We start from the raw sequence: 144,179 nt of genomic DNA on the forward strand, positions 1-144,179 counted from the left end.
CTGTAACTTATATAATATTGTAGATAAACTATAACTCAATAAAAAATTTAAAAATTGATTGATATTTCAATGGGAGTGTGGCTTTAGTGGGTTTTCAGGAGAGAATGAATTAGATACATAGGTTCAATCCACCATCTTTACTGAAACACCCTCATTCATTTTTTAAACTTTGTAATCTGGTTACCGGCTCTCAACTCTACAATTGCTCTTTCCTTGTGAATAACTTAGATGTCAAATCAAAAGTCCTCTTTTCCAGTCCTTGTTGCCCTTATTTTTGCAACAGTATTTGACACCACAGCCAATTAAACCTTTGAATGAATATGAAACATATGCAGTAGGATACATGAATATGGAACTCATGGGAGAGTTTGGGTTGAAAATATAAATTTTGGAGTTGTCAGAATATTAGGTTGAACCATATTAATTGTCAGTCAAAATGGTTCCATATTGGCAATTTCATTTACCCAAAAGTTAATAATTAAAGCAAAGAGACTGAATGAATTACCCAAAGTAGTAAGACTAGTTTGCAAACTGAAGTGCTGTCTGAAACACTCCAGCATTTAAAGGTCTAGGAAGGGACTTCCCTGACGGTCCAGTGGTTAGGACACTGTGCTTCCACTGCAGGGAGCTCGGGTTCGATCCCTGGTCCAGGAACTAAGATCCTGCATGCCTTATGGTGTGGCCACCAAAAAAATAAATAAATAAAGGTCTAGGAAATTGGGAGGAACCCCCAAAGAATGTGATATAGGAGTGTGTGTGTGTGTGTGTGTGTGTGTGTGTGCGTGTTTAGTTTTGGTGTACATTCTAGGAGTGGTCAGTTGCCTAACTAGGAATACAAACTGCAGGTGTTGTAACCTAGGATTTTACCAGAAGGCTACACTCTAAAGAAAATTATGAGAACTTAAGCTATTTTTTAAAATCTTAGATTAATAACAGAACTTTTATAGCATAATTTAATGAATATTAGAAATGCATTTAAAATTGGGGGCACTTGAAATATGTAGATATGTGGATTGACTGAAATATTTTAAAGAAATTCCCCACTCTTGTTTGAAGAGTGTATAAGAACCAAGAGAGCCTTTCAGCCTTTAATCTGTGCAACGATACCCAACGCATGATTCCAAAATTATGGCTGTGTTTGCACAAATCTTTTATGGACTATGTAGTTAGAGCCTATAAAAGGATAAAGAATTGGGACTGTATTAAGTTTGCAGAGCAGGTTTTATGACTTTGTACCTATGTGCTAATAAATGTGTATTATATGAATTTGGACATTTTTTGTAACCTAGTAGAAACAATTTGGGTGGAGCTGCTAGCCTATAACTATCTCCAATAACTGGCAGATACCACTATCCAGAAGAACCCTCAAAATGAGCTTTCATTGGTTTGGATAATTTTTGAACAAAGTGGCTAGTGGTGTAGAACTGTCTTGGGAGCTAAATGAGATAAGCAAAAATACAAAAACCAAAACAAAAAATGTTTCAAGAAGATGAATAGAATCATATCTATTACATGGTAATAGCCAATAGGAGGAGGGCTGAGAATTGACCACTGGATTTGGCAATATGGAGGTCATCGTTAATTCTAATAAAAACAGCTGTTTTTGGAGCGGTGAGGCTAAAAAGTATGATTGGAATAAGTTCAAGAAAGAATGAGAGAATAGGAAGTGGAGATCATATGAATAGATCAATATGGCTTATGATCTTATGAAGATCATAAGAAATGTAGACATTTTTAAGGAAAACAAAGCAATGACCCTTTGGCATATCTTAACCATATTAGTCAGAGCCTAGGCAAGAAACAGAAGCCACACTCAAAACGGTTTAACTGGAAAGAATAAAATGCAGGGACTACTTACCAAGGCGTGGGTATGGTTAAGGGAACAGCAGTGAAGCCATTACTATCCTAGGCCTGAAGGGGCACTGGAAAGAAATGGTATTATTAGAGACCCATGAGAGCTGGAACAATGGGAAGGAGGGCTCTAGACAGGCATTGTAGTCAGAGGGACACAGTATGACCAAAATTTTGGACTAGCATAAAGGAAAGGAGTGTAATACACACCTGATATTTCTCTCCTCCCTTTTTTGATCTTCTGCCAGTGCTGTGTGTTCGTCTAACTCAAAAGGAAGAAGCCACAGGGCAAGGAGGCCCTGGTGATATATTCATAAATGTCAGCCTCTGAGGGCAGAGCATGACAGAGCAGTGAAGACAATGGGTTTTGGGGAGGGAAACAGACAATACTGCTATTATAAATATTCTCTATGACCACAGGAAGTTTAAAAAAAAGTCACAGGAGGCAGGCAAGTTAAAAATCCTCACAAAACTACATTTCTAATAGTACTTCCTTTCTATTTACACATTTAATTTACTGGGTGTTCTTTCTGCCTAGTAATAGGGTTGTCTAACCTTTTCTGAAAATGGTCCAAGAGTAAATATTTTATAATTTGAGTCCTAAGAGGCAAAATTGAAAATATTATGTTATTTCTATAACCACTTAAATGTAATCATTTAAACACATAAAAAGCAGTCATTCAGATCCAGCGGGCTGGATTTGGCCTATGGGCCACGGTTTGCCACCCTCTGGCCTAGAAAATCTTTCTTAATTTTTCTCTGGCCTTAGTCAATGTCAAGTCCAAATAAAACCTCCTACATATGGCCTCTCATACTGTGACTCTGAGCTGTGAGTGACAGAAAATCAACTTTTACTAGTTTAAGGTAGTAAAATTACTAGCCTAAATTGAGAGGATGCTGGGGGTAAATCCCAGAATGCAGAGCAGCCGGAATCCCAGCTGCTCCAGGGACCAGCTGGTTTGCTATTGTGGTTTGTGTCTTCAGTTTGGCTTCATTGTCTACTAGGAAGAGAAACCCTCCCCACAAGAAATAGAATGCTTATCTGTCCTTCTTTATATAATAACCCCAGAGAAGTATTCTGCTTGACCTGTCTCGGTCACACACCCATCCTTAGATGAATGTATGTGGATGAGGGAGGAAGCTAGCTGATGGTGGAGAGGTTCTTCGGTTGTACCAGCTTGTGAGAGGAGGCCCTCCTGAGGAGGGCTTCCCACAGGGAGGGAGAATTCTGTTGCCAGGAGATGCAGACAGGAGATGCTGTCTATTTCGAGGAGATAAAAATGTCACAATTATAGACCAATGTGTGACATGCCAGAAGAGAGAGATGTCTGACACACGTTGTTATCACCCTCAGAACCTAAAAATCACACTTGGTAGACATTCATACATTTCTGATGAATGAATGACTCAGTTCCCCCGGCTGACTGTGAACACTCTCTTCTCCTAACTGGTCCAGATTTTGATCAGCTGCTCTTTAGTTCTGTAAGTTGTAGCAGAGGTTTTTAACGCCCATGTATTACCTTTCCTCTAATCCCAGGAGGCAAAGAGTGCCCGAGAGCGCCAGTCTCAAAGCAAAGCATCCTGTGGAAACAGCTCACAGAATGGGGACTACACCGGAGACAGTAACGACTGTGTTCTGGGGGGCCCGTGCGGCCTTTTTGAGGAAGCCTTCAGGACACAAAGCCCCACACCGACAGACGCGACCCTTCGTCGGGAGGGAGGCAGGGCGCGGGGGCGGGGGCACCGCCGGGCCCCAGCCTCGGGCGCGCGTCACTCGGCACAAAGGAGACAGCAGGGAGGCGGCCGCGGGAGCCGATCTGCACTCGCCAGCCACTCGCGATTGCGGTTACAGACCTGCAGTTCCCCTCCCCCTCCCCACCCAGGCCCGCCTGCCCGCCCGCCGGCCTTTCTGTCTCCTCTCTCCCTCCGTACTGGCCGGCCCGGGTCCATTTCCGGGCTCGGGGTATTTGGTATCGATCTGGGCCGGGGGCGCGGGAGCAGGTGGCTGCGGCGGGGCAGCTGGGCCGCCAGCCTGCTGCGCCGGGGCCCGTCTCCCGCCGCCTTTGTCGCCAGTCCTTGCCCGGCGGCCCGCTCTGTCCTCCGGGCCCGCGCGCGCTGCCGGCCTGACTTTGCGCCGGGTCGGGCGCTGCTGCTGCTCCTGCTGCGCTCCGGGCCGCGCTCGGTGCCGACGGCCGCCGGGAAGCGGGAGGCGAAGGGCAGCCCGGAGCCCGGGCCAACATGGCTGAAGTCACCATCGACCAATCCAAGCTGCCGGGAGTCAAGGAAGGTAGGGGCCGGGCCGTGGAGCGCGCGCCGGGGCCCCTCCGGCTCCCAGCCCGGCGTCCCTCCCGGCGGGGGCGTCGTCTCGGCGTCCCCAGCGGCGCTCGCTCGGCGCCCACCTGGTGCCGGCCCGCCCTGGCCGGGAGGGAATTGAATTCAGGCTCTGCTGTGGGACCTTGGGCAAGTCACTTTCGTTCTGAGCCTCAGTTTTCTCCTACATGAGGAGATTGTGGGAGAGAGGTCAGCACCACCCTCATCAAGTGGTTGTGCAAAGGTTCTCGGGAAGAGAAATGCCGTTAGTGAATGCTCCAGAGCAGGGAGATGTGTCCTAAAAATTCAGGCCCAGTCTAGCTAACTTGAAGGCTAGGAAGTGGGGAAGGGTTGACGTTCAGTTCCTTGTGGAGCCTTTGTTTTGAAACTTGACTCTTTCCCTCCTTCTGTCTACTTTTCCTAGCCCTGCGTCTGGCTGGCTGACTTTCCCACCTTCCTCCAGGTTTAAAAGTTTAGTCTGGGCACTGCCCAGCGCAAGCAGCGGATGGGAAGCTGCTATAAATGAGCATTTTCTCACAAAAAGCACTAAGCAAGGGGGAGCAGGGGACTCACTGTGACCTTGATTTTTACTGGCTCCGTATACTGAGGTCCAGAAAAATCAAGATTGATTAGTATTGGTCTGGCTTGGCTTCTAGCAAGTAGCCCACTGACTTCTTGTTCCTCGTCTTCAGCCAGACCTAGTATTTTTTTTTTTTTTTTCAACTGAGATCTTGGGTGCTGGATCGCCTTAATCTTTAGTGATCTTTGGCTGTTATTTTGACCTTGGGAAGCATGGAAGTCCCAGAGTGCTATCCGGGCTTGCAGAGGTTGTCTTTGTAGTGGATGTTATTTGTTTCAGCTGACTCTTGTGGTCTTCGTTGTCTTGGGAATATGGAATTGAAAATAAGAATCTTTGCTTTCTTGGAACTGCGTGTTTCATTGCCAACCTGATTTGATTCAAAGGGGCTTGTGGGTGCTCAGGCTGACCCCAGAATCCGAAGAAAGCTTGCCTGCTTGATGTCCCAGAGTTCCAAACACTAGGCGATTTTATGTAGAATTTTTAATTGGGCTGGGCCTGTCCTGTTGTTCCTGAAGGATGTTAAGAGTTTAGGCCTGAGATTTTTATCAAATAGTGTTTTTCAACCTTTCAGTTCCTAACCTGGCTTTGGTGAAGATTCTGGCATTCATATGTAAATGAACTTTTCTAAACACTGTCAAGTCTGGAGCCTGAGAGATAGGAAAGGCAAATTTACACTTTGGAAGTCCAGGTTTTTGAGATTGTCATTAACCTTTCTGGCATGAGAGAGAGAGAGAGAGAGAGAGAACAACCTTAATATGTAAAGTATTAGTCAGGTAGTGCTAAGATTTTACCCAGCTCCCTGTATGTCAGTGACCTGAAACAAACTTGAAACTCACTTTCTGTGTATGCATTTATATTACTCTTAGGTCTTCTGGTTTCTAACCAAGACATGAATGGTTTATTCTAGTATATTCTTTCTTAAGGGTTTCAACAAACACTTTCCATCTGTAAATGCAAAATTTTTCCATTGCTAAACTCCGGAGTTTAACACATTTGGATTGCTTTTATTTTGCACAACATGGTGTTTGGCAGTCGCGTTTACATGATATGGTAAAGTGGTAAGGACATTTCTGTGGCTGTTTCATTAAGTTAGAATTAAGTATCGATTTACTTTGAAGGTGGTCCGAAATTGTTGAGAAGATTATTGTCTATGTAAGCAACTGATTTTTCTAGTTCAAAGATCATCAAAGGAAGTGATACACTATACTAGGAATGTGCTAATGGTGGTGTGGTTTTTGATCTGGGAAGTATTCACATCGAATAAAGTGTATCTGTCCCTAATATAACTCTTAATTATGGCCAGTTGCTCCCTAACGATGTTTCTGGACCCTAATTAAAGAAAATAAAGTTGGTGTCCATGATTGGATAAAACAAACACAAACATTGAGACTTCTTAATACTGAAACTCCAACTCAGTTTGAAAAGGAAGTTTAGTAATAATTTGCTTAATATTCTGGCACAGATTTTTAAACTCCAGTTTTAAAAATCTGTCTCCTCTACTTCTCCTATCAATCTAAACCTTTATATACAATTACAATTTGGGATCATGGGGTAGATTCCAATAGAGCTTGAGAAGAATAATGCAGTGGATGCCTGTCCCTTCCCACTGCCCTTTTCTTTAGGAGAGGATGGGGAGCCCTGGGACTTTTGTTGTGAACTTCTCAACAGAGGTCATGGGTAGCAGCTGACATCAGGGAAAGAGACTATTTGAAAACTTTTTTTTTCTAGGTTAAAGTCGAATGCTTGCTTATTTAGTTTTAAGATGGCCAAAGATATTCAACATTTGGACAGGCCTTTGAAAAAAATAACTACAGCAGTATTTTTACTTTGGGAAATCTCTTAAAATAGGAGACAAAGGGACATGTGCGAGTTCTTATGCAGTGAAAAGAATTAAGTCTAACTAAATGTCAACACACATCATTATTTCTGGTTTAAAACCATATTTGGAGCATCTAAATACTTTTTGTAACGGAAATACTGTTGCCATTGTTTGGTAGTAGTGCTTTATTTCTTCTGAAACGTTTGAGGTTCTTTGCCACAAGATTGAAAATAATTCTCAGCCACTTTTTATCAGTAGATGTGTAACTCAAATGCACCATGCAGTTTGTGAGTGCTAGACAAAGGTATTCTCAAATAGACAAAGGTTCCAACAATATTCCGAAAGTCTTTTAGTTTAGATCAGAGCTCCGTCCCCCCCCCCAAAAAAAAGAGCACTTTTCATTAGTTAACAAGCTTAGAGTTTTGGTAAATTTTAGCTTCTTCGCTGAATCTTCTTTCTGAAACCGCAATCCACACTCCCCACTTTTTTTTCCTCTCTCCAGTCTGATTCCCATCTCTCTACTTAGTTTTAATTGCTCACCAATCACTAATCTTGCCCTTTCCACCATCTAACAGAGGTTTCACATTATCTTCAAGTTTTGGTCTGAGTGCTGTAGCCTGTCCATCACAGCCATTTCTAGACCCTTTAAAGTTTATTAACTCCTTTGCAGTTTTTTAGTCGTTAGCGTTTTCCCACTTTTAGCCATTGAGCACTTATGTATGAACCCTCCCATCTTCTACCAGGGCTAACCTTCTTTTTTCTTTCCTTTCAGCAGTAAGAAATTTTATTATGTGTTATATATCCTTACTGTCCTTCAACTGGAAGTTTCCACCGTCTCCAAAGTTAGTTAACTCTGTGTGTGTGCAGGCACGTGTGCACCTGAGTGCAGTCACGATTAGCATCTGAAATTGGTGCACTTGGTAGAGACATTTCTTGAAATAAAGGTAGCTAGCTATTCTGAGAGCAAATCCTTTTTCTTTCGTGAAAGACAAAAGTTAATACATTTTCAGAAGTATGCCTAGAAAGCACTGATTCATTTTAGGTCCAGGACACCCCAGTGGCATAATGGGGTAAATTAAGTTAATGGCATAAATCCAGAACTTTAAGGGGAAGAATACAAAATTATGTCTGGTGCAGTGAATAAACCAAGTAGTCCCAGAGATCTAAAGCATATCACACGCACACGGGTACCTAATGCGATGGTGGTCTCTGAGAGGTGCATTATCTGGCTCCAGGGCAAACTCACTTTCTGTTTTCTGCAAAATTCCACAGCAGTTTTTTTTGTTGTTGTTGTTATTGTCTTTTAATGAGACCAGGGCTAGATCTTGAGTTAGGAGGTTTGTGTCTTGCTTTTCCTTACCCTCATCTGGCTTCAGGTCTTTCACATAGCCAGCAAAGATTCAGCAAATATTTGAATGTGTGAATGAATGAATGAGTAAATCATGAATACTAGATGCTCCCTTTTAGTTTAGGAATCCTATCTCTGGCATAATTTCATGTTCCTTCTCAGAGCATAAGCTCTTTTTTTTTGTATTTTATTTTATAAATTTATTTTTATGTATTTTTGGCTGTGTTGGGTCTTTGTTGCTGCGTGCAGGCTCTCTGTGGTTGCAGCGAGCGGGGGCTACTCTTTGTTGCTGTGCACGGGCTTCTCATTGCAGCGGCTTCTCTTGTTGTGGAGCGCGGGCTCTAGGCGCACGGGCTTCAGTAGTTGTGGCAGGCGGGCTCAGTAGTTGTGGCAGGCGGGCTTAGTTGCTCTGCGGCATGTGGGATCTTCCCGGACCAGGAAGGTCCCTGGGAGGTCCAGGGAAGGTCCAGGGACCAGGAAGGTCCCTGGAAGGTCCCTGCTAATGTCCCCTGCATTAGCAGGCAGATTCTTAACCACTGTGCCACCAGGAAAGTTCTCAGAGCATAAGCTCTTAAAGGGCAGAGATAATGCCTTTTAACCATGGGCATCATGTATCTTAGTGCCGCTATTAACTTCATAAAAACTTTTAATCTATTTTTCTAATGTTTTTTCTTCTCTGATCTTCGCTGTGGTGGAGAGGCAGTCCTGTAGAATTCAAGGAGTTGTTGTAAAGAACCCTTGAAATTCCGTACGTGCATCCAGAATGCCTCTCACATAAGGGAAAAAAACATCTTTCAGTTTATTGCTATATGCAGGTATGCAGTACCTTCTTAAATGAATCAGTGATTTTTAAAAAATGAAATAGCTGTTAATTGTAAAATAAAGGTTATCTTAATGATTTGAGAAATGCTTTTTTTTTTTTAAAACTAACAAGTACATAAAGGACAACTTCTCCCTTGTGGGAAACTGTAAAGTTAATTGCTATTTTAAAAAAAGGATCTCAGAGTAGAAAGCATTAAAAACCACTGATCTAGGCCAGCCAGATTTTCCAGATGAAAATCTGAGAGCCAGGATGGGAAAGTGAGTTGTATCAAACTGCTGAGGCTAAGTATCTAAAAAGTGTCACATGGGGCCTAGCCTTAGAAAAGTTCAAAACTGAGTATTCACACAGCTCAGTCTTCCCTGCTCTCTCCTTTCCCACCTTCCCCTTCCTTTCCTGTCTCCTCCCTTCCTCTCTCTTCCTTTGTTCCTCTCACTCTTCTTCTCTTTCTTTTAAATTATTCTGTAGATGCGTAAGAATCATTCCTCATGTATTCCGTTAATACTGTCATTTAAAACAGTGGAATAAAAATAATGAATGACAAAACAATTCCAGAGATTTTTCTCAACTTATTTTAGGGATAATGTTTGATATGAATGTTAATGAGTTAACATAGGTTTCATTTTATTTTTTAATTAAAAGCTTTTTTTTTTGGGTTTTCATTTCGATTCAGCAAATGAATTACTGGGTGAACTACAGGTGGTCATACTCCTGCCTCAGTGTTCTTTTCTACCTAGAAAATGCATTTCTTCTCTGGTATACTCAGCTGAAGGGGCTAATGTTTAGAGGCTTGGACATTTTAAGAAGTTTAAACATATTAGGGAAATAAAGAAAGCCATAGGCTATGTTTTTTTCTCTAGTTCTTTTCAAGAACATAGAAGTTTTGATTGAGATAAATGAATTTTTGCCTCAGTAACAAAAAGCAGTGTGATACCACAAAACTTAAGTAAACTCTGCTTGAAATCCCAGTTCTCTAAGTACAGGAGTGTATTTTAAAATTAACTACCCTGACCTATAAGGGGAAAAAAATAAACCTTATCACAGCTACATTTGCAGTTTCAGACGTAGCCACTGGAAGGGCTGTTGGATTAATATTTTTAACTGATGACCTATTTAAAAGTGTCCTGTGCTTCAAACCTGTAAAATTAGGATACCCTAGATCCTAAATAAGACCTACAAAGGATCATTGGTCTTATATACCTTGGGGATTATTTAGACTATTTATTCCCAGATGTTTGAATTTAGAAAGTACAAAAGAGTTCCTAGATACTACTTTTAAAAGGACACGACAAACATGCATACTCAAAACAACTGTCTTTTTTGGTCATTATTATCATTAAAACACATAAACACACACACATTAAGATATGTAGGTCTTCATATAATAGTTGGTAACCATACACTGACATAAAAACATTGAAAGCTTTCTGATAAACCAGAACCAATGTAAAACCAGTCTTGCTTGTTGTATATCAGGGTTTTTTTTTTCTTTTTAGTCAAATTCATTGATGTATAATTCACGTACAGTAAAAACGCATCCTTCTTAGTATGCAGTTCTGAGTTTGGACAAATGTATAGTCTTGTACCCACCACAGCAATCAAGATACAGAACAGTTACATAACCCCCAGACTGCTCCACCCTTTTCCCCACCTCCACCAACCGCTAATGTGTTTGCTGTCCCTATAGTTTTGCCTTTACAAAAATGTCATATACATGGGATCATCCAATAAGTTGCTTTTTGAGTTTGGCTTCTTTCGCTTACCATAATACATCTGATATCATGTGTGCATCAGTAATTTTGTTCTTTTTTATTGCTGAGTTCCAGTGTATGGCTGTACCACCATTTGCTTATCCATTCACTGGTTGATGAACACTGGGGTGTTTTCACTTTTGGTGGTTATAAATAGTCTCTGTAAACATTTGTATACAGGGTTTTTTTGGGGGGTGAACATGTTTTCATTTCTCTTGGGTAAGCACCTAGGGTAGGATTACTGGGTCATATGGTGAACGTATGTTTAGCTTTATAAGAAACTGCCAAACTCTTTCAAAGTGGCCTGTACCGTTTTGCATTCCCACAAGCAATGTGTGTGAGCTCCAATTGCTCTGCATCCTTGTCTGCACTTTACAGTGTCAAGATATATTTTTTAAAATTTTTAACTAGTTTTTTAAGGGTTTAAATTCTGGTTTTGTTGTTTCGTAGCTGTGTGATCTAAATTTTAACAGTGTAATATTATCTTATGTGGCTTTAATTTGCATTTCTCTAATGACTGATGATTGGAGCCTCTTTTCTTGTGCTTATTTCCCATTCTCATATCGTTTATCGAAGGAGTGTGTGTTCTAAGCTTTGCCTTTAAAACAAAAATCAGACTGTTTTCTTTTTATTGAGTTTTGAGGGTTCTTTACATATTCTGAATTCAAGTCTTCTATCAGATAAATATTTTGAAAATGTCGGTGGTCTTTAAACCTTGGTGTAACATTAGGATGATGTGGGGAGCTTTGCTATAAACATATTCCTGCCCTACTTGGTATCAGCTGAATCTCTTGGAGATGGTCCCGGGAATCTATAATTTTTTATATCTAGATTATACTCCTGGACTTACAATAGACATTTGGAACATATGACTAAGAATACTGTGGCCACCCTAATGCAGGGATTGCTGTGGCCACCCTAATGCAGGGATTGATCCTACCCTACTCTGATTTTTTTAAGCTTTTGCATTGGCAACTCATTTCTTTATCAGGGTTAAAGAATGGGCAGCATTTTTTTTTTTTTTTCCTTTTAGTAATTGAAATTAGTTCCTCTAAGATAGGGGTTTGCAAACTATGGCCTATGGGCCACCGCTTGTTTTTATACAAGTGAGCTGAAGATAGTCTTTACATTTTTTAATGATTAAAAAAAAGAGGAAGAAGAATGTTTTGTGACAGGTAAAAATTATATGGAATTCAAATTTCAATGCCTAAAGTTTTATTGGACCATAACTTTGCTCATTTGTTTACATATTGTCTGTGGCTGCCTTCATGCTGCGAATGCTGAGATGAGTGTCATTATAACAGAGACTATGATCAGCAAAGCTTAAATTCTTTACTCTCTGGTACTTTGTAGAAAAACAATAATTTCTTTGGGACCATTTCAGTGAAACCGTTTAAAAAACTTCCCTATTTAATCTTTTTTGATATTTCAGTTATCACTATTAACATTTATCAAAACTTTTCTTAATTATAGTGGTGCCCTGTTGGGGACTATTATTGGCTGAACTCGTGTAGCATGTTTTATTTTTGTAGTGACTTCTAAAAATACAGGCTTACATCCTGATTTTTATTTTACTTTTTTTTAAGAAGAAAATGTGCTCTCCATATAAATTTCTAGGGACTTCACAATTGATTATCAAGGTAGAAATCTTATGTAAAGTGAGAATAATCCATATGCCAACTCTGAGTAAGGATCTGTGGGGCTTTCGTGAGTGAAGTGCATGAGTAAACAAGTTCAACTTCTCAAAAGTTTGCTTATGATTCTTAGCTTGTTACTTGTTACTGGCTCTCCTCAAAACATGTTACGAACATTTGCATGAATGAAGTGCCACTTTGTCTCCTTGGAAACTTGTATCAGAAGTACCTCGGTTGTTTTACCACTAAACTTTGAAGGCCTAGTGTGTGATGGGCATTTCTAGTCCTGATACAGCTTCTCAATGACCAAACACCAGGGGAGTCCCCACTGGACTTTTTTGGCTTTTATTTTTCTAATGAGTCATAAAGACTGAGTCACTTTCCATTAGCATTACTCCAGGACTTTTAACTGCATATAGTAAAAGCACAAATGACTTACAAGGATATCTTTCCCTCTTCATTGGCTCCCCATCAACAAACTTTTTTGCCTATTGACTATATAGAGGAGTCCATGATTCACTTTAGGTATTAAATTCACTAATTTTTGAGTAGCACTTCCCACCAAATACTTTAAAATATTAGCTTTGTCTTTCATATTATGAAATTCAGCAAAATACAGAATGTTAGGGTTGGCAAATACTTTCGAAACGTTTTTATTGTCTAGATGGGAAACCAGAAGTAGAGGAAGAGAAACAAGGGACTTGATTAAGATTCATATCCTCTCATCTGCACGTTGAGATTGGCCTGACATCTGCCAGCAGCTATTTTGGAAAGGACTATGCACTCTCAGTGTCTGCATTTACAGATCACTTTCTGGCTTTGCTTACAAATGGTTCCTTATCCTGTCAGTGATTGCTGGACTCTAACGTGCCATGTCTGCTTCTGTTGTTTTCCCAGTTTTCCATGGTCAGACCTCATTATTTTAAATTGGGCTTTAGTGTACCCATGAAACATTTCTTCTTTTCTTTTCCCCTTGTAAGTTACCCCATTAAAACTCCACAGAGCTAATGTTTGAAAGATCATTTTGGCCATGTGTGTATATTGGAAGGGACAAGCTGAAGGTTTAGAAAATGGCTGGGGAGCTATTATTGATAGACTCCAGTTTACTGTGCTTTTAACATCCCTGAATTCCAGGAACTTGGTTGCAGTGGCACTCAGGCTCCCCCAAAATAGGATAATTACTGAGGCTTAAAGGCAGCGCTGCCAAATAATTTATAGGCCAAACCCAGACACTTTGTGAGTAAAAAGGGTGATTCTAATAATTTTACCAGAATAGGTGTATGCTGGTGACCACACAACTGCAAGACACATTGCTGAAATACCACAGGCAGCTGGATGTGGTGAGTAAGCAAGGTCCTTGTTAAAAAACCCTTTCTAGATATAAAATGTAAAGTTTTTGTTGACACTTAAAACCTGAAGGGTACCTGTTTCCCATATACTGTCTTGAGGTTCTTAATGTGTTTTCTATTTCATAATTGATTACTAAGTGAAATCTGCTCAATTGGAGATAGTAGGAATAATTAAGTTTTCATTTAGCTCTTCATATGTGGGTTTCCAAAATTTCTACTTTTTTTTTACGTGGGCCTCTCACTGTTGTGGCCTCTCCCGTTGTGGAGCACAGGCTCCGGACGCGCAGGCTCAGCGACCATGGCTCACAGGCCCAGCCGCTCCGCGGCATGTGGGATCGTCCCGGACCAGGGCACGAACCTGCGTCCCCTGCATCGGCAGGCAGACTCTGAACCACTGCGCCACCAGGGAAGCCCCTAAAATTCTACTGTTAATTAGTTAGTTTTCTTTTTGTTTCCTGTTTATTGGTTCTCCCCATTTATTCCCCCTGAATGTGGAGAATGGGTATTGAAAAGATTTGTGTAATTGAAGGGAGGTAAGAAATGTACACATTTCTGATTCCTACTTACTTGGCAGTATGTAATATAAGTATCATTTTCTTCATCTTAAATAGAGTAGGAGGCTACCATTTTACTCTGTGCATTTCTGCTGTGTATCTTTTAAGTAATTGATCTCCTCCTAGAATTATTTTGCAGTATTTGCTCTTGTTTACTGATACATTAAATAATTTGTCCAGATTGAAAGGAAGCTTGTATAAAATTTAACTTAAGCAGACTGACTTCTTTGGAAAGGGGAAGTACTTTGAACCTAGACTTGTTAAGCCTTGGTTTCACATCTCAACTTTCCTACTCATTTGATGTAAGGACTCAGAGAAAACACTCAGTATCTCTAAGCTTCACTTTCCTTATCTGTTTATTGGAGATAATATTTACTGTGTCTAATATATGGACTTTCCATGAGAGTTAATTGAAGAAATGGATATGAAAGTATTTTGCAAAATGCAGTGTTATACATTCAGTCTCAGTGATATTACTGTTCAAGTTACCCTAAAATACTCCAACTTTTCCTTTTTCCAGACCATTGTTATTTGAGCCCTAATCCTCTGCATGGTATTTCCTTCTATACTATCTAAATATAGCATATTTCTATCCTCTCATCCTCTCACTACCTCCCCAGGCCCAGCTCAAATGCTGATTCTCAGTTAAGTCTACCCTGTTTCTTTCCTGTGTATCTTTTTAACTTACTTCCTTAAGCAACATGTCTCATCCTCTGTATTGGTCTGAAAGCTCTCCATCAAGACAAGACTGGTAGCTGACTGATCTCAGTACTACTTGGGGATCCTTACCCATAGGAGATACTCCAGAAAACGTGTCAGAGTATCTGACAGCTTATGTTCAGTGGGCAGACTGACCTGAGCTCACTGAACTAATGACACTAGAATAAGGGCTATGATCATTTGCATGAATTCACGGGGATAGGAATAGAGGATTAGAAGCAATCACTTTTACTTTTTGTTTCATGAAATTTCCCCGTCTCTCACATGTCTGTAGGGGACTGATTGGTGTTAAGGTTAACTCAAGGCCAAAACACATAGTAGGCTCCTTTGGAAGCAATGATCTTACCTGTTTACGGATTGATTTTAGTTAAGTAAGACCCTGTTCAAGTGTGTACATTTTCCAGGATTGTGATCTGGTATCATTTTGTTGCTGTTACTAAAGGATCCAGTTAGTTTCTTAGATGGTATTGGATTCTATTCAGACTTTTTATGTTTACTATTTTCTCCTTTAGATTTATTTTTAGGTAAAGGGGTCAAAGTTCTTATAAAGTTTTAACTAAACAGGTCACATGTAACATGTATTTTTTAAGTTCTTGGTTATAGAGTTCCTGATTGTGAAGAATCTGAATATTTTGAGTTGGAAACTAAAAAGATGAATGTACAGATTATAAACCTGGTGTGGTCTATGATCAAGAGAGGGTGGGAAAGCGTGAGCAAAAGAGCTCAAGAATTTTTGCTTTGGGGGTGGATACGTTTAATTCATACTTATTTTAGGATGGTTTTCTAAATTAGGGCATACTGCGTAGTCTCTTTCAGCTTCATGTGGTGTATTAGAAGTTAACACTGTTTTAAAAACATGCAGTGCTACAAAAACCAATTTATACTTCTAAGTAGATATTATAGCAGTTTTTAAAAATCATCAAAATGACTTTGAATTCTTAAAAAACAAGTGAGACAAGTGAATCAATCCTTTAGAGCAGAAAGGTGTTTGGACAGCTTGTCTTCCTGTTCACAGATGCAGGCTGCCCCTGATTTTCTTTCACTTCCTCTTCAGGGGAATTACATGACAGCCAAATATACTATAGGATAACCAAATATACCATACTGAAACCAGTTTCAGTAGCAGTACATAGAGAAATCCAAGGCATTTAGAACACATTCTAGTTAAACTTAAATTTGGTGATCTTCAAGAAGACTTCTGAATATTGAGGGTGTTTGCTTTCCCAGGCTGTACTCTGTTCATTGGGCCCCAGGTTAACCTTTTAGTAAATAGTACTGTCCATAATTGCGTTCATTGGACAGTGAATGAATGATAACATGGTCTCATTTTACCATGATACTGAAGGCTCTGTGAGAACTGCTAGTTGAGACAGGATAAGTCTACCTTTTTATAAGTCACTAGATTGAACAAAAGGTTATTTTAAGATTTATTGGTGGTTAAGGCTACTATACATAAAATAAGGTGGATAAAAGCGGATGTTTGCCATTTTGTATGGTAGAAATGGTAAAACCAACAACAGCAATGAAGAAAGCAATATTTGGTACAGGAGAAAGTTAGCATAACAGTCATCCTGTATGGGTAGTCTTTTATGTAGGCTGTGGTTATGACATTTTAGATGACGTGCTTGTATCCAAGAGACAAATATATATTACTTATACTGAATCAACTAAATTTCATACTACCCTATATCTAAGTGGGAGGAGTTCTTAAAAATAATTTGGACTGTTTCCTTATAGGTCAGGACACTGAAGTTCTGATTTGGAAAGTGACTTGTCAAAGGTCCCTTGGTGAGCTGCTGACAGAGGCAGAACTAAAATTCTGACCGGTATCTGGAATGAAGAACTGGGCTGTTTTTACTCAACCTGTTTGTTCCTTATATGCTACAATAAGGCCATTATATTTCTATAAATTGGGAAAGAGATATCTATATTTCTTATAGTAAGATACCAAAATGCCATGTGGATTTGGCAGAAAGCTTTTACTAGCGTATTCAAGGAACAGAAATTAGGAAAATTCATCTGGTTTTAGGCATGCTGTATTTTAAATTTACATGTTAATATTTTGTTTAGATTTTGATGGCTGCACTTCTTCTCAACAGTCTACTCTCCGACCATTCTTAATGGTGATACTTTGATGATTCTTCTATTTTAGTAAACTATAATTACATGACTTTCACCTGGAATTCTACTTTGCTTTCTAATCCTGGACATTCAACTGAAAAAAGTTTGGAGTGGTGGAGCTTATTAAACATTCTAGACGCATTGATTTCCTTTTAACTCAGGCCCACAATGCATACATATAGGAAACATGTTCTCCCTCATGGGAAAACATATGAAGTTAGAAAGAGCTATTGAAATGTAGTCAACTGTTGATTATATTGTAATTCCTTGCCAGGAAACATTTCCATACATTCATAAGAGGAAGTAGTGATTGCTTATTCCATTATAGATTCTATACTACAGAAGTGATATATCTGTGTTAATCAGGGACTTAGTGGGACCTGACTAAAAGAAGTACTTAATAGAAAATAACTAATTATAAGAATTCATTAACTCTGATGATGCCAGTAATAATTGGAAGTTCCGTTTATTGAACTTCCTTTTACTGAGTGACAGATGTTTTCTTTGGCCCTTCACTTACCTAATGTAGTCCTCACAACATTTATCCTCATTTTGCAGATGAGGAACCTGAAGCTCAACGAGGTCAAATAACTTGCCTAAGATCTTTTAGCCAATAAGAAAGCAGTATTTGAATCCTGATCTGTATAGCTCCAAAGTTGTTTTTTCTTCTCTGAAATACTCTTTAAACATTAGGCAAAATCCAAATCAGAACCATCATGCCATTTTATGTACTCTGTTCCCTTTTGTATTGTTGAAGAAATCTCAGCTTCTTTCTTATTGGAGTTTATTACTAAACTTCAGTTTTTGCTTCTCTCTTCCCATAGCACTGAGTGTCCAACCTTCTTTGGTAATAGAGAACCATCAAAAGTTCACATCTAACTTAAATACCACTAAGGTGAATACAGGTTTCCTTCTCAAAAAGAAAAGAAATAAAGTAAAATATCCCCTCTGATGAACTACATGGAGAACCAAAGTGGTTGACAGAATCCCTTCTTAAAATCTATGCACAACTCCCTGTTACCTGCTTAGGAAGTTTCTGGGTGTACTTTGGAACACAGGCTTGTTTTTTCCAGTTGGCTGTTGGGTCATTACCTTCTTCTGTATAGAGTATTTCTAGGAGACAAAATCTGCTTTTAATGTAAGCCTGCTTGTAAGAGAAATCTCCTGGTCTTCTGGGGAGGCATTCCCCTAGTAAGTGTAAAAACTGAGTTGATCTTAGGAATGTACCCATGATCTCAAGATACCTTTTAGAAAAACACAATCTAGTCAGTAAACATGACCAATTATTGAGCATACGGCAGCATATCAGAGTAGAATTCCAGAAATCTCAAGACTTGCCCATTTATTTTATGTGCCTACTTTCAGATTTACATTATCCAAGATTACTGGAAACGAGTGTAGAGTTCTGACAAATGGTTACCACAGTGGAACTGTGAGTGTTGCCATTTGCTTTATGGGAACAAGATCGTAAGAGAATATTTTTCCCATACCTGCTTATCCCATGAGCAATTTTTTAAGTTTGTTTTTTTTTAAATTTTGAGTATTACTGTACTCTCAATCTTTTGCAATTGAAATGAGTTTACTAATCCTAATAAGAAAGAAAGTGCTAGCTAAAGTATCTACTTGCAGAAGAGAAGTTGAAAGTTCAAAGATAAATAGAACTTGCAGTAGCTAGTACTTAAGGAAACTTGTCATATGAAGCCAATAAACCAAAATGGTTTTTCTTCCCTTGGTGTAAACTTGTACTTAAGTTGGCTTGATGTGATCTTTTGGGTTTTAATGGGCATGACTGGGTTTATCCTACCGAGGTTTAAGGAGATGGGTGGCTTTTCTTTCTAGGCTAAGGCAAACAGAGAAACCAAACCATTTGAGGGCTGCCAAACCATTTGTGGGCTTAAGTGCCAGGAAAAGTGCCAGTCAAATAGAGGGACAGAAGGTCGGAGTTTCTCTAGGGATACACGGGGTGAAAATAAAAGAAAGCAATTTTTACTACCAGGATATTCATAGTGGAAAATTGCTTTGAAAAAAATTGTCTGCTACTTGCTTGTCTAAGGGTTTTTACCCTTTTGAGGACCCCTGTGGTTATCAGTGGTCTGTTGTTTTCTACTTAGAAGGTTTATCTCCATCAGAATAATTTGTGAGTACTTTTTTTAAAAAAGAAAATTTCCTGCAGTGCTTAAGTACTTACAGTTGTTATTATTACTCTCATATTACAGGGGAGCAAATGTAAGTGATATTAATCTGTTCAAGATTATTCATCTAGTGAGTGTTAGAGCCAGGATTAGAATCTAGGTAAGCGTACTACTCTTGGTTATACCGTAGTACCTCTGTATGCAGTAAGTATTCACTGAGTATCTCATTACCAATGCTCTGTGCAGTGTACTACAGAATTCTAACACTGTTTAAGAGTTTCATTTTTCCCTAAGTGTAATTTTGATAGTCATCTTTCTATGTTTAATTATGAAATTTTATAAATCTATTTAGAAATCAACTGAATCATTTTAAAGCAGGAGTGCTTCCTTTTTAATCATTTTTATGATAGTAAGAGTAATTACGTGTTTAGCTGCTGTGTAAATTCATATATTCCTGAATTGTTCTGAAGTGGAACACCCATGTAAAATGTAATTGTTCTTTAAGGAAGGCACCAAAGAAAGTACTTTTAGGAGAAGGCTCCTCTGATTATGATCAGTTTAATTTTACATGCCAATTGAAATTCACAAATGCATAATTTGCTGATGAGAATCCACAGTTCTTTGGTAAATGATCTGTAAGGTATTAGAGATCTGCTAGGTTATTCAGTAGTAGTTGTACTTCACAGAATCGAATTCCCTTAACTATATTGAATTAACAGCTCACTTTCCTTTCCAAGAGGACGTTTGTTCACTTTGTTTCTGTGACTGTATCTGCACAGTGGTTACTTGATAGATGTACAACTCTTATTCTTTTCAACCGGCTGAGGTTAGCAAAACTACCACCACCTTAAGGCTGAGAAAAAAGAAGCATAGGAGAAATAATGCACTCTGAAGTTAAATCAGTAGCTACTACAAGGCTAAAAATATATTCAGGACCCTTGGTTGTCCATACTGGCAAAGCGAGTTATATCTGTTGGTTAAAATATAAATATGCATTCTCTCTCTCTCTCACACACACACACGATTAAAATGGTTTTAAATGCTGCTGAGTGGTCCGGTTGTCTAAATTGACACTGTCCTTTCTGTCATACTATGATTATTGTTTAGGGCAGTGTTGTCCAACAGAACTTTTGTGAAGGTGGAAATACTCTGTATCCCTCACTGTCCATAATGGTAAGTACCAGCCCCATAAGGCTATTTAACACTGAAAATGTTTTTAGTGAGACTGAATTTTTATAATTTAATTTTGGTTAATTTAAAGAAATAGCTATGTGTGACTAGTGGCTACCATATATAGTGTGAAAAAAAATTTTGTGACCCTAGTGGATAGAATAATGATGGATGGATAGAACATACAGATTTGGTTCAGTTTAGGGCAGTCTTTTCTAATATGTGTTCCATCCAACATTGGACCATGTGAATGCACCTCACTTGAGGTTTTGGAGAGTTGTAATTTTCCTTGGGTAACTTTTTTCTTCTGTTACTGCCAACACAAAAAGGTTTGGCTTCAAAGCACCAGTCCATAAGTTTATGCCTGTAGCCCAGGAAGCTTGTGAGGTTGTTTGTGTTTGTGGGTATTTTTAATCATTTATGAAAACTTGAGTCAGATATTTCCTAATGGAAAGACTTATCTCTATCCAGCAGTTCTACCAGGATGAGTAAAAACTGCTGTTTCCACCCTGCTACCTTCCTTCCCTTTTTCAGTATTCTTCTCACCCTCAGTCTTTTACCCTGTCCGATGGAAATTTCTAACTCAGCCATTTTCACTTTTCCAATAAGTTACCCAGTTACTCTGTGGTCTCTGATAATGATGCAGATGGTCTGTGATATTAAAGTAGTACTTCTGATTTGAGGACTTATATTATCTCAGCATTTTCAAAACCCACTTGCCTGCAATCTAGTGTGTCTGTGGTTAGCTATAATATATCTCCTTGCCAAACAAGTGGTTTGGGTTACTGGGGCTTTCATTTAACTTTGAATTGGGGGGATTAGGGGAAAACAAAAGCTCAGGAACCTATTTTGATAAATTGCATCAGAGTTAAATGTTGGGATTAAATCAGTTGTTTTGCTTTTTAAAATGTCTCCTTACTGAGCTCAGTCTTGTTCTTTTGTTGAAGGTGTGTGCATATGTTTGTGTGTATGTAGACACGTGTTTAAAACTCATGCTTGAACTATTGAGTAGTATATTATATAACTCAGTGTTTTCTACTTAAGTTCCAACATGGTGGCTGAACTTGCTTTCGTGTTTGGTACTAGTAAAACATTTCTCTCCAGTCAGGAACTGGTGTTATTTCTCCTTTACAATAATGAGAACTGAACAACTTTTCATATTTCCCTGATTGCTTTGGTTCTCAGGAAGATCAGATGCAAATTTGGGGTCTTACGTAGACTTTGTTTTTGTTAGCATACATTTTTCCTTAAAAAAAAAAAGAACTTATTCTCTAACCTTAAGGAAACAGTATAATTAAATTGAATCCATAACATTGCTACTGCAACTTATTTTTTCCTGTAGTAAATATTTGCTGCTTCACTGTTTAGATGCTTAAATTAGATTAAAAACATTCATTTTTTTATTATAAAATGTTATGCAAGGGATTATGAATAATAAGATTCCATTTCATGGTAGATAAATTGGAAAATATAGAAATGTTTGAGAAGGAAAATAAGCTACATTATAGTCCCACAGTACCTGATCAATGTTAAGATTTTGATGTTTATCTTTTCTAGTATTTTCTAAATAAAATTTAACTTGAAGAATCAAATATTTCAGCTGTAGTCAGTGTACACTATAGAAAGGCTCAGAAATCAGCCCTGGGCTCTGCCCATATCATGGCGAGTACCTTCAGGACTTAACCTGTGCATATAGCCCATATAATATGCCATGTGGATGGTCATCTATCGTGTGTATAAAACAACAGACTGAAGAGTGTCAGTGGTTTGTACAAAACACCCACATACACTGTAGGGAATGTGAGTGCACTCTGAGGCTGGAACTAGGACCAGGGATGATACCTCTAGATTGGCAGGTTTTGTCCTTCCACAGACCATTTTACAGTTACCCGAAAGGGAACTGTGTTGAAAGGAAGTGGGCTTCCTGTGGTTAAATATTTATGAGGAGTCCAGATGATTATTTGGACAGGATAAAGCTGGACTTAACAACTACTCAGACCCTTTCTGATAGTCAATTTCTATAATTTTAAGAAAGTGATGAATCAGCACCTTTTTATGAACAGTGACTGAAATTTAGAAATATTTGAGGAAACTTGGGAACCCAACCTGTCATCCAGGGCCTTTATTATTTTCAGAGGTATTTTGGATTAAAGCCTCTTGATGCTCAAAGACATTTTAGACTTCTAACCAAGGTGGTGACTTTAGCAGATCAGATATTTGGTAGAACTTTGCAGAAAATCCTGGGTTATACTGTTCTGGTCTTTGTGGAGCTTTTTATGAAAAGGCGAGCTTTCTATCATTTCGTAATGTTGATGGAAGGATAATTAACCCTGAAAATGTCTTTCTGTTACTAGATTTCTCAGGACTTTTCTCTCCTCCTACTTTTTTTTTTTGGTTCTGTCATCCTTGACGTTTTTCATTCACCTTATAATTAATTTATTAACATTTTCTAATTTTCGGGACTATTTGGCAGCCTGCAACTATAGAGGACTTCTGAGGACTTGAGACAGTTTTATCAAACAAATAGCTCAGGGGACTAGCTCCAGATTCTGAAAATTCATGCCAGCACCTTAGCATACAGTGCATTCTGCTTTAAAATGCCACATACATCCTATGTACCCTTTCAGGCTGTTTAGCTTAATAAACATGTCCTCATGTATACAGACATTTTTCATAGCCCTGGGGTCTAATCTTGGAAATGCCACATATTTAACTATGTGATCCTTGGCATGTTATTCTAACTTTCAGAGCCATTTTGAGTGATGTACTTAATTGTCATCTAAAGGAACCAAGAATTGACCACCTGCCTGAGTGTACAACTTTTCTAGGTGTTCTAGGAGTCTATCAGGTAATTATCCTTTCCATTATAATACATCTGAAATTTGGGGTGTTGGGAACAGAAACCCTTTGCTGTCATTTAAGGCATTGTGGGTAGATGTGCAGCTTCTTAGCTTTGTTTAGGTAAGCTGGAGAATGTGGACATGCAAGATTTCATGGTGCATCATTTATACGAGTCATCATTTTTATCAGGAGCCCTCCTTTCCACAAGGATTTATTTGAAAATCATCATCCCAGGCATTGAGATAAATATTGGAGAGAAAATGATCCATAAGATTTTTCCTACCTTTCAGGATCTTGAATGTATAATGGGGAAACAAATGAGTACATGTATTTGTATGATTAGTTCTCCAGTGTTATATTTACTACATATTATGAAATCACTGGGGGGGAAAAAAGCATAAGTAAATCTGCTGGGTGTGTGAGAGTATCAGTTGTGATGGTTTTGGTTCTGTGTCCTATAGGATTGGATTAATAGAGAAGTAACATTTGAATGAGGTTTCTGAAGGTTGATTATGAAGTTTTTGAGAGTAGAGAGGAACCACTGGCAGATAGAAAAGGGTTCTTAAGCCCATCATCTGTGTAATGGTGACTAAACTTCCCTCAGACTTGCAAGACTCCCCCATTCTCTGTTTCACACCCACACCAACCACCCAAGAAAAACATAAACCAAAACCAATAACCATAAAAATTCCCAAACAATTGAAACAGTGGTTAATGATACTCGATGCCCCAATCATTTGTACAATATGTGGAATGAAAGTCTTTGTCTTTCATAAAGGAATTGCAGAAATCTGTGTGTACTTTGTGGGTAGTTTAGTAAGGGGGGATAATTATACTAAGGACAATAAGTACAGGAAGGTGGATCTGACTTAATTATTTTATAGATCTCTACTCAGAAGGCTCTTCTATCTCCGAGACGGATGGAGTAACCATAGTATGTATATTGGAAAGAACAGGGCATTTGGAGACTTGATCAGAAAATTAGCCCACCCATTGGCTACTTTAACTAGGAACAAAGTAAATGAGTATGGAACACCTGTGTTGTTTACCTCTTTAGCATCAGCCAAAATTAGGTGCCACTCTATTTCCTCTGTCATACTGTACTTCAGTTTTGTTCATTTCGACAAGATGGAAATTATAGACACTAAAAGTCAGAGAAGGATCAAAGGTTACCTTTCAGTTACCCTTTATCCCTAATAAATTAATTGCTCAAACATTACTTGGGTATTATTCTAATTGTTTTCAGCTTTCTGCCTGAAAGTGGGAAATTTCAGTTGTCAGAGTGACCAGGGGCTCAAAGCTGTGTTTGTTGTTTTGGGGGCTCATAATTGGGGCAGGTGGTTAGGAGAGTGTCTCCATTCCATAGCTGAGCATCTCTAAGAAGCTCCCACTGATGGTGGTGGTGATGGGGTTGGAGACTGGTTTTGGTGTTGGTGTTAGTGGTGGTGATGTTGATGTTATCTTAGTCCCTATATATAAACTTTGCTGGGGCTGAGGAGGTGGAAGATTTGGCATTAGGATGAGGTCTATTCACAGTTTACCTGCATCCCATTTCTCTTCTACTGAGGCAGTTTTATTAAAGCTTTTAATAAAGGGAAGAGACTTCTTTAATAGGTTAGTGAGACATTTCTCTTGTAGGGCAGCAGACAAAGGCTTAGGGGTTTTACCTATGTTATCATTTCTTAGTTAAAATTGTCTTTAACAACTCTGAGACACATTAGTCAGAATTCATTAATGCTCTCTTACCAAAGGGAAGAAAAGCCATTGATTTTGGATGGAGATGGGGGAAAGTGGTTAGATCCCAAAGGGAGATTTTCCTTGGAATTTCCCACTGCAGTTACTACCTAGGGTTTTTGTTACAGGTCATCTATGAAATACTGTGCAAAATTTTTTTGTCCTTGCTTTTCAGAAGTGAACACAGGCCAACCGTGATAGCTAGAGACTTCTTCTTGGGAGATAGTGAGAGAAAGTAAACTATGTCCATTGTTATTGCTCTGTTTTAGGACCTGGAACCCACCTTCTGAACACATGTACCACCCTTACCTAAATTTTATTTCATCCTCAATTTCAAAGAAACTACTGCATATTTGTCTTATTTTAATTAGTATTTAATAATATCACTCTTTTCTGACATACTTAAACATAGGCCCATTTCTTCTAGGAGTTCTTTGAGCAGAAATATTGGAGGCCAGAAGAGCTCAGGTTGGTTTGCAGTTCATTTGCTCATTTGTTGGGTTATCTTGGTCAAGCCAGTTTATTTCTCTGAGCCTAGTTTCCTCATAAATAAAATGAGGATATTGATAAAAACCTTCAGACCCTCCGACAGTTAGGAGGAATAAGTGTGAAAGTGCATTGTAACCTACAAAGTGTTATATCAATGTCAGTTGCAGTTGCCTGTCATTACCAAACTTTTCAAGACAAAATCTGTGTCTGGAACATCTTCCTCATTCATAGAGGGTGTTCCCATGTGAACAGAACAAAGAAAAGTAAGCATAAACCCAGCTCTCAAAGCAGTGAGTATGTATTCCATCTGCTACTAATAGCATTTACACTAAAACAGAATAATTCATAAAATTATACCAGAACATAAAAGGCAATACAGACACAGTTGAAAGAAATAGTTTCTAGTGAATGTATTAGTAATCCAGGCATTTTTTTTTTTTTTTTTTTTTTTTTTTTTTGCGGTACGCGGTCCTCTCGCTTCTGTGGCCTCTCCCGTTGCGAAGCACAGGCTCACCGACGCGCAGGCTCAGCGGCCATGGCTCAAGGGCCCAGCCGCTCCGCGGCATGTGGGATCTTCCTGGACCGGGGCACGCACCCGTGTCCCCTGCATCAGCAGGCGGACTCTCAACCACTGTGCCACCAGGGAAGCCCAACCCAGGCATTTTTATGTGGGAGGAAGCTTGCTCAGTTTTCATAGCCATTTATTTTCAGAAAGTTTGGGGATGTGGGTAAAAAAATGACAAAACAGGAATGACTTCTTCACTCATCTTCTAGTTTGTATAGAGTTAGTTCGTCCCTCTGCTAAGAACGCTTACCACTTCTGCCCTAGGAGTTTTAACCTTCCTTGGAGGTTGGTTTTGTATGGTAACTACTTTAAGGTTTCCTGGTACAACTCTGCCAAGTCACCCCCACTCCTTACACCTACCCCCAGTTCATAACAAGCACAACTGCTCCACTTTCATGCCTTCAAGGAATTTTCTATAGGTCTTTATAAACTTTATTACATTTTATATTATGCTTATTTACCTTTCTGTCAACTCCACCTTCTGGATGGCTTGTAAATGACTTATTCCTCCTAATAATAGAATTCAGCAAATGTTTGTTGAATAACTGTGTTTACTAGGTGCGTACTATGCTATTTGTTTATTTAGAGGAATCCACAGATGAATGAGAATCATCTTTCTCTTCAAGGAAAATAGGTGGGAGATATATAAATCCTACTTCCCATTCCTGAGACTTGCTTGCCTTAATATAAACGAATCCACTGTATATATGTACATATCTGGATTTTAAAAATCACTAAAGCTCTGTTCTTTTCATGGGAAAGGGAGAGGTTGCTAGTTTTTACTTGAATGTCTGAAAAATTTTACAAGTCTGTGATGCTGTCAGTAACGACAGAGCTTAATTCTATTCATAACATTGTTTTCCTCCTGTCTATGGAACTCTGTTCTTTGACTTTATTGACCAGTATTTCTTCATTTTTTCTATTAATGAGCATCTCCTGAAGTGCTACTAAATTTATGCTACATCTAGCACTAACTGTGTGGAAGGTGTAGAGATTGCAGGGCTGGATGGGAATGGAGAATGATGGGGTTAGCTTAATGGCAAGAAGATAACCTGAGATTAGGGTGAATGAAAGTGAACACAGGAAGGAAAAAGTTTGAGAAGTGGCAGGATAAAAGCTCAGGGTCCAGTAGTTCGTCTTAAATGTGCCTGCCTGGAAACGTAGTGAGATGAGTTTATGCTGTTTATTCTCAGTACTGTTTATAGCCCTTTGCTTCAAAGTAGAGTGGATTAGAGGAGGAGCAAAGCTCCTGGCTTTGAACTTGTCCTGGCTGAGAATTGTTTTCTGTAATTCCCAAACTGGTTACTGATCTGCAAGGTGGCTGGGTGTGTGGCTTTCCCAGCTTGCATTAGATTAGCATTGCAAAGAATACAGGGGCTGACTTTGAAAGCAACTAGAGTGGATGCATAGGAAATTATGGATTAAGTAAGTAATATTTCCGCATAAATGAGATGATATATTTGGAAGTTTTTAGTAAACTTTGAAGGGCTAAATCTGTGTATGGACAATACAACCCTGTGCGTGTATGAGTGTGTGTACATCTTTGTAGTCATGGAAGATCTTCTAGGTTCTTTTCTAGTGCAGGCCTGACCCATATTTTGTGGGTACCAATTCAGCCTCTACCGTAATAAGATTCAGGGTCAAATCACAATAATTAAATATACTTCAGCCTTGCTTTTTACATATTAAGAAATAATTAAGAGTCATTATTAAGGCAATCATAAATTCATAAACTCCTTGGTGTATTATGATATGTCAAATGCGTCATCATGTTTATGGTTTGTGTGTGCTGCTGATGAAATAAAGATGTGAATTTTAAAAGTTTTTATATTTAGCTGTAGAATTTAAGTGCAGTATATGTAAAACATTACAAAAAGCACAGAAAATATAGAAACCCAGGAACCTATCACCTAAATTTAATAGATGTTAATATTTTGCCTCACTTCCTTCAGTCTTCTCTAGTTTGTTTGTAAAGCAGTGGAACAGCATATATATAGTCAAGGCACACCTGCCCCTTTGCTTGTGTCTCTAGGGGTCACTGTGTCAGTGCCAGATAATAAGACCATATATTTTTACTACAGGTATATGTATCCATAAACATTATATTTTTAATGTCATGCTGACTGAAATAAAAAACGTGAAAATATTGCAGTTATTCACATGGAAAACTGTAGTAATTTTATAATTTTTATTTTATTCAGCATAATATTAAAAGCATATAAAATATATCGTTTTGGCTTACCTTTCTGCTCTAATAACATAAATTGAAGTGGCTTTTAAACTTTTTAGAATATTCATTCTGAATATTTGTTCTCTGTGAACTAAATCCATACGTGTCTTAGACATTTAATTAATTAATGTTAATCAGCTAAGTGTTTTAGAGAATGCATGTCGGTCAGTATAGAATATATTCTTTCAGTCTGTTCCGACTGTGGTTTACCAGAGTCCAGGAGGGCTGGTTGTCATGAGCAGGAAGAGCTCTTGCTTGCTGAGAAACTGACTCCCAGCCCTGCCACCGGCAAACTATGTCTACAGCCTTCATAAGCCCTTTCTTTCTTCTGGCCCTTATTTTCCTCACCTGTTAAATAAGAGGTTTAACTAGCTCTTCTTGAAAGCACTTTCATTCTGTGAAATATTGGGGAACTTTGACCTGGGCCTCAAGTTGTTAGAATTTGCTGAGAATATATTGGATGTAAAAGAACAGGACTTTCTATTGAAATTGCCGGTTTTGTAGTTGCATTTGAGCCAGGGCTAGGTAGGTCATATTCGGTTTCATATGATTTTGGGGGCAGAAATGATTTTTCCATCATAAAACCTTTTCAGAATAATCTTGACGTCTCCAAGCTCTGCCTGCTTTTTTGTTGCATTATCTCTCAGCGAGGGACAGGGCTGTGTGAATGTGTATGTGAACATACATAAGTGCTAAGAATGGCAAAGGAATGTTTTTTTCATTCTGTTTTAATTAAATGTCTTCACAGACAAAGTCAGAGCTGCAGAAAGAAATCTGTAAACTCTGGTAAGCCCTAGAGGACAGTTTCATGAGTCCTACACATTGCAATAGTCTGAGGCTTTGGGAACTTTCCTCTTTAATGTGACGTACGTGTTTGGAATAGAGTAAGGATATATCACCTAAACTACACGTCCTTAAAACAAACAAAACAGCATTTTTCATGATAAGAGTCCTTCATATGTATGTTTGTTTTAAGAAGCAGAAGTTTAAATTACAGTTTGGGGTGGAATGGACCTTTAAGACCATCTCTTCCTATTCGTGTCTAAGAAAGTAGTTCAGGAAACGCTCTTGCCTGGCTCTCCAGATGGAGGCAAAGTTAGGGGCAGATGCCTGGTACCCTCCAAGGTTCCCACTGTCTTTTGGTTTGCAGGCTCTCTTTAGGCAGCTCTGTATTTAGAGAGACCTAGAGAACCAGTTCTAACTCGTGTCTGAGGGTGTGGACCCATTGAAGAACGTGACTACACTTAAAGTAGAGATCCGCTCCTGCCTAAGGGACTAATAAAGGTGTGTTTTTCCTTAAGAGCACCAGGATACACATAAGTCTCTGGGAAAGGATCCTCTGAATCCCAGATGGCTTAACTCCTCTGACCATGCAAAAACTCAGATTTTTCTCAGCTGCAATATGTGAAACATTCTTGTCTCTTATTATTACAGCAGTCCTTTATAGAAGTGGGTTAGAATTTCTGGGCCTCTGCGTTCTGATTCTGTGATTAATTTCCATAGGCCAGGGACCTAACCATTATTTTGTGACACCTTGTTCTTGGCCCTGAGCAGGTACTATGTGGATTTTTGTGAATGAAGACTTTATACTAACTAGTCACTGTTTTGTGCATTGCGAGTTATAAAGTTGATCATCCTAAAATATTAGGTTGGAGTCTTTGAAGTCCTGAACAAGATCTTTTTCTTTTTATGTTAAAGTACTACTAATGAGCTTTCCTGTCTGCCCTTCTCCCTCATCCTCTGCAGTGTGCCGAGATTTTGCTGTCCTGGAGGACCACACCCTGGCCCACAGCCTGCAGGAACAAGAGAGTGAGTAATAGCCCTCTGCGTGCTCCTTCAGTTTTCTTTTTTAGTGGTAGCTTGAGGCAGATTTCTCAGAGTGAGGCAGGGAGAAAACAGAGTCATCGAGTTATATCACCCATCCATCCTGACGGATCTGTCTAGGCAAATGACACCTCCGTGAAGAATGAAGTTCTGGGTGTTTTGAAGTCAGATAGCTGCTAGGGATGAGAAGACTGTTGGATGTATCAGAGGAAAAGAGGGACTTGAACCATTTCCTTTGCCTTAGTGCTATAGGAGGGAGATAGTGGTTATACATGCATCGAGGGTGTGTAGAAGGCTGGCAGAGGGATGGGTTCCTTCCCCTAGAATAGGAGGCCTGAACATCTTTTCCCAGGCGAGGGCGGTGTCTAGATTGTAGATTTTTCTGAATTTTTTATGTATGTACTCATGAATAGTAAATCTAAGTTATATGTGTTATACAGAAGTACGTAAGTATGAATTTGTAATTTGTGAATCATTAATTCGTGTGTCAGTATAAAAATTCGGTATTGAAATAGTATTTTATAAATAAGGTGGCAACTTGTAGAGCAGAAAGAGCACTGGCCCTGGTTTTAGATTATTTGAGTAGAAGTCCTGGCACTGCCACTGTTTTATCTTGTGCCCAATACAAATTACTTTAACCTTTCTGATTCTCTTTTTCTGCAATGCAAAGATGAAAATAATAACTCCTGTGCTGCGTATTATATAGCGTTATTTAGAGCATAAGATGAAATGATGGATGTGAAGCCCTTTTCAATGGAAAGGCTCTTAAGTTTATTCTCAGGTTTATCATTAATAAGCCAAAGCATTATAATTCCTCTCTCCAATTTTACTATCCAGTTGAGCATCATTTGGCATCGAATGTTCAGCGGAACCGTTTGGTCCAGCATGATCTCCAGGTGGCTAAGCAGCTTCAAGAGGAAGATCTGAAAGCTCAGGCTCAGCTGCAGAAGCGCTACAAAGCCCTGTGAGGACTTGGGGACTGGGAGGGCATCATGCCCGGACTGGTTTTCTCTGTGGGGTCAGCAACCAGGGCAGGGAAGAGGACTCTCCATCTGTTCCTCTGATTCCTTTCACTATTAGATTACAAATCCTACAGTGACTATCCCATAGTTTCCTTTGAATTAAAAAAATTGTCTTTGTTGTTGGAATACTTTACTAGGTTTTGGGACATGTGGTTTCTGGTGTGGACTCAACACTCTTCGCTGATGACTTTGAGTCGTTTGGTCCACCTCTCTGACTCAGTTTTCCTTACCTGTACAGGGGGCAAATGATCTCTGTCCCCTCTGCCTCCTGGGCTTTTGGGGGGAATCCAGCGAAATACTGGATGTCAAAGAACTTTATGAGGTCTGTTGGGTTCCTTTATTGTTTCCTAGCAGTGTTTGCTACTCCTATTTTCCTCGAACCCGTGGCTTTTCTTTTTGTGTGGCTGTGCCGCACAGCTTTCAGGGTCTTAGTTCCCTGACCAGGGATCAAACCTGTGCCCCAGCAGTAAAAGCACCATGTCCTAACCACTGGACCGCAGGGAAGTCCCAAACCCCTTGCTTTTTAAGTAGAGGCAGAATCTTTTGGAAAGCTCTGAATCGTACCCTTAGTCCTCTTCATAACTTCAGTGTCTGACCAAAGTTATTTCTCTGTCTCCTCCTAAATGGAGAGATCACGTCTAAGGTCTCTTCTAGCACAATGACTTTTTATTCTTTTTAATGTTTTAAAGGCTCACAGAGTACATTTCTTCTTTGAGAGAGGCTCCTATACCTAAATCTCTAATGGTGGATTTAACCACAAAATTGTTTTGAGGAGGAAGGGGTAAAGGAGGAAGTGAAGGGACCCTTCTATTTACTTTAGTTGTCATGTTTAAATAAACAGGATAGCCTATTATTTTTGCTGCCTTTGAGGAAGGCAGTGATTTTATTCAGCTTCCTTATTTTGTACATAAACATTCTTACTGACTCTTGCTAATAACTGTGCCACCGTGAAAGGCACCAGAGAGCACAGATATGAATAAAACATAGCCACTGCCTTTAAGGGACTCAGGGGAAATAAACTCTGAGCGTTTGCCAAAGCAACACTCAAATTTGTGAAACATTCCATATTCTTAAAACTAGATTAATAAACACTTTTTGGTAAGTTAAAAAAAAAAGTAAGTGAAAAGAGGGTATGGAAATAAAAAATGAGTATATTTTTATTTTCAATTCTGTGGTTTGAATGGTTCAGAATCCTTGAATGTTAGACCTGTAATATGAAGTCATTAAGTCCAAAAACTTTTATAGCTGATAAGACGACATAAGAGTGCATGATTCACTGGTTAACAGTGGCAGGACTGGAAATCAGGTCTCCAGGCATCTTGTCCAGTGATTTTTCTACTGATTCTAAAAAAGCTTGCCATTTCTGCTTCTGGCCTGTGTTCTCTGTCTTGTAGTCCCTTCCTCCCTTTCTGTGCTGTATGTGCGTTATACACATACATACATACCCCCACGTGTGCACACATCTACTTTCACCTACATCTATTTCCCAACATGTTGAAAGTGACCAGTTCTTTATACAAATGAGAATAGTCTTCATCCCCTCAGTTTTGTTAGAATAGAATGTATGGATTTCGATTCCTCCAGAGAAGTTAGGATATTGCCCCCAACACCCAACACTTTTCAGTTATAAAAGACTGCCATTAAACGTGGAATATACAACCAAGACTAGATTAACTGAGTACTTTAAGTTCAACTGGCAGGGGGAGAATAAGAGGAAATATTTGTGTAGCAAACGAACTGCATATATAAGCCACAATTGTAATTTTGTTCCAACATCTTTTTAGATAGTGAACTCTAAACGTGCTATCTCTCTCCTAGTTAGCAGTTAAAGGTTGTAAAGGCTGTGTAAAGGTTGGCTCCCCAGCACTATCACACTCTAGAGTTATAAGCTTCCCAGTGACTTTTCTTGAAATCTGCAACCAGAAGACTGGTGTACCTGTAGCCATCTCTGAGAGATCCAAACCCCGTTTTCTGTTGGAACCACTGTTTCCTAGGTGCTGTTTTAAAGGATCTATTTCTCCCACCAAAATGATTTGTCTTGTTTCTCCCACCAAAATGTACTGTGGGCTTCTGAGTGCAGGATGGAGATATATTTATTTTCGTATCCTCAGTGTTGAGCATGGTTCCTGGATGATAGCAGGTGTTGTTTGAATCTTTTTGAATGCACAAACGCCAAAACAAAACAAAACTGCGGTAGCAGCCGTATTACAACATTTGGGCTTTTTAGTGGCCAGAGTATTAAGAAAACTGGCATCAGCCACAGAGGTTTCTCCTGGGACCTAAAGCTAGGGAATATACATTGGGGTTTTTCCCCACTTTTTAAAAGTTTTATTGAAACTGAAAAAAAATGCCTCTAATTAAAAAATTTATAAAAATCATTTTAAAGTCATACCACCACCTCTAGGTGGCCACAGTATTATTGACATTTTAGTGAACTCACTCCCAATTTTTTCCTGCATACTCTGTACGTATTTGGTTATTTGTGCACCTTATTCTCATAGTATACATCTCCTTTGAGGGAACATGCCTGTCTCTGTAAAGCGACCCCAGTAGGGTGAGGTGATATGGTAGTATAGAAAAAGCCTGGAGCTTTCCGTTGTAGTGTCTGGGTATTACATTCTGATTCTACCACTTATTTTCTCTGCAATCTTAGGGAAATGATTCCACTACTCTGGGCCTCAAGTCTTTTCATCTGTAGGATATGACAATATCAACCTCTTTGCATCATTATTGTGAAGATTAAGTGAGATAAAAATATGCACTGGCTCATAGTGAGTATTCAGGAAATTGTGTTTAGGAAAAATCATTCCTTACGTTCTTTATTCATGTTGTTTTCACCTTTGTGTTTTAGTGAACAACAAGACTGTGAAATTGCTCAGGAGATTCAGGAGAAGCTGGCTATTGAGGCCGAGAGACGACGCATTCAGGAGAAGAAGGATGAGGTACAACTTAGTTAATGCCCCTCCACCCCACAGAGGAGGGCTGCTCAGCTCCAGAGCTGTGACTTTCTGTATTCACAGGCTCAGTGTAGGGTTGCTGGATGGGCAGAAGAACTCTCCCCTTTTGCGGTGCATAGTGCAAGTGTCGCCCTCCATGAACCACTGTTTATTGCCCTTTGACCAGTTGTTTAAGTGGCGAAATCTTAAAAGATGATAATGGATAATTTGACATAAATTGTGAATTCGTTTCCGTAGGGCTACTGTAACAAATTACCACAAACGTGGCTTAAAACAATAGAACTTGGGCTTCCCTGGTGGCCCAGTGGTTGAGAGTCCGCCTGCCGATGCAGGGGACACGGGTTCGTGCCCCGGTCCGGGAAGATCCCACATGCCGTGGAGCGGCTGGGCCTGTGAGCCATGGCCGCTGAGCCTGCGCGTCCGGAGCCTGTGCTCCGCAACGGGAGAGGCCACAACAGTGAGAGGCCCGCGTACCGCAAAAAACAAAACAAAACAAAACAAAAAAAACAATAGAACTTTACTGTCTCACAGTTCTGAAGGCTGCAAATCGAAATTCAGATGTTCGCAGGGCCATGCTACCTATTAGGAAAGAGCCTTCTTTGCCTCCTCCTAGCTTCTGGTGGCTCTTGGCTGTCTGGCATTCCTTGGCTTGTAGTTGCATCATGTCAGTCTCTGCCTTTATTGTCACATGGCCTTCTTCCCTGTATCTTTTTGTCCTTTTGTTTTCTTATAAGGACACCAGTCATTGGATTGAGGACCCACCCTAATCCAGTATGATCTCCTCTTAATTATATCTGCAAAGATCCTATTTCCGAATAAGATCATGCTCTGAAGTTCTTGGTATAAATGAATTTTTAAGGGACGCTTCAGCTCAAGACTGGGTGTCTGTCTGTCTGCGGGTTATTCCCACAACTTTAGGGAGAGCAGACCTTGAGTGTAGCCTGAACAGGAGTCAGGGACTGTTCATTGCTCTCATTCTTTTTTGTTAATGGTTTCACTCTCCTGTGATATGCTGCCTCAAAACAATGGTCTGTTTGATTCTGTATATATTTTTAAACTGTGTTGTTTTTAAAGCTGAAAATGGTTAAAATTAGCAGTAGTATATGGTTTGTGAGAAGACCTGAATTTGCGCTTAATGATCACTTGCTTTTGTGTTATGTTTTCAGCATTTCAAATGGTTCCTTTTCAATTTGCATTGATTGTCTGTCTGCTTTTTTTACACGTATTGTGCTGTTCTTGGCCATTGTCTTGATTAATAATAAGGAAAAAATGATTTATTATTTTTAATAGTAGAACGACCATATGGTATTTTGCATACTCAGAAATGCTTTCCAGGGTTAAAGTGGGTGCTATCAATAAGTACATAAACTGGGACTCTCCTGGGCAAACTGACACATACGATCACCCTATTAAATAGATATAATCAGGGTTATCAGTGAACCAGCCTGCATCTTCTGTTCCTCCACTGAGCCATCCTTGTTCCTCTGGAACTCCTTGTTCAATGCCAGGTGAGTGTGAGACGCCTGGTGTGAGTGTATTTAGCTATTTCTTTAAGAAACAAACCATGATTATGTGATGATCAGAGTTGTAAGTAGGAATTAAGGATTCCTTTTCATCCTTCCTGTTAGCAACACAGGAGCTCTTTCTTACTACAGGATGTGTTGCATCTCTATAGTCAAGACTGCCTTGGAGATGAAACTGGCAACTGAAAGAAGTGATTATGTTTTGTAGACAGAAAAGCTTCTATTTTAAATATCACAGAGTAATGAAGTTGGCTTCTTATAAATGCTACTGGTGTCCTGTAATTCCCCCCCTCCCCCCACCCCATTCGGGGAAAAACAGTATTCGGGAAACCAAAATACTTTATTTTACGCGTGTGGAATCTAAATAGCAGTCACAATAATCTCATTGTTACACTATATAAAGTGTGTAGTGTAGTGAATAACTGCATTTTTCAGATGAAGAAGTTGAGTCTTGAAGAAGTAAATGACTGGTCCCAAGCTACAATAAGATGCCAGAGAAATGTCTGTACAGTTCAGTCTCCTGACTGACTGCCTCTGACCTGGATGTACTGTGACACAACATAGAACGCAGAGACTTTGGAGTTAGACTATCCTGGGTTTGAATCTTATCCATTTAACTTTTAGCTGAGACTTTCAGCATCTCACTTAACCATGTAGAGCCTCAGGTTCCAAATTGAAGAAGTCCATGGTAACGCCACAGTTACCCCAAAGGGCTGTTGTGAAGTTTAAATAAAATTAAGTATATAAAGTCTCTGCCACATATTAAATTAATAGTTGCTCTTTCCTTTTTGCTTTCTTGCCAGGTGTTTTCCCCACCATTCTGCCCCTTACAACAACTCTGATTTCTCTTATAGGGAGATAAGCGTGAAATTAGAAAGGGGAAACAATACACAGGCTTAGGTGTGTTCTAGTGTGGTCTGATCTGAGGGATCTTCAGGAGTTTATGCTTTGCTGCCCTCCTACTACACTGCCTTCCACTATTGTTTGACCTACTGAAATGTTCCCCCCTCCCCAGTGCAGTGCAGTGAGAGATGAGAAATCCAGTTGTGGACGTTTAGTGAGACTAGCCTTTAAAAAACTGCTTTCAGACTTTTTTGACTTTTCACTGATGCCTTAGATTAGATGGCTGTCCCGCCAAGATGTTCTTCTGTTGTAGAAAAATGTGACTTCCAGCTGACTAGTATGTTGTAATATTAAATAAACAAAATCTGCCTTAGTAAAGTTTGATGTTGAAGGATGTATGATAATCCTTATTTATTTTAGTCCAGGGTGCCTAATAGGGGAGACTAAGACAATTGTGCTGATTTTTCTGTCCAACTTTGCATTGCCTGTTACTCATCAACTGTCCGAATTCTCCCCCCTCCTCACCGCCCCCATGCTCTTCTGCTTCCTTGTAGAGTCTGCCTAGCTAATGAGTTCTTACTGAATGGCAGGGCTGTGGAAAATTCCTCTCTGGATTTTCACCCAAATCTCTTTTAGAGATTTTTGGGGTCAACTCTCTTGGGTAGTTCCTAGTCCCCCAAAACAGATGTAGAATCCAAGGCCCCTTTCCTCTTGGGACAGATTTTTTTCTGAACAACATTGTTCCTGAGTAGTGTTATACGACTTCGTGTGGGTGAATTAGCATGTCTAGCTTTGTTATGGTATAATTTTATTGTGTTTTTTAACAAGAGCACAGATGTAAGGAAGGTAGCATTTCCATTGGGGAGACAGATGTAGAAAAGTTTAAAAAAGATCCTTTGTATTCTTACCAACATTGTGGCCTCTCCCTCCTTCCTTTCCCTCCCTCTTTTCTCTCTTTCCCTCTTCCTTCCTTCCTTCCTCTCAGTGCCCTGTTGAAGGGGCTTGTAGCCTTTGGTAATACTGGACTGTATGAGTTTGTGATTAATATGGGGGGATTAATTTTATTGGGATCTTTCTCTTTGGTCACAGCTTTAGCATTTGTCAGTGTTGTTTAATGAAGCCAAGAAATGTGTGTTTAGTTGATTTAACTCAGTTATTCTTAAATAAAACTCTTAACTAATTGTGTGTGAATGTATACATATGTGTGTCTTTGAACCTAGGTCCAAATATATGTGAATGTGAAACTATTTTAGCGAAAAACTTTTTTTTTTTTTTTGCGTAAATAAACAGTAGCATGGCCAACCATGTTATGAAAAGTCTGTGGCACTAGTCCAACAATTTGGAGCCGTTTATAATGTGAACTGTTCAGGGATAAACTTAGTAACCAATTTACATTAAAAATTAATCTAGTGTGAGCCATGGTACCTTTTCATAGCATTCTTAAGGTCATTAGTAATTTGTGTTCTAAAAAAATATTTATATAAGTTGGTAATATCTAGAGAATAGCTCAGATAATAATAATTTTAGCAACTGAAATTTTTTCCTATGTTTTGGCACTTTAGAAATAGGTTTATACATATATAGCCAGACGGGGAGTGAGTGGGTTTCTTCTGGTTGAGAAAATTCTTCTCTCTTTTTATCCTAGTTATACTGATGTTTTTATAGCAACGGAATTGGTGTTACCCTCTTTTTCTGGTCTTATAGAGTAACCCTTTTGGGATTATTCCTGCTTGAGTTCCCTACTGAGTTAGATGTTAGTATATTAATTGCTAGTTAATAAAAGAAATTTAGCAATCTAATGGAATGGCTTCCTTTTTTTTGTTCTTCTGACAGTCATTTGACAATCACATTTTCAGATCTCCTTTAGTTTGTCTTTATACCCAAGATTTTCTCATTTTGAATCCCAGTACTATTGTATGATAGAGGTGAAAACTTTAAGGGGGAAGTAACCCTGATATAAAATCATATAAACCATAAAAATACCCTAAGGGATCCAGCACCACAGTTAATTTGTCTTCTACTTGAGAAAGATGCATGGGGTTCCTCTGGGTTCCATTGCACCTTGATTGTATGAATGCTTCTCTTAGAGCGCTCATCTTTGCGTGTCTTACATTAGGTTAATCACTTTTCTTCTAGCACTTAATAGATAAGAACATTAACGATATTGACCACATATCTTGTTTCCCTATAGGAGGTCTCTAGCAGAATGTTTGACCCATTGAAGGGAATCAGTAAATCTATGTTTTTCTTAAAATAACTTTCCTCTAGCGTTCCAGGGATCCTTACCTGTGCCCTTACTTATGCTCACAGCTTCCAGTTTTCCAGAGTTGAGTGTTGTTTCAATAAATGTATTTACTAGAAAGTCTTGTATGCAACAGAGTTGTTTCTACATATTAACCCAAAGTAAGTCTACCTGATTAATTAAAAAATAATTGAATGTGACTTCAAAAGGGCTTATGAGTTCTTTTAGATTTTTTTCCCCAAGTTATGTTTTATTGAACACTAGTTTCATAAGGTTTATATTTTTTTATGTAACAAAAAGGCATCTGTCACAAAATAAATTTGGAAATTCCTGGGTTACAGGAAGATAACAGGTTACTTTTCTTTTATCAAAGAAATGAGCTAATGTGTTTAAAGAGTTAGATATAATACATGTTTTCTATTGAATGCTTTCTGGTTTATTTGGAGAAACTTTTGATACCAGTGTTCTCAGAAACAGAGCTTGAGAAATGCTGTTCTAGACCAACCTTTAACAGGAAGGAAGCTGAAGACTAAGGAGGTTGTTTATGTCAAGGGTGACTACACTGCATCCAAGCATTGTGACTAATAATTGCCATCTTTAGCTTGTTTCAGGGGAAATTTTTTATATTGAAATCGCCTCACTAAACCCATTGTGCAGTAATGTTGGAGAGCAGGGAAGAAAACTGACTTGGGCTATACCACGGTTTATAACATAGCAGCAATTTTCCTTTCACTCCTCAAGTCTAGCCAACTGTTCTTCTCAGACAGAAGAAGCTTACTCAGAAAAGAGCTGAGAGGTTAAAAGAGCAAAGGGTTTGGGTGCTAAGGTGCATGACACATTATGATTATTATTATTCTACTCGGTTAAAAGCCCTCCTTTTGACTAGCTAATGCATTGTACAAAAGAGGCATCACCTTTGTTTCTCTTTGGTTCAACTTTGGCTCTTCACATTGAGAAGGCTTATTACTATGTATTAATTAGGACCAAATTCAATAGCAGCAAAGCAATTATAAAGTCCCTGGAGTAGAGTTTAATAATTTCTACTGGCAGTTGGACCTGGTAATTTTCCTCTATATTGTTATTCAGTTATATCAAGGGAAACTTTTTGTTTTCAGTAAAACAAACCACTTAGGAAAATGAGTGTTGGGTGCTTAGTAAACGTGACAACTCAGGGAAGTGTTTACGTTTTCTTCCCACTTGTGCAGTAAAATAAATAGGGATTTGGGAAATTCTGTAACAGGTATTACTTTGGGGAGAATAAATTATCTTGTCACACCTCTCTCTTCTCCTAACTGACTGGTATATTGCTTTGCAAGACATCAAACAGAATGAACCTGGCACAGGGGATGGTACCTGGTAACACTCTCAGATTTATTACAATGGTGCATTAGGGTGTCAAGACATTTGACTTTAAGGTTGAGTAGTTCAGACTCTATTTTACAGATAAAGAATTCAGGCCCAAAGAAATCCATTTTAGTAGTTAATGTTTCTGTCCCCGTGTCTCTAAAGCATCTCTGACTTGAACTGGAAGAGAAAAAGAAAATCATCATATTCTTTAGGTTTAGGGGATTTTTTTCCATCAGAGTATTAGAAATTCAGATCTCTTTGCATGAAAATTATACTTGTGTTTTAAGTGGGACTGTGTTCTTTACCTTTCATTCTGAGCTGCAGTATTTTGTGAGTGCTTTTGCATGGATTACTTATCAAATATATATGTATATATTTTACAGACTTATGAGAAGTTTCCAGCATAGAAATCAGTTAAAGGATATATGTTAATAGTATATTTATAAGTTTGAATTTAGGCATGTACTTAACATAAAGTCAGGTTTGTAAGGCTATTTTGTGAGCATTAAAAGTCAAGTATATGGATAACGTTTGCTAATTTACCTAGCCTCAGGATCCAACTTACTGCTACAGTGATATAAGAGAAATTGAGTCATTCAGATGAATTTTATTTGCCTTGCAGTCTTAGTATATTCTTCACATTGACTTATTCAGAAAATTGCAAAAAGAAGAATAGTGATTAATTCTTGCCTCAAAATTTGCACCATTTACATCTGAGCACATCTTATATTCCTCATTGTAAATATAAAGAAGTTAGCCCCTCAAACTACCTATGGCTATTATTACCATTTGCATCGGTGAGTATTGTTGCCATATTTGTAAGATCTTTAAGAATCTGATAATGACTAGGGATCTTTTTTCCAAAAAAGTGTACATGAATAAAGTTTATGTGCTATTTTATTGGGCCTTTCATAAAAATAATCTTCAAATTCAGAACACTGTCACTTTCTAGCTCAAAACCTTTAGGAACCCCTCATCCCTTACATTACAGACACCAGACTTCTTAAGATTGTCTGTAAGGGGCGCCTGTGATCCAGCTTCTGCCTGGTTTTTTAGCCTCACCTTTCTCTGTAACACCCCACATCCAGTGTTCTAATTGGACTATTGGTTGTTCCCTAGATTGATGTCCATTAAAATATTTATAACTTTGCTGATGCTGTTCTCTGTTCTTCCCTTACCCTTTGGAATCCAGTTCTTTGTTCAAAACCTAACATTAATGCAAAGCCTTGAACTAATCCGTTTGAGTAGAAATAATATTCCCTCTTTTGTGCTCCCATAGACATTTTACCCTCTTTTTTGAGGCATTTATAATTCAGTTGTATTGCAGCTATTTGTATATACCTTTGTTTTCATGGGGGACGGTAATCATTTAGGGGACGCAGTCAGAATGTTATTACTCATCAGTCAGTAACTGCTAAAAACTTGCCTGGAGATAGAGCAGAGGGGAGACAGGAGGAAGACTGTTTTCTCTTTTTTATTAGTTAAGACGGTGGTCCTCTAATGCAAAGCTAAATGAGAACCAACTGAAAAATTCTTTTTAAAAAGTTTTCAAATTACATTGTAAATACAGTTTATAAAAGTTTATAGATTATGGTACTCTTCCTCATTCAGACTTAGTGAATCATCATCTTGGAAAAAGGGCCCATAAATATGTATTTAAAAAATTCTGTTCTATAACCACCTTTAGGAACATTACATTTGAATGTCTTCAAGTTAAGTAAGATTTAAATTCAATTAAAAAAAACCTTTCCCTCTCATCTGGATCTTGTGCCCTTCCTATTGAGCAGTCATCTGTGGCATTTGGACAGAAGGAGCTTAATATCAGGAAGTCTAGAGAGCCTAGCTGGAGGCAGAGCCACAAAAGCCTGGCAGTGGAATGTCAAACCATTGACCTGTAGGGTCACTGTATGGAGTTTGTTCATTCTCTGGTAATGTTTATTTCCCTTCTCTTTGTATTTGCAGGACATAGCTCGACTCTTGCAAGAAAAAGAGTTACAGGAAGAGAAAAAGCGAAAAAAACACTTTCCAGAGTCCCCTGGAGCCAATGCTTATGGTGGTAGTTACTCTTATGAAGATGGAGGTAAGTTTTTGCATCATGACCTACTCTATCCTTAGACTCAGTTGCAAGACACCCATTTAAATTTGTCTGTAAAGTGACCCTAGGGCCCCTTTAGATTTGTGGTGGAATTTTATCTTATCTAATAAATTCATCTGTTCTTTAGTTGGATGACCAGAGCCATTTTTATGGCTGTTAAAACTTGAATATAGTTTAGCAAAATTTGGCGTGCATTGGAATGTTGTATTACATTCTAAGCACATAAACTGGGGTGTGGAAAAGTGGCATACGAGTCTCTGGGCTTGATCTTTCTCAAGGAAATCTGGACAGTACTGTTTGAAGCAGCAAAGTGGCACAAATAATAAAGGAGGTACAGCATTTATCAGTTACTGGATACCAAAGCTTTTTTTCCATGCTTCGTATCTTTTAAACCTAGGCCAATGGGTTAACCTGCTGATGACAAAATTGAATTTTAAGATTCTCTGTTCCTTTTTTGCTCTTGATGCTTTCTTTGCTATTTGATTACCATATAGAAAAATTTCTGAGATAGAGAGATCCCTTCTCTAGTGCTTGCTTTTGCAGTGGTGGTGGTGGTGATGGTGTGGTGGTGGCACTTGTGGTGGTGGTGAATCTTTATCTTAAAAGTGTGTTGGGAAACGAATATTGACAAATATTGTTCAGTCCTTTTTAAAGATCTGTCAAAGGAAAGACATTTCCTATGGTTTTTAGTGTCTGTATTTATTGTAGTTCAGCTTGGAGACTATACTTAGGATACCAGCTAAATAAAATCTAAAAGCAGCTTCTAGAGAGTAAAGATTTTAAGGTCAGTAATCCCCAAGTCCCTTGAAAATTAATTGTCAATTGCTTTTCTATAATTTCATTGTAAAAGGTAAGCAGGTATTTGTCTTTGATGAGTAGAATGAAAGATACATATATGTAGGTGATAGGATTATTATAGTTTGAGTCTTGCAGTCACAGTGTTCTAAATCTATCCTAATCAGTAGAGCTCAGCTCTATAACACAATCAGTAAGCAGGTTGATTCTCTACTTATTGCTTGGCATGTTGTTCTTCCATATGTAAAATGCTCAGCTCTTTGTTGATAGCCATTTTCCTTATGCTGGTCTTTCTAATCAAATGTGGTACATCATTTAAAAAGAAAAATTATTGCCGTATTTTTCTGTACTAGAGGTCAGAAGGTAAAGAGTTACTCGTCAGCTTTAATTAAAATCTTAGAATTGTGGTCTGGCGTAAAACATTAGGGTGGTAAGTAAATTAAGTACACTAAAGTACTAATTTTAGCATTCCTCTATTAAAACCTTATACTAACTTGAATTGGGACTCAAGCCTGGTGGTTTTGACCAGACTGCTGACATACTGTTTCATCTCTCTAGACTATGTTAAGAATTCCGTGGACTTTCAGGGACACCTAAAATTTTTACAAATCTCTATTTAACTGCTTTTGTAAAGTTATGGAGAATGGCATATATGCTACTTTTTTGGAGTTGAGGGGGATTGGTAAGGGAAAACAATGACCTTCTGAGCATGTGCCTGTAAAGTACTGTTGGAATTTCTCTTCAGTTGTGTTGTTGTTGGGAGACGATATATCGCTGAGCACGTGATCTTCATTTATATGCCTTTGAGTTAGACTAAGTTGAGTTCCACAGAAACCATAATGCAGTCCAGCTCATATTTACAAAGCAGCCTTACGTTCTTTGCAGTGGTCCTTTCCCAACACATAAGGGATATTCTTTAATTGTACTTCTTTGCGCGCAATATGATTTTTGTCTGTCTTATGACAATCACAGCAAATCATTACAGAAGTGGTTGTTTTAGCTTTCATTTTACTTAAACTTTAATAAATTAATCTTTTAAGAATAATCATTTATAGATTTTCTACAAATCTGAAATTATCCAAAACATCTGTCAGATTTATATCGATTGAAATGGTATATCTTATTCATTTATGAATCCATGTTTTTTTTTCAAAGCCACTTACCTGTATTGCAAGCACATTAGAGACTTTAAGTCATGGTCTTTGGAGTCATTAGACCTTGATTCACGTTTCATCCATTCCTTAGAAAAATTGTAATGTTAAGGAAGTTATCTACTGGAATCACTCTAAGCCTTTTTCTCACCTCTAAAATGGAGATTCTAAAAATAAATCCTTCGCATGGATGTTGAGAAGATTAAACAACATAATTTTTCTGAAGACTTACGAACTCTAAAGTACTATTATTTATACATATATTAATGTAATGTGTGTACTACATAGTATTTTGTCTATTTAAACAAAAATCATTTTATTTTGAAAGACAAACATGGAAGCACACAAATCAAATGTATGCATATATATATATATGCAAACATATGTGTGGGTGTAGATATATGTATACGTATATACATGTATATGTATGTATGTATGTATTGGCTATAAGGAAGTTAATTATATTTGCCAAATAACTTGGTCTCAAGAAACATAAAAGTCTCAGTCCTTAACTGAACTGGGTTTTAAAGGATTCAAACAGATTCCTCCACCCCCTCTCTTTTTTTTTTTTTCTTTCCCAGGTTTAAAGATATCACAAGTGATCACAATAAATATTTTTTCCTGTCAACTCTGTGAAAACATAGTGACAGCTCTGTTCTAATTCTTGCAACACACTTCCCTAAAGTAAAACTACTAATATTTGTTAACTTTTTAGAAAGAAGTAAAAATAAAAAACAAAACAGTCATAACTTGACAAATCCATGTTGAAAACAAAACCTTTCTTGTCTCTTTTTGGGCTTAAAGGCAGGCTTCACTTCTGCAGTTTTCTGTGGGAACATAGGTATTAACACTAAACCATTGTCTCCTAGTTGGGGTCATCATTTATGTAGCTGGTCAGTATTATGTTAATTCACAGCAGTAGTGAAGTGATTCTTTCTCAGCTGTCAAGATACTCCTAAAATAACAGTTTGGCTAAAAGAGTAGATACTTTATTTTATTACAGAGAGTAATTGTTCTGTTTCACTTCTGCTTATGTAAAAAATAAGTTTTCCATAAATTATGAAGATAAATACCTCTACAGACTTTTTAGAAGACAGATTTTAATTTAGATGTAATCTCTGAGGCAAATGTTCTTTTCTTCTGGAAAGCTCAAGAGGAAACAATTTGGAGTTTTTAGTGGAAGCTTATGGCATAAGAGATACATATAACACACCTCCCCACCTCTGTTCCTTCATTAGATAACAATAACACACTTTAACAAAAGCAAAAAACCCAAAACAAGCAAACAAAACCCGTAATAACTAAGGAAGTTTATGGTCGTTTATTTTTTCTACATCCCACCCAATTACGGTAGCTGTTTCAAAAGCAGTTCAGCGAGTTACTAATTCCAATAGGGAATCTTGGCTATCTTAGCAATTTTCCACAGAATTAGGATTTCTTTTTGTTACTTCCCAGTTAAAGTAAAAGTCTTAGAAAATGTTAAATACGCTCTTGCAATGTGCATTGTTAATTTACTTCCTTTGTTTTCACAGTTTGCTTGTTCTTAAATGAGACCTGACAAAAAAGCACCCATCTGTGGGCTGTTTCTGCAGTTTGTGTTAAACTTAGGGACTTGTATATTTAGCACATATTGTATTTTTATACCCAGAAAACAATATCATAAAGTTTTTTGAAATGTATTTAGGAAGTGACTTCTTTTTTATGTATTCTGTTATGGCATCTCTTTTTAATTTTTTTCCTCTGAAAAATTTCAAGTAAGATTAGGAACAGAGTTATCCAAAGATAATACGGTCATTTACTCACTTAAAATTCTCCTTTACTCCCTCTTCTTCCACACTGAACCGTAACATGGCTGGGATTGTTGGCTTTGGCCACCTATGCGGAAAGGACAGAGGAATACAAAAATCTGTGGCTCATCACTCTAGTGGACTGAGTAGAAATTAGCAATATTCTGACCTAGATTTATTGTTATTTCCAATAAGAATATTTGAAAGTCTCTGACTGGAATCACAAAGCTTAATTCTTTTTCTGTTTTATAAGACTCCTTCAGCTCTCACTTTTCCCCCATATACTAGTTCCAAATTGGTTTTATAAATAGAATTAAACATTTAATGACTAGAATTTGTGTTATTGGCAAATATTAAAGTATGTGTTAACTCTTCGCTAATCATGATCAAGCTCTTCTTTCAGATTTACTTTTTTTCACTTACTTTCATTTTAGTTTTCTACCTTTCTGGCTATGTACCCAGAATCCTTCATGTACGCATGGACCATTCCAGCAAATGCTCATCCCTTCGTTTCAGTTTGTTAAATTGAAAACGTAATCCTCTTCATTTTAAAATATGTTAAACTTGGGCCCTGTCTCTGTCCTGTAGTGAGTTCACACTCATGAAGTTAACTTGCATTTCTATTTTTCACATTCCTCCACCTCCGCTCAGACCAGCCACGTTCAAGGAGGGCAAGGGAGTTGGGTTCTGGCTTCTCAAAGTCTTATAGACTCCAAAGTGAGGAAAAGACTGTGAAGCAGAGAAAGGAGAAATCGAAACCTCCACAGGAGAACTTGGAAGAACTGGAGGAGCATCGTTCATCAGAGAAACCTCTTTCGTCCTCTAGCTTGGGTAAAACGAGGGACGATCCCCGAATTAACACTGAGCAGCCTGAAAGGAAACGATCTGGTCATGAGAGGCTCCGAAGACCTCCTCTCCCCAAGATCAGTGGTGAGGTGTTTCTGAGCACTGAATCGGACGACTGGGAGGCTAACCATAGACATCGAACTCAGAATTGGGAAAAACAGTCCAGGCACCAAGACCAGCTTTCTCCCAAGGCCTCACAGAAAGCGGGGCTTCACTGCAAGGAAGCTGTATATAGAAGCAACCATGGGCAAGGTGAGCACAGAGAGAGGAAGCACAGGCCCAGGGCTCCTCCCATCTCAGAGAGTGAGGCGCAGCACCAACTCCATGATGCAGGTAATAAAGGGCAGCCTCGTTGGAAGTTCTGGTATCATGTATATACATACAAACAACTGTATTTAATAAGCATCGTAAACAACCTGTCCTTTCTCTCTGGCTTGTGCTCCTGGCTTGGAAATAAATCCTGGAGCCAAATATTACAAAAAGGTATTCACTTAATCTCAAATCTCTGCCTTCTAAGAGAATACACTCATTCCTTACAACATTCTTCCAGCTCCAGGTTGCAGTGGAGGTACCCATCCCAGATACAATTTTTAATTTGCCAAGACCATATATCAGAGATTCTGATACCAAAGCAATGCTCTTGAGTTTCTGGTTTTGATTCAGTGAACCCAGAAGGTTTAGGAACACCACCTTCATAGTATTTGCCTAACTAGAAGACCTGCGGGGCTGGAAGTACTGGATTTTCTTGACCTCCTCTTTCCCGGCTCTAAAGTGAGAGATGGGAGAGGCAATCTCTTAAGATAGCGTTTTTCAAATAGTGAGCTTCAAGTTTGTTTTCATCAGAATCAGCTGGGCTATTTCCTAAAAATTCAGATGTCTGGGTCTTACATATGTTATCATCTCTGGAGTGCAACATGGCAATTCGGGTTTGTTTTAGACCAGGAGGTGATTCTCACGTACTTAAAGTTTGAAAACAATCGCCTTGAGTTCCTTCCTGTGCTTTAACCATCTTCAACTCTAACTCTACAGTTGGTGTTCTGAAGTGCCAATATGAGGTGAGTTCTTGGTACTTATATAAGAACGAGGTGAACATTAGTGTTAAACCTCAAATTTCTGGCATCCATGAGGCCTAACTCTGAAGTCTGTCACTGACATAGTAATGGTTCTCTCTCTTCTTGTCTGGAAACTGCCACTGTGATGTTTTCCGTGTGGCTGTACCACTGCAAGTCATAGTACTGCACTGTCTGGTGTTTTAATTAGACCATACTCATCTCCCTAGTTCTGTTTTGCTCTCATGGAAGTTTTCCAGAGATACGAGGATTATTGGGGAAAAAAGTACCAAGGAGATGACTGTTCTTACTTCCATTACTGTTGCCCAGCCAACCTCTACTTCTGGTCTGGAAAGTAGTTTCTAGATTGCAGGTTCAGGTTGATCCTTTTGGTTCCTCCTTTCATGTTATCTCTTCCTATCATGTTAGTCCTTAAGTTTTTAAAGGACTTGGTGATAAAGAAAATGAAAATTCAGTTCAGCAAGCCAAATGAGTGTCTGCCACAAATATTCTTGCCTCAGGCTTTATGTTTGGGGATGGATGCTTGGATCTGAGCCTCAGAAGTTTCATGAGTCAAGCCAAAAAGATGGATATGTAGACAAACAATTGCAAATTTGATATACTTTTAACAAAAAGCTGTGGGGCAGTAGAGGAGGAAGTGATAAAATCTACGTGGAGTAGGCTTTATGAGTAAGTTACACTGGATCCAGATTTAGAAAGACATGTTGGAGTCCAAAAGATACCGGGGAGGAATGGTGATTACATCGACCTCTACATTTCTGATTCTGTGACTCCAACCTCCTAAGTGTGCTCTGAGGGCTGGCTAAATCTTTATGGCTTTCAGTACACTTGAGGGTATCTTAAACAGGCTTAGAAAGGGTGGAACTAATATGAAACAAACACTGACTCACAGGCCCTAGTACTGGAGTTATAGGCAAATGTTTTGTCTGTTTTATTTTAATAGCATAAGGGTTTAAAAACAGTGTGACTAGGCAGCTACTAAAATGGCTACAACATAGCTGCTAGCGTCTGTCATTTTATATTCAACTTACTTTGCAAACTTTACCGACGTGGACCCTGTAGGCGTCTGAATTTGCGATGCTCTTCCCCCCCACCTACCCAGAATAGGTCAGAAGATACATTAAAATATAATTATTAGATACTGGTGTCTATTACTGGTGGCTGTTGTGAAAGCACAGTTCTTAAAGTTGTTAGCATAAGCCAAAGTTTTATTTAACTTAATAATGAAGAAACTAGCAGGACAGCAAAGAGCTAGTTCTAAGAGCATTGATCTGCAGGACGTGGTTTTTTGTTTTGTTTTTTGTTTTGTTTTGGGTTTTTTTGCGATACGCGGGCCTCTCACTGTTGTGGCCTCTCCTGTTTCAGAGCACAGGCTCCGGACACCCAGGCTCAGCGGCCATGGCTCACGGGCCCAGCCGCTCCGCGGCACGTGGGATCTTCCCGGATCGGGGCACGAACCCGCGTCCCCTGCATTGGCAGGCAGACTCTCAACCACCGTGCCACCAGGGAAGCCCAGGACATGGTTTTATAATTGGTTGAAAATGGAACACAGAATAAAATTGCTAACTTAAATATAAGATTGGTTAACTTTCTAAAGGGCAGTAAATCTATACCATCTTTGAGGGTAAACACCTCTATTGAGCTATTAAATTACAACAGCTTATTAATTTTCTGCCGGTCAACTTCCAGCCTCTCAGAGCCATTAAACACCATGCTGCTATGATATTCCCCAAGTGTCAGAATGGCTTATTACAAAATACTCTTGAATGGTATCAGGATCCACGTGTCATCAGATTACCTTATTCCATAGTTTGGGATAAGTTTATCTTGAGTACCAGTATTTTTAACAGTTTTATTTTATCAGAATTTCTTGAAAGGTAAGCTTTGTTTGTGTTTATTGAGGGAGATTCTTGTGTCCTCAGACTGGAGAATGATGAACGGAAAAAGATAAGCAAGAATTTGATTAAGAAATGAACGTGGAACTCTTGAAAGTATGGTCCACCTGGTTTTTTGAAAGCTAGTTTTCAAATTATGTTTGGGTTTCCAAAAAGAGGGCAGCCATCTTGGTAATTTCTTTGAATTAACTATGTTTAATAACATTTTAGAGCATCTCTGTTTTCTGTAATGACAGCCTTACACGGTACTATCTGAAGTTCCTCATTACATACTTAAAAAAGCTCTTTTCACCTTTGGTACGGAGTATGCTGCATTTAATGGGCAGTCCTGTCGGTCCAGAAATCTAGTATTCCAGGCTGTAGAAATTTTCTACTTATGAGACGTGCAAGTTCCAAAGATATATCAAGAGTTCAATTAAACTCTTCTTTTTCCCTCTAAATATTTGACCTAGAGAGATATTACCTCAAAATATAACTGTTTGTTTTTATTGGGGTATAGTTGACATATAACATTATATTACTTTCAAGTGTATATTTGTATGTATTGCAAAATGATCACAATAAGTCTAGTTAACATCTGTCACCATACATAATTACAAATTTTTTTCCTGTGATGAGAACTTTTAGGATCTGTTCTCTTAGCAACTTTCAGATATGCAATGCAGTACTTACGGTCTCCATGCTGTACATTGATTGCATCCCCATGACATTTATTTTATAACTGGAAGTTTGTATCTTATGACTCTCATCACCCATTTTGCCCACCCCACCAACCCCCACTCTGGCAACCACAAATCTATTCTTTGTATCTCTGAGCTCAGGACTTTTTGTTTTGTTTTAGATTCCACATATAAGTGAAATCGTACAGTATTTGCCTTTCTCTTTCTGACTTATTTCACCTACCATGATGCCCTCAGGGTCCATCCCTGTTGTCATAAATGGCAAGATTTAATTCTTTTTTATGGCTGAATAATATTCCTCTGTGTGTGTGTGTGTGTGTGTGTGTGTGTGTGTGTGTGTGTGTGTGTGTGTATATGTATCTAACATTTTCTTTATCCATTCATCCATCAATGGACACTTAGGTTGTTTCCGTGTCTTGGCTATTGTAAATAATAATAATGCAGTAAGCACAGGGTGCATATATCTTTTTGAGTTTGTGTTTTCATTTCCTTCAGATAAATTCCCAGAAGTGAAATTACTGGATTGTATGATAGTTCTAACTTTTTTAAAATTTTTGAGGGACTTTTGTACTGTTTTTCATAGTGGCTGTACCAATATACATTCCCACCAACAGTGCACAGGGGTTTCCTTTTCTTCACATCCTTGCCAACACTTGTTATTTCTTGTCTTTTTGATAATAGTTATTCTAACCGGTGTGAGGTGTGATACCTCACTGTGGTTTTGATTTGCATTTCCCTGATGATTAGTGATGTTCAGCACCTTTTCGTATGTGTTGGCCATCTGTATGTCTTCTTTGGAAAAATGTCTATTCAGATCCTCTGCCCATTTTTTTAATCAGATTGTGTTTTTGCTGTTGAGTTGTATGAGTCCTTTATATATTTTGGATGTTAGCTCCTTATCAGGTATGTGACTAGTGAATATTTTCTCCCATTCTGTAGGTTGCCTTTTTATTTTGTTGATGGTTTCCTTTGCTGTGAAGAAGTTTTTTAGTTTGTTGTAGTCCCACTTGCTTATTTTTGTTTTTGTTGAGTTTTCTTTTGGTGTCAAATCCAAAAAGTCATCTCCAAAACCAGTGTCAAGAAGCTTACTGCCTATGTTTTCTTCTAGGAGTTTTGTTGTTTGGGGTCTTATATTCAAGTCTTCAAACCATTTTGAATTAATTTTTGTGTATGGTATAGGTTGGTGGTCAAATTTCACTCTTTTGCATGTGGCTGTCCAGTTTTCCCAGCACTATTTACTGAAGAGACTGTCCTTTCTCCGTTGTGTATTCTTGTCTTCTTTGCCATAAATTAATTGAACATATATGCATGGGCTTATTTCTGGGCTCTCTGTTTTGTTCCACTGATCTATATGTCATTCTCTCTCTCTCTCTCTCTCTTTTTTTTTTTTTCTTGGCCATGCCGCATGGCTTGCGGGATCTTAGTTCCCTGACCAGGGATTGAACCCGAGCCCTTGGCAGTGTAAGTGCGGAGTCCTAACCAGTGGACCGCCAGGAAATTCCCATGTGTAATTCTCTTTTTAACTGCCAAGAGGTCACAGTCTTAACACCTTTCAAACCAAATAAGACTCTTTGTTTGACTGTTTCATTTGAATGCCTTCCAAGCATCTTTGATTGATATTAAAACAAAATATTTTCTCAGTTAATCTTGTGGTGTAGAGTAGGAGGCATAGTAGTGGAGAAAGTTTAGTTCTTGAAATCTGAGCACATTTCCATTGTACTTCTTTCCCCAGATGGCAAAATTGAAAGAGCAGGGCATAAGTGTGATCTCCCCTGTCGTCCTCAGCTAGGCTTTGGGTTGCTCGTGGAAGGGCCATTTCTGTAGGAGGGCATATGGTATAGCAACCTATCTTGTCCACTGACTTTTCCCAATGCCAACTTCCCTATCTAATTTTACTTATTTTTCCCTGAAATCTTCCCTTCTAGTTATGACTAAGCTAAACATAACTCAAGGAGTTTTATCTACTCTTGGGAGTGAGTATACCACTGTTTCCTGACTGTCCCAGACCACTCAGAAATCTGCGTTAAAACCAGCCCAGCTTAGCATAAGATTCAGTAGCTCTAGAGATAATGTGAAGTTGAAGTAGATTCTGTAATTCTGGGTAATCAGGTGCTAATAGACCTGAAGGTAAGAAAGCCGGGTTTAATAGTCTTTATTTGGGGAAAGGCAGATGAGTCTGTGGCTTTTGGATTTACCACAAAGCTAGGTTTAAAGTTCAAAAAGAGGCTTCATCAGATAATTTAAACTCTTCATTTGCCCAGAATTTAGTTGTATCATTTTCTTTCCTTTTTCCTCTTTTGTTTAAAGCAAGTGAATCATGTGCTGAGGCATTTTGATAAAAGTTATATTCGTGTACAGTTAATTTGATGGACATAATACACCAAACTAGTAGTTCTAATGGTAATTGCAATTAAGAATCAACTGGTAAGATTTAAAATAAACTAACAAAGGCCAGATCTCACCCAGGCTACTTATATTAGAATCTCAGGGGTTTGGATCAAAAATTTTCATGTGTATGTAAAGTACTCCAAGTGATTCTAATATATAGACATGATTGAGAACCTCTAATGTAAAGAAATAGGCAACTAGGAGTAAATTTTCTTTCTCCCTTTAGTAATCCATTTACTGAAAGTCGCTATTCCAGATGGTTAATCTTATTCACTGCATTAAAATTTTTTATTATTTTTGAATGTAATACAGTCACATTTTTGAATAATTGTAATTTATAAAGGATACAAAGAAGGAAATACCCACAATTTTAGAATAACCACTAGCATTTACCACTTAATTGAAAGTTATAAAAGGAATATATGCTGCTTATAAAATTTCAAAGTAAAAAGCCAAAATTCCATACCAGTCCCCATGTTCCTTTCTCCTCAGAACAATAGAACTCTAAGGTCATTGTGCTCTCTGACATTTCACTTATGTTACATCTTCCCTAAAATTTAGCAACGTTAAGCTGATCAGAGCTATAGGAAAGCTCTAAAGCAAGTGGGTTTGGAGGCCATAAGAGCAGAAGCCACTTGGCAGGACCACTGACTGGTTAATAGGGACTGTCACATAACTCACAGGTGATGCTGTTTCTGTTCCCTCGGAAGTAAGGTGTGCAGGGCCGAGGTAAAAAGATGGAAAGCCTCTCATCTCCTCCAGCCTTGACAGTTTAGTCTCTTTAAAACTCCAAATAACTTGCTTTTCTCTAAATTCTTTTTATTTCAGGGACTTAATCTTTTTTCACTTCCTGTTTTGCAAAAGCTTCACTTACAGTTCCTTGTATGATTTTCTACTGCTGGAGAAACTATGTGAGAGGGCAGTTTTTACCCAGCAGGTTTGGGTGGGTAACTTTGTTTTAAATGTGTGGATTACCTGTATCACGTCTTGCATGCCTAGGGGAAACAATGATTTCCAGCACACCCTACGTTGAATTTTAGAGTGGAGGCAGTATTGTCACTGTTAGATACTGAAGAAAAATTTCTTTATCATAAATTTTGCCACTTTTCAGAAAACACACTCAGTAGCCTTACTGCACTGAGCTTTTTCTAGGAATGAAGCCCAGAGGGATGAAGGAAGTGGTCTCTACTCCATCACGAGTGACCAACAGGGATCAGGAATGGAATGATGCTGAAATTGCCAGAAAACTGCAAGAAGAAGAAATTTTGGTGAGCAACCTTTAATATAGAATTTTAGGTGAATTAGTGGGTTTTTTGTGAATTGAATCAATCTTGACATTATATAATAGGCATTATAGTCCTCTCTGTGTCAAGAAACTGATACCTTTTTTATGGGTGGAAATATCAAGACAATAGGAATAACGTGTCCAGTTGTACTCACCGAGTAAGCATTAGCAACAGAATTCCATATCCCTGTCTCTCCTTTATTGAGTTCTGATAATTCTCTAAGAATCCACTGTAGAATTTGATAAAAATAGACCCTGCTCTGGCTAACAAAAGTATACCAACTGATTATCATCTTCAGGCGTGTTAATCACCACTAGTTTCAAATACCAATTTATTTTTATGAAGATTTTTTTTTTAAATGGACAACACAGATTCCAATTAAATTATACTTTTTTGTATTTTCTATACCGTAGGCTACCCAGGTGGACATGAGAGCAGCTCAGGTAGCTCAGGATGAGGTGAGTTCGTGTTAGTTAATTTGTTTAGCTGATATTCTTTGGAAATATCCCAGTTTTTATCCCAATTTATCCCAATTTTCTACCTGCAACTTTGCAATCAATGATATTGACTGGACTTTGTTTAGGAAATCGCTAGACTTCTAATGGCTGAAGAAAAGAAAGCTTACAAGAAAGCCAGGGAACGGGAGAAATCATCTTTGGACAAAAGAAAGCATGACCCCGAGTGGAAGGTAGGGTCTGTCTGTTTGTTTTTAATTAGAAATACAATTAGAACTGAAATGGGGAGACGTTGTTTTAGGGTAAGCTCACAAATATATTTAGGGTATACAAATTATCTGTATTGCATATGTGAATCTGACTTGTAAAAGTCAGATTCACCATGAAAAATCATATTGAATTCTTCAAAGTAACTATGTAAAAAGTTACTGCTAAGGTCGGAAAACTCATGTCCTTCATTTTAAGACCAGCTGAGATGCAGGTAGGTGCCTCTGGCCATGAGCAATCTTAGGTTTACTATGCTTGCCTTACAGGAGAATGTAGTGTTTTCACTTGCTCTTAAATTTCCACAGTGCCCTTCTCTTCTTCTCTCAACTTTCCCTGTTTGCGTATACTGCCTTTCCTCCTTGATCATGTGCAGGTGTCTCTGTTTCCTCTGACATCACTTGACCCATGGCAGACTGACGGCCATTCTTATCACCAGCAATCATTGCATATGAAACCCTCTAGCATGAGCTTGAACTGTAAGCATCCCCTCGTTAATCAGAAATAGTAGACAGAATAGTCAGCGACTGCTGTTCATTCTCCTGTAATCTAATTGTTGTATATGGTGATTGCAAGTTTAGTTGAACAGATCTTACTCATTAGCTACTGTGTGCAAAGGACCACTCCGGACTTACAGGGAAAGACAAAGATAGATTTTCCCCAGAATAATGTGTAATGTAGAGAGGAAGATAAACTATAGACAGCTAACAGATACAAGGTCAAGCTGGCTGAAAAATGCAAAATGGAAAAGCAACAAAGGAGCGGGGGTGAGAATTCATATAGTAAAGGCTTTTAGGGAGGGAGTTTGTACTATGCTGGAAGGATGGAGCCAGGATGTGTGTCCATGATATGGTTGATGTTTAGCACTGTTCTTCCCCTCCCCCCTTCCCTCCCTCTCTCAAACAAAATCCTCCCTTGGGTCTCTGATCCTGTCACAGTCTCAGCATGTTTTGAGGAAAACAAAGACAGAGAAAGCATGATAACAGTACCTCTCTACTATTGCCTGTTGCTCAGTTACCTAGTTGTGAGTCTGAAAGCGGATGAAAATATTATTTGCATGTTAATTATTTAATTTATCTCCCTCCTGTACTCTCTTAGTAATGCATGATTTTTCCTAACAGACATATTTCATTTTGGTAGAAGGGTTCCCAAATGCTTCTGTTACGTAAATTAAACCATAAGTAGTTGACCAGGAGTTACTCAGGTTCTTTGTTAACTGTGAGGGAGTAGGTATTTTTAAAGATTGCAAATCAGGAAAGGAAGAGGGGGTAGACCACATTTCTAGCAGTATCAGGACTTCTGTCATCTCTAGATTCTGTAACTGGTGCTGGAATTGTTTCTCTCCTGGAAAAGTTGGCATGAATATGCCTTAGTTTCTGAGCTTGAAAATTACCATCCCTAAGTCAGGTGTTCAGAAATAAGCTTAAGAGCATGAAGCTAGATTCCACAGACTCTGGGAGTCCCGCCAGTTCTGTTATTGAACCAAACTTGGGTCCGCTCACCCATGTGCAGTAAAGCCACTCTACTGACATCGGGTTGTGGGGAAGGAAAGCGCAGCGTTTACTGTAAGGCCCCATACCAGTAGTCTGGGACTGCTAGTACTCAAGAAGCCCGAACTCCCCGGTGGGTTTCAGGAGAGCATTTTTAGAAGGCCTGGGGGCTGTGTGCTCATGGTCATCAAGTAGTTAACATCTTCCATTTGGTGGGGGTTTTCACACCTGTAAAACCACTCAGGAAATGTGCACCAGATACTATTACCTAGGTACTTCAGGGAGGAGCTAAGGCAGAGAATATGGGGGAGCGGGGTCTGTCCCTGGAAGGCGTGATAGGGTCCTGATCAGTTGTAGCTCTCCTCAGCTGCTGTGCAGCTGTTTTGTTAATAATGGGTGGCCAAGCGCATCTCTATGGGGGATCGTGTTTGTGTGTGTTTAGCCCACTCATCTGGCTGTACTGAAAACCTGCAACACACTTTCATGATTATATATTTTTTTGTCTCTGAGTGGCTGTATTTAAAAATATTTTAAGTTGCTCAACTGGATGTAAGTAACCTGAAATTACTAAAGGAGAGTTTCATATCATTTAGATAATTAATAAATCTAATCTTTCTCTGTTTGTTTGCTGTTTTCTGTATGTGTGTGTGTTTTTCTTTTCTTTTTTTTCCCCATAGCCCAAGACAGCTAAATCAGCACACTCAAAGTCAAGAGAGAGTGATGAACATCACCATTCTAAGAATGACAGGCCAGCACGGTAAGATGACACCTGAAAAAGGGAGTGAGGAACTTGATCTTGGGGTGAGTAAGGAGATGTTGGCTGCCTGAAAAGAGTGTTTGTTCCTTGGAAAGGAGATCCAGAAATCTGCAGTTGTAAGGTGGTATCAAGTCTTGCAGGGTTATTTTCAAGCTTTGTTTTCAGTTTTAAATTGGGTTGAACGAGGCAAATCAGGAAGACGGAGAATTTTACAGAAGCTGGGGTATAGACGGAAAGATGTACTTTTGGTTAGGACCAAGTTCTTGTCTCTGGAGTCACTGAATTGACTGCCCTCAGCTAGGAAGGGATGAGATTAACCATTTTCCTAAGTAAAATCTCAGGTTTTAAATTTTTTCTGAGTTTCATGGTCACATTAGTGTGTGCATGACATTTACATACACCTAAATTCATTTCTCTGTGAGTCTCAACGTCCTAGGCAAATACTCATTTGAGTCATTGCAGATTGTTCTAAATCCCACTAGATCAAATAGCTGTGGCTATGCTATGTATACTTTCTGACTTCTCTCAAGCAGTCTTGGGTCATGGTTATGGAGCGTCTGCTGTTTTTCCACTGCAGGTTCTCAACATTTAAGTCTCTGGGGAAGCAACCTTTATTTTTTCTTTATTTCTTTCTGTTGCTTTTCAAAGGGAAATTGATTGGAAGAGGAAGAGAGAGCATTAAATAGAAAAAGACAAAAGTAACACTAAATCTAATATTTTGAAAACTCTAAATTATTGAATCTTTGTATTTTGGTCCTGATTATTAATAATATATTCATTAATTTTATTTATTTATTTATTTTTTTGCGGTACGCGGGCCTCTCACTGTTGTGGCCTCTCCCGCTGCGGAGCACAGGCTCCAGACGCACAGGCCCAGCGGCCATGGCTCACGGGCCCAGCCGCTCTGCGGCATGTGGGATCCTCCCGGACCGGGGCACGAACCCGTGTCCCCTGCATCGGCAGGCGGACTCTCAACCACTGCGCCACCAGGGAAGCCCTTCATTAATTATTAAAACAAAAATTTTATCACACTGAAAAGTATACACTGTTGTTGCCACTCATTGCTCACACTTAAACTACGAGACTTGTTTCCTTGAAGAGAATATAGTGTCCTTAAAATGCCATACTCTACTTTTAAATCCATGGGCTTTCAGAAGATAAATACGTTTCAGAAAATTATATCAGGTTGTAAAGCTTTTAGGGCAACAGTAGTGTAGTTTGTCTAATTGTATAAAATTGGTTCCTCTTCCAGCTTTTAGTTATGCACATGCCAAATGCCTTTTAAAGCAAATTTTAGAACTACATACTTCAGCTTTATTTACATCCCTGCAACAGCCAAGGAAAATAAGAAGTAACTAAACTGTTCTCAGTAGGTAAATAGGTGTGGCATATTATGCTTTTTTTAATGAAGGGAATTAAAATCATCTTTAGAGTTAGTAATTTTGCAGTCTTCGAAGTCCTTGGGCCTTTTAGAACACCTTGGCACCTTGGGCTTTTTTAGAATAACTTTGACAGCCTATGATAGAACAGTCTGGAATGTCTGTTTAAAGGATTTATTAAAGTTGAAAACAAGTTTCTGGAATGTAATAGGTACTCTTTAAAATATTTGATGTATTTGATTATGAATAATCAAATTATCCTGTGTTAAAAATGGCTATTGTAAATGAGTGAGAAGTGGCCTATGACTAATAGAACTGAATTGAATTAAGAGGAATGTTTGTCTTTAAATAGCTTTTGCAGAAAGACTATATATGGCAAAACAAAAATGAATAAGAATTTTATGAAACCTATATTTTCATAGTTAAAACTTAAAGCCTATTATCTTATTATAGGTATCTTATACAACTAATATCAGAAGGTATGCTTTCTGGTTAGAGTCTGCGGTTTCCTCTTTCATATTTAATCATGGTGGAAGTTGAGTTATCCATCTGTACAGAAAGAGATGGTTTCAAGGGTTTAGAAACATGGAGCTTGCTAGTTCAAGACGTTTACTTAAGTGTAACAGTCATGGTTAAAAGTCATTTTCATTGTCTATTATAAGATTTCTAGTCTAAAAAAATAGAGAACCAGTAGGCAATCTGAGTTAATTCCAATTCTTTGTAATTGGAAAAAGTTTCAACCCAAGTTCCCAATTGTTTTAACTCTAGGATTGTATATTAATAATACTACTTGGTATTTTAGTTTTGCATTTTTCCCTTAGAAAAACTTAAGGATTTTATAAATCTCATTTAGTTCCTACAGTATTCTTATGAATATGAAATATATTTGTCTCCCTTTCCTCATTTATCAAGTATTTATTGAGCACCCTAATAAATTGTCCAGAGCTAAAGTAAGCAGCAGTCAAAAAAAGTTGTTTCCTGCTCTTATGAAATTTATAACCTAAACAGATAATTATACAAATAACTATTATGATTGTGTTAAATGCTAAGGATGAAAAATACAGGTTATTAGCAGAGCATAAGGAGACACTTAAACTAGTCTAGGTGTCTAGGCGGGCTTCTTGAAGAAATGAATTTTGAGTGAATTCTGAAGCATATTTGGCTTTATCACTATTAGCTTAAAGATACAAATCATTTCATACGAGCAGTTAGAAACAAGTAATCCTAATACATCAAAAACTGTAGAACAAACTATTAGTTAACAGGATTTTTCCAACTTTGGATATGAATACCCTTAACTGAAGTAACTGTCTCCAGTGCAACAAATAATTTGGTAGGACCCCTGGAAGCAGTAAGCCAAGATTTGTTCTCCGTGTAATCAAATATTGAACAAAACAGCACACCAAGAGAACTGAGGGCATTCTAGATTCATTTGTTTATCCTTATAGGGGGGATCCTAGAGAATTCGTTGGTGTCCTATACTTTGTTTCACTCTTTAGCATCCCTTTCCTTGATGATGAGTTGATGGTGAGGCAATAAACATAGAGTTTATTGTTTTTGTTTTTTGCGGTACGCGGGCCTCTCACCGTTGTGGCCTCTCCCGTTGCGGAGCACAGGCTCTGGACACGCAGGCTCAGCAGCCATGGCTCACGGGCCCGGCCGCTCCGCGGCATGTAGGATCCTCCCGGACCAGGGCACGAACCCGTGTCCCCTTCATCGGCAGGCGGACTCTCAACCACTGCGCCACCAGGGAAGCCCAACATAGAGTTTTTTTTGACAGTACCAGTTGGCTTGTGTTTCTCCAGTTTCCAGTCACCTAATGAGGGTATTAAAAAGAGTACAAAATAGAGCCTGCCACCCTGATTACCAATCCTGTTTTCTTGAGCCTAAGTTACTTCTTTAATTAACTTTCTTAATTCTGGAGTCAGATTGCTTTGTCTCAGCTGTCCCTGCCAAGTGTTATGTTACTTTTTAAAGGCGAATGTTATAAATATCCATGAATAATGAAAGGAAAACACTGATTTGATTTCTAATATTTGTAAACAAATGGTTCAAAAAGAAAAACAAGAAAAATGCCACGTTATTTGTTACACTCATATTTATCATATGTGTATAAAAATGTAAGAAAGTATAAAAACATATGCCACGTACCATTTGAAAGTATAAGGAGTATATGTGCTTGTGTGTATGTGTGTGTGTGTTTGTATAATCTTGAACGCAGATAATGCTAATGATAAAAATACACACCTGTGTAGCAGAGCATAGTATAGTAGTTAAGAGCACTGGTTTTGAAGTCCAGTTGAGTTTGAGCCCTGGCTCTACCACTAACCAACTGTGTGAACTTAGATCGCTTACCTGATCTAACCTAATCTAATTCTGAAATATGTGGATGATAGCTACCCTGCAAACTCATTCTGAAAGTTGAGATTGTCTCTGTAGAGCCCATAGCATAGCCCTCAATATATATACACATTTACATCTGATGCTGATCTCTTCCAGACACTGACTACCCAGGGAGATACCTACTGCTTGGGTCAGGGTGAGAAATTTGAACACTTGTCCTCATTCTTATATGACAGAACCCATTATACCCAAACCGACCATAACTTTCCAAACTTCAAAATATTTATGCTTTCCATATTGCATATATAATTACACGACGCATCCTACAACGTGGCTGTATATTTGGCAGGTCTTAACCTCATCTGGTTCCATGCTTTAACACAAATGTTGAGCACACCTTTAGGAAACAACAACCAAAAAAAGGGAGAGATTTCGTTCTATCTTTATCAGTGCCAAATGTCTGTAAAAATTTATGTTATATAAGTAAAATAATACAAAGTTTGGAGTATTAAAAGTTTCCCAATTTATTTTTACAGTTTGTCTTGTTTTGACATGAAAAGTTGCACATGTAATTGGTATTACTGCCCTTTCCTTCTCTAAGTTCTACTCTGCCACCTAGTGGTGTAAGGAACTTTGCTCTAAATTTTCTGTGTTGGCCAGCGTCCCCTCTCTGTCCTCCCTTCTTACCTGCCTCCCTCTCTCCCTTAATTACTTTCTCCCCTTCTATCCTTTCCTTTCTTTCTCTTTTTCTTCATAATACCTACCAAAACAAAGTATACTTCTCATTAGTGGCAGTGATAACATTAATCTTTGTTTCTCTAGCCCTTAGCACAATGCCTCACACATATTAGGTGTTCAGAAAATATTTGTTTTCATTGAATTATGTGCATCGGAACAAAGGAACAGTAAGATTAAATAATTTATCCAAGGTCATGTAACTGGCCAGGAACTAACATGAGGATTCTAAAATATCCTGGCTTTGTATTTCTACTGAAAATGTCTTTGCCAAGAGATCCAGTGAGAGGTGGAATCGTTGTCATTACTCCTTAGAGTATCTCTTTAAATTCTAACTTTTTTTCAGGCCACTACCACCTACCATGACAGAGGCTGAGGATTTGGATTACACTCATTTTACAAACCAGCATAATTCCACACGTCATTTCTCAAAGTCAGAGTCTTCTCATAAAGGTAATAAAAATATATATGGTCAGGTTTCAGATCCGTTTTAATAATCCTCATGCTGTGGTGGAAAAGCCAGATGCTGTCTTATAGATCACTACAGTGGAAAAATAAGTTATTCTTCCTCTTGGAAGATCATTGTAATAGTCTTCATTTTTTGGAAAACAAACAAAAATGATTAAAAAACAGAAAGCAAACACCTTAAGCTGAATACAGGACTTTTCTATGTACAGTTAGTCGACGCTTGAACAACACAGGTTTGAACTGCACAGGGGTTCATTTATACATGGATTTTTTTCAGTAATAAATATTACAGTACTACACCATCCATACTGGCTGAGTCTGCAGATGTGTATACAGAGGGCCAACTATAAATTATACATGGATTTTCAACTGTGCAGAGAATCAGCACCCCTAAACCCCACATTGTTCAAGGGTCCGGAGAGAGTTCGTTCATAGCTTTTATCAGATTCTTAAAGGGAGACTGTCCCGCATTTAGATCTACTGGGCTTTTCCTGTCTTGGCTCTTGTTTCTCATCTGCCCATGGTTCTCTTAATTAGATTAAAATACGCACATACATACACACATCACACAAAACACATCACATGGAAGAAAAATGGGACAAAGAACATGAGAAAAAAATACGAGATCTAAGTTGGACCAGATCTTTAAAATGAAAGGAATAATCGGGTCTAGTTCCTCTACTAACCATATGCGTTCCCTTAGATGTATTTTTATGACAGTCATAAAATGAGTGAGGAAAATGTAGTTTCTCATATTAATTTGCTCATCGAAAAATGGAGGTGATTTTAATGGTCTCAGCATGGTCAGGATTATATGAGTAAAATATATGAAAGCAGATTGCAACAGACTTTACAAAGATTAGGTCTTATCAATTGATGTTTGGTTTTTTTTACGGTTTTTGAAGATTTATTAGGTGATGTTTTCATTATCCTTTCCCAAATCTAATGATTGCCTTCCCGAACTTACTTAAATTTTCTTTTCTGAGGTGATTACAAGATACCATTGCACAGGTGCAACTCTAGACTAATTAAATTAGAATTTCCGGGGGCAGGTTTTGCCAGACATTTGTATTTTTTTAAAAGCTCTCCTTCTCCTGCTTCCCTATCATTCTGTCATTCATCCAATGTTGACATTAAGACAAAAAACATTACTTAAAAGATGAGATTAGTTGAATATTATCAAAACAACCCATACACTACAATTTCCATTGGTTGGTGGCCTTTTTACCATCCCTTGTTTAACTGGAGGAAGTTCATGAGGTTCTTTCTCAAATTATATACATGCATCACTTTTAGGAGGTGCCTTCCTGTCCTTGACATACATTTGATACATAGTATTAAAATAACACATTGATTCTGAATGTAAATTCAACCTGGTTATCTGCAGGAGATTGGCTCCAGGACCCCCAAGGATCTCAGAATCCTCAGATACTCAAGACCCTTGTATAAAATGGCATAGCATTTGCCACGCGTCCTCCCCTAAACTGTAAATCATCTCTAGATTACTTCCAATACGTAATACAGTGCGAATGCTCTGTAAATACTTGCAAACGTATGGCAAATTCAAGTTTTGCTTTTTGGAACTTTCTGGAAATTTTTTTTCTGACTATTTTCAGTCCATGGTGGATGGGGAACCTGCAGATATGGAGAGCCAGTTGTATTCTTACAACCAAAAACAAACAAAATATGAACCACTTGAAATGCATATAAATATAGGTAAATTATTTTACCTGAGCAGGGAGAAAAAGTGTCTCAGAGATTTTTCCTTCATCGTTTTTCTTCTTTTTTCCTTCTCTCTCCAGGTTTCCATTATAAGCCGTAAAAACCTAGGAACCTGCCTTGAAAACGGACTCACTGTAGCAAAATTACTGGATGATACAGAATGCATTCCATGCTTATTTTTTTCTCCTATATTTTGTATTCCTCAGATTTATCCTCAAGTGTTTTTTAGACCATAAATAATTTTCATTCATTTAAAATGTTTTGGTTATTCCTGATCACGTGGGCAGTACAAGAAAATCTAGCTTCTGAATATTGGCCACCTTTATGCTGCATATGCTTCCTGGGATATAGTATCTAAGAGCTCTATAAAATGCCATTTTCGTTAGGTATGGAGTATTGATATCTAGGGAATAGGCTTTATTTAGCAATTAGAATTTTGTGGAGATAATGATCAAAGTAACACAATGTTTGGATGCAATGCAGAATAAAAGAATATAAGAAATAGCTTTTTTTTTGGTTCATTAGTGTATGATATATTAAAAGACAGAGACATTTGCTTTTTACTATTCAAGGAAAGAAAAAAAATCACAACCATAAAATATTTAAAAAAAAAAACAAAAACCTGGAACAGTTGAAATATGTAACAGACTACCAGGACTGTAGAGGTTTTACGTATCCTTACATGCCCTCCTGGGAAGATTGGCCTAGATGTCGTTCACTAACACCGTCGCTGCCATTGCCTCCTCAATAGCAAGGCTTTCTGAAGCCTCTGGGCATTGGACCATTTATTAGTATTTACTAGCAAAAATTTAATTCTGTGAAGTTTTAACTAACGTCTGTGCAAAATCAACTGAAAATCGAAAAACTGAAAATGAAAAATTTTGTATCCCTTCTCTTACTTTACATTTACTTATAAAGCCGAAGGGAATGGAATTGGAAAGATGTTTATATACATGGTGCTGCCATCATTTTCTGTAGCTGTAAGATTGATCATAGCAGCATATGTTGGCAACCTCTCAAAAATATTTTGTGTATCTGTCAATAAGTAGATTAATTGGGCATGAAGTTGATAAAGGGGTTCTTCATCCAACTATTTGGTTCTACGCATTTGTTAATGACACAGGGGCATTGGATTCCTTTTTTGCCAGACCTTTAAACCCCTCTTCAAGAAATATGGAATTTTTTTCCATCTTCTAACCTCATGGAAATGCCTCTTTTCCCATACTAGTTAGTTAACATAAGTATCAGTCATGCTATATATATAAATAATATCCTTTCAGCCTGACTTCCTGTTATTTTTCATTGTATGAATCTGACGTTTTTGGCATTTTAGTGTGATGTTTGTTTAGGAAAGAAATCTGTGGGTGACTTGAGAAAAACGGTTAATCCATTCTTTTCTGGCTTCTGTTTGCCTTATCTTTTGAGATAGTCTTTAAAGTTGGGCAATATTCAGGAAGCTTTTTAGACTAGTTTCTCAGAGCAGATTTGGGTTTTTCATTTTGAGAAAGATCTTTAGTTTCATAAAGCTTTTGGACTGTGTGAACTTAAGTAAAAGATATCTAAGAATTAAGTTTTGGGAAAATGATAATCTAGAAAGAAACAAAACCCTTAAGGATGTAGTCATTTCAGAAAATTGGGGAAAGGAAGAATAACAGGACTTTGAATGTCCAGGATGAAATGAACGAGAAAAAGTCTTTATTTAAATAGGCAAGGGCAGACCAAACGGAGACCCTAGCCTTAAGTCAAATTCCAGAGGGTGGTTTCAATATCCAAAGTTTAGGTACTGTTGATTTACAGTAATGCTATATTTTTCTCTGTCTGCCCTGTGATTTTGCTTCATGTTTTAAAAAGTTTTTTATGGTAGCTTTAAAGAAAAAAAAACAGTATATTTTTACTTGAAAATCAGGCAAATGGGCAACATTTGCCATATTTTTATTTTATAAATGTTTATTTTTCTATCTCATACAATGATCAGTTCTTCTTTTCAAATTCTACGTTTCTCTTGCCTCTCATGTATTACTTCATCCAGTCATGTTTATTATTGTAAAATGCTAACTGGATACATTTTACTCAAAACAAATGTCAGGTGAGTTAACACGTGACCAGGATGTTAGTGTTTCAGCTGTCTTAGTGAGTGACCAAAGGTGGTATTTCCCTCGTGACACACAAATTCAGCATCTGTATTGAAAATTTGTTTTTTTTTTTAAGGTTTTTAAAAGATTAGAATTTTTAAATATTTTAATTTAATTTAATTTTTTTTGTAAAGCAAACACTTTAAGGAGTATCAGAATAATCCTTTCCCTGTGAGTAAGGAGACAGATCAAATTCAACCAGTCGAATTCCTCTTACTCTCATTCAAATAGTGTAATTGTTATCTTTGAGACTATAGAAGCAACTAACAATTGTATTTTAAGAAACTGCCAGACATTCTTCACTGTGTTCTCTGCTTTTCACTTTGTCATTTTTATATAAATATGGAAGCATTTATTTTGTTTCTGTTCCTACTGCTGGAACACATGCAATTTAATTTTTAAGCCCACAATGTATTATGCTTTAATGTTGTGATGTAAACTAATACTTCTGGCCTTTAGAAAATCTCTCTGTTTCCATACCTGTGTTCTGTGGAGACCAGGTCTCATTAACATCAGTATCACTGAATGAGCACAGTGCGTTGTGGAGCCTTATCATAAGGCTACTGGACATGCACACCCCATTGCCACAACCTAACTTTTTGTAAGTCATCGCCTGGAAGCAAGGTTAGATAAGGGTAAGATTAAATGTTCTGAGTTGAAAATAATGTGACTCTACTGTCTAACCATTGTTAGACATAATTTTATTGGGAGACTGGACGGTTGCTGCACATGCTTTAAAATAACACTGCAATTTTTAGAAGGTGACTTTGCATACAAAGTCTTGGACTTACTATTTCCCAAGTGACTTTACAACAACCAGCAACAGACTAATGAACTGCAGAAAAGACTATATGGTTTTTGATCATAGAGAAACGTCTAAATTAGAAAAGATACGGATAGATGCTCCCAGGAGGAAAACCTTTTTAGAATGGCAGTGGCCACTTGGATCTAGATCAACATATTCCGTAATGTGTGAACTTGGGCCTGTGTTCCACTGGACTCACGAGGAAATTAGGAACCAGACCTGTTTTCCCCTTTTCTTCTGTACTGTGGCCCACAGTGGGACTGGACCATGAATAAATCCGTTGCAGGCATTGTCCGTACCTTTCGCACAATCTTGGGACTTTTCAGTGTAAAACTAATTAACTGTCAACTGATGATTATTTTTCTTTACTACTGTCAAATGTTCTCTGAATTTTGTCTTGTACCAGATTGCTCTTTGGAAACACCTGGTATAATATGGTGCATTTAGTTTGCCACATAAGTGGTTAACACTCTAGGGCCTTGATTTTTGATGAGTGTTGTCTTTACATAAAAATCACGTTGGGGAGTACCAAGATGATTCCTTTATTCAGTGATGATTTCCTTGAAAGATAACTGTGGTGATTGGCTGTAATATCCTCAGCCACATAAAGACGTAAGACCTCTGCGTAAGCAGCTTTCTGAAGGACTGAGAACAAGATAGAACTTGCACTCAAAGGCTTTTTTCCCTTTTGGGAAAGCACTATTATGTTGGGGACGTTAATACGGAAAAGGGAATCCTTCAGGTAGATTTCACTGTTACATAGTGTGCTATATTCTGATAATACTGGCTTTTTAGAAACAAGCATACAGAAATCAAAACCTGCTCTTTGAGCGAAAAGGAAAAGAAACAAAGACAAAAACATTTTTGGAGTACTTTGTCCATTGCTTACTGCTTGGAGTCAGAGAAAAGTTAGATAAAATGATCCCATTTTTCCTCCTATCTGGTGGTGCCTGTGAGTCTTAAAGCCATAACTGCTTATCTTACTGGTGATAGGATCCTTTTTTTCTCCCTAGTCCATAGTAGGTCATCTGGGCAGGGAGAAGCAAACTGGAGACTGGCCTGATAATACTGCACGGGGCACCCAGTGTCACCCAGAGTTCTCTGGGAAGAGTCTCTTTTATCCCTGAGGATAATAAGACTGTAAAGGGAAGAGTTGAGGCTGTTGTTACTCTTGCCATTTAACTCTCATTAGAAATGCTGAATTTATTTCTAGAGAAATCAAGAAGGAAAGGGTAAAGTAGGAAATCCTCACTTCTACAGTCACTTTTCTTAGGAGACCTGCACTGTATGCCAGCAATGTCTGTGAGGAGCAGTATTGCCTTAAATTAGTTTGATTCTGACCAAGGTCAGTGTACTGTATTTCCTATATGTGAACGACTGTCAACTCTCCATTGAGATATAAAATTCACAGGTGAGCCCCAGACATCCTCATCATCAGAAGCTTTGGACATCCTCACACCAAGCTGTGAGTGACGTCCACACTGATAGGTATGTCATTCCATTTCAAATCGCCTCTCAATCTGTGAATGAGCAGTGGCATGACCAAGAAGGCTGGTAGTAGGCGAGAGAGAATTTCCTGACCGGATTCTTCAGGTGATCACTTCCTAAATAATTGAGAGTTGACTGTCCTCCTTTTCTATGGCTACTGTGTAGAAGATATTTCCAAAGGTTCTCTTATGCAGTGTGAAGTCATTACGTTTTGTAAGAATTTCACCAACACTCTTATATAGTAAAATGCATACATTAACAAAAAAAGAAAACCAAACAAAACAGAGACATTTACTCAAATGGGAGATTTGTTGATATGAAGAGTGTTTGTATTTTATTACTTTTAAGAGAAAATCACTCTGAAACTTTTGCTATGGTAGGGGAGACACCAGAGTGTGTTTTAGGGTTGTATTTGATGCTACAGACTAACACAATCATCTAAGTAATCATGTTGATTGGTGGAAATGTCTGTTCCTAAAAATCATTCTCTTTGCCCTTAAATATGTGTGAACACTGCCTAGATATATGTTCCTAATAGACTTAAATGTTTTTGTGTATTCTCAGCAAACTAGAAAATGTTTCTCTCATCTTGAGTAACTTTTTCATAGCATAAGGCGTTTCAGATAAGAACAGAACTAATTGTGTAACTTAGTGCCCCATGATTCATTGCTGAGTTTCATATAGAAAGAATGGAAGAATTGAAAGACAGGGGTCAAGTGACATTTCCTTCACAAAAGAGCAAGGGTTAAGGACAGCAAAGAGAAGACAGTTGAGAGAATATACTATTACACATCATACATATACTTAGGATAAATTTTTGTTGCACTGAGTTTCAGACCATAATTGCTAAAAGAGTTTCTAACTCTTTCTAAATTTAGTGAGAGGGTTTTGATATCAGAATTTCTAAAATTTCTTATTGAATTAGCCTCTGAAATCCCCATAGGCTATACCTTCAGCTTTGTCATAGACTGAAAGCCAAATGCCCTTTCTCGGATATAGCTATATTTTTCACCTGCCTCTTAAAGGCAACCCAATATTTAGTTCATGAAGTATTATGATAGCATATAAAAATGATGTTCCAAAATGAGAATTCTCTGTAATGCGGTTTTCCTTAAGAAGAATCCATCCCAACACTATTGTATTTTGAAAGGTGCCGAATTATAAAGTATAGGAGTTCATATAAATCAAGTTGCTCAGGAAATTTGAGGTGGTGCTGTCATTTGTCTCAAAATTTGGAAAAGTATCCTCTTGCAAGAGGTAACTGCACAGTGCCCAGAGGTTTTGGATGCTTTGGTAAGAAAGCCCTTTGACATTTGGAAAGTAGATGTTTAAAAAACAAGTGAGATGTTATCTCAAGTGCTCATCAGTTTGTAGCCAAGCCCCGGAGGGAAAGGCAGCTTTGAAATAGTTACTTCATGGAACTGAACAGAACCTTAATGGAATAGAGTTGCCAGTCTGAGGACAGAAAACAAGGAGGCCACCTCAAATCACATGCCTATCTAGAGATTAAGTGAAACTGTGAGGGACACTGGCTGCCTTAAGGTGACTGATGTTGGGTACCAGTGGGTATGTGTGCACGCTTCTGGAAGAAGTTGATGGAAACAGTCTGTTTCAATCCACCTTCATACAGCACAGGTTTCTGCTCATGACCTCATTGGGGAAAGTGAAAAATGTGGTGCTGGAGACGTTCTTTTGTCTTGGGCGGCTGAGGTGCTAACGTCATTCAGAATCCAGTGCTCAAGCCTCCCTTCAGTGCCAGTTATACATCTTCATTCATTCATCTATGCAAGCTTGTGTTTCAGTGGTTCGTTTTTTACACCTTGTGACCCATTGGATTCTTTCAATATCAGGTTTAACATTGATATTATGAATCATTTTTAAACCAAAGTATTGTATAAGTCCGTGTGCTTGTTTTCCTGAACGGATGGAGGCAAACACCAATCTTGTCCTTTTCTCTTAATACAGTCATCCATTTATTACGTTAATGGTCTCTGTCTCATGTTTTCTTTACCACATTCAAGGACTTGGGAAGATCTGGGAATATTCATTTGTTTTTTCTTCTTTACAAAGTTAACCCGAATGTATCTTTGTTTAATAACAGTAGCTTTTTATCTTATTCTGGTTACTGTAACCATGTACAACACTATACTTCCTAGTACATTAACATTCTCAACAAGTACTCCCAAGTCCAAATCCGTTAGGAAAAAAAAAAAAAAAAATCCGTTAGAGAAGTGGCTTTGTTTTGTGTGTGGTGATTGGTGGCTTGGTTGATGTATTTGAAAGAAAAACAGGTAAGTGGATGTTCACACAATAATCCGAATGATCAAAGGCTCCGTGAGACCAAAAACCAAGTCTGCACCGCACATGCAGTCCATGGATGTTAAAAATAGACATTAATAATAACCAGCATTTAACATTTTACCTTTATGAGGTGTTTCTTTATCTAATTTTCTTTACTAGACTAATCATGATGAGGACACTGATTCTGCAGAAATGTAGCAGGTTACTTAAAAATAAGATACGGGCTTCCCTGGTGGCGCAGTGGTTGAGAGTCCGGCTGCCGATGCAGGGGACACAGGTTCGTGCCCCGGTCCGGGAGGATCCCGCGTGTCGCGGAGCGGCTGGGCCCGTGAGCCATGGCCACTGGGCCTGCGCGTCCGGAGCCTGTGCTCCGCAACGGGAGGGGCCCCAGCGGTGAGAGGCCCGTGTACCGCAAAAAAACAAAAACAAAAACAAAAAAAAACCCCTCATAACAAAAATAAGATACTATTTTCAATGACTGTTAAACTGATTTTTAAAGAGGTAACTAGTGGGTTGGCCACAAACTTCGTTCGGGGTTTTCATGGCGCTACGGAAAAACCTGAATGAACTTTTTGGCCAACCCAATATTTAGTTTCCTTCGGCCGGACTCAAGACCTCACTTCCTTCTCTGGCAAATATTACAGGGACTCTAAGTGATCTCAGTTATACATCTATACTGTTGTGAAAACGTGTTAAGGAAACCTAATCCAAAATTGGAGTTGGGAAGCCACGAAGGGAGGGCTGTCGCACGTGCCACGCGTTACAGCTTGTATAGTTCAGCAGGAAGGAGGAAGAGATCCTCTCTCACCTGGCAACAGTAAGCTGCCCTAATCTTCAGCCAATGAGAAGCCGCCACCACTTCAAAATCTCATTCTCCTCCAGTGAACTTTTGTTCAAAACAACCCCTCCCCATTTGTTCTCCAGACTTGCTTATGTTTCAACATAGTTGGCTTGTCCCAAATTGCAAGTCCTTTGCTTTTCCCATATAAACTAATTTTTGCTTAAGGAAAATTGCTCTTTGCTCTGTTTAAGGTTTACACTGTGTATCACTACCAGACACCTAAGGAGCACTGGTGATATGCAGACATTACAGTATTTTTTAGTTGAAGAAATGTGATGTGTTGATTTCAGTTTCTAAAGAATGGGTGAAAGTTGCCAGGGATAAAAGTTTGCATACCTAAAAGTCAATTAAAAAATTAAATATGTAATTAAGGCAGCTCCTCTTAATCTGTGGCAGGAGGTACCCAATATGCCTGGGTGGGTTTTGTGGGTATGGCTGGGTCCGAGTGTCAGGCTGTGGCCATGTGGTGTGGAGAGGTAGCATACTAGAAAGCTCCTCAAAGACAGCCGGGAGAACCTTAGCTGCCTTCTACTCCTTGGAAATTTAGAGAAATCTCAGAAGGCTTTGGAATACTACATGTCACAGGGTAGGGATTTGAAGAAATTTCACCCACATATCAAGGGGCAGAAAGATCACGTGTTTCCTCCCCATTGTATCTGAGTTACGTGCTTAAACAAACATGAACTAAACACTGAAGTAGAGCCAATGACTAAGGAAATCGACAGGAATAAGGAGGTCTGAGTCCTAGTCCTGGCTTTTCTGTGAACTTGGTTCAGGACCTTGGAACACCACTTATCCATTCTACTAATAAGCTCATTGCAGTGAGAGTTGGCAATCTGTAAGTACTCCTTCAGGTCGAATATTCTAGGATCCTGGCTGTCAAGATGTGCTGGGTTCCTTTAAGATACCTCAAGAAGAGAAGAGCCTCATGCCCTACTGGGAGCCTGGAAAATCCCGAACTCTTCCTAGGCATTCGTTTGAAAGGCCTTATTCCTGAACTCATGTCCTTTAAAAAAAAATTTTTTTTGTTTATTTTGGACAAAAATTGTATATATTTCAGGTGCACAATGTGATGTTTTGATGTACGTATACACTGAAATGATTACCTCAATCAAAGCAGCATACCCATCGCGTCTCATAGTTACCTGTGTGTGCAGATGTGTGTAGTGAAAACGCGTGGGACCTACTCTCTTAGCAAATCTCTAGTATATACCACATTACCATTAACTGTAGTCACCATGTTGTACGTTAGTCTCCAGAACTTATAACTGCGTGTTTGTTCCCTTTGCTGATCTTGTGTTCCTGACTGCGCTGTTCTGCTCCTAGCTCCACACCCAGCACATTGCCCTCAACTTAACATGTGTTCCTCTAACCAAATCTGTCTCTTTCTATCCCCAAGCTTCAACTATGACCCTCTTTCACTGAAAGGTCTTTAGATATTCTTGTGAACTCACACTCCAGCTAGTATACCTTACTTCTCATACTCCCGAAACGTATATTTCTGACCGATTCCTGAGCCTTTGGTCATGTGAATGGTGACGTGCACCTGCCACACTTGATTATTTTGTGTCATTCCTTTCCTGATCTGTGCCCTCACGAGCAGTGCTCTCAGTGTCTGCCTGATTTTGAGGAAGATTTTCTGGCTGACCCACCAAGCACCCACCCTCAAATCCCTGACCAGGCCTTGGGGGCTCTCAGACACAGAGCTGGGGGCGGGGTGTGTGTGTGAGTGTGTGTGTCTGCAGGTATAGCTGCCATTGGCAGATGTGTGTGTAAATGACAGTGGACTTTTCTGGCCTGGAGAGGTGGGTACCAAGTGATAGATCTCAATTTTTCCTTTTATGGATCATGCTTTTGGTGTCAAGTCTTAAGAACTCTGCCTAGTCTTACATTTTTTTTGCGGTACGCGGGCCTCTCACCGCCGCGGCCTCTCCCGTTGCGGAGCACAGGCTCCGGACGCGCAAGCTCAGCGGCCATGGCTCACGGGCCCAGCCGCTCCACGGCATGTGGGATCTTCCCGGACCAGGGCACGAACCCGTGTCGCCTGCATCGGCAGGTGGACTCTCAACCACTGCGCCACCAGGGAAGCCCTTCTTTTGTATTTTTTTCTACAAGTTTGTAGTTTTAAGTTTTATATTTAAATCTTTGATCCATTTTGAGCTAATTTTTACATAAAGTGTGATGTTTAGGTCAAGGTTTATTGAAAGTCGTGACTAACGGAGATTAGACCTCCTTTTATATCATTCTAACAAGAAAGGGGAGGGATACCTTGTTGCTGCCTGGTGTGGAGGAGGTCCAGACTCCTCACATGGTCCCCACTGACACTGTGTATGTGTGTGGTCAGGGAGAGGACATGGTGGATGGCTCATCACTTTGGGGATGTAAGTCCCAGCTCCCTACTCTGCCTTCTCTGACACCACCCTAGTATGATAGGGGGTCGAGGGTCCTCCCTACAGCCTAACAAGGCTGAAGGTCTAAGCATCCCACCAGGCCGTTGTTGGCAAGGGGAATCATGGAGCCATGCGTTTTCTCTGTGGTGTTTGGCTGGAGTAGAACTGTTGTTGTCTAAACGTATCTGTCTTGCCAGTTTGTCCCTTTCCCAGTTCTCTGGCTAGAGATAGCAGGCCCTTGGTTGGTGCCTTTTGTTTTCTGGGCCTCTTGGTGTTTCCAGGTTCCTGGCTTCTTCAGATCCAAGTCTGATATATACAAGGCAAAAAGAAAACCCAAGGAACTCAAAATCATGTTGTTCCTGGGGTCCTCAAATCCCTCATCTTTTTTTTCTCTACCATTTTAAGTCTTCTTGTGTTTGTTTTCTATATAACATTAAAGGTTTTTTTGTTTGTTTTTTCTTGCATTTAGTGGGAAGAATAGGGAGGAGTATGTTTATTTCATCTTCCTACAAGTGGAAAACTCCACTATTTACTTATATATTAATCTAGCAATTTTATGCTTTGTTTAGGTTTTGATGTTTAGTTCACCTGGAGTTTGTTTTGATATAATTTAGCTTTATTTTATTTTCTCACTTTGTTGGTCCTTTCTTTCTATGTCGTTTATTAAGCAACACACTCATTTCCTGTGGATTTGAAATGCCACTATTGTAATGATTCAAATTCTGTATTTCCTCATTTAAAAAAAATTTTGTCTTAGTTCCTAGTCTAGTACTACATTTTAAATCATGAAATTAACATCTAGTGAGATGTTTCCCCTTGATGACTCTTTCAAAATATGTCTATGGCTATTCTTTCATATTTATTCCTCCAGGGGAAACTTAAGATCACTTTGGCGATTTTCTTTTTTTTCCATCATTTCATTGATTTATTTATTTAGTTGGTATATTCTTTTATTGCTAAAATGGCATATTTTATGTTATGTATATTTCTTGTGTTTGATGGAGATTTTCGTGAACATCAGAGGTGAAAAAAAAAAGAAAAGGAAAAAATCTCTCCTAGTCTTTGCAGATTGACTCTGTTCTGAAGCCCTCCTTTAACACTTAGCCAGACTTTCACTGAGTCTAAGATCTACCCAAGGTCAAAGCTTGAGTTCTTCTGAGGTCTTTTCTGAGCATGCATCTTGCCCTGGGCATGTGCATGGTTTTCTAAATGTCTCCATAAATATGGGTGCTTTTAATTGCTCCGATTTCACAAAGAAACTCTCTCCCCGGTTTTTTCTCCTAAGACCGGCTATCTGTTGTCTCAACTGTAATCTCTTGCCCCAGTTGCCTTTGAATGGTTTATCTACTTTGCAGTGTTTTCAAATGATCCCACTGCTTTTCTAGCCTCGTTGAATTCCAACTGAGGCAAAACAGAGATGAGGATTTTGCATCACTCCTTCAGGTAGCCCCCCAGTCAAGTTATAAAGATTTACACAATAATTTGCAAATAAATTCTGCTCTGCTTCCTTTGGAACCAGGGACTAGGGTGCCCCAACTGGGAATGGAGGCTACTGTCTTCAACTGTGGCTGAGCCAGAGAAGGGGGCGGGGCGATGGCGAGTAAAATGCCTAGAAGCTTTTCTACTGTTTTTAAGTTAACTTTTTCTGGATTCTGTGTTCACTTGGTTAATGTAAACCTATGACTGTTTTCCATAGTTCTGACAAAGTTTCTGCTTATTTCTAGATATTTCTGTGGCAGAATTTGGAGCTTGGAGGCGCCTACATAGTCACTTGGCTGCCATCACTCTGGGCAGTTTCTTAAAAAGCAAATCTGAGTCATTTTATAGATTAATGTTGGGAAATTTATCTTACTGTGCTTTTCATGAGTAACGAGAGGAGTAATAAACAGTGGAGTACAATTTAGCTGTCAAAAGGAACGAGGGAAATCTCAGCCATGGAGTCATTTCCAGGATATATTTTTAAATGAGAAAAGGAAGGTGGTGAAAACATAAAGGTTTTGCATCATGTATCTGGAAAAGGGGGTGTGTGGGGATGCTGCTGTGTATGCATGTTTCCTTATAATAAGAAAAAATGGAATGTTTATAAAAATTTTAAAAGTTAGCTATAGGGAGGGAGGAAATACATGTGTAGGGGATATGTAGAAGCTAGACATAATGGGATATACCTTATCTTGTAGATTTGATGTTATAACCAGATACTTATTTTAAATCACTATGAAACAAAATTTTCAAGGAAAACTATAAAAGTGAAAGTAAAATAAAGCAAATAAACCTAGAAACAAAGAGCACCCTGGTAGCGATTAACATCCTTCATGCACAGATTGTGGTCTTTTTTCCTACCAAAAAAACCCCAATCAGACTTTCACAGAGAAATGGCTAATTTTAGATATTTAAATTTGCAAGATGAAACTGCAATATCTTGTGTTACCAGATAGCAAAGAAGCTATCAAAGAAAAGGTTTTGTCAAAATATCCCCAATCAGCCAAAGACAGGATAATTTGTGCATCAATAGGGATAATAACTGAAATGGATAGAAAGACATAAAATATGTTTAAACCCATGTATTTAAAATGATCTTTATCCCCTTAAAATAACCCTTACTGATCACCTGTGGCAGGTGCTATGGACCAGCTCATTATTTTGAAAACTGGTGAATATGGAGAATAATCAAGCATTTATCCTGCCTGTTGTTTTTTTCTTTTTAAAATAAGATCTGTATCTTACTGATGAATAAATGAATAGCTGATTATGATAAAGTTCCCTTTATAGAATATTTTAGCTAATAGTCAAATTTTAAAAATGATAGAATGATAGAATCATTTTGCAACCCTCAAAGAATTAATAGATCTACACAATGATCACTAACAGTTGGTATCATAAAAAGAGAGAGAATTAGACATTATGTCCCTCCAAATGAAAGTAACAATATTATCAACAAAATTACCAAGTTTCTAGATTTATCTACTAATATATAGCAAGTATAGGGCATTCAGGACAATTTTAAATAGCAACATAAGATTGCAATTTGCAAAATCCAGACTAAGAAACTTTATAAAACAAACAACAAAAATTCTTCAAAATAAAATATATTTGTAAAGAAAATGGAGAAGGGGAACAGTGTAAGACACAAGCAATACTTTTAACTAGTTGAAAACAGACTGAAATCTATAAGGTGATTAGGGAAATGTGAACACTGACTGGATATTTGTTGATATTAAGAATTTAGTGTTAATTTTTTAGGTCTGATAATGAAATTGGGGTTGTGTTGTAAACAAAAATTTCTTATATTTCAGAGGTACACACTGAAATATTTATAGATGAAATGATTCGGTGTCAGGGGTAGGACATAAATTAGTATAAAAAAGAAAAGATAGGCCATATATCAATAACTGGTGATGAGTAAATCAGATTTATTATGCTATTCTCTCTACTTTTATATATGTTTGAAAATGTCCATAATGAAGTTTTAAAAATGACAGGGAAATAAATTTTCAAACAAAAGCTATGAAAAGCCACACTAAAGTATGTGTACTTCAGGCAAAAGTGAAAAGATCTTGGATGAAGGGTCAGAAATACAGAAAGGAATAAACATAAATGAAAAGTATATATTTGTTGGTAAATATAAATGAATATTGACTGTCTAAAACAATGATTAGGTATCTTGTGGGTTTAAAACATAAATAAAATACACCAAAATGGTATATGAATTATGATAAAGTAAACGGAGTTAAAGTGTCATAAAGCAGTATTTCTCAAATTTTTAATATATGAATCATCTAGGGATCTTGTTAAATTGTAGGTTTTGACCAAAAGGTCTGGAGCGGGGCTGGAGATTTTAAATTTTAACAAGCTCCCAGGTGATTTTTTATGCCGCTGGTCTAACAACACACTAAGAAGCAAGGTAAAGGAAGAGGTAAAAATACTAACTTTTATTAGACTTTGATATGTCAAATATGCTTGCTGTAATCTTTATTATAACAACAAAAAGAGTGGTAAAATAATGTAAAACTACTAAGATAGATAATAGTGAGAGAAATGGAATAATAAAATATAATCAATCTGAAAGGAACATAGAAAAAGTGAAACAAGTAGAAAGCCAGTAGTTAGATGGTAAATTCAAACCTAAACATTTCAGTAGTTATATTAAGTGTTTGTGGACTAAATGTTCCAATTAAAAGACACAGATTGTCAGACTGAGAAAACCCAATTATATGATGCTTATAAGAAATATTTAAAATACATGATACAGAAATGTTGAAAGTAAAAAAAAAAAAAAAACGCAAAAAGCAAACAAAAAAGTTCCATGAAAACACTAACCAAAATAAAGCTGTGATAAATATCAGAAAAGTCAAACCTCGGTAAAAATATTACTGGCGAAAAAGAGGAACATTTTATAAACTTGCAGACTTCATGTTACCAGGATGATTTTGACAAAGTGGACAAGTGAACTTTTCTAACAGTTAAAGCTGTTAAGCTGCCTCAGGAAGTAGCAAGTTATTCATTAAACTATGCTCCAACCACTATAAACTCACTTTCTCCAAACATACGGCTCCTTTGTAATTCTATTTAGATGTAAACAGAATCTTTCTAAAATGAAATATTTTTCAAGGTGAAGTGGGCTACACTGGGATAGTGATTTCTAACCACATATAACCCTGGTTAGGACTGCATCTTATTCTTGCTTAGCAGAGTGCCTGACACATAGTAGGAGCTCAATGTAGAAGTTTCTATGTTGAGTAAATCGACAGATGGAAAGGAAAGAGGGCTCCTAAAGCTCTCTCCAACCTTGACATTCTTGGGATCCCCATTTACTATGCAGAGTGTTAAGAAATGATTAAAGAAGACAATTTAGGTGATACTAACAAACTAAGGGGGCGAACTATGAAGCGGAGTCTTCTTTCAGAGAACTGCAGAATGGGGTGGAAGGCGGGAAGCTTTTATAGGATAAAGAATAAAAGAACAAGGGAGAACAATGTCAGCATCGTGGCAGAGTGAGATGTTTCCTTTGTCCCTCCCTTTCAATCTACAACCAGTAAAACATCCACAACTCAAAAAAGGCGCCTCTGTCCAACATACCAGGATGCCAGATAATTCCACATATCTGTACATTTAAAGATGGGTGGAACAGATAGAGGAGAAAAAACCATGGGAACAGTGGAGGCTGTGCCTGCAATCCTGGTCCCCTGGCCATGGCAGCTGAGCCTGAAGCCCCAGAGAACCCAGGATCAGCAGGAAAGGCGGTGCACACAACTCCAGCCCCCTGACGGTTGCCTGCAGTGGTGGCATCCAGGAACCCGATAACACCGGACAAGGCAGAGGCACCCATGACCCTGGCTTCCCCTCTCCCCATTTCTCTCTCTCTGTGGCAGCAGAGCCTGCAGCTCAGAAGATCTTGAAGGCAGCAGAAGTGCCCACCATCCTAGTGCCCCAGGCAGCAATGCCAGCAACACCAGCCGCAGCAAGGCACCAACAATCCCAGGGGCACAAAAGCAGTGATAATAAGAGCACTTGGTGAAACCTCTGACAGAGGTGGTGGAGGGTTGGAAAGTGAGGGCTTTCAAATACAACCAGAGACAGCTCAGATAAGGGAAGCCAAAATGTTAGGCTATAGTGCCACTTACTGAGAAATAAAAGAAAGGCCTCTAATTTCTAATCTGTTGAATCTTTAGATTCAAGTTAGGAAAAAAGCTTTATCTAAAGTAGAAACATGTTCACTACTTTAAAGGCATCAGCAAGGGAACAACTCATCAAACACCATGAGGCACCACAATAACACTGTATCACTAAAAGAAAATGACAATTCTTCAGAATCCAAACTTAAAGTCATGGAATATCTGACTTTTTGAATCTGTTAGAGAGTTCAAAATAGCTGTCATGAAGAAACTTGACAAACTACAAGAAAACTAAGAGAGGCAATTTCATGAGCTCAGGAATAAAATTAGTGAACAGAAGTAATACTTTACCAAGGAAATTGAAATTCTAAAAAAGAACCAAACCGATATTCTGGAGCTAAAGAACTCAATAAATGAGATGAAGAATGCATTTAAAAGCATGGGAAATAAAGCAGGGCATATGGAAGAGGGAAATAGTGAGCTTGAAATAGAAATCTAGAAATGAGACAGGTAGAAGGGAAAAGATAATTAAGATCTAAAAATATGAGGAAATTCTCTAAAAACAATCTTGACTCTTTTAGAAAGGGCAACATTAGGGTAATGGGTATCATAGAAGGAGAGAGCAGAGAGTTTATTTCACGAAAAAATAGCTGAGAGCCTCCCAAACCTTAATTTTTTTAAGCTTAATTTTTTCCCACAATAAATTCTGAAAGAAGGTGTGTATTTTACACTCACAAGGCCTGTCAGTTCAAACTAGGTGTATTTCAAGTGTTCAGGAGTCACACGTGGCTAGTGGCTCCTCTTAACAGACAGCACAGATCTATTACATACCTCAGTTCAAACGGAGACAGGGGGGAGTCCCATTTTAACATGTTAACTAGCTCATACAATAATGCAAGTGAAAACAAAATGATTGATCAATGCGAATTGGTGTTTTCTAACCTTCACCAAACTGTAAATTCCGCTTATTTGTCTGTTGTACCCACATTTTACCAGAAGAGGGCGCTCGGAGCCGGCAAGACGGCTTAAACCTTGAAGTACTAGCGACTTAGCACTCATCAACTGGATTGGCTGGATATAAAAACCAATACACTGGTTTAGTTAGGAAAAGTCATACTCTTTACAAAAAACAATACCTTATGAAAGTATTAAATGCTAATTATATAATTTTTTAGAATTGTGATAAGTAGAATTTAAATCAATTAATGCATCACCCATAGTCCTACGGAAACACAATTACAAACACTTTTTACTACATTCTGTTCCAGGCCCTTTTCTGTACATAGGATTTAATTCCATGTAATTGTAGTCATATTAAGGAGAATGTAGGGTTCAGAGAGATTTGAGCATGTTTCAAAGCTAGTGAGACTGATCAACCAGGGTGAAAAAAAGTTGGAAGAACTTGCACTATTAATAAAGAAATTTCAGTACCGATAGAATAAAATTTCTGATAAAGTGAGGAGCCAGAGACACATAGTCATATGCATTCTATGTGTATAACATACACACACACACACATACATATATATGTTCGTACTTGGCCTTGGAGATCCTATTATATAATAGGTTATATATAATATGAAGGCCAGAGAAAATGGAGTATAGATGACATAGATTTGGTGGTAGGAAGTGGATAGAGTTTCTATCTTTCATTTCTTCCTTCCTTCCTTCCTTTTTTTTTTTTTTCCTCCTGTGTAGTAGGAGAGAATTTCCTGTGCTGAGAATGAGAATGAGGGGGTAAGGTTGGAAGTCTGAGGAGTGTGAAATAAGAAGCAAAGTTCTATTTTACAACCAAAAAGTGGGATTTAGAAGCCAGTGGAGAATGGTGACAGTTTGGAGAAATGGCCAAGGGAAATGATGAAGGGGACTGACTAGGAACTGCTGAGTACTGTGGATCGAGAGAGCAGCTGGGATTGGATTCTCTGCATTTATGGTGGCATCAATCTTCACGAATGCCTGCTTTTCAGCAGCTGCATCAGCAACCCATACGTAGAGGCAGAAGATCTGAATGGTTGGAAGTGATCCATTGTTGGAGTTTAGATGGGCATGTGTAGCAGAGTCAAAGGGCCAGAAAGAAAGAAAGAGAATAAGTGAGGTACCATGACATCTTGATATGAGGCCCAGAAGTAAGGGAGTAACATTCTTGAAGAAGAGGGAAAAGTTTTCCAAGAGATCATAGTGATCAGGGTGCAGGGATCAGGAAATGAGGGAGTGAGTGTAAAGAATAAAAGCTTTTGGTCAGAAGGAGGATATTTTAGATATGGAAAAGGACTGAAGCCCAAGGAGTAGATGAGAAGTGCAGTGCAAAGGAAGATGACTGTAGTTTAGGGTCAAGGACTTTGAACACTTGGTGGTCTAAAGTGTCATTTATGTGGGCCTTGAGTCCCAGAACATGACCGAAGGTGTTGTTGTGGAGGTTTACATTAACAGCAAAGAAAAACAGATCTGGGAAGGGCAAAGATCTTATGATGCTAATCTCGAAGGAATCCTTGAGTAATCAGGAATTTGTGTCAATTTCTAGTCATAGAATTTGGTAATGCCACAAAGGCTCCTAGAGCAAAATGAGAAAAAGTATTCTTTCAAGGTAATAAATTTGAACTGTTTTCAGGCCTCCACCCTGGGATTTAAGTGCATCAGATAGATTTGGGTTAGAAATAAGTTTTTGATTCTCTTGCTAGCTGTGTGGCTTGAACAAATTACATATCAACTCTGAAACTTAGTTTCCCTATCTGTAAAATGGGGATAATAATATAATCTATTTCAAAAATTTACAGTACCTTTTTCATAGAAAATATTCGATAAATGATAGTTGTCGTAGTCAAAACTAAGGGAAGGAAAAAAAAAAACTCAGACATGTTTATTGATAAAAGGCAGAACATATTCAGACTGGAAGGATGTTCTGAGTTTATCAGCAATAATAACTTCAATTATGGGCAAAGAGAAACAGAAAGAAGCCAGGAGTTGTTCCAGATCAAACTGCAGGAATATCAGGTTCTCTAACTCTTTGCTAGAACCTGTAGCGTCCTCCCCTTTCCTTCCCTTCCCCTCTCCCTCCTCCCCTCCCCTCCTTTCTTCTCTTCTTTTTTCCTTTTCTCTTGACAGGTTTAAGGGTTAACAGTTTTCTTTTTATGCAGCATAAATCTGGTTTCCTTATTTCCAATCATTTGACCTTCTTATGCCCTCTAGCAGTTTTACTTTCTCTTCTCATGACAGCTCTTCAGACATTTGGAGACAGTGACTATCTCCCTGATGGTTCACTTCTCCCACATAGTCATCCCTGGGTCTTCAGTGTCCTTTTACAACACAGCCCAGGGCCTTGGCACTTCCAATCACCTCTTTGCCGGTGTTAGTCTGTCTCGGTTCCTACGGGCACCTCACCTCCAGGCACCGTCTGAGTTCCACAAAACTGAGTAGTATGGACCATCTGAAGTATGGACGCAGTTCACGCGGTTAAAACCCACATTGATCTTTTATTAAGCTTTCCGTTTGTTTCTCATGCACCATTTTTATGGGCTTCCCCAGAAGTGCAGATGGATTTTACAACAGAAGGCAGGGTTTGCTCTTTTTCTAGGTTATATTTCATTTCGTAGATTTGCCTATCATTTACCTTTGCTGATTTTGGGGATCCTGATTCTGGCAAATTGAATGTATGTGCAGGTTTGAAGAACACTGGCTAAGGCTCAGGTGACTGACTCCTGCATCATTTAGAAGCCTGGAAATTGACTTCACAGTCAGAGCCCCTGAGGCTTGACTCAGGGTGGGAAGGTGGGAGGGAAGGGGGCTATAGACAGCAAGCAGCTTCCTCCTTAGAGAAGATGAGCTGGAGAAAAGGGGCATGCGAGCTCCAGGGTTTGTCCTAACACTGACCCTGACAACGTTTTTCTCATCAGAAGCAAAAGTATTGTTCCTTTTTGAGAAAGATTGTTTTTACTTTTCAAGTTGTACCCTTTCTAATACTTTGAATTTAAGCATTCTTTAGTTTGCAAGATAGATGTGCTAGTAAGTGGATTTCTTTTTTAATCTGCTTACTTGGGAGAAGAAAATTGGGCAATCTGTTGATCTACCAAATTCGAGAGCATTGGTCTCTAACTTATTTGGATACATTAAATACGTTGAGTGAACAATAAATTTACTTTGTAAGGAAGGGAAAACTTTTCCTCTACCCCTTAAGGTCACTGGCAGGGTCTGAAAATTAATCTGACAAGATAGATTTAACAGGAGAAAAGCATACACGTTTTATTGAATTTTCACATGTCCAAGGGAGCGTTCGCAAGAGAATGAAGACTTGAAGAAATGACCAGAGCCAAAAGCTTTTATACCTTTTAGACAAAGAAACAATAAATCTGTGAAAAATTGACAAGAAGAAGGTGTTTGGGCCTGAAGTACTAAATGGTGAAGAAGTAACTGGGAAGATAAGGGCGAGTTTAACAAGGTTTGTTTATACAGATTTCTCGGCTCCAAACTCCCCATCTCTAGGGATAAGAATATCTCCCTTCCTCCTGATACAGGGAGGGAACCTTCACATGAGTTTTATGACCTGTTTCAAGGAAGAAGGACAAGGGGGGAAGGTCAGGAGAATTTTTTAATTCTGCTCTTTTCTCGAACTCCTTCAGCCTCAGATATTCAATACGCCCAGGTGCCATGTTTCGGGGTTTGTCCTGGACCCATCAACCTCCTCTGAAAACTAATTTCCACATAAGAAAGAGTCTGTAAGTAGAACTCACTGTGTGTTCAGACCAGAGAGCTTTGTCGACACTGACTGTCTTACTGCTGTAACTTCCCACCTTACAGAGGAGGAAGCTAGTAAGTGGCAGGACCAATGAGGCATATTAGGCTTGGCTTTCAGCCCCGCATGTAATTGCCTCTCCAGGTCTTAGACCTGGTTCTTGAGTCAAGGACAGCCTGGGAACATAGCTGTGCAATGAAAGTGCGCATCGCCTAGAAAGCCAGGTAGGAAGGAGAGTGTCTGTGTAGCCTTGCGCAAGTCAGTTCAGCTCTCTGGGCCTCTGTTCACTCATCCTTTAGACTCTATGTAGTGAAGCCCCCTTGCAGCTCTAAAAATCAAGGTTTTAGCCATGACAACAGAATGTTAATAGGAAAGAACAAAGGACAAATAGGTGAATGAAAAGAAATAGGGCTTCTTCTTTTGTGATATCTGTGTGTGTAGTCTGGGGAGCTCTTCTCTCCTGGAAATATGTAGGTGGTTCTAGGGACAAACCCTTTTGCTAAAGAACAGAACAAATTATAGGAGAGAGAAAAGTCTGCTAGAGCAGGGCAAAGGAGACAGATGCTGCCATCAGTTGCTGTATTCGTAGTGTTGGTGGGAAATGACGTGCCCATTAATCAAGCAGGGCCATGAGGCATAAGGAAAGCCATCAGCCCAGCAGGAAATGGGTTGTCTTCATAAATGCCAGATCTTTTCTGCCCTCTTCCACTCTATTTTAATTGACATGTTCAGTACTTTTTGATCTATAGCAATTAAGAGGCAGCTTCTGCCGGTGGAAGCCGGTCAGGGCTTTGAATCTGACACTGAACGAGACGGAGAGGTGCCGTGGGAGTCTGGGCTGTCAGGAGATGACAGCGGCCTGTGGCAGGACTAAGTGCTTTTCACCCAGAGGCAGCGCTGCTAGTGAGATGAGAGCAGGGTACCTCAAGTCTGCAGACGCAGGGGAGTGAGCTGGCAGAAAGAGTCACATCACATCTGCCGGAGAAAGTGATCGAAAGCAACAGGACTCGGGCAACTGGCAAAAGGTGACCCTGGATACTTGTCTGCTTCGAGAGCACAGATGACCCTGAAGATTGTGAGAAGGTGGATGAATGTGCCAGGATAAGCCTCGACCCAGTTGAACGAGCTCTGTCTGTCTCAGTTTAAAAACTCCATCCTTGCCATTTGACCGCTTGCAGATTATTAGGAAATTATGTTTCGTCCAATGTCTGTAATTTTGGATTTTCAGTGTTCCAGTTCTATTCCTTGGGGAGCTCTGCCAATACTCATCGGAACACTTCTTCAAGCGAGAGACCCGGCACTTGATTTTCCCTTACCTCCCATCAGTTCCGAGCCAGATGTTGAAATGAAATAAAGGAAAATCTGCTTCATTCCAAATTCAAAGTGTATATATTGCCGAAAGTCATGCCTGAGGCAGAAAAGCCGTGTATCCATTTCTACATTTTAATCTCCTGGATCATGTTTTTTTTGGCCACGTTCTTTGTTTACTGTTTCATTCAGTCTGTGACTTCGTAAAAAGAGAGGGTCAGTTTCTCATGGAGGTAATTTCGTTTTGCATTTCTTTATAATCACATGGTAACTATTTGAGATTGCGCTCTCAGCAGGAAAACATTTACCATTTTTAAATAAGTATGTTTACTGCAGTTAAATCAACTTTAGCTTGTTCATCATGAAGCCTTGAAGTTTGTTAAATTTTTATTGAAAACATACCTTATGTCCTAGAAAACAATTCGCTCTTCTAATGCAGATTTCTACATTGTGGAAACCCCCCCATCCCCGGCAGAATGTTCAAATACAAAATCCAGCCCAAACCCATGGAATCAGAATCTGTGTTTTAACTCAGTTCTTGGAAGAGACACGTGCACATTGAAATCTGTGATGCACTAAGCTCTCAGGTTGGACTTTGACATTTAATTGTTAGATCTATTTGGTTAGGGTAGCCTCTCAGGCTTTATAGGATTGGAAAACAATATATGTGCATATGTTTTCATTTCAACTGATAAAGCTGTTGCTTATTCTTTAATTTAGCTTGTTACATGACAAAAGTTTAGCATTATAAGAAAAAAGTTTAGCATTATAGATAACTAAAGAGATGATTACTTAAAATCAAGTACAAATCTAGGGATGATCTCTAATATTACTCTGACTATGGGATAAAGTAAAGCGTTTAGGGCCTGTCTTAATTTGGTGTATAATAATAGGGACTGTGATGGTATAAAAAGATTTTTAGAAATAAAATGGGAAACTGGGCTATCTCCTTCCACTGAGAAGTAAGCTACCCATTACAAACTCGATCTTTTTTTTTTTTTTAACATCTTTATTGGAGTATAATTGCTTTACAGTGTTGTGTTAATTTCTGCTGTATAATAAAGTGAATGACCTATACGTATACATATATCCCCATATCCCCTCCCTCTTGCATCTCCCTCCCACCCTCCCTATCCCACCCCTCTAGGTGGTCACAAAGCACCGAGCTGATCTCCCCATGCGATGCAGCTGAGAAAACCATAATTCAAAAAGAGTCATGTACCACAATGTTCATTGCAGACTCGATCTTAAAACATCCTTTGCAAGCATAGGTTAAAAACAGGGAACGTTTCTTGTCCTGTCTCTTATGTGTGAATTTTCATACCAGTGATAAGAGAAGGTCTGGCATCACAAATTTAAACTCTTTTATTCCTATTGTGGAATGTAGGAGTGGCGCTTACCTTTGCATACTGGATTTTAGTCCATCTCTTATTTTTCCTCCTCTTCACCCATACAGTCTCCACCTTGTCCTCTTTCCTCTCATGATTCCAGGAATTTATTAAAGTGCCTTTTTCTGTAGAACCATTTTTTTGTAATATTTCACCAATAGAAATGCCTTTTAAAAAACAAAACGAAACAATCTCAGAATCTTCCCTCCTCCTTAAAACCCCCAATTTTTATAAGATTAAGTAAAAACTTCTTAATAGATCTTCATCTTTTTGAAAAATATTTATTTTTTTAATTGAAATATAGTTGGTTTACAATGTTTCAGGAGTACAGAAAAGTGATTCAGTCATACACACACACATATGTATGTGTATATATATGTGTATATATGTATGTGACTTTTTCAGTTTCTTTTCCATTACATGTTATTACAAGATATTGAGTATAGTTCCCTGTGCTATACAGTAGGTCCTTGTTGTTTATCTATTTTATATACAGCAGTGTGTACCTGTTAATCCTAAATTCCCAGTTTATCCCTCCTCCACCCGTTACCCCCTTGGTAACCATAAGTCTGTTTTCTGTGTCTGTAAGTCTGTTTCTATTTTGTAAATAAGTTCATTTGTATCATTTTTTTAAGCTTCCACATATAAGTGATATCATAGGATATTTGTCTTTCTCTGAATAGGCCTACATCTTAATGTTCACCCTGATCTGGGTCTTACCCAATTCACTAACACAATATGTGATCCTTGATTGGTCCCAGATATGAAAAAGAAAATTCCTATTCTATAAAAGATTTTAAGGGACAACTGGAGAACTTTGAATAAAGTCTGTATATCAAAAGTATCATATCAGTGTTAATTTTCTGCTTTTAATCATGGTACTCTGTTTATGTAAGATAATGTCCTTCATTCTAGAAAGTTACACACTAGTGTTTAGAGGTAAAGGGGTATCACCCTGTCTGCAGCTTACTCTTAAATGGTTCAGGAAAAAAAGTATAATTCACAAACATACGCACACACACAGAAAGAGTGAGAGAGACATTCACACAGATAAAGTGCAGTAAAATAATATCTAGGGAAATTAGGTGAAAGGATTTTAGGATTTCTTTGTACAGTACTATTATTGCAACTATTCTGTGAGTCTAAAATGAAAAAATGAAAAAATGAAAAAAAAATTGGACAGATGGTCATGTAGATCATCCTGTTGCTATTACAATTACATTATAAAATCTTAATCTGTAAAGTATTTTCATGATTTATTTTTTAATGAAATGAAGGCTTATAAAACAATAGGCATATTATGATACAAGTTATATAAGCTATGCGTACACATATATTTTAGAATAGAAAACAGACTGAAACAATAAGCTTATAAATGTGAAGGATAGTCGTTCCTTAGCAGTGAGATTTATGGGTAATTTTAATATAGTTTTCCATTTGCTTGTCTATTTTTTCTTAATTTATTCAAATGGCTGTTTTATTTGTTAAAATGGGAAAACAATAGAATTATTATACTTGCAAATTCTTCATTAGATTTTATTCCATCTTGTTTAGAAATTAAGATTACAAGTAACGAATTTATTTTGCATCTTAATTTGCAAAACATTAGTGCCTGTTTTAATCTTGCTGAAATCAGAAATACAATGGTTTCCCTTGTATTTAGTTTTTCTTGTTGACATGGAAAAAAATTCAAAACATCTCTTGTTCTTTCTCATACTTTAACCAATAGTTTTCACCTATTTTAACACTTGAATTTTAACCGAAACTGCTAAACAAGGACAAACTGAGCCATTTGGATAAGTATATGTACACTTGTCTTGAACCCACTTGGCAAAGGTGCTAAAAAGTGCCAAGTCAGGCACAGGAGAAAATCTAAAGAAACAAAGGCCCTAGATACTGTTTCTATTGAAGGGATAAGTTTAGTTACATTTTTATTTAATGAACAATCAGGGCAGCAATATTTCTCCTCCTGCCCACCTCTGCTTCTATGGCTCAGAGCCACCTTGTCTTCTTCCAGCTGACTTTACATTTCCGAAGTTGAGAGAGAAGGTGTCTAAAGCCTTCAAACGCCATAGAAAACTTCTGCCATATTGTTCAGCAGCAAACTTAGCAGTAATTTCTCATCTCTTCCAGAAAATAACTGTCAATCAGTTAGTAGGAAAACATTTAAAATTTAATTAAATTATTGAGGGGGCACCTTCAAGATGGCAGAGGAGTAAGACATGGAGATCACCTTCCTCCCCACAAATACATCAAAACTACATCAACACGTGGAACAACTCCTACAGAACACCTACTGAATGCTGGCAGAAGACCTCAGACTTCCCAAAAGACACCCTCAGGCGACCTACACACAGAGGCAGGGCTAAATCCAAAGCTGAACCCCAGGAGCTGTATGAACAAAGAAGAGAAAGGGAAATTTCTCCCAGCAGCCTCAGAAGCAGCGGATTAAATCTCCACAATCAACTTGATGTACCTGCATCTGTGGAATACCTGAATAGACAACGAATCACCCCAAAATTGAGGTGGTGGACTTTGAGAGCAACTGTAGACTTGGGATTTGCTTTCTGCATCTAATTTGTTTCTGGTTTTATGTTTATCTTAGTTTAGTATTTAGAGCTTATTATCATTGGTAGATTTGTTTATTGATTTGGTTGCTCTCTTCCTTTTTTAATTTATATATATATATATTTTTTCTTTTTTCTCTTTTTGTGAGTGTGTATGTGTATACTTCTTTATGTGATTTTGTCTTTATAACTTTGCTTTTATCATTTCTCCTAGGGTTCTGACTGTCTGTTTTTATTTTTTTTTAGTATAGTTTTTAGCACTTGTTATCATTGGTGGATTTGTTTTTTGGTTTGGTTGCTCTCTTCTTTCTTTCTCTAATTTTTTATTACTTTTCTATTTTTAATTTTTAAAATATTTTAATAACTTTATTTTATTTATTCTTTCTTTGTTTCTTTCTTTCTTTCTTTCTTTCTTTCTTTCTTTCTCCCTGTAATTCTGAGCTGTGTGGCTGACAGGGTCTTGGTGCTCTGGACGGGTCAGAGCCTCTGAGGCCTGAGCCTCTGAGGTGTGAGAGCTGTGTTTAGGACATTGGTCCAACAAAGACCTCCTGGCCCCACGTAATAGCAAATGGCAAAAGCTCTCCCTGAGATCCCCATCTCAATGCTAAGACCCAGCTTCACTCAATGACCAGCAAGCTACAGTGTTGGACACCCTATGCCAAACAACAAGCAAGACAGGAACACAAACCCACCCATTAGCAGAGAGGCTGCCTAAAATCATAATAAGTTCACAGGCATCCCAAAAAACACCACCCAATGCAGTCCTGCCCACCAGAAAGACAAGATCCAGCCTCATTCATGAGAACACAGGCACCAGTCCCCTCCACCAGGAAGCCTACACAAACCACTGAACCAACCTTACCCACTGGGAGCAGACACCAAAAACAATGGGAACTACAAACCTGCAGAGTGCGAACCAGAGATCCCAAACACGGTAAGTTAAGCAAAATGAGAAGACAGAGAAATACATAGCAGAAGAAGGAGCAAGGTAAAACCCACCATACCAAACAAATGAAGAGGAAATAGGCAGTCTACCTGAAAAAGAATTCAGAGCAATGATAGTAACGATGATCCAAAATCTTGGAAATAGAATGGAGAAAACAAGAGACATTTCACAAGGACCTAGAAGAACTAAAGAGCAAACAAACAATGATGAACACCACAATAAATGAAATTAAAAATTCTCTAGAAGGAATCAATAGCAGAATAATTGAGGCAGAAGAATGGGTAAGTGACCTGGAAGATGAAATAGTGGAAACAACTACCACAGAGCAGAATAAAGAAAAAAGAATGAAAATATTTGAGGACAATCTCAGAGACCTCTGGGACAACACTAAACGCACCAACCATTGAATTATAGGGGTCCCAGAAGAAGAAGAGAAAATAAAGGGGCTAAGAAAATATTTGAAGGATTAAAGTTGAAAACTTCCCTAATATGGGTAAGGAAATAGTCAATCAAGTCTAGGAAGCACAGAGAGTCCCATACAGGATAAATCCAAGGAGAAACACGCCAAGACACATGTTAATCAAATTATCCAAAATCAATTATCAAATCAATTATCAAAAATTAAATACAAAGAAAAATATATTAAAAGCAGCAAGGGAAAAGCAACAATTAACATACAAGGGGAACCCCATAAGGTTAACAGCTGATCTTTCAGCAGAAACTCTGCAACCCAGAAGGGAGTGGCAGGACTTATTTAAAGTGATGAAAGGGAAAAACATACAACCAAGATTACTCTCCCCAGCAAGGATCTCATTCAGATTCAATGGAGAAATTAAAACCTTTACAGACAAGCAAAAGTTAGGAGAATTCAGCACCACAAAAACCAGCTTTACAACAAATGCTAAAGGAACTTCTTTAGGCAGGAAACACAAAGAAAGAAAAGACCTACAATAACAAACCCAAACCAATTAAGAAAATGGTAATAGGAACATACATATCGATAATTACCTTAAATGTAAATGGATTAAATGCTCCAACCAAAAGACATAGACTGGCTGAATGGATACAAAAACAAGACCCGTACGTATGCTGTCTACAAGAGACCCGCTTCAGACCTAGGGACACATAAAGACTGAAAGTGAGGGGATGGAAAAAGATATTCCATACAAATGCAAATCAAAAGAAAACTGGAGTAGCAATTCTCATATCAGACAAAATAGAATTTAAAATAAAGATTATTACAAGAGACAAAAAAGGACACTATATAATGATCAAGGGATCAATCCAAGAAGAAGATATAACAATTGTAAATATTTATGCACCCAACATAGGAGAGCCTCAAAACATAAGGCAAATGCTGACAGCCATAAAAGGGGAAATTGACAGTAACACAATAATAGTAGGGAACTTTAACACCCCACTTTCACCAATGGACAGATCATCCAAAATGAAAATAAATAAAATAAAATAAAATAAAATGAATAAAATGGAGATAAAATGGAGACCAAAAACAGGAGATCACACTTTCTTCTCAAGTGCTCATGGAACATTCTCCAGGATAGATCATATCTTGGGTCACAAATCAAGCCTTGGTAAATTTCAGAAAATTGAAATCATATCAAACATCTTTTCTGATGAGACTAGATATCAATTGAGACTAGATATCTTTGAGACTAGATATCAATTATAGGAAAAAACTGTAAAAAATACAAATACATGAGGCTAAATAATACACTACTAATAACCAAGAGATCACTGAAGAAATCAAAGAGGACATGTACTTATGCAAGCTACCAGGACAATGACAGTTTATTTACCACGAACTGGGAAAATTCCCAGTAAACCTGATTACTGCTTTCTCCCTCCCTGTTACTAACTCTTTAGAGAAGGTCTTAACATTTGGAGCAGGTTCCCAGACTTAATTCAGTCTGACATGTAGGAAGAATCAGGGAAACCAGGATTATAGTTTAATTACTGACTTCTGTATGGCTAAAGTTGCAGGGATATAAGAGAACAGTTAGTTCAGTGCTTGTCAGACTCAAATATGCAAACCAGCCCTAAGACTGCAATTAACAATGCAGGTCTGGGCTTCCCTGGTGGCGCAGTGGTTGAGAGTCCGCCTGCCCATGCAGGGGACATGGGTTCGTGCCCCGGTCCGGGAAGATCCCACATGCCGCAGAGCGGCTGGGCCCGTGAGCCATGGCTGCTGAGCCTGCGCGTCCAGAGACTGTGCTCCGCAACGGGAGAGGCCACAACAGTGATCTGAGGTGGGGACTTATGTTCTGCCTTTCTAGTATTGTCCCCAGGAGTGTCCAGGCTTCTGCTCTAAGGAGTACACTTAGGAGCAAAATCTGGTTCAACTCCCTTATTTCAGAGACAAATTCCTTGAGACATAGATAGGTGAGGACTTCTATTTTATTTACCTTTATTGCAGACTTCACGACCAGAGCCCCACCTCCACAACGCGCACACACACACACAAACACACAACTACCTGGGATGCCAGATGAAATGTAATTGATATCCTACTGAAAGCACACAACTGAGCTTGAAGTAAGAAATCTTCAGGAACACCAAGGATAAAGAACAGAAAACTGGAGAGTAAGTACATGAACTGCCATGGGACACACTGAGAACTACTCACCTAATTTTCTAAACATGTTCCAGAGAGGGACTGTGACCTACTCAAAATTACATTTGTGTAGGACCATGACTTGCTCAAAATTACATTTTTGCAAACCCCATGTAAGCACTATATCATTAGCCATAGAAACTAAAGAAGATATTTTGTATTATTTTTCAATTAAAAAAATATACAATTTTTAAACGTTACACTACATTTACAGTTATTACAAAATATTGGCTATATTTCCACGTTTCCCAGTACATTCCTGTAGCTTATCTTATACTCAGCAGAAACTGAAGAAGGCTTTGACAAATAATAATGAAGACCTACATATCAGATTTAAAACTTACTATAATGCTGGTATGATTTAAGAAGAAAAACAGGAATAGGCAAATACATCAGTAGATCAGCATAGAGAGTAGAAACAGAATTAAATATAAATGTAAATATATATTTTCTTAGTATCTGAGGAGGCTGCATTTCAATTCAGGGGTGAAAACAAGGTACTCATTTAATAAATGGTAATAGGACAGCTGATTTTCCTTTGAAGGAAATCAAGATTGGTATAGAGTATACAATGGTACATGGTGAATTGTAGTCTAAATTTAAAAAGATCAAATTATGTAATAAATTTAAAACACAGCTGTGGGAAGAAAATAAAACACAACTGTGGGGCTTCCCTGGTGGCGTAGTGGTTGAGAGTCCGCCTGCCGATGCAGGGGACACGGGTTCGTGCCCTGGTCCGGGAGGATCCCACATGCTGCGGAGCGGCTGGGCCTGTGGGCCATGGCCGCTGAGCCTGCGCGTCCGGAGCCTGTGCTCCGCAACAGGAGGGGCCGCAGCAGTAAGAGGCCCGAGTACCAAAAAAAAAAAACAACTGTGAGAAGCAAACAAAGGATACTATTCGTAAATCTTAGGAATCCAGAAGCCCCAGATAACAACAACAAGAGGACAGATTTAATCACATACAAATAAAAACTTATGCACAGCCAAAGGCCCTCTTTAAAACAAAGTCACAAAACAAATAATCATCTGGGAGAAACAATCTAACACTTATTGATAAAGGGTTACCACACCTAATATAAAAAAGTTTCCTAACAAATTAATTAGAAAAACACAAAAACCCATAGAAAAAGTTTAAAAAATACAAACAGATAGTCTGGAGAAGAAATGCAGACGGGAACTTAATGGTAATCAGAGAGATGCAAATTAAGGCTGCAATGCCCACTCTGCCTGATCAGTGGTGTTGATCTTAGGTTTGAACTGATATACTCATGAGAGAAGGAATAGGCTTTACTCAGCACCAAGTTTATTTCACTCCATGACAGGATAAATGAAAGGCAACAGCAAATCATGCATGACACCAGCAGAGTGGGGTCTTCTGACTATTAGGCAGAGCTTACAGTATCCCCAAATCACTACACGCTCAGGACATGTGTGATCACAGAGACAGAGCTGAGCTCTTGGAAGCCATCAGCCCTGGATTTGAATACCTTGCTAATTGTACCACTGTCTGATACTGCAGTATCCCATCGATATCATTTATTTTTTACTTGAAAAAGCATCTTGATGATAACGTGCAGGTGCTTGGCCAAGTACATACACGTCAAGCTGCTTATCATTTATCTTGTATAGGCTATGGGTATAGTTCTAGTGTTAGCATCACAAGAAAGATTTAACCAACAGTCAAATACATATGTCCATGTATGTATGTATTTATATATATATATATATATATATATATATATATATATATATGGAAGAAAGGAAGAAAATTTCATTCTATAAATGACTATATTTTCTTTTAAATTACTATAGCAAACATATATTACTCATGAGTTTTATTTAAAAAATAGTTGGCTTCAGGGATATTTGTTAAGGAAATAACACTATCAACTAATGCTAAACCTGACCCCGATGTAATAACCTGTGAAATGGACTACAGAATGGCTTACCAGAGTCCCTGGTTCTTAGAGGACATTTGGGTCTTACTAAGTGAAGGCCATTCCTACTATTAGGGTGTTTCTGTGACTTGCAGAAGCGTTTCTTCTATGGGTGTCCCGCTGCAAGAAGAATGAGGCTTTTTAGTAACTGTCAGACTTCCCTGGCAGCTGGGCCCCTAAACACTTGGATTAGCCCATGTTTATTTTGTTGTTTTTGTTATTTTGTTTTGTCTTTGGTAGTAAAAACCTCTAACACCTGGCTCCTGAGGCTGAGATATTCAGTCGTATCGTGTCTCTTCACATAAAGCCAACATTCCCCAAGAATCTGGTCAAGTTCATATAGAAGCTTCTCTAGTCCAGTAATATTAACTGTCCAAGCCCAGAATAAGTTTCCAGGGGTCTCAGAACTGAGGTTCTCTGGATGTCGTCAGAACTCGTCTCTAATTGCAGGTTTAAGCCAAGTTCTTGATGGCATCAACTTCACCAGAGTTGACTTGTGGCTCCTGGTGTGACTTTGAGACCTTCACAGTCAGCTCTGATAGATTTTCAATAAGCTTCATCTAGAACCTCGATAGGAATGCTGGCTAATGACTGCTGGCATTTGCTCTGAGCTGAGAGGTCAAGTGACAGTCCCTGCTTGCTCCAGAAGATGGGGGAGAATCTTCGAGATCTCCATCTTGGATTCCAATACTCCCAGTGGCCTTTAGGGCCATGTTCTCCCTGGGGAGGGGGTGGGGGGGACTGTCTCATGAGAGCATCAGGAAAAATATTTCTGGAGGTTCCCAGGGCCCAGCTCAACCCTGTGTGCTCAGGGAGACCCGTTGGAATTGTGTGCATGAGGTTCTAGAAAGTTAGATTTCTGCAGCTAGACAATAGTTAGACCCAATCTGTCCTGGAAGCAATTGGGAAGACCCACGGTGAGGTTCTGAGGCCCTCCAGACTCAGTGGGAAGAGAATTAGAAAATCTCCCATCTCCAGGGATAAGATTAGTCCTGGTATGCCAGCCATTCCATTACTGGCCCTGGTTCTCACTAAAGAACAGATTTTGCTGCTGGGCATAAGCTGTCTTTCTTAGGCAAATTTTCACAAGTTTTGGTCTATTTAAAAGGACAGCCCTAATACTCAGAAGATCCATGGGTATTTAGGTAAATTATTTATGGTCTGAAATCTTATACATCCACTTTTCAAAGGAGTAATGCAATATGGATGAGAAATGAGTTCTGCCTCAGTGCATACACCATGCTCAGCATTCTTGCAGAATGGTCTTCCCGGTGTGGAGTCTTTTGGCAACCTCTGTGGTTTTTAAACTTTTATGGCCCAAGCATTGCTCAAGGTGAAGCAGGTGTCCATGGAATTTTATTTTAGTAGTAGCTTCCTTGTGGAATGGTTATTTGATTCTCTTCTTTATTAGGATATTTCTGGGCTGAGTTTTCAGCATGAGAGCACTGGCTATTATGATTATTTCAAATTCTAAAATAATACAGTAAGAAGGTGTTTTTTTCATTTTGCCAGAGAATAAATTTAGGCCATGAAAAATTGGATTATTTACCCTAGATGACACAGTGGACACTTACAAATTCAAATTTGACCTTAAATTTAATTATTCCATTAGACCTAAAGTTCTAAAATGTCAGCATGCAGCAGAATTACCTGGAGGCATTTGTAAAAGGCAGAGTTCTGGGTTCCATCGCCAGAGTTATGATTCAGTGGGGCCCAAGTATTTGCTCTTCTCACAAATTCCCCAGTGATGTTGATGTTACTGCTCCAGGGACCACAGAGAACCATTGCTCTAGACTATGCTGAGGTTTGGGAAACTCTCATCTGCTATAGTTTATTCCTTAGAAGCTTATATGTGCTTTCTAGCTTGTAGAGTACCATCAACATCTTTTATACTGTTATACACAAGAATCATTCAAGGGCAGTTCTAGGTTGTATTAGACCAAAGTTTTTATCCTTTGGACTTTCCTTTATGAAAGAAACACTTTAGCTCCAAGGGAATGTTTTGTCGCTCCATTATTTGTTTTTATTTCCTTGTGAATACAAGATAAAATCTTGCTTGGGTCTGACTGAAATAATTCATCCTCTGATATCCCTGAAACAGGTCTGAAATAAAACATTTATCTTTTCCTTTGAAAAAAATGAAAGTTAAACCCCGAGTATATCCTCTCTGTTTGGGAGTATTGAGGACCACGTTCCCCAGCTCTGTGATTATGACTCTTAGTCTTGGCTCCCGACTCCACATTGTGTGATCAGGCCTAATGCCTCCCCTCCAGGAGCATTCATGTTTTTCCTTTGTCAAGTCAGAGCGATACTTCTGCGAGGACCAGATTAGTTAAGAGATATGAAAGAATTTGTACATTCTAAAAATACGAAATGGCACTATTTTATTTTTGAAAGACAGAAATGACCAAGGACAAAACTATTTTGCTGGGATAGTCTGTCTCTAGAAACATCAATATAATGAACTAACTGTTCTGCCGGAATAGTCACAGATGAGTAGGAAAGCCCAACTTGCTCGTAACACCTGTGGGCCATACATATCTCTCTATTTCAGAGATCTTGAAGGTCCTTGGTTACTTTCAATAGGTTATATGTTATTTCTGCTGGCAGCAGTCAGTGGGGTATCGATGTAACTTATTGAAATGGTTAGAACAGCTCTGCCATGATTCACATATAATTTGGCTGTAGCCATAAAATTATGTCTCAAGTATATCTTAATGGGTGGCCTACTTGCGCTATTTATTGCCTTCATTTTAAAAGACATTTAAGTGCTGTGCTGTTTTCTTGAACTAAAATATTTAAAATAACATAACCTTTAGCCCCAAGATTACATTAAAATGATGGTTTCAGGTTTCATTTAATTCTTCACTAAATGAGAGTGTGATAGCTAAAAGACAACAAAATTTCTGGGGTGCCTTTTGAGAGGAATCAGAAATTAGTTGCTAACAGAGAAAACCCCTGAACTCAAAAATTTATTGTATATTCTGTATTGCTTTACAGAAAATACCTAAATTACTCATAAAACTTTTATGAACGAGGCCATTTTTGAAGCTGAAAAGCATAAAATAATGTTGAAACTCTTGAAGTGAAGATAAAAATGTTCCTCAAACCACCTCCCCTCCCTTTTGTGACCCAGTTTCTAGTGGAAAGCTCTCTAACAAAACTGTTCTCCTTTTACTTCCTGTTTTCTGAGCGATTGATGTGTAGGGAATTTCGTCTTGACTAGGGGTAACTTCGGAGGAGAATACATCTTTTGCTCACTGGATTCAGCACATGTTTGTTTCTGTTTGGCTCCAAAGGGCAGGACGCTGTCATTGACTTTTTTTTTTTCCTTTTTCTTTTTTTTGGCCAATCTTCTCATCATATCCATCTATGGTCATTGTAGGAGATGGTAAAACATTTACAGACTGACATTCAGTTGGAAATCCTTTATAGCATCAGTTGGAATCCTGATGAGAAAATGAAAACTGCGTTAGTCATTGAAAATAAAATAGATTTGATTTGGGATATCACTACACAGTAGTTAAAGAGTTGAAAGAGCAAAAAGGAAACACTGTGGCCTAAAATAATAGCTATAGGAAGAGCCTGGGATAAAGAGGAAACAGTGAAGATAAGGGACACAGTGTGGTTGGTTTTGGGAAGCAAAAAGAAGCTGCAGGCTTGGTCAAGCATCATTGCTACCGCAGCTACAGTGGTAGGGGCCTAGGCTGAAAGGAAATTCTTTGTCCCCTCCTCCTACTTTCCAGGATTGCTCTCAGAGTGCTGCATGTTGGTGGGAGGTCACAGTCAGCCAACCAGCATGGGAATCTGGGAAATAGAGTTGGTGTATTTTGAGCCCCAGCATCTCAGAGTATAGAATGAATGTGGAGGTGTGAGCAAACTGATAACTAATCAGCATTGTCATAATAATTTTTAATACAAAGAGAGTAATTTCTTAGCATACTTTTTCCTTATTAATATACTACCATCACTTCAGGGTCCTGTAATTAAATATATAATGAAGTTTTCATCAAATGGCATTTTAGATTTCTAATTTTCAACTCTATATGTTTGCCATTCTGTAATTCATGGATTTCTGTCTGTCTCTCATCGTTGATAAGCACTATTTTAAATTACCATAGTATATTTTACACATGCATATTTATACATACATATATACACATATAGGGTAATTTGGAATATGGGATTTTCACCTTCTGTGCTGATCTGAGAACTTAATTAATCCCTATATATGGTGCAACTTCATGGTATCTAATAACCTATGACAATTTCAAACATGTTAAAGCAATTTAAAAATAACCGAAGTATATGAAAGTTTATTTCCTCTAAAGAAAAAGAATTTGAGAACATAAAATAATAGCATTTTTAGAAAAGGACTTTAGAGCTCATCTAACCAATGAACCTTAAGTTTCTAAAATTAGTTCCACACGATAGTCAATTCTTTCTTAAAGATTTTATTGCTGGACTGAGATAGTAATGAAAAAGCTGAAATAAATTTACACTCAACACATGTGACTTCAATTAACCCAGTTTTCTTGAATTGTATGAACTGGAAATGTTTTAGGTGGATGGATGAGAAAAAGGAACTCAAAAAGAAATGAGCTTGGGCTAGATTGGGACGTTAGCTCATTCCAAAGGGTTATAATTAGGATCTACATTATCCAAAGGCAAATATGCTTTGAGGTCAGCTCTGTCTATATACCTAGGGAAAAATATTTGATTCCTTCGGTGGGGAAAATTACCAAATGGTTTATGAGAGTGAGGCAGGAAGCATACATAGTGTAACAAGCACTGACTAAGCCTTTCTATAATGGAGTAGATCTGAGGCTTGTCCTTTATAACTAAGAACTAAGAGAAAGTGCAGAGCTGGAAACCAGGTTTAGGGCTCACATTTCTCCAATGTAAATTAAAGAAGGGAAAACAAACCATCTTTTTCAGGTCAGAGACTCTGGCGTTATTATTCTTACTGAAGCTAACATAAACTGCTTTCAAAACAAGAAAATAAACTTGTTGCCCTTCCTGAAGCACTCCAGCCCACCTGACTCCTAAACACGATCTAAGTTCTTTTTATGTTACAATCATCTCCATTTTCCCAAACATACGTTTTTCTTCCATATCTTTGCTCCTACTTTTCTCTTAGCAAGAAATGTCCTCTCCTCTTTTGCCCTTACTGTGGAAATTCAACCTATCTTTCAGATTCCATGAGTGTCAATAAGCCCCTCCAAGATTCCCTTTGCTTCATTCAGTTGCCTCTTCCTTACGCTTAGAACTTTCTGCCTTATTATTTTCTGTCTCCTACACAAACAATTCCTTACTTTAGGAGATACACTCCTCTGATAATACTACCACAGACTACTAGGCGTGAAAGACTTAGACTCTTTTCTCCAGAAAGTCATACACATTTATATACAAAGAACTGTATATAGAGTTTGTTAATAGAGCTAAAGATTTAAAAGATGGAATCTTTTAGACTCCTAATGTACATTTTTTTTCTTTAAAATGAAGTATCTGATGTTTCTTTTCCTTCCCTTTCCTTTCCCTCCCTTCCTCCCTTTACACTTCCTTCCCTTCTCCCTCCCTCCCTCTTTCTTTTTCTTTCCTTCTTTCTTTTTCTTTTCTTTTCTTTCCCTTCCCTCCTTCCTTCCTTCTTTCTTTCTTCCTTCCCTCCTTTCTATCTTTCTTTCTTTCTATCTTTCTTTCTTTCTTCTTTCCTTCCTTCCTTCCTTTTTCTTTCTTTCTTTCTTTCTTTCTTTCTTTCTTTCTTTCTTTCTTTCTTTCTTTCTTTCTTTCTTTCTTTCTTTCCTTCTTTCATCTTTACAGAACAGTGGTTTCTACTTTTTATTCAGAGAATCAAATGTTTGGGTACTTTTTTTCTTAGAGAGGAAGCATATCTCAACAAAGCAAGTACAATTGAAACCCTATATAATTATAACCCAATATACTTACTCTGAAAAACTTTGTTGAAGAAAAAGTATATTACACTCTAATATTATGTCTTTAAGGACATTGTAGAATTAAGTAGTGGAAAGAACATTGGACTTCATGTCTAAAGACGTGGGATCAATTTTATGATCCACCAGTTAGTATGTATGTGAACTTCCAAATTAATGTAATATTCCCGAGCCTACTACAGCTCTGTAAAGTAAAAAATAAAAATACTTACATGACTGTAGAGATCAGATGAAACACAAATGAAAACATGTGTGAACTGTGTATTACATTAGCTAAGTTGTAGAAGTTGTTTTTCTTGTCATGAATGAATAAGAATCCTTATAATGTAAAATCACATTTAAACATAAGCACCAGGTTGCTCTTGGGATATGAAACATTTCAGGAAAATAAAGAAGAATACTACTTTATCTAAAATGCCTCATGTATTCCTCACTGTATAGCTGATTTTTAAGAAAACTAAATGTGAGATCTAAAACTCATCTGCATCATATGCACTGAATTAATACCAGTGAAAGGAACTATAGTGTAGTAAGGATGGCAGTGGTCTTACCTCAGACACATCTGTGTCCTCCTCTACGATCTCTTAGCCTCACATCTGCGTGGCAGATGTGGTATAACCAGGTTGGTAGGGTAAAGAGCCCCTTTAGTAGTGGGGCTGGATATGAAAGGGGGAAGCTTTGCTTTTCTGGGGACTTTTTCTTGCGACCTGATGGTTTCCTTCCCCTCAGAGTAGTTAAGCCACGGCTGGAATTATCTAACTTTAGATTTCTCCATTGATCAGGGACCCTGACGATTTAATGATGCATAAATTTTATTCCCTGAGATTCTACTTGTCAGGAGTTCAATGGTGGAAGCAGATGTCCCTGTAGTGCCATCACACTTACCTAAAAGAGTCCCATCATGAGTGGGTACCACATAGAACCACTATTCTTTCCATTTTTGTCTTAAGAGTCTAAATGAGACTTTAAAATTACAGAAGAGACCCTAGAGGCTACAATATTTTCAATTAAACCAATCATTTCCAATAAAGGAATGAGATATACTTAATTTTTAAAATGCCAACATTTCATGACTTTTTCATTTACAAGTTATATGCTTTTATGCAAGATAGTTTTCCCTGAGTCTTACTGTTATTTTTAATATTCTTTGAAGCCTCAGAGATGTATTTGATTATTTAAAATAATGTTTTAAAGATAGCCATGTGTAATGTTTCCCTTTAGAAGAATATTATATAAAAGAGAATTATAATCTCAAAAATGCCAACGGAATGTTTTTTACTTGCATTAGATTTTTTCATCTGCCTGTTCTAGTTACATGTAACTAATTACAATGTCTTTCCCATTCACAGAAGCATTGTTAATCATTTTCTTTACCAGTGATCCCTAAAATAATAATTTGTATTTCTGCAGAGTGAGAAGCTTTTGTGCATGTATGTTTGTGTGTGAGCACACATGTAAAATTATGGATGACGATATTAATGTCTACAGTAGGAAAGATCAGTTTACAAATTCCTGGGTTTTTTTTTGTTTTATACATCTATCTATACATCTGTATAAAATAAAATGCTTATAAGTTTAACTGAGACCATATGATTTTATCATATGACTAACCACAAAGGAGTATTGGTAAGTAGCTCTTATATTCATTCATTTGACATTGATGGAGTACATAGTGTGTGCCAGTCATTGAGAAGATCAATGGGGACATGAAGAAGATAGGATCTACGCCCTCAAGGAACACAGAATCCGCGGCCTAGAGAATATACACGTAAATGCATTGACTATCATAAAACAAGACAGTCTTGTAGCTGAGATTAGTTCAATGAGCTATGAGAATATACAACAGCAGAATTTCCCCAGTCCCTTGGGAAAGAGCAAACAAAGGCTCCTGGGTGATGCTCCAGCTGAGTCAAGAAAGGATGATATGCAGAGATGCGGATGCTTGAAAGAGTATGTTTTATCAGGGATTCGTTCAAAGCATGTGTTTCAATATGATTGAAATGTCAGTATTTGGTACACACACTTCAGTATAACTAAAATGTAGTCTGCAAAGAAAATGTGGTTAAGAGAGGAGGCTGCAGAGATTGGCAGCGCCAGACTGTGGAGGGCCATGCTCAGGGGTTGATATTTTATTTTGAAGGCTGTAGGAATCCAACGAGCGGTTTTAAGTAGTGTTGGAAATGAGAAATAGCTTGATCAGTTCTTCATTTTACAAAGATCATCCTGGTAAGATTGTGATAGACATACTGAAGGTCATTAAACTGAGGGCAGGGAGAAAAGGTAGGCGGGTAATGTAAATGGCAAGGTTTTAAACATCAGGAACTGTGCAAGGGAAAATCATCTGACAAAACCAAGAGACCTTTGTGGGTAGACTCAAGAGGCTTGACGATCAATTATATGTGAGGAGTAGGGGAGAGGGAAGGACCAAGCATAATTCCTGGATTCTGAATTAAGCAGGGTGGTGGTTCCATTGACTGAAAAGGGAGGCGGTTTGGAGAGATGATGAAAAGTACTGAGTGATCCCCTGGGGACTAAGAAGACCCCTGAAAAAGTAGATAGAGAAGTGCAAAAGGCATTTGTTGCGGCCAGGTACTTTGAAGAAACATAGGTTGGAAGAATAGATCTGTGCTTTAGCAACCCAGTGTTAACTGAAATCCAAAGAGTAGATGGGGCCACTCAGGGAGATTAAATACAGTAAGAGGAAAAGAAGGACAAAGATGGAACTCTGTTAAACACTGTCTTTTAAGAGGTAGCTGAGAGAAAATGAATTCATGCAGGAGGTTAAGTGGCTAGAGATGTAGATGGAAAAATAGGTGAGAATTGCATCATGGAAGTCTTCCAGGAGAAAATTTCAAGAGGTTTGGTCCAGACTTCTATATATTTCAGAGGAATTAAGTAAGATCAAGGCTGAAATGTGTTTATTTTATTAGGAAAAATGGGATAACTGATCACCTTTGTGAGAAAAATTTCCCTGGAGAGATAGGGATAGAAATCACATAGTAGTAGGGTGAGGGCAGAACAGAAAGGAGAAAATGTAGACTACTTTTAAAGTAGTTGGTTACAGAGGAAATCAGGGAGATTAAAGGATGGCTAGAAGACCCTGGAAATCAGACTGAACATTTAATTCTTAATAATGGGAGAGAGATTCATATGTACCTGTGTATGAAGAGAAAGGAAGCAGTAGAGAGAGATGCTGAGAGTACAGAAAAGAAGGAAGATATTGTGAGGTCCCTAAGGAAGAAAATGTGATTTAGGGCACAGTTTGAAGGATTGTGTTTGACTTGATATAAGACCAACTTACTTGTGAAACTGGAGAGAGGTGATAAGAGCCAGTGGAGATACAGCTATTTATTGATGGACAGGGATGAGGTAAAAGCAGGAAATTGAATGATGACCTATATCTTGGGAAGTAAGAGAAATCTCCTCTGTGATAAAAAATAAAATAAAATGGCAATATTTCTGTGGATATTTTTGTAGGAATACTGACGGTCTCCATGAAATTGAAATGGTATACTAAAAGTATAAAATGATTTGTCCTAAAAATGTTGTGTGGAACAAGATATTGATAAATTTTTTTCAATCATTTTTTTTTTATTGCTGTGGATGTCAATGTTTGGTACTTTATTGTGGCACATTTTTAATTACAAATATGACAAAAAAGCTACAGTGACCAATTGAAAATAGTTTATAGGTGTTGAAGATGATAGGGGAGTTGAAAGTTTATGTATTTCACAAAGTGAATGTGTGATTGGCAGGACCTAAGAGAGACCAGAAGTTGCAGAGTGACTGCAGAGTCCAGGGTCTCTCATAATGTTAAGCCTTAAAAATATATTTTTGATGTTATCTCTAAGATGTCACATACACAGTGACTGAATTTTCTAGAGCATAAACATAATGAATTTGTTAAATGTAAACCTTTAACGTACATCAGTTTTGTAGCCATATTTTGGCATTTCTTTATTCTGCAACTGGGAACCTCAAAAAAATAGAAATGGCCTTGACTTTACTTGCCCACTGAGATGCCCTGGTGCTCAAATGGTAATGATGGGTCTTAGAAGCATAACTGAGGAAGCTTCCATCCCAAGATCATATATTTGGATTTTCAAAAATTATTATTTTGGGAGGATAGGAGAAACAGAAGAAAAGGGAATGTTTGTTGATAGAGTCTGTCCACTTACTTACTAATGTATCAGTTGATTGGAAATTAAGACTAATCCATTCTGAATCTGGTTAGCATAGTAAATCTATATAATAATTTAATAGAGGTTATGCTAAACCAATGATTAAACATCACTGTATGTTGCACATTTCTGGGTTAGCTTATTGTTTACTATCAACTGAACAAGGAATAATTTATATAAGCAGAAAAACTCTACTCATGCAGAATTCTACTGTCTAGATGTCTTACTTATGGAAAATCCTATTGAAACCTAGAAGTAGGCAAAATATTCATTCTGAACAACTTAAAATAGGAATATACAACATACTTTCAGCACTAGGGTTGCCAGACAATTTCAATTAAATATTCTGGGATTCTTGATAGAAAACTGTTTAGTCAAAAATAGATAACATGGTAAATTTGATAATCTCTGTTGTACTCTATATTGGGTATCGTGTGGCTTTTAATATCCAATTTTTTCCAAAAATATCATTTTTTTGCTTCAACGTAAATGGAAAGCATAATAAGAAATATGCAGTGTTCCCGTCCTACTATCTTGAACATTCAATTTTTTTTTTGTTCTTTAGTCTATACACTTCTCTCAAGTCTGTACATTTCTTTTCCCATACCAGTAATAAACCATTTTATACAATAATGGTACAGCAAATTCTTTATTGAAAAAGAACATTTTAATTCATCGAGAAATGCTATTCTTTCCAAGATATGAACATCATATTCAAAGCACCACCTCCTCTCTAAAGAAAATATGAAAGGAACTATTTTTAAAGTAGCAGCAGGAAGATTGGAATATTTCATCAAAATAAGGAAGTTACTCACAATTAGCCAAACCCAAAACACTCAGGGGACATGACATTGAACTTTCAAAAGGCACTGCTTCTCCAGATATCTGGAACTTCTGGTGTACATATGTATTGCTCCAGAGAGCAATTTAGTTCTGTTGTAATTCAAAAGTTAAGTTTAGAAATGACCTTCTGTTAGGGGAGGGATAGGGAGGATGGGAGGGAGACGCAAGAAGGAGGGGATATGGGAACATATGTATACGTACAGCTGATTCACTTTGTGATACAGCAGAAACTAACACACCATTGTAAAGCAATTATACTCCAATAAAGATGTTAAAAAGAAAAAAGAAATGACCTTCTATTTATTCTTACATCTGAAAGATGAGAAACTCAGTAAAAAAAATTAATATAGATTCCAGGTGCGCAAATCTTTTGATAAGGTTGCTAAATATTTCCTACCTTAAAAAAGTTCCACAAGATAAAAACAGGATGAAACAAAATGAACACCAATGCCTTAAAAGCTAAAGGGGGGCAGGTTTAAAACAAAATAAATTTGTCCCTACTTAGTAGTTGGTACACAGTGCTAATAATAATAAAAATTTTAGTCAAATGCAATGCATGAAACTTGATTGAATGCTGATTTAAAAAAAAAACTATAAAAGACATTTTTGGACAATTGGAGAAGTTGAATATAGACTGGATATTAGATGACATTATGGAATTATTGTCCGTTTTCTGAGATGTAATAAGAGTACCATAATTTTTATAAGAGAATGTCCTTATTCCTAAGAGAGCATGCTGAAGTATTAGGGTAACAGGACAAAAACAAAAACGAACAGGTGGACATTTACCCTATTTAATTCTATCCATTGATTGTAAGATGTACCACTATTGTTTAATAACTAAGAGAGAAAAATGCTGTCAATAAAAATAATGCTATATGCTTTCATACCACTTTGCATTTTAGCTTTTATTCATAGAGCTTTTTAAGTCATTCATGAAAATTTGCATAATTATACATCTCTTTGTACATACCTAAAAAATGAAAACTTAAAAAAAATTCATTAACTTTTCCTGACACTTCTCCACACTCAGAGTCTGACTCTTTCAGATCTTGTTTGGCCTCACTGCCACCCACATCCATGTCATTTCTTCCAGTATCATCCTCTGTACCACTAGGAAAACTGGTATTGCAGAATTTCTTCAAAGAGTGCTTCACCCTTTACTTTGGGACTTTCTTCCAAGCTGCAGACACCATTCTGCAAGGGTTGAGGGTGGTGCTTTTGATGCTTGCCCTTGGGCAGGTAATGACCACACCCCCAATGCCATCTGGCAGCAGCAATTACAAGACACGATCAGTTCAGGACACATCCCAATTTTAGAAATATTGAAACTGTGGAACAATCTGTATGTCTTAGAATAGATGAAACTTGGTACGTTTAGTTTAATTCAGGCAACACTTAAACCTCATTAACTAGATTTCATTTTACTCTTCATTATACTTAGTATGTGTAGTCTGGTTTTTAAAGCCATGGCTTATTATTAAAAGCAACAAATATAGAATTGAAAAGAATAAAATCATTGGCATATTGCTTTATAATTTGAAAGCTGCTTTCACGCATCCCAACTAATTCAATTTTCCAACACATTAAATGCTTGCTGGGTACTATTATTGTTGGGTTACTATTTGGGTTGTTGTTATTTATTTGCATGCCCACTTTACAGATGATTAAATGGTTAGATCATGAACACTAGTAAATGCTCAAATGTGAATTCAAATGCAACCTGCATGGTGCCAACATGCATGCTTTTTCTACCCACTCTTCTACCAGGGAGGAGAGAGTGAGGGCAAGAGAAAGCAATGCTGGCTTTAGGGGAGCAATGGCCACAGCCCCACAGAAATGCAGACCAGAGGACAATATATAAATAAAAGAGCTCAGAAATAGAGTAGTTTAGAGATGCTAAGTGTTGCAGTAAAAAATATTAGGCCCAGAATTTCCCTGGCGGTCCAGTGGTTAGGACTTGGCCCTTTCACTGCCGAAGGCCTGGATTCAATCCCTGGAGGGGGAACTAAAATCTCACAAGCCATGTGGAGCAGCAAAAAAAAAAAAATCAGGCCCCTTCTTATTATTAGTCGATGTCCATGACAGTATTAGTTGATTTGAGGTCTTGAAAAAATGTTTAGTGTTTCTTATGCCTGCTGTTTCTTTTTCAGTAGGGAAGCAGTCCAGTTTAGAAAGTTAAACTTCCCAAATAGTTAACTAAAATTATTTTATTTCAAAAACAAGTTTCTGGGGCTAACATATATTCAAAACATTAATAAATTATCATGTATTTTACATTGTATTCAAATAATCGTGACTTTGACATCCTAAACTAAGCCTTTGCTGTTATTCTTCTGATTATTAATGTAATATATATGTTTTAGAGATGATTTGGAACATCCAGGATGGTAAGAAGGTAGAAAGAAAGAAAGAGTAAAATTCAAATTAAAAATGCCTCACAAAATTAAAACACTGAAAGACAATCATTGTCAAAATTTGGCATATCCTTGCTGATTTTTTTTCTGTGCATTCAAAAATATAACTAATATATTGAAAATATTTAGTACCCTGCATTTCTCCACAGACATAATTGTAATCATTATATAGTATTCCATTTAAAATAATAACTAATATTCTTTTTGACTGAGTGAATTTCAAAAAATAATAAAACTATCATGTAAATGATATATGTTAGACATTCAAAAAGCAAGGGTATGGTCTATTTTCTTACTGCCTCTTTGAACCCCCCCAATATAAAAATGTTTAAATGCACTAGGAGCTGGCTGGGTGAACAGTCCACCTGCAAGTTAATCATTTTGGGGGGAAGGCACTGGCTGGAGTGTTAGTGAGGATTGCTCAGGGATTTTGTCCTGTGACCTGGTGTCTTATACAATGCCCTGGAGGACATTATAGTTATGAAACCTGCCTCTCCTTTGGTAGAGTCTGGCCTGTTTCTCTAATGCTCTGCTTGTTATACATTTAAAGCAAGGATGAAAGATTTCTTTAGAACCAGCTTTATGTTAGCTCAGGGCTATCATAAATCAGCTCTTTGGGGATCACTTCAAAAAGTTGAATGTGAACTGCTTTGCTTGCCTCATTATTAGACGTTGAGATGTTAATCTTCCATTCTGGAGTTTTGTTTTATTCATTTGCCAAATTATTTCAGTATACTTGGATTCAGTTTAGAGTTTGACATCTGTGAGTTTGATGTTGGAGACCATGGCGGGGACAGTTTACATTTTAGTATTATTGTCTCTATAAAAGCACCTTGAAAGCTTCAAAACCATCTTTAGTGCAAGGTGACTTTGTCTGAGATATCCAAGGAGTGAAGAGCAAAACATTTTGTGAAGGGATTAGAATAATTAGGGTGCTAGGAGTCCAGCTTTGCTGCCTAAGCTCTGTTTCAAGTACAGTTTTTCTCAAAATCATTACCTTCAAGTCTCTCTGGCATGTCTTCCATCAGAAGATGTAAGATTTAAGATGTAAGATGCTAGAAACTGCCCTTTGTATTTCCTCCAATCTATCTTGTAGACATGTATATGCTTAGAAAAAGTCAGGAGCCCTTTAATATCCTTTCTATGTTTGAGAAATTTCAACTAAATGTGTGACTCTATTCTCAATTCAGAAGCCAGATATTTGTCCTCCTTGTCTTCCTTGCAGCAGGGACACAGGCATATGACCTAGACCCTCTTAAACAGAAACATCCTCACAAGAGAGCTACCTGAGGGAGCATTCGCCCCATGGAGCCATTTGCAGGAAAGCCTGGTGGCCAAGGTGTCTGGCCTCTGAAGAGCTGCTCTGTGTGTCTCCATTGGTACTAAGAATGGGGTCTGCAAAAGCAGTCCCTGGACTCTGCTCTTGGTTGCACACATCCAACTCTGACTCTGTCTCCACCTCAGGTATATTTTAAGCCACCTAACATGCAAAGCATACTCTTTTTTCCCCTTAAAATGGAAGGAATTTTGTGGTTTGCAACTCTAAAACCCAAGAAACACACCCTATCCCCTTACCCACTATGCTGCACCCATTGTCTCCCAGCACAGGAACCGTCTTATTCCTCTTGACCATTTTCCTCATCTTTATCCACCATCACAACTAGCACCATTTCACAGGATTTACAAATGCATCGACTCTGTAAATTGTTTGTTTTGTTTTGTTTTGTTTTGTTTTGTTTGCGGTACGCGGGCCCCTCACTGTTGTGGTCTCTCCCGTTGCGGAGCACAGGCTCCGGACGCGCAGGCTCAGTGGCCATGGCTCACGGGCCCAGCCGCTCCGCGGCATGTGGGATCTTCCCGGACCGGGGCACGAACCCGTGTCCCCTGCATCGGCAGGTGGACTCTCAACCATGCGCCACCAGGCAAGCCCTGTAAATTGTTTATGTGTCAAATTAAATTATCTGAAGACAGCCCCAGGCAGCTCTGTAGGAACTGTTTACTTTCCTGTAATGAACGAAAGAGGCTTTCCCCTACACTCTTCATAAATAGTACCTAAAAAATAACTCTTTGGTGAGCAAAATCAATATCTCTGTGTAATATGAGCACAGATTTTCTGAACAGGACTAGTAGAGGAAAAACTGAACAGAAAGATTTACTGATTTGCAAATGTAAAAGAGGAAATCCATTTGATTTCCAGAACCCAAGTGAAAATGAACAGTTGCAGTTGAGAATAAACAGTTGAACAGTCAGATTTTGTTTGTTCTGATCTAAGTCTACATGGTGGAATGGACATACGAAGAATAAATTGGGATACTTGTGTTCAACTCTTGTTCCCTTCCTTAGCTCTGTGATTTGGACATTAGGACTTTTGAAACTTGGCTTTGGTCATTTTCAAAACAGTTAACACGCCGTCCCCTTAAAGGCTTGTTATGGGGGTAGGAGAATGAAATTGTTAAAATATGATGGTACTTTATAACTTGTAATAAGGATTATAAAAATTATTCCTAGTGTTTTGTTTTTCTTTTTTCTCTGCAGTATGTTGTTTTTCTATTGAAAAATTTCTAACTGCTCCAGAGAATTTGAGATTAAAGTAAGGAATATATGTTGAATATCTGCTTTCTTAAATATAATCTTTCCATTTTCATGGGGATTTTATTGGAAAGAATAAGTAATATACTTATACTTTGGAGAGCATTAAAACCTTTAAAATGTATCTATATCTTATAATTAAATAAGAAAAGTTTTCTGTTAGGATTTTTGAGCTGCAAGAGACAGATAGTCAAACCTAGCTTAAATAACCACCAAAAAAAGGAATCTTATTTTTCCCTTTTCATAGAACTGGGAAGTTCAAGGAAAAATTTTAAGGCATAGCTGGATTCAGGTACTTTAAGTACTGTCATCAGGAGTCTTTCAAATTCTGATTTCTCTGTGTTGAGTTGCTTCTGGGCTCTTTACTGGAATCTCTAGACTTGTGTTCTTTCAGTTTAGCAACTGCAAGAGAAAGGGAAGGCCTTTCTGGACAGGGCCAGCAAAGTTCCATGTGTTCTCATTTGTCCAGGCTGAGTTATATGCTGATGCATGATCTAATCACTGTGGTCAGGAGGATGGGGTCCTCTGTTGGGCCACATCTGGATCACATGCCTAATCCTGTAGCTGGTGCACTCAACAGTCTTTGAACCTCAGGGACTGAGAGTGGGCGGGAGAAAAGATTCACAGGGAGAGACTATATAATGAAAAATTATGCCTGCTTCATACATTTTGAGAAGCAGCCAGGGCTAATGTATTAAGAAATATCTGTAGAAAGTGCTAAAATTTACTTGCCTTCAGGAAGTCTTGTTCTCTATAGCTTTTATCTCTAATTTAGTAATCAGTAACTTAGACACTCTCCTTATTACCTAGACAGGTTGTTTTGCAACATTATCGAGGATATGAATGACGATAGGGTGCCCATGCTATCATCAAGGTGGACAGATGCCTAAAGAGTATTTCTTAGATGGCCCAAAAGAGAAAAACAATAAAGTGGTCTGAAGAAAACAATGCTGTGGAATGTGACCATTTGCAGCCTGCTTCTGTGAATTTTTAAGAAAAGTCTCCCCTACTCTTTGACCTAAAGTCACCTCTGTCTGATATGTAGATTATAACCCATGTTTTTCTTGATTTGACATTTGTTTAATATACCTTTGCACACCCTTTAATTTAAACGTTTCTGAATCATTCTTTTTAGGTGTCACTTTTTATGTGCATGTGCTCACATTACTACTTTGTACTTCAATGTGAAATCTTTTCTTTGAATAGGTGAATAAGCTTATTTACATTTATTCGTATTGCAGATATATTTGTTTTTTGTCTGCAATAATTTTATGTTATGTTTTCTGTTACATATTTTTAAATATTCTGAATTCTTTTCTATGTTTATTTGCAGTTCTGATATTTAAGATGATTGTTATTATTTTTCTCATAATTAATTTATAACTGTACCACTGTGTAATATTCATAGTTCTGTAAGCCTCTACAAAGTATCTGTTATAGTTTATAATCTTTCTCCCCTCACCCAATTTTAGTCAACACTATTAACTTTCTTTACCTTTATATGGTAAAAGATGTTTATTATTCTGTTGCTTTTCTTGTCACTCTAGATCTTATCCTTTGAGTCCCAGTTACTACTGGAGAGGCATCTCCTAGCTTTATTCAACTTCTACTCTCTTTTTCGCCTTCCGCCTCTCAAGTTATATTAATTACATCTTCTCTACATCATCAGCTCTTATAATTAAATTCTATCCTGCCACTTACTCCTAACATTTTAAAAGTGTCTTTGTTTTGCAATCAAATATCTTCTATTTTCACTGCCACTCCTTTTGCATTTCTCTACTCATCTTTTGGTTGGCTCAAGTTTTCCCTCCAGGGCCTAGGGTTGGATCCTTGATCGGGGAACTGCAAACCGAGCAGAGGCCAAAAAAAGAGAAAGGAAATACACTCTGCTTCTGTTTTTGTTTTTCATTTTTCCCTAGAAAGACTCAGGATCAGCTGTCAGACTATTTCCTTTCTACTTGAAACTCACCTTGGTTTGATGGAAATTCCTTGGATTACATTTTACTTCCTAGAATAAGAGATATTTCTTTATCGTCTTCTGCCTTTGAAAGCTGCTATGGGGTAATCTGAGACCAATACAATATTTTCACTTTACTAGTGATATGAAGTGTTTGCTTAGCTGCCCAAATAATTCTTTGTCTAAAGTCAAATAACTTCTGTAGGAAATAGCTCAATGTTGACAGCTCTGAGTCACTTTTCCCTGGTACATGATTTACTCTTTTAATATGCAAATTTAAGCCTTTTTTTTATGCCAGAAAAATTTCATTCAGTTATATTTTTAAATATTTGTTCCGTCTTATTATCTCGGTTTTTTTCTTCAGAGACCATGTTATGTCTATATTTGCTCTGCTTTGCCAGTCTTCTATATCTGTTATTTTTACTCTATTTCATCCACTGCTTTATTCCATTTTCACCCCATTTCATATCTATCATTTTCCACTAATTATGTATTTCAATTCCATTTTTAAATTTAATTTGTTTATTTCTATTCTCAGTTTTCCTTACTGTGTTTTCCACAATGTCCACTCCTTCTTGTGCTTCTTCCAATTTGGCCACTTATATTTCACTTCCTCCTCTTATCTCCCCTCTTTCCTCAATTCTTGTATTTTCATTTTGCCATCTTCCTTTGGGCAATGATTGCTTTATTAAACTTATGAATTTAATGATAGATTTATGATTCATACATTATATGACAATATATTCTGTGTGTCTTCTTTTTTCTGACAGTAAGTTTTGTTTCTTTCACCTTTCTTTTTTATAGTATCTTTTATCAAGGCCGTGTTAGGTCCTCCTTTATGGTATATGGTTGAAAGAGTTGAATTTTCCTGTAGTAGGTCTTCAAAGGTTTGGGAAGGGGAAAAAGAGGACAAGGGATACTATGGTCTCCCAGGATTTGTCCTCTGCTGCAAATGATACCAACTGTTTTCTTCAAATAGATCCGCACTGTGAGTTTTGCTGTGAGGATGTACCTACTCCATATCCCTCAACCAAACTGGGCATAGGAGGGTTTCTGCCTGTCCTGGGCTCCCCACCTCCCTTGTTGGTTAATACAACCAAGGAACACGGTTCTTGTCCAAGGGACATGGCTGAGCCTCTTACTCTCAGAAGCTGTGTTTTTATGGATCTTTCTGAATGTATAAAGGCTTAACTCTCATCCTTTGACATTTGTTCCATTTTAACACTCCATCTTACCCCATATGCTGGCTCAGTCTGATCTGAGTCTAGTTCATCTCATCCTTGTTCAAAATACTTACTTCTTCAAAGTTCTTTCCCATGGGCTCCTGACCTCCAAGAAACACGTTTTTCTGGCTCTTTCTGCTGCTTTTCAGCCCCCCTGGAAACTTGATTTCTCTGCAATGCACCACTGCTCCCTATGCCACTGCATCCCAAGGGGTTAAGGGCAAGTTTCTGCTGCTTTAGACTGTATTTTTGAATTTGTGGGTTTTTTTTTCCTGCATCCTAGTTAAAATGAAAATGGAATTTGCTTGCTTTCTTCCTTCCTCCCTCCCTTTCTTTCCCTTCCTTCTTTTTTTCCTCCCTTCCTCCTTTCCTCCCTTCCTCCCTTCCTTCCTCTTTCTTGATAGAGGTTCAGGATGAAATGGGAGGACTATTCAGACTAAAGCTAGATCCGTATTCATAGTGTAATGTCCAATGATTCAGTATAAACAGCAAATTAAATCTTGAAGTTTTAAATGTCTTTTCACTATTCAGTGCATGAAAATGTAGCCTTTACATCAAGTCTAGAGATTTATTACTAATTTTAGTGTGGCTTCATGAGCCTCTATATGCAGCTATATGGGGCCCTGCACTTAATGTTTAATGTTCTGTGGTTGGTTACCATCTTGAAATTCTTAATAATTTGATATTTGAATTTATGTTTTGTAAGCTAAGTCTGATGGGACAATGGAGCATATGCAGTGGGTTTGGGACCTGCGCACATGCACTGTCCTGGCTCCCACCACCTCTCCACCTCCCTGGGACAAGTTCTTGCTGGCTTCCTTCTTCCCTGTGACAAACTGCTGCTCTTTGCCCAAGGAGTTGACCAGGTTGCTTGGGGGGCTGTGTTTCACCATTGCTCTCTGGCCATAGAGCATTGGACAGGCAGTTTGGCAAGGACCTCTCACCTATCTCCAATCTAGGTATTAAACTCATTCCCATGTGAAAATTTCAATGCCTTTGGAGGTGATCCATTCACTATAGGTCAGGAGGCAAGCCCATGGGAAGAGGACACTGGCCAGTCCCTCCTTCACGCCTGGGGCTCTGCATTTGTACTTTCCACTAGCCTTCCAGTTTATGTGTCAGCTCTGTTATTTACATTTTCAGTTTAGAATATTGAGGCATGTATAGAGCCACAATTCTAGTAAGGTCCTGGGTTAGGATTCTGGAGCTCTTAGCCTTTGTACTCTACTTCTGTCTAATGCTACTGGACTGTTTGCACAATTGTGATAGAGCAATTGGAAGGTGAGTGCTGAAATTCCATTGAGTTTGTCCTCTGCAATTTATGTACTTTAGATTTATCAGTGTTTACTGACCCACAGATATGTACTTGGTAATGCCTCAGGTAATGTGAGAATTACAGAGATGAAACACACTTGGTCTTTGACCTCAAAGAGACTAAGTATTGTGTGTGTGGAGGGTTGAAGGAGGTAGAAGTGTGGTAGAGGGAAGAAGAGTTAATGCTAGTAGTAGAGATAAGGTTAACTCTGTTTCTAGGGGAAGTACGTTGATACAAAGTGCTAATCAAAGTTCAAAGAAAGTTAGAATCAAATCCTGTAAAGAAATCAGGGATATTATCCTAAGAGGCAGTTGATCTAGCTTTTTAAGGATACATAAAATTTTGACATGCAGAGAAGGGAGGCATGAGAACCACAGAGAGAAGGGTGTGCATAAAGACACAGGGATGACAGTCAAGGATGTTTTCAGTGACAATGACATTCTGGTAAACTCCTAGGAAGTGAGTGGAAAGGTAATTTAGCTGGAACAATTGTACTTTCACTGAAGGCATCACGAGGTATCATCAGATGAATAAGGGTTACAGCACATTTCAAACATCCCTAAGCAAACCATGAGCAGACCTCTTGGGTGACTCTCAGAAATACGGAGGTGAAAAGGACTCTTTCTGAATTTCCTGTAGGTACTGGAGACTCAGAACTAATAAGATTCAATTATTCATATAATGAGATCTTAGTTTTACTTGTAGCCTGGTGAAAACTCAGATAATTGGTAACATTTAAAGTTAATAATCTATACCCATTCATTTAGCACATATTAACTGTTATGTGCCAAGTCCTTTGGGAAATACTATAATGACCACATCTTGCTCCCAAGGCACTTGGATTTAAATATGCCGACAAGAGAGCCGTATGCGTCAGCGCTCAGCGCAACAGCGCGCCAGGTCAAGGGTCAGCCTGCAAGAAGGCTACGGTGGTGACCTTCCTTCGGCTGCTGGGATGGGGCGGTGCACAGCGCGGAGACACCCCCTGGGCACCAGGTGGTGCTTCAGGGTGCGGACCTCACCTACCGGGTAGAAGGTCATGAACTTCGGCCAGGTTTATGACGATAAAGATGACAGGAAATTTCAATTTGTAGGTCATCAGAAAGAGGTGAACGCAAACTTTGTCATTGATCAGAGAGCCGAGAAGCCTGTGAGCGAAGTCGAGAGTAGTGATACAGTGTGACGGCGTTGGAGGGGCCCTTGGCCGCCTGAAAGTATACATAAACGTCAACAAAGAAACAAAGACTGGGACATGCAGCTTTTGTGGACTCTAGTTCAGACAGTACCATCACTAGGGGGGTGTGCAGGTGAGCATATGCGCGCAGGTGAGCATATCAATGTTGGAATGAATTAAAGAGACCCCAGGGATGCACGTATTGCATTACTGGGGCCGAATAAAGGATGTTGTTCTCTTTAAACAGTTTTTAAAAAGGACAGAAAAGAGAGGTAAGTAAGCAACAAAAGCAAAAGTGATAAGATGTGGCTAAAAGGCTATGGAATTCCAGAGGATGGAGACATTTCAAACCTTCAGGATCATCACAGAAGCCTTCATCCAGTGGTTGGAATTTCAAATGGACTTTGAAAAATGGAGAAGATTTCACCATGAAACCATTGAGAGGAAGAATCCCAAGTGAAGAAACAGCATGAGCAGAAGTTGGAAAGTAAGGGGCAATATACAGTGAATAGTGAGAAACTCAGTTTGATTGGGGGTAGCAGTAGAGACTGTAGGGAAGGGTTTTAAATGGCTAAAGAAATGTCAGGAGAGTTGTTTTTACAAAGAATGTTCATCATAGAAATTCTTTCAGGTGATGCCAAATTTATAACCACAAAGAATGGCAGAGGGGCAGAACAGTGAAGAGCCCCACATAAGAAAGCATGAAGCTGCTTCAGAATGGCTGTGAGCTTTCTTTCCTCTCAAGAGAAAATACCACTGCATTTCTTTTTTTTTTTTTTTGCAGTACGCGGGCCTCTCACTGCTGTGACCGCTCCCGTTGCGGAGCACAGGCTCCAGACGCGCAGGCTCAGCGGCCATGGCTCATGGGCCCAGCCGCTCCGCGGCATGTGGGATCTTCCCGGACCGCGGCACGAACCCGTGTCCTCTGCATCGGCAGGCGGACTCTCAACCGCTGCGCCACCAGGGAAGCCCCACACTGCATTTCTTAGATGACACTAGTGCCACACTGCTCCAAAAAAAAGAGAAAAGGTGCTGACCCCGGTGACTATAATTTCATCTCTCCACTTTCCCTTTATTTCAGTAGCTATGTGGCAGGCTTTTGTTACAAACTTAGAAGATGACTGGTCCAAATGCTCAACTATTCATAGTCTTGTCTAGAAAGAAAGTTGCATATCTGTTCTTAAGAGATAACATGTCCGTATGAGTTAAGAAATTAGAAATAGCCAATCAATTCAAACAAATAAGGTTATAGCCATAACACAGATTTTAATACTTAGAATTAAGTACTTTTAATACTTAGTAAATTTTAATTTTAATACTTAGAATTAAAAATATATTTTAGACAAATAAAGACAATAGCTTTTCTCAATATATTATTATTTTGCAGCTATATAAATTAATAAAACAAATACCTTATTTTTTTATGGTTTCAAAGTAGATTCACATCCATATTCTCAACTGCATTCTCATAACTACTGAAATTATCAGGGCCTGGAATTTAGCCCTGTTTTTCATATGAGAAGACTGAGGATGAGATATAAAATGAGAAATGAGAAAGCAAAGACTTTTGAATAGACCAAAGAGCTAGCAGTACCAACTTTGCTGTTACAGATGTGGAAACAGAGACCTAGGGAGGTGGCTGACTTGCCTAAAGATTTAGAGCTATTAACTGCTGAAGCTGGGACTCAAATCCTGCATTATGACTCTTAGACCAGGAAACTTCCCTCCAAACCCTACTACTTCTGAAGATGAAGTAAGAGCTTTTCTTTTGATCATTGCATCCACATGATTCAGCAAATACTCAAATTCTATTTCATAAGAATGTAGTCAATTCTGTTAAACTTTCTGTAGCCAGTATGTATCAGCATGGTTTGTTCCATACTGCAATCTCCGAAATGAATAAATTCTTCACCTGCAGAGGAGTGACATTTAAAATAAAGCCAAATAATTTTCTGTTTTTGAAAATGTCAAAGGTGATCAGGGATCACTTCCGGATTTGGAGCTTCAGTAGCAATTTTTTCTTGAACGACTCTGCAGTTTAAACATATATGGGTCGATATAATCTCTGGGCCTCTTCTGGTGAGTTGCAGTTTTGAAATTCACTTAATCCCTTGCTATTTTAGAATCAATATCATGCACTAGATGGGCCATCCAAAGATGGGCCATCCAAAGTTTGGACGTTAGTGTTTGGGTGGGCCATCCAACACTAACATCCAAAATTAGTGTTTATGGCTATATATATATATATATATATGGCTATATATATATATATTTATGGCTATATATATATATATATAATATATATATATAAATCATTGCAGTCTACAAATCAGCAGTGTACCCAAATGCTTCCTAACTGCTGAGAGAATTATTCCACAGAATGAAAGAAACAAGGAAAAAGACAGTTCACTGCTTTATATGTTTTAGAAGGTCCAGATAATTTTGAAAATTCTTCCAGCAGGGAAAAATAACATTCAATTAAAGACTGAAAAAAAAATTTATGACTATTTATTTATTATATACAAAATGTCCTATTTCCTAGTAGGTGTCACATGTGGATTGTAATTTGGATATAGCAACAATATTTTCCACATTCCATCCAAAATTGATGATAGGAGTCTGATGGGCAATTGGATTCACAGCTTCTTTTCCCACTCTCATCTTGTGTGATCTTAGGGAAAAAATCTTTATGGTGAAACAATTTACCATTTTTAATGGTATATTTATAATTTCTACTTTCAACAAATGTTTTTTAGGGTGTCCTAGATGTTATGATATAAAAATTTTACAGCTACTGTTGGTTAACAAACAGTTGCCTTATGATTTTGGAACAGAGCAAGTTTTTTTTTAATAATTTTTATTAACATGTGCACGACTCTTCCAAAGGCTTGTCTGGTGCACATCATTCTTTTAAGTGACAGGCAGTTCATAAGCAGGGATCAAGCAATGCAAGAATGAAAGCCAGTCACCAGAACTGGGTGAAGGCAGCACTCTTTATTCACATGTGATGTTTCCATGTTTCCTCATCATGCGTATGTTGTGTATATACTTATTTGAATTACAGATTTTTCTTTTGTGGATAGCATGGGATTTGTCCTTCATTTCATGATAGCATGTTTATAAATAATTGAGAAATTACAACAGGCCTTCTTCATGGATCTGGTTTTGGGCTCTGGCCTACAGCATGGCTTAAGGCTGCAGAAGACTATAGTAGCAGAGAAGTCAGGGTCAGAAAACGATTTGTTTCCCTGATCTTTAGGGCCTCTCATGGTGGCAAGTGACTGGCCTTTCTTGCCTGGAAGAGAGTAAGAGAAAACTGGGAATACTTACTCTGTGATATAATAGGCTGGTATTCTCCAACCAGGGGTTCATGTATATTACTTAGGATAGATGAATTCAACGTGCACGTTGAGAAGAAATTTATTCAAGTAAACACAAGAGCTTGATCCCCAAATATTCTCTTACTATGGCAGAGCAAACAATAAAAAGTAAAAGTTTCACACCCCACCTGCTTACTTCAGGTTTACTACAAGAGGCAGTCTCTTTTACTTTTCTTTGATTTACATTTTTCTCGTGGATATCTGGTACTGCCTACTTTACCACCCATAAGCTTAAGAAATAAACATAACAACTCCATTTCTTGATTCATCAATTTTTAGCAGTAGCAGTTTATTCCATAAACAAAAGATGCAGTTTGCTCAGGTATAAACTACTCTCTCTCTTTTCCCTTCTTCTGTCTCCCAGTTTCTAAGAATTTTAGCGTAATTTTAACATTTCCATGGTTCATAGACTAGAGAATTCTACACTTTGTTTACAAAATTGTGAAAAACAAAACCCAACAGTGTTTACATTATTGATGAAAACATCATTCACTGCAGAAACAAGCTGTGTAATTGGATCTGTAGAGAAAAGGAAATGTCATCCTAAATCATTAAATGAGTCTCTCTATAGAGAATTTTCTGCAAGTCAAGTCCAAATGAATTCTCTTTTTTTACAATTCATTAATTGGTCAAAGTAATGCTGTATTATAGATCAATTCATGCCTGGACCATAAGGAAATGAGCCTTTTAGAAATCTCCCTGGGTGGCTAAGGAGGCTTTTGGAGAGAATCTAAAAGAAGAGGGAATATGTCAGGACTGTTTGAGCAAGGTTTTAATTGTCAGAGTGAAGAGGTCTTCCATAGACTTGTGTCTGGCTCCTAGAGAGGACGTGTATAAGTTTAATCTAAGGCAGTTAGGGTCCAGGGAATCATTGCTTTGATAATTTGTTATGCTAATAACTGAATAAAATACAAAAATAATAAAAGGATTATTTATAGAACTTTGCCCCAAAGTGAAATCTTGAGGAAATTAATGACACTTAATGATTTTGCCAATAGGGTCTAATGGAAATTGTGGAGTTTGGTAGACATAACAGCATATATAAGGGTAACTGAAACATGGCAGAATCTAGTGGAAACAGGTACTTTATACAATGGACACTGAGGTACCAAGAAGAAGCAGATGTAGACCCAGGAAAGGTGGTGGTACCCAGAAAGAGCTTGTAAGCATCTACAGAAAGCAATTCATGTCTGGGAGAAATGGCAGCACTCACTGGAGATGTTTGTATCCAACAGATACAGTAGTCCCCAACAAAGGAAAATTAGTTTAGAAGATGGAAAAAATGGTGGATTTTATATGGAAGATGAACAGTTTGTACATGAGAGCTCCCTGAGGACGTAGTTAGGTATGAGGAGGTAAGGGGAAAAAAATCAGTCAAAAAAAGGCTAGTGAAAAATCAGCTATACTGACCTTCAAGATAGCGGAGGAGTAAGACGTGGAGATCACCTTCCTCCCCACAGATACATTAAAAATACATCTACATGTGGAACAACTCCTATAGAACACTGACTGAACGCTGGCAGAAGACCTCAGACCTCCCAAGAGGCAAGAAAATCCCCACGTACCTGGGTAGGGCAAAAGAAAGAAGGAAAAACAAAGACGAAAGAATAGGGACGGGACCTGCACCTAGGGGAGGGAGCTGTGAAGGAGGAAAAGTTTCCACACACTAGGAAGCCCCTTCACTGGCGGAGACGGTGGGTGGGTGGGGGTGCGGGGGCGGGGGTGAAGCTTCAGAGCCACGGAGGAGAGCGCAGCAACAGGGGTACAGAGGGCAAAGCAGAGAGATTCCCGCACAGAGAATCGGTGCCGACCAGCACTCTCCAGTCTGAGAGGCTTGTCTGCTCACTTGTGGGGGTGGGTGGGGGCTGGGAGCTGAGGCTCGGGCTTCGGTTGGAGCGCAGGGAGAGGAATGGGGTTGGCTGTGAGAAAACAGCCTGAAGGGGCTAGTGCGCCACAGCTAGCCTGGAAGGAGTCCGGGAAAAAGTCTGGAGCTGCTTAAGAGGCAAGATACTATTGTTTTGTGAGGAGAGGGGATTCCTTCCCGGTCTGCCCACAGAATGCAGAGCCTTGCCTAAACGAGCTCCAGAGACAGGTGCAAGCTGCGCCTATCAGCTCGGACCCCAGAGATGGGCATGAAACACTAACACTGCTGCTGCAGCCACCAAGAATCCTGTGTGCAAGCCCAGGTCACTATCCACATGGCCCCTCACCCACCCCCACTGGGAGCCTGTGCAGCCCGACATTGCCAGGGTCCCGTGATCCAGGGACAACTTCTTCGGGAGAACACATGGCACACCGCAGGCTGTTGCAACGTCATGCCGGCCTCTGTCACCTCAGGCTTGCACAGCATTACAATTATAACTACCGTACCCCTCCCTCCCCCTGGTATGAGTGAGCCAGACCCACCAGTAAGCCACTGCTTTAACCCTATCCTGTCTGGAAGGGAACAGAAGCCTGAGGGCAACCTACACGCAGAGTTGGGGCCAAAACCAAAGCTGAACCCCAGGAGCTGTGCAAACGAAGAAGAGAAAGGGAAATCTCTCCCAGCAGCCTCAGGAGCAGCGGATTAAATCTCCACAATCAACTTGAGGTACCCTGCATCTGTGGAATACCTGAATAGACAACAAATCAATATAAAACTGAGGTGGTGGACTTTGGGAGCAACTGTAGACTTGGGGTTTGCTCTCTGTGACTGAACTGTTTCTGATTTTTATGTTTATCTTAGTATAGTTGTTAGTGCTTGTTATAATTTGTTGATATGTTTATTCGTTTGGTTGCTCTCTTCTTTCGTTTTTATTACTTTTTTATTTTAATAATATTTTCATATTTATTTTAATTATTTTATTTTTTTTAATTTTTAATTTTTTTTCTCTCTTTTTCTCTCCCTTTTCTTCTGAGCCATGTGGCTGACAGGGTCGTGGTGCTCTGGCCTGGTGTCAGGCCAGAGCCTCCGAGGTGGGAGAGCAGAGTTCAGGACATTGGTCCAACAGAGACCTCCTGGCCCCAGATAATAGCAAACGGTGAAAGCTCTCTCAGAGATCCCCATCTCAATGCTAAGACCCAGCTCCACTCAATGACCAGCAAGCTATGGTGCTGGACAGCCTATGCCAAACAACTAGCAAGACAGAAACACAAAGCCACCCATTAGCAGAGAGGCTGCCTAAAGTCATACCAAGTTCACAGGCACCCCAAAACACACCAACGTATGCAGGCCCACACACCAGAAAAACAAGAGCCAGCCTCATTCATGAGAACACAGGCACCAGTCCCCTCCACCAGGAAGCCTACACAAGCCACTGAACGAACTTTAGCCACTGGGGGCAGACACCAAAAACAAAGGGAACTATGAACCTGCAGCCTGCAAAAAGGAGACCCCCAAGCACAGTAAGTTAAGCAAAAGGGGAAGACAGAGAAATATGCAGCAGATGAAGGAGCAAGGTAAAAACCCACCAGACCAAACAAATGAAGAGGAAATAGGCTGTATACCTGACAAAGAATTCAGAGTAATGATAGTAAAGGTGACCCAAAATCTTGGAAATAGAATGGAGAAAATACAAGAAACGTTTAACAAGGACCTAGAAGAACTAAAGAGCAAACAAACAATGATGAACACAACAATAAGTGAAATTAAAAATTCTCTAGAAGGGATCAATAGCAGAATAACTGAGGCAGAAGAACGGATAAGTGACCGGAAAGATAAAATAGTGGAAATAACTACCACAGAGCAGAATAAAGAAAAAAGAATGAAAAGAATTGAGGACAGTCTCAGAGACTACTGGGACAACCTTAAATGCACCACCCATCAAATTTTAGGGGTACCAGAAGAAGAAGAGGAAAAGAAAGGGACTGAGAAAATATTTGAAGACATGATAGTTGAAAATTTCCCTAACATGGGAAAGCAAATAGTCAACCAACTCCAGGAAGCACAGAGAGTCCCATACAGGATAAATCCAAGGAGAAATATGCCAAGACACATATTAATCAAACTATCAAAAATTAAATACAAAGAAAAAATATTAAAAGCAGCAAGGGAAAAGCAACAGTTAACATACAAGGGAAACCCCATAAGGTTAACAACTGAGCTTTCAGCAGAAACTCTGTAAGACAGAAGGGAGTGGCAGGACATATTTAAAGTGATGAAAGGGAAAACCCTACAACCAAGATTACTCTACACATCAAGGATCTCATTCAGATTCAATGGATAAATTAAAACCTTTACAGACAAACATTAAGAGAATTCAGCACTATCAAACCAACTTTACAACAAATGCTAAAGGAACTTCTCTAGGCAGGAAACACAAAGACGGAAAAGACCTACAAAAACAAACCAAAAACAATTAAGAAAATTGTAAGAGGAACATATTGATAATTACCTTAAATGTAAATGGATTAAATGCTCCAACCAAAAGATATAGACTGGCTGAATGCATACAAAAACAAGACCCATATATACGCTGTCTACAAGAGAACCACTTCAGACCTTGGACACATACAGACTGAAAGTGAGGTGATGGAAAAAGGTATTCCATGCAAATGCAAGTCAAAAGAAAACTGGAGTAGCAATTCTCATATCAGACAAAATAGAATTTAAAATAAAGACTATTACAACAGACAAAGAATAACTACATAATGATTAAGGGATCGATCCAAGAAGAAGATATAACAATTGTAAATATTTATGCATCCAAAATAGGAGCACCTCAAAACATAAGGCAAATGCTAACAGCCATAAAAGGGGAAATCGACAGTAACACAATCATAGTAGGGGACTTTAACACCTCACTTTCACCAATGGACAGATCATCCAAAATGAAAATAAATAAGGAAACAGAAGCTTTAAGTGATACATTAAACAAGATGGACTTAATTGATATTTATAGGACATTCCATCCAAAAACAACAGAATACACTTTGTTCTCAAGTGCTCGTGGAACATTCTCCAGGATAGATCATATCTTGGGTCACAAATCAAGCCTTGGTAAATTTAAGAAAGTTGAAATCATATCAAGCATCTTTTCCAACTGCAACACTATGAGACTAGATATCAATTACAGGAAAAAACTGTAAAAATACAAATATATGGAGGCTAAACAATACACTACTTAATAACCAAGAGATCACTGAAGAAATCAAAGAGGAAATCAAAAAATACCTAGAAACAAATGACAATGAAACCACGACGACCCAAAACCTATGGTATGCAGCAAAAGCAGTTCTAAGAGGGAAGTTTATAGCAATACAAGTCTACCTCAAGAAACAAGAAACATCTCAAATAAATAATCTAACCTTACACCTAAAGCAATTAGAGCAAGAACAAAAAAAACCCAAAGTTAGCAGAAGGAAAGAAATCATAAAGATCAGATCAGAAATAAATGAAAAAGAAATGAAGGAAACGATAGTAAAGATCAATAAAACTAAAAGTTGGTTCTTTGAAAAGATAAACAAAATTGTTAAACCACTAGCCAGACTCATCAAGAAAAAAAAGGGAGAAGACTGAAATCAACAGAATTAGAAATGAAAAAGAAGTAACAACCGACACCGCAGAAATACAAAGAATCATGAGAGATTACTACAAGCAACTATATGCCAATAAAATGGACAAATTCGTAGAAAAGCACAACTTTCTGAGACTGTATCAGGAAGAAATAGAAAATATAAACAGACCAATCACAATCACTGAAATTGAAACTGTGGTTAAAAATCTTCCAACAAACAAAAGCCCAGGACCAAATGGCTTCACAGGTGAATTCTATCAAACATTTAGAGAAGAGTTATCACCTATCCTTCTCAAACTCTTCCAAAATACAGCAGAGGGAGGAACACTCCCAAACTCATTCTATGAGGCCACCATCACCCTGGCACCAAAACTAGATGAAGATGTCCCTAAAAAAGAAAATTACAGACAAATATCACTGATGAACATAGATGCAGAAATACTCAGCATACAGAATCCAACAGCTTATTAAAAGGATCATAAACCATGATCAAGTGGGGTTTATCCTAGTAATGTAAGGATTCTTCAATATATGCAAATCAATCAGCGTGATACAACATATTAACAAATTGAAATATAAAAACCATATGATAATCTTGATAGATGCAGAAAAAGCTTTCAACGAAATTCAACACCCACTTATGATAAAAGCGCTCCAGAAAGTAGGCATAGAGGGAACTTACCTCAACATAATAAAGACCATATATGACAAACCCACAGCAAACATCATTCTTAATAGTGAAAAAATGAAACCATTTCCTTTAAAATCAGGAACAAGACAAGGATGCCCACTTTCACCACTATTGTTTAACATAGTTTTGGAAGTTTTAGCCACAGCAATCAGAGAAGAAAAGAAATAAAATGAATCCAAATTGTAAAAGAAGTAAAAGTGTCACTGTTTGCAGATGACATGATACTATACCTAGAGAATCCTAAAGATGCTACCAGAAAACTACTAGAACTAATCAATGAATTTGATAAACTAGCAGGATACAAAAGTAATGCACAGAAATCCCTTGCATACCTATACACTAAAGATGAAAAATACAAAACAGAAATTAAGGAAACACTCCCATTTACCATTGCAGCAAAAAGAATTAAATACCTAGGAATAAAACTACCTAAGGAGACAAAAGACCTGTATGCAGAAATCTATAAGACAGTGATGAAAGAAATTAAAGAAGATACAAACAGATGGAGAGTTATACCATGTTCTTGGATTGGAAGAATCAACATTGTGAAAATAACTATACTACCCAAAGCAATCTACAGATTCAGTGCAATCGCTATCCAACTACCAATGGCATTTTTCACAGAAATAGAACAAAAAATTTCACAATTTGTATGGAATCACAAAAGACCCCAAGTAGCCAAAGCAATCTTGAGAAAGAAAAATGGAGCTGGAGTAATCAGGCTCCCTGACTTCAGACTATACTACAAAGCTACAGTAATCAAGACAGTATGGTACTGCTACAAAAACAGAACTATAGATCAATGGAACAGGATAGAAAGCCCAGAGATGAACCCACACACATATGGTCACCTTATCTTTGATAAAGGAAGTAAGAATATACAGTGGAGAAAAGACAGTCTCTTCAATAAGTGGTGATGGGAAAACTGGACAGGTACATGTAAAAGAATGAAATTAGAACACTCCCTAACACCATATACAAAAATAAACACAGAATGGATTAAAGATCTAAATGTAAGTTCAGACACTATAAAACTCCTAGAGGGAAACATAGGAAGAACCCTCTTTGACATAAATGACAATAAGATCCTTTTTGACCCATCCCCTAGAGAAATGAAAATAAAAATAAACAAATGAGACCTAATGAAACATAAAAGCTTTTGCACAACAAAGGAAACCATAAACAAGATGAAAAGACAACCCTTGGAATGGGAGAAAATATTTGCAAATGAAGCAACTGACAAAGGATTAATCTCCGAAATATACAAACAGCCCATGCAGCTCAATATCAAAAAAACAAACAACGTAATCCAAAAATGGGCAGAAAATCTAAATAGACATTTATCCAAAGAAGATATACAGATTGCCAACAAACACATGAAAGGATGCTCAACATCACTAATCATTAGAGAAATACAAATCAAAACTACAGTGAGGTATCTCCTCACACCAGTCAGAAGGGCTATCATCAAAAAATCTACAAACAATAAATGCTGGAGAGGGTGTGGAGAAAAGGGAACTCTCTTGCACTGTTGGTGGGAATGTAAATTGATACAGCCACTGTGGAGAACAGAATGGAGGTTCCTTAAAAAACTACAAATAGAACTACCATATGACCCAGCAATCCCACTACTGGGCATATACCCTGAGAAAACCATAATTCAAAGAGTCATGTACCACAATGTTCATTGCAGCTCTATTTACAATAGCCTGGAGATGAAAACAACCTAAGTGTCCATCAACAGATGAATGGATAAAGAAGATGTGGCACATATATACAATGGAATACTACTCAGCCATAAAAAGAAACGAAATTGAATTATTTGTAGTGAGGTGGATGGACTTAGAGTCTGCCATACAGAGTGAAGTAAGTCAGAAAGGGAAAAACAAATACCGTATGCCTACACATAGATATGGATTCTAAAAAAACAAAATGGTTCTGATGAACCTAGGGATAGGACAGGAATAAAGGTGCAGACATAGAGAATGGGCTTCAGGACATGGGGAAGGGGAAAGGTAAGCTGGGATGAAGTCAGAGAGTGCCATTGACATATATACAGTACCCAGTGTAAAATAAATAGCTAGTGGGAAGCAGCTATATAGCACAGGGAGATCAGCTCAGTGCTTTGTGACCACCTAGAGAGGTGGGATAGGAAGGGTGGGAGGGAGATGCAAGAGGACGGGTATATGGGGATATATGTATACGTATAGCTGAATCACTTTGTTATAAAGCAGAAACTAACACATCATTGTAAAGCAATTATACTCCAATAAAGACGTTAAAAAAAAAAGACTTAAGTCCTGTAAACTCAGTACAATCAATGATTTTTCCTATTTTTGCCAAGAAAAAATAATTAGTAAATTATGACTGTTTGCTACTATATGTTATAAACCACAAGAAGATAGCTACTACTGTTCTTTTCATTTTATAAATTTATTTATTTATTTATTTATTTTGGCTGTGTCGGGTCTTCGTTTCTGTGCGAGGGCTTTCTCTAGTTGTGGGAAGTGGGGTCCACTCTTCATCACGGTGCACGGGCTTCTCACTGTCGTGGCCTCTCTTGCTGCGGAGCACAGGCTCCAGATGCGCAGGCTCAGTAGTTGTGGCTCACGGGCCCAGTTGCTCCACGGCACGTGGGATCTTCCCAGACCAGGGCTCGAACCCGTGTCCCCTGCATTGGCAGGCGGACTCTCAACCACTGTGCCACAAGGGAAGCCCCATTTTCCTTTTATTTTATAGATGAAGGCAATAGGGCACAGTCTGGTTAAGTAATTTGCCCAGGTGGTAAGTGGGAGAGCCAGTATTTGAGCCTCTTCACCCACCCCCCTTCTCTTAATTTTAATTTATTGTTTCGATTTTTACTGCTGAGATTTTCAGATCTCATCTCTTTTTGCTTAATTGTTGAACCAATAGAAAATAAGTGTAAACCCCTGTAATGCTGTGACCCATGACAATGTGAATTTGGACATGTCATGATTGTTGTTTGGATCTCTCCCTTGCCCAAAACTTGCTTTCAAACTAAGATAATCTAACGTTTGTGCTCCTCTTCAGAATGCTGTTAGATGTGTCTATTATCACTAATTCAAAGATGAAGAGGCTCTCAAGTAACTTGGCCAAGGTCACATTCCCAATAAGAAGTGAAACAGGATTTGGGGTTTTGAACATAGACTTGACTGAATTCAAAGCCCATGTTCTTTCCAACTTATACTATTTCTTTTGGTTCTTTGTGTATAATGGATTGCTGCTACTGTAAAACTATTTATTAATACTTTGGAAGGGCATGTGCCATATACTTTATAACTTATTTCTCATCCAGATGAAATTATTAACAAATTCTAATTATAACTTCCATTCATAATAAATTTTTTCTTCTTTTCTACTCAGTTCAGCATACACTGTTTAAAATCAAGTGGTCAATAAGTAATTGGAGAATTGGGAAATTATTTGGAATAAATATAATTTATCTTCATCAAAAAAAATCAGTTATAGTCATTTGTTGCTTTTTATTTAGGCCCTTGATAAATGTGAACATTTTAATTTGTAGTTACATGAAGACATTTCTCTATAGCAACATGACATCATCGGAAAATTTTGGTCTGAGAAACTATGTTTGAGACAATCTTGGGCAAGTCCCTTTAAGGCAATCAGAAACTAATTTTCCAATCTGTAAATTAGGGATAAGTAAAACTCCTTCCTCACAAGGTATTGTAAGAATTAACTGGAGAGATGTGAAAGTTATATGTAAACTCTAATGGGTTATAGGACTGTTAGATTTCACTCTGTAGAGTAATTTCAGAAATTCTTTCCTTTAAATGCTTCCCAAACACTTGGGGCTCAGACAACACTTCTTATCCCTTGCTCAGTGGAGCAGTGATGGTAATTAGAATCCTCATTCCCTTTATCAATACAGTTGGCTGTCTTGGCCTGCCTTGAGGCTAAGGTATCTTCAGTATTTTGATTTCTCCCAAGGGCACTCAAAGAGGATATACTTTATGGTCCTTAGAAAGGAATATATTACCTTATTGTCCAGACTGCCATAGGCAGAATTTTCTCCTGAGGGGACAATTCAACTCCCCCAATTTCAATGCCCAAGGGAGTCTAGACAACTTAGATTTATTAACAAACCTTTTGCTGTTGTTGAGAATATGAAAAAGATATTCATTTTTGTTATGGTCTTTATTTGGATTTTTTCAATATTTGTTTATTGGACTTCTGTGGGGATGGTGACCAGAGTGGTGTACAAGGAAAAGCACTAGAACAGAATTCATAAAGATGGGGAATTCAAGCCTGGTTCTTTCTCTTTCCATGTGTGTAATTTTGAGCAAGTATCTTTACCTCTTTGAGCCTTATACATCTTTTCAAGTAAATTATTTTCTGTTTCCAATAAGGAGCTGTGATGTGGGGAACAGATATAATTAAATGGGAAGATTACTGCCCAGTGAGTCAAGATATTAAATTTCTATTTGTTATATCTGGAGTTTGAGGCAAGAAATTTGTCCTTTCTGAATATGTTTTCTTCTCTGTTTAAGGACGGAATACTCCCAATCATTTTTGAATACTTCTCAGCTCCATTCTATTTTAACCCTAATGTGAGCATCTGTGGTAGGCAGAATAATCATGTCCCAAAGATATTAAGGTCTTAATCCCTGCAACCTATGAATCTGTACCTTACATAGCAAAAGTAACTTTACAGATATGATTAAAGATTTTGAGATAGGGATATTTGGGATTAACTAGATGGATCAAATCTAATCCCATGAGTCCTTAAAATTGGAGCACCTTTTCCAGCTGAGTCAGGGTGAGAAGAAGAAGTCGTAACTATGGAAGAAAAGCACAAGCAAGGAAATATATCCTCATCTAGAAAATCCTATAGAAAGGAAGGTAACTCTGCTGACACCTTGATTTTAGCCCAGTGAGACCTGGGATATATTTCTAATCTATACAACTAGTAAGATAAAATTTTTTATTGTTTTATGCTATCAGATTTTCAGTAATTTGATAAGACAGCTATAGAAAATGAGTACAGCATACATATCACTTTTGGGTTTTTTTGCGGTACGCGGGCCTCTCACTGTTGTGGCCTCTCCCGTTGCGGAGCACAGGCTCCGGACGCGCAGGCTCAGCGGCCATGGCTCATGGGCCCAGCCGCTCCACAGCATGTGGGATCTTCCCGGACCGGGGCACGAACCCGCGTCCCCTGCATCGGCAGGCGGACTCTCAACCACTGCGCCACCAAGGAAGCCAGAGATCACTTATTTTATTAGCATTTATTTGTCTCCAGTATGTACTGGTTACTGTAGAAGACACAATGAAGGGTCAGACACGGGTTTTCTCCCCGAGGATCTTGTAGTTAAGCAGAAGAGTGCATCTTATGCATATCTGTGATTCAAGGGGGAAAAATCCAAGACAGCAAACGAAAGCTAGCTGGAAATACAGAGAAAGGGGGAAGTAAACCCTATCTGGGGAGGGTAGGAGAAAAGGTGATCAGGAAAACTTTCACAGAAATCATACTCTTAGAACTCAACTTTTAAGAGTTGTATAGAATTTGAACATGCAAAGATGGGCCTACATTTTAAGCCCCAGGAATAGCACATGCAAAGATTCTGAGGCCAAAAATCATGGCCTGGGTATAAGAAATGGCGAAATAAGTATCATTTGGCTTTGTTTGAGCATGAGAAATTGAATGTTAAGCAGCCATTTTACATTATAATGACTGTGAGGCAGAATGAGAAATGTTTCCTATTATGCAATGTAAAAAAGCCAAATGTAAATTAGGTCTGCACATGAGCAAAAGCTGGAAGGAAATACCAACCACAACAAAATTTATAAATAGGAGATATTAGGGTGGAAGCATTCCAGTTAATTCTTTTTCTTTTTTTGATTATTATTATGTGTGCAATATTTGGAAATGCATGGAAGTAGTTTGTGGATGGTTATGTTTTGCAAATATGAGCGTTTGCAATGCATATACATAGCTTAAAATACAAATAACTTGCATATTAAACTCGATGGTCATTGTGCATACTCTTTAACTTCTAGGAACCCTGCAAAACAAAGAGAGTCACAAATTCTCTTTTTATTTCTCATAATTATTAGCATTTGACAGGAGGCATAAAGTATATGTGCAGGGTGTCCCTGCCCACAGCAAAAGACTCATCGAATAGGTACCCATCGGATAGGAAGAGCTGATTTTTCAGCACAACACTGTGATGACAGAGCTTGGCTATCTGTAGATAAAGTAAAATATGGGGTATTATTTAAATTAAAGTGATGAAATGCAAGGATTAAATAACACTTCATCTAAGCCAACTTGTGCTCAAGGGACTCATTCATTAGCCAGTCTTGTGACAGAAAGTAAAATATATCCATCTATATGAAAAGCAATTCATTGCCCACCTCCCTGTCTTGCTAACCTTAGCATTCTCTCGAGGTAGCTGGAAGCAGAATTAGTTGCAATAGTACTTACAGGTCTATCCACGTCTATCTTATTGCCAAGATGAAATAAGTCTGTTTGCCACAAAAAAGGAAATGTTGCCAATTGGCATGACTTATTATAAAGCTGCATACTCATTTGATGCTTTTACTAAATTACTTTTTCCAGTCATCAAAATATATACCTGTGTATTTCTGTCTTCTACAATGCATAAGACTTCACAGATGCTGCAGTCAAACATCAAGCAGAATGACTTACTTGACTAAATCACTAAATCCTATGTCAAAATTAGAAGGGCACTTAGGAATCATTTATCAAACTACCTTACTTTATAAAGTGGGAAACTGAGGACCAGAAAGGGCAATACTTTCTTGAAATTTCATAGTAAAAGTTAGTGGTAATGTAAGAATGGAAATAAGTTTTCCTATTCCTCATTTAGTACTATTTCTAAACAACATACCACATTCTTTTTTTTTTTTTTTAACATACCACATTCTTGTTAGAAACACAGATTGGGTTCAAGGAAAACAATTATAGGCATGTCTTAGAATGTTTTAATGGGAAACCAAGTTTGATTTTGGGGAGAAAAATGAAACCAGGTTTACCTCTCTTTGAGATGGGTAGTAATTAGCACGTTACTAGATGGTATAAAGAGGGAGAGTGATGTTAGGCTAATATTGCTCTGACCACGTGTGGTATCTTTATTTTTTCTTTTTGTGCCTAGAACAAAGCATGGCCCATGAAGATTACTCATTAATGTTTACTGAAATGATGCTCCTCTAAAATAGCAATAGATGGAACCAATCAACTGTCAATACTGAAATATCTATTGACTTCCTAACTACATTGAGCTCAGTCAAAGGCTCTGGAGGGCTACTACAGCATGACAGGTTTTTATCCTTCAGGAAACAGAAATCTAGTTGGAAGGAGAAGAATAGAATTTATAACACAGCAACAAATACCGCTGAAAAGAACTCAATTGCAAGCTTCTTTGGCATAGTCACTAAGAAAAGGAATCAGAGACAGGAATGATAGTAATGAGTGAAGAACTAGTAATAACTTCAATGAAAACATGAAAGTTGAACTCAGCCTCAAAGGACAGGGAGGCTCAGTGTAAGAGTTGACTAGGGAAGATAATGAATCTCCTGATTTTCTTAATACCATTTTTTTCTGGGTTTCTTTTTACATCATTGCCTGTTCTTTCCTTTCCTTCATGAGCACATTATTCTGGCTCCTTAAATGTTGGTTTTAACAGGATCTCATTCCTAGAAGTCCAGCAGATTTCTTTATGTCTTTAATTCGAGTTAGGAAACAAAACAGAAAGTTTTCTAACTTATCCATGGACTTTGGCTTCTCATTTATTTAGTTAGTTAGTTAGTTAGTTTTACTTTAAACATGCTTCTGCAAAATTTCCACCATTATTTAAGATTTAACGGTGATTAAGATTTAAAGGTAATTTCCAAATCTATTTCTTGACTGCATACTTTATTTCTACACTATAGACCTATGGTTCTCAACTGGGAGCAGATGTGTCCTCCAGGGGATAATTGGCAAGGTCTAAAGACATTTTTGATGGGCAGGGGAGGAGTGTGCTATTGCCATCTAGTGGGTTTAGGCCAGGGGGTGCCGCCAAGCATCCTTCAAGGCACAGGCTACTCACTCCCCTTCCCCTCAACTCCCAACAAAGAATGATCCAGTCATTCTCCAGATTTTTAAAAGATGAAAAATCTTTTTTTGTTATCTTATTGTTGAGTTGTAAGAGTTCTTTGTGTATTTTGGTTAATAGTCCTTTATCAGAGTTGTGTCTTTTACAAATATTTTCCCCACTCTGTGGTGTGTCTTCTCATTTCCTTGATATTATCTTTCACAGAGCAGAAGTTTTAACTTTAATGAGGTCCAGCTTATCAACTGTTTCTTTCATGGATTGTGCCTTTGGTGTTATATTTAAAAGTCATTGCTATACCCAAGGTCATCTAAGTTTTCTCCTATGTTATTTTCTAGGAATTTTATAGAATTTTTGTTTTCCATTTGTGTCTGGGATCCACTTTCAGTTAATTTTTGTGAAGGGTATAAAGTCTGTGTCTAGATTTACTTTTGGTTGTGGATGTCCTATTGTTTCAACACCATTTGTTGAAGAGACTATCTTTCTATTGCCTTTGTTCCTTTGTCAAAGATCAGTTGACTGTATTTATGTGGGTGTGTTTCTGAGCTTTCTATTCTATTCCATTGATCTATTTGTCTATTCTTTTACCAATACTGTTTATATTACTGCAGCTTTATAGTAAGTCCTAAAGTTGGTTAGTGTCGGTTCTACAGCTTTGTTCTTCTTCAATATTGTGTTGACTATTCTGGGTCTTTACCTCTTCATATAAACTTTAGAATCCGTTTGTCAATATCCATAAAATGATTTACTGGGACTTTGACTGGTATTGCATTAGCTCACAGATTAGTATGAGAATTTATTTTAAACTGGATAGGAGTTGAGCTGTGTTTAGTGTTGGTTTTTTTTTGGGGGGGGGGTTGTGTTTTTTTGCAGTACGCGGGCCTCTCACTGTTGTGGCCTCTCCCGTTGCGGAGCACAGGCTCCGGACGCGCAGGCTCAGCGGCCATGGCTCATGGGCCCAGCCTCTCCGCGGCATGTGGGATCTTCCCGGACCGGGGCATGAACCCGTGTCTCCTGCATCGGCAGGCGGACTCTCAACCACTGCGCCACCAGGGAAGCCCTAGTGTTTGTTTTTGGTACCAATGGCTTCAAATGCCACTTGTGTCTTTGTATTTGTCTCCCCTCCTCACTTTGTGGTTTCCCCATGTAATATACTTCTCCTCAGAGGGAGTCCATTCATAGGCCTTTCTGCTCTAACCCGTGGTTATTATACTAGAGCCCTGTTGGTGTAGTGGTAAGGTATGGGTGTGGGGAGGGGAAGTGTTCTATAAAAATCCAATTTAGACTCAGTTTTTCAGTAGGCCTGTGTACCTGGCTGGGACCTAAAGTGATTTTTTTCAGTCACATAGTTTTTTTTCCTTGACCCCATTCCCTTTCCTGGTTGCAGTTTCCAATTATTTCCTTGAAGTGCTTTCCCTATTGACTATGAATATTTTTTCCCTTAGGTTAGACAGGATTTCTGGAGGGGACTGGAGTGAAGGTGAATTCCATTTCCCCAGCTTGGATATGGTGTCAGAATTGTGTTCAGGCAATATGATTTTTTCCCTGGAGTATAGGCCTTTGCTATGGAGAAAACTCTGGGTGTAGTTCACAATGGTGCTTCTTTGCCTCTCCCTGCCAGAGCCCATGATGAGATTTTTCTGGGATCCTCACAGTGAGAACCTGCTAGGGTTTCTGGAGGGAAAGCCCAGAAAAATGTGGAGCCCCCATGAGACTGCAGTCCCCAGGATTTCTTCACTCTTATCCTAGTCCATAGTCAGCCTCCAGTAATTCATCAAAATAATCATTTAAATATTCCTACCAGCTTAGGGTCCGGTAGTTTTGGTTCCAATTTAGTAGATCTTGGTTGCTGTATCTCTCTGGATTTGCCTGTTTCTCCAGATTTTGGGTGTAGCAGTTTTCCCTATGATCTCAGTTATCTGGTAAATTCAAGAAAAGTCATTGATTTTATTTAGTTTGTCCAGTTTTTTTGTTGTTTTTGACAACTTCTAAGCACTTTATATGTGAGAGTTGATTCCAGAAGTTCTCCGTCATTTATATTTTTTTGAACTTTTGAGCATGGACTAATAGAGTTACTGCTTGGCAGTGGGCATGGGCTTTGGGTCATACTGATGATTCAAGTTACCGATCCACTCATGCTTAATTTTTTCTCAGAGGGAAAACTGTATCTCAGTTTCCCCAAGTGAAAATGAGTTGCAGTACACTATCTTTAAGGACCCTATGACTTAAATGTTAAATCTTAAGATTCAAAATTCTCCTTTTAGAATTCAAGGTCAAATGACAATCCACCATTTCTCTCTAGTGTCTGGTTGCGGGCAGAACGTTCAGGTCTACCTAGGCCCTGTTCTTGTCCCTCACTAGATGGCCTGAAACAACCTCCAGTCCATGTTCCAAGCTACGACTTTCTAACGTGTTGGAGTCAAACTATGCATTATGTTCTGTCGGAGCTGGAGGAAGCCTGAACATTCTTCCAGTCCACATTCCTTTGGGAGACTTAAGGACCCTCTCCTTTAGGGACACCAGTTGGAAAGTCAGTTGCTTTTTTTCAATTTGTACCTGTTGTAAATGTTTTATGGCTTTACTATTACCACCATTACAAGCTATTATTTCTTGAGTTCTTGCTATGTGTATAGCAGCATTATATGCCGTAAGCACATTACCTCCCGTATTCTGCAAATCAACTCTCTAAGCTAGATCAATGTTTTTCCATTTTATTCATGTGCCAATTGTCATTTCAAGAGGATAACTGGCTAACCTTTCCACTGTTTGGATGTGGATGATTTGAATTCAGATCTGTGTCGCTACGTAGTGTGTGTGTGTTCAACTGTTTGCCATCTTCAACCATCTTTACCTTTTCATGTGATTTGCATTCACATTTCATAACTCTAAGGGTTTGTTGGGTGGACATGTCATCTTTTGTAACTAAACAGATAGAATGTTCTTCTTCTTCCAGATATTGCTTGCTAGCACTGAACTAAAATGTCAGAGATATGAGTGATGGCCCAGATGTTCTAAGTAGCTGTGTGACCTGAAGCAAGTCACATTTTTGTATTATACCACTTTCCAGCTACTGTTCTAAGCACTTTGTACATATTAGATCATTTCCCTTCATCTCAACAAGTCTGTAAGACACATACTGTTAGTAATACAATTTTATAGTTGAGAAAACTGAGGTACAGAGAGGGTAAAGAACTTGCCCAAGGCACACAGCTTGTTAGTGGCACTGGGGGGATGTGAGCCTAGGTAGGATGGCTCCAGAGTGCAAATTTCTAAGCACTGTACCCTACTGCCTTTTTTATGCACCAATTAATTACTCGACAAACCTTTATTAAAAGCCTACTGCACTGACGTTGTGTCAGGTGCTGGAAACACAGTAAAAATTACTTCTAGCTCTGCCCCACTGGGGCTCATGGTCTTCCCCACCTGTGCTGCTACAAATGCATGCAGTACCACCGCTAGCATCAGAAGCAGCACGTGAGAACTTTCCAGAAATGCACAACCCCACCTCCACCCACCCCAAACCACTGCATGCACATGAAAATTTGAAAAGCTCAGATTTAGAACACTAAGACAGTAGAGGGTAGACTGTGGTCCTTTGTTGCTGCCTCTGGCCTTTGGTGTCTTCACCTGTAAAAGGAAGAGGTTATCCCTCCACCTTAATATTCCTTAATGGTATCCTCTAGGTCACACTGCAGACCGCTGCAGAGTGGCAGTGACCTGGGCGACGGATGCCAGCAGAACACTGCCCCGTGTGTGGGCTCCGGGTGCGTGATGGAGTGCGTGCCTTCTGCAACGGGGAGCAAACATTGATCCTGGGTTTCCATCTTTCTCGTTGTTTCTGTAGGCGGTTGAGGAGATTAGATTGTGCCCCGCAAGCTAGATATCACCTCTAGACAATTTATGTGGCTTTTATATTCATTTAGAGAACAGGAGGCCTAGCCCAGCTCCTGCTGGATGAGGCAGTGACAGGAGAATTTGAAAGGGCTGTTTCATTAATTTTGGAGGGAATTTATTGCTAACAAAAGACAGCATTATTGATGGCGAGTAGACAGCGTTCGCCTCGCCGCCTCTCGGGAGATGCGCGGGAGAGCCGCCCCCGCTCCTGCCTGCAGTCTCCTGGGTCGCCAAGGGAAGCCCTTCCCGCGGGAGGAGGGAGTAGTTCTGGCGCCCGGCCAGTGGGGCGCAGGGCTTAAGTGGCAGAGCCTCCAGCTGGCTACACCGCTGCAGTCTCTGAACGGGAAGGACAATTAGAGGTCGCCCAGCTCCATCCGCGCCCTACACCTATGAGGTCTCGAACACCCAGAGAGGTCAAGTGATTTAGCCACTTGAAATCAGGTGGAAATCAGGTACAGCTGCATAGCTTCATCTTTTTGCATCATTTTGTGAAATTAAAACTGCTTCCTAAATGACAGTGGCAGGATGTGTGTGGGCAGCTTCCTATGTGTTTCTTTGCACAGCACTGAACTTTCTCAAAGGATGATAATAACATTATACTTTTACAGACTTCATGTAAAATGGGATTTAACTCTCACACATCTCTTTGAAATGTGAGGAATGGAAAGGGCCTTTTGGGCATTTTAACAAGTTTTAGCCACTTGTGATGGGCCATGCTCTGAGATAGATTCTTTGCACGTCATCATCTTTGATGACAACAGCAATTTTGTGAGGTGAGAGTTATAATCCTTATTTATAGAGGCTCGACACAGTTATGGAGCTTGTTCAAGTTCTCAGAGATGGTAAGTAGCAGAGATAGGAGTCTTCATCCAGCTGTATTTTTTTTTTTAATCCATTTCATGAACCTTGTAAAGTTCGGTTCCAGGATGAAAGAATAAGCTTCTGTAAAAGGTTCCTAGTTGGGTTCTTGAAAGGGAAAGAATGGATCTTTCTGTTAGGAATAGAGTGAGAGTGGTGACTTCGATGAAACCAAGAGAAGAGACTAATGTTTGTGAAGTAGATGGGCTTTGCAAACATACAAGCAACCCTCAGTGATATCCTAACTCAGTCAGAGAATGAGGAGTATGGGGGATGGGAGGGAGAGACTTAGCTAATGCGCCCTTGACAGAGGTAACTGCTTTAGTTCCAACTTTCCTTTACCAGAACGGAAACTGTCAATGTGGACTAGAAAAGGGCTGACAGTAGAATTATGGTCTAATCTTTCCTTATGTACAACTCACGTTCTAACTTTTAAGACTGTGCCAATTGGATCATTTAGAATGTGAGCAATTTGCCCACTCTGTGACCTTAAGATTCCTAAGACACAGCTTCTGGAAGGAAGCTTAGACCTCCCTAGACCACCAAATTCAAATCTCTGATTTGGAAGATGGGGACAGAGCCCAGAGAAGGAAGGAAATATTGCAAAAGCTAGTGGCAGAACCGAAGCTCAGATTCATGTTGCCAAGTAGCCACTGTAGTGTTCTCTTTAGCACCCCAAATGGCTTCCTTTTCATTATTTATATATGTGTTTACACAGATTTATAATGTATAAACAGTGTGTACATACATCATATACGTGTGTGTGTCCACACACTTATTTCCCCCTGCCCAATTATTCTACAAACTAAGGGGACTAATGATCTACCTTGAATGTGATGAAAACTCAGTTATGCACATACTCTATAAATGCCTGACTATAGGAACTTTAATAGAAAAGTTAAAATGATTGTAGTAAATAGAGCTGTGCTTAAAGTACAGCTGTGCCTGTTCTTTCTGCTTAAGGATTTTACCCAGGCAGATTTTGAAGTTGGAGATAATTACATTTTGGAAGTTGAAGGTCAGAGAACAGGAGTGGAGAGATATCAGTCCTCAGAAATTCTAAGTGTTTTAGGAAAAGCAGTCTGGTTAGAATTGAACATTATAACAAGGAAATTAAGGGAAAAAAAGAATTGAACATTATTTTAAAACAATAACTAAATTGCCATAAGGTTATTTCATGAGAAAACAACTGGATAATCTGCTATAGTAATGGGGTGGGGGAGCATGTCACTGGGAGTCAGAAGATGGGTGTGTTTCTGTAATTGGCTTGCTCAAGGCACATGCCTTATGAGGGCCTCTTGTACCTATCTGTAAAATGAGGAAGTTGGTATAGATAATTTTAAGGGCCAACGTCAGTAACTGACTACTTCTGTAGTAGTTCTTTCAAGCTAAATTTTTTTCAATGTGTGTTTATTCATTTTGTCCTTATTTAGTAACTATTTATTGACCGTCTATGAGTGGTGGATGTTATGCTAGGTCAGGGTAACACTGTAGTGGAAAGGACACACAGTTCCTCAGGAACTCAAAATCTTGTCTGGATATTCTTAATTGTTGAGCCTTTAAGTGTTCCCTTTGTTCTGGACATTAACAGAATGTCTTCTTATCCAAAGTCAGACACTAGATAATATTTTACCCTGAGGAATTCAAAAGATTGAGCAATATAAGAATATAAGAACAGTAAATACAGGGCCAAGATATTACATGGAAAAATATGATAGAAGAAGAAAATAAACTGAGTAAATGGGGGTAAGGAGATTCAACAGTCAAGTGGTAAAATGAGATGGTATAGAGTCAGTGAAGTGTTCCTCAAAAAGTGGTCCATAGATCAATTACCTTAGAATTACTGCAGGTTGGTTGAAATGCAGGTCATAGGGTTCCAACTTCAGTTCCCTGGAATCAGCGCCTGGGAATAGGGATAGATAATCTGGTTGTTAAAAATTAACAAATACTCGAAATGTTTCTTATGTACACTAATATCTGAAAAACACTAGACTAAGTAATTGTACACATTGCAAATAATTAGAAAAATAAATGACATTTTACAAAATTTAATGAGTAAAGCATTGGTGAGTCTTATTCCTAAAATTCAGGAAACCAACTTCATAGCAAGCAACATAACATCCATAAATTTTCTACTTTTGAATTGTAGAACAAGTATCAGTTGGAATACTGGAAAAGAGACACAATTTATGCTGATCGGACTTATTCCCTGTGATGTGGAACTATTAGAAATGAATTCCTTGCTCTCTATTTTTTCCATTCATTTTAAAACTGAGTGTCCTTGGGCTTCCCTGGTGGCTCAGTGGTTGAGAGTCTGCCTGCCGATGCAGGGGACACGGGTTCGTGCCCCGGTCCGGGAAGATCCTGCATGGCACGGAGCGGCTGGGCCCGTAAGCCATGGCCACTGAGCCTGCGCGTCCGGAGCCTGTGCTCCGCAACTGGAGAGGCCACAACAGTGAGAGGCCCGCGTACCGCAAACAAAACAAACAAACAAAAAAACTGAGTGTCCTTGTACTTATGGAGGAACAAGGGATGAGGTTAAAAGAAGGGAATACTGGAGGGAGGGAGGGAAGAAAAAGAAGGGAATACTGAGAGACAGAAAAGGAAGATGACAAATGTTTTGCCTAAATATAAACTCATGTTTGCTTAAGGACAACACATGGAGTTTTAGTCCATATGATTCCAATGATTGATATCAAAATAATTTAATTGTGCTTAGAGAAAAATATTGAAAATGAGTGGAAAAATTTTCCAAATTGAGTTGCCTGTAAACATGCATATATATTGTGAAAGAACAAATAGACAACTAAAAATAAACTAATTTTTAGAACAATTTCCTTTAAGGAGCTTTGCAAGGCTTGCTTTTTGCTTGCTACTTTGACAAGTCAGTTCCTTATTTTTTCACAAGGTGGTGCTATAAATGTGACTTTCCTTTACTGACATAAAAGATGCCTTTGGTACAGTTTGGAGTAATTGCATGTTTAGCCCTCAAACCCTCTGTTTTATGATTACTTGCCAGTTAACAGTAAAGCGTTTGTCAGTGACTTTATTATCACTTGTTACTGGCAATGAAATAATGTACAGGAAATAATATGGAGAAAAATATAACATCTACTTTGCTTTCAAGGCAGGGAGGAAATCCTTACTCTAGTTGCCTGTGTATCCCAAAGTGACAAATCTCTAGTTAGAATTCCCAAAAACACAAAAGTGTGGCAAAAACATGAGAAGAGAAAATTCTCACTGTGTCTAATTCATCAAGACGAAGGTCAGTTTCTTCTTTTTTGTTTTTCTTTTTATAATTAGGAATTAGGCTAATATTACATTAGATTTATAAAAATCTAGATTAATGTGGTGCTTTGGGAATTTGTGTTTTGATGATTAAATTGTGAATAATATAACGTTATTTATATTATTTTGTTCATGAATGTGTATATATTTGATTGCTTAATTTAATTATCTGACATACATTTCAAGTAGTCCTCTCAGAAAATGTGTATTCTATTTATTTGAATTGTCCATGGGAAAAACATTTGCTATTATTTGCAATTTAAAATATAGTGAGATCGGGCTTCCCTGGTGGCACAGTGGTTGAGAGTCCGCCTGCCAATGCAGGGGACACTGGTTCGTGCCCCGGTCCGGGAAGATCTCACATGCCGCGGAGCGGCTGGGCCCGTGAGCCATGGCCGCTGAGCCTGTGCGTCCGGAGCCTGTGCTCTGCAACGGGAGAGGCCACAACGGTGAGAGGCCCACGGACCGCAAAAAAATATATATATATATAGTGAAATCTACAAAGAAGTCAAAATTCATGGGATTTATTGCATTAACATGCTTTCTTCTCCCAATCTCTAAATTGTTATTTTTGTTTCTATTTCTCTTTCTTTCTACCTAATCTTGGGAAATTTCATTAATATTGAGAATCTTTTCTTTTTGTTACGGTGTAAAGAATGCAGAACTAACCATTTTCATTCCACTTTTGTGCTAAGATTCATATAGTCCTCATACATCTATACCCAAGTGGTTTTGTGTTTATTAGTACAGAACTTGACTTCAGAAACGAGTATAAATAAAACAATAAAAACAGACTGTTTAGAACTGGAAGAGGACTTAGAAATAATCTAGTTGATTACTCTTTATGATGTAATAAATATATATATATATATGTGTGTGTGTGTATATATATATTTTTTTTTTTTTTTTGACTTTGTCCCTGGTTCTGGCACAGAGCTCCTAAAACCTCAGGAATTTTCTGAGTAATTGGAATGTCTTGTTTTTCATAAGGAGCCACTTTGACCACACCTGAGTTTTTGCTAATGAGGTGACTCTTCCAGGGCTCCTAGGTAGCTTTAGAATGGGACTTGGTGCCAGAAGGAAAACAATCCACCTGATTAGAGGCTTAGAACTTTTAGCCCCACCCCCTTCCCAACCTCCTGGAGGAGAGAGGGGCTGAAGATTGAGTTTAATCATCAATGGTCAATGATTTAATCAATCATGTCTGTGTAATGAAACTTTGATAAAAACTCTGAAACAACGGGCTTCCCTGGTGGCGCAGTGGTTGAGAGTCCGGCTGCCGATGCAGGGGACACGGGTTCGTGCCCCGGTCCGGGAGGATCACGCATGCCACGGAGCGGCTGGGCCCGTGGGCCATGGCCGCTGAGCCTGCGCGTCCGGAGCCTGTGCTCCGCAACGGGAGAGGCCACAACAGTGAGAGGCCCGCGTACAGCAAAAACAAACAAAAAAAACTCTCTGAAACAAGGCTAAGGGGACTTCCAGGAGAACACACTGATGTGCTGGAAGGGTGGTGTACTTGGGCTTGGAAACTCTGCATACTCCCACTCCTCCAATATCTTGCCCTGTGCATTTCTTCCATTTGGCTCTTCCTGAGTTGTAATAAAACTGCAAGTATAGTACTTTCCTGAGTTTTGTGAGTCATTCTAGCAAATTTTTGAAACTGATGGGTGTATTGTGGGAACCCCTCTGAATTTATAGTTAGCTGAGCTGAAGTGAAAATAACCTGGGGACCCCATTTGTGACTGGTATCTGAAGTGGAGGCGGTCTAGTGGGACTGCCTTAACTGCGGGGTCAGCACTAAGGGAAGCAGCGCTGCTTCCGTTCTGATGCAGGCAGATGACAGCTTTCACCTGAGCCATCATCCTTTCATTCTTCTTTCTCCTCTTACTCTCCTCTTACACTGTCCATTCTCCTCACAGATGTTGGAATCATCCTTTAAAACGCAAATTAGACTATGCCAGTCCTCTATTTAAAATCCTCCAAAGGCTTCCCATTACTGAACTTAGAATCAAATTCAATCCCCCTTCTAGGACCCACAATACCCTATAATATCTGACCTCTATTATTGAAACTTTCCGTATTAGCATTTTCTACTCTATTCACTGTGTTCCAGCCACATTGGCTTTCTTTGCACATGTCAAGTATAACAAGCTTATTCCAACTAATTTCCATCTTAGGGCCTCTCTGCCAGAAATATTCTGGACCATTTACTTGGAAAGCTCTGGGTTTATAATTTTTGCCCAATTGTGTTCACTCTCTCACTTGCTCTCTCATCTATTTATTTTTATTATTCAGGTCACAACTCAAATATCCCCTTTTCAGAGACTTCTTCCCCAATGACCTCAATTATAATACTCTCCAAACCTGTTATC

The 144,179-nt window shown here is 38.5% G+C and overlaps 1 protein-coding gene across 3 annotated transcripts; it reads left to right on the forward strand.

Annotated features, from left to right (window-relative positions):
- Window positions 1-3,957: 3,957 nt before the first annotated feature.
- On the forward strand, window positions 3,958-69,792 carry CCDC50 (coiled-coil domain containing 50). Of its 3 annotated transcripts, none has more exons than XM_060150285.1 (12): window positions 3,958-4,138; window positions 29,765-29,827; window positions 30,680-30,806; window positions 33,716-33,806; window positions 41,739-41,856; window positions 46,256-46,783; window positions 53,636-53,751; window positions 54,183-54,227; window positions 54,353-54,457; window positions 56,656-56,735; window positions 61,539-61,645; window positions 63,463-69,792. In XM_060150285.1, exons 1-12 carry the CDS (start codon window positions 4,090-4,092, stop codon window positions 63,480-63,482), a joined length of 1,449 nt encoding a protein of 482 aa, XP_060006268.1. In that variant the 5' UTR covers window positions 3,958-4,089; the 3' UTR covers window positions 63,483-69,792. The 3 variants fall into 3 exon arrangements, with proteins under 3 accessions (XP_060006268.1, XP_060006269.1, XP_060006270.1); XM_060150286.1 differs by having other exon boundaries at window positions 46,256-46,702; XM_060150287.1 differs by lacking the exon at window positions 46,256-46,783 and having other exon boundaries at window positions 3,962-4,138.
- The last annotated feature ends 74,387 nt before the right edge of the window (window positions 69,793-144,179 follow it).

This window comes from Lagenorhynchus albirostris, chromosome 5 (assembly GCF_949774975.1).
Source record: "Lagenorhynchus albirostris chromosome 5, mLagAlb1.1, whole genome shotgun sequence".
Taxonomy (NCBI): domain Eukaryota; kingdom Metazoa; phylum Chordata; class Mammalia; order Artiodactyla; family Delphinidae; genus Lagenorhynchus; species Lagenorhynchus albirostris.

What these genes read in the sequence shown, in the direction of transcription:
- CCDC50 (XM_060150285.1), top strand. Translation starts at nt 4,090, where the DNA reads ATGGCTGAAGTCACCATCGACCAATCCAAGCTGCCGGGAGTCAAGGAA. An exon ending in TTACTCTTATGAAGATGGAG is followed by an intron (nt 41,857 to 46,255) that starts GTAAGTTTTTGC and finishes ACCTCCGCTCAG; the next exon opens with ACCAGCCACGTTCAAGGAGG. An exon ending in TGCAAGAAGAAGAAATTTTG is followed by an intron (nt 53,752 to 54,182) that starts GTGAGCAACCTT and finishes TCTATACCGTAG; the next exon opens with GCTACCCAGGTGGACATGAG.